The sequence below is a fragment of the Betta splendens genome, chromosome 16, assembly GCF_900634795.4.
Source record: "Betta splendens chromosome 16, fBetSpl5.4, whole genome shotgun sequence".
Taxonomy (NCBI): Eukaryota; Metazoa; Chordata; class Actinopteri; order Anabantiformes; family Osphronemidae; genus Betta; species Betta splendens.
The window spans coordinates 2,650,291-2,794,469 of record NC_040896.2 but is presented as its reverse complement, the minus strand read 5'-3'; the positions used below and the strand labels follow the sequence as shown (position 1 = coordinate 2,794,469).

General features: G+C 43.4%; 1 protein-coding gene and 1 long non-coding RNA gene across 8 annotated transcripts; both read left to right on the top strand.

Moving 5' to 3' along the window:
• Positions 1–27,043: 27,043 nt before the first annotated feature.
• On the top strand, positions 27,044–116,955 carry LOC114843239 (phosphatidylinositol-3-phosphatase SAC1-B). Of its 7 annotated transcripts, none has more exons than XR_008692756.1 (21): positions 27,044–27,183; positions 28,465–28,562; positions 30,262–30,336; positions 30,428–30,555; positions 30,696–30,845; positions 31,759–31,818; positions 47,948–47,981; positions 48,156–48,257; positions 63,184–63,269; positions 63,367–63,453; positions 63,542–63,610; positions 63,785–63,864; positions 64,015–64,113; positions 64,194–64,332; positions 65,306–65,375; positions 73,464–73,536; positions 73,628–73,721; positions 76,854–76,946; positions 77,041–77,098; positions 93,440–95,978; positions 113,002–116,955. XR_008692756.1 is itself a non-coding variant. In XM_029129597.3 (20 exons), the coding sequence occupies exons 1-20, from the start codon at positions 27,155–27,157 to the stop codon at positions 77,338–77,340; spliced, it is 1,761 nt and encodes a 586-aa protein (XP_028985430.1). In that variant the 5' UTR covers positions 27,096–27,154; the 3' UTR covers positions 77,341–80,893. The 7 variants fall into 7 exon arrangements, 2 of the variants coding, with proteins under 2 accessions (XP_055358993.1, XP_028985430.1); XR_008692757.1 differs by having other exon boundaries at positions 27,087–27,183; positions 112,999–116,955; XR_008692759.1 differs by having other exon boundaries at positions 27,164–27,183; positions 30,179–30,336.
• Positions 48,264–56,103, top strand: LOC129603121 (uncharacterized). The gene is made up of 3 exons (XR_008692761.1): positions 48,264–54,509; positions 55,465–55,566; positions 55,802–56,103. It is a non-coding gene; the product is annotated as an uncharacterized LOC129603121 (long non-coding RNA).
• Positions 116,956–144,179: the final 27,224 nt, after the last annotated feature.

Below are 144,179 nucleotides of genomic sequence, written 5' to 3'. Positions count from 1 at the left end.
CCAAGTCTTTCCAGGCTGAAAGGTTAAGGTCCTTTATGACACCTTGAAATGACACTTTCCATGCCCAGTAATTCTCTGGCCTGTCATCAAACTTCATAAGCCCTTCACTCAACATATCCCACCTAATTAAATAGTTTGTCACATCCTGCACACCTTGTGAATTAAATGAAGACTCCTTTACTGGATAGAACGTCTTTCCTGCGAAACCTGCTGAGAACTTTTCAAACTCCTTCTTTGATTGTTCAGGCTTTACGTTAGCGTTTTCTAATTTTGCCACATTTTTTCCATAAGAGCGAACGGCTACTTCACTTGCATCACGTACCGTTTCAAGTTTTGTGGTGCATTGATCCTGGATGGACTTTTCTCCGAGTATGATTTAGAATGTTGTCGGATGTATTCAGCTGTGCGCTCAGCTGCATTGCTGAGTAAGTCCAGTAACTCCTGGCGAAGTTCACTCTTAGCTAATCCTCAAGCTAATCCTTTGTCGTCCTCGTAGGCCGCAGCTTCAGCAGTTGCAGCTGCAACAGCTTTCTGGCTCTGTAGTACAAGGAGGTTTGCTTTAAGTTCAGCTTTTTGCTTAATAATGGCTCTTCTTTTTCCATGTATGCCACTTTTGCGTGTGCAGCTTCCGCTTTAGCGCAAGCTTCTCTGGCCTTGGAGCTGACTGAGGAGAGTTGACTTGACTGCCTTGACGAACGGGAATGCACCGGCGATGCGCTGTTGTCAGTCTTCTCGCGGGGCTCTCGCTCCGACACTGGCTTGTACTGCTTGCCTATCCTAAGACTCAGTTTGTTGTTTACTGTGCCCACTGTGCAGTTGTCTTTTTACTATGCTGTCCTGACAGAGCTAAGCGACGCTCAAGCTTAACAGCTAGCTCAACAGTGACCAGGAGATTCAATAAAGACAAGGCGTTGACTTTTCTTGTTCTTTACTTTCGTTCCTACTTCTTCTACTGTAAAACTGAACACAAATTCAGACAGGTATTACATTACAATTACGTACAGACATAGCTGAAGTGATAAGAAGCTACTTACAGACAAATAATGTGTCCAACTGGAGGATGATATTAGGAAGGCCCAGGTAGATGTAGATGTTGTAGCAGTGTTTTTGTAATGGAAAAATTGTGCCTTTGTGCTATTTATTTGTGTGCTGGTTAGGTGCAATACTGAACTGACCATTCTTACACAAACAACTAATCTCTTGTGCCCTGTCGTACATCAAGTCTAAACATCTGATGTTCCATTTGACTGACTAATAATTTATGATATATGTTTCTCTTTTACACCCGGACTCTGGCTCCATTCTATCTGACTCCCCACCAGACCCAAGGCTGTTAAAGCGAATGCATCTTGTCTTGGAAGCTTGGTGTTCCTTCCTTTGGATAACAAGACATGATGATGCAGAAGTGAGAATGTTTGCATTCTCACTCACAGCGAGATAAGGTGGCACAAAAATTCCATTGCTACAGAAAGACATTCCACCAGAGCCAGAGAAAGGGGTTAAAAGACAGAAGCAACTTGAGGATCACACCTTCTGCTTTTTATTTGCTTTCCCCATTATTTTTATTTTCTTTATTATTTCAATAAATCGCACAAAAGGACAACTCTCTCATCTGCTTCTTTATGGGAAATTTCCAAAACAGAAATTGGCGTCTACGAACAGGATCCGCTGCAGGTCGTCTGGACGGTGTGACCAGGGACGATAGTCCTGAGGACCAGGGTCACTCAGCCTCCAAACCTCTACAGACATTCAGAGCTGGGAGGACTGCTCACCCGTCTGGATCGCCTCTGACGAGATCCAACGTACACAAAATCCAACCTCTACTCAGCCCGGTGTGGTGGAAATTTTCCATAAAGAAGTAGATGAGAGAGAGTTGTCCTTTTGTGCGATTTATTGAAATAATAAAGAAAGAATAAAATAAAAATAGGGAAAGCAAATTAAAAAAAAAAAAAAAGAAAACCAGCTGGGGAGATCAGTGCACACACCACGGAGGTATAATGCAAAGAGCCCACGATCCTCAAGTTGCTTCTGCCTTTTAACCTTTTTCCTTGGACCTGGTGGAATCTCTTTATCACACTGTGGGTGAAGATGTTCATATTACACAGGGAATAAACAAGGCTACAGCCTTGGGTCTGGTGAGGCATCAGACAGAAAGGAGCCAGAGCCCAGGGTTAAAAGGCAGACTCAGGCCATGAACAATCGGTCACCTTGAGAGGGAGATAGATTGTCTGTCTGAGAATGTTCAGTTCTGGGTCTAATCAACAAGTACAGAATACATGGTCACTATACAGAGTCAGAAATGAACACAAAAGCATTAAAGTACAATTTTTCCATTACATTTCCCCCCTTTTGATTACCCATTAATCAAACATTAAAAGAAAAAAAATTGTCAATCGTGGCATTCATTCTATAGTAATAAAGCATTCTTTAAAAATGATTCAATAAATGTATTGCTTATAAAAATGTAAATGGCGTAGGGATAAAAGATTATGAGCTGTTTTTGTGGGTAGTTATACTAGAATAACCCTTGTGTATGAGCTTTGGAAAGACAGGGACATAAGCCTATAATCAATCAGATCACGTTCAGTCAAGCAAAAATGGGAAGAGGGTTATATGTTGATTTAAACTATTGTGGCGTCAGTCTCTGTGTCACTACCATCATCAGAGTCATCTTTGTGGTCCTCGTTATCAACGTCAACATCATCCTCTACAGAGTCAGCATCAGAATCAATGAGTGAATTGGTGTCCGGATTCCGGAATGTAGTGCATTGTGTCATTTGGTACGAAAGCGCCGCTGATATCGCGCGCATGATGAGACCCCTAATCAGAGGAATAACACAACAACCAAGCAACAGGATCACAGCCATGAAGATGATAAGCGAGACTATTGCCGACATAAAAACTGATTTCCATTTTCCAAAAGTTTGGTCTAGCCAGCGCCATCTACGCCGGAGTTTCTAGCCCATTCGTCTCTAAGACTCTCAAGGCCCTCGATAGCCTTTGTCACAGTGCCATTAGAATCAGTGTTGTGAAATTTTCTCGTTCAAAAATAGTGTGTACATGTAGTTACATGAAAACATCATATGATCAAGCCAATAATCCAAGTAACATTAAGTGAAGTCTAACACAACAAGGTTACAATTGATGTCTTGTAACAATCTTCTTCTTCTTCTTCCTGTTGAACAGTAGCGTTAGATTGTTTCCAACCTGTTTGTTGACACCTTGACAGTTCGTTGGGGTTCTTCAGGTTTTGATCAGCTGATCACAGGGACACCTGGGATTCGTTATCATCCCAGGTTTCCTCCCAATGTCGTCTGTCACTGTCACTCCCGTGATGTGAAGAGTCTACACGTCGTCCAGCGTCGGCAACTCAAGGCTGCTCGTGTGTGTTTTCTCAGGAACGTGTGTGTAGATGTATGGTCTGATAGTGTGATTCACCGGCGCAGCTTCACGCGGCGCTTGGCTCACACCTTTAGCTTTTTTTTTTTTTTTTTTTTTTTTTTTTTTTTGTTCTGTCCAGCAGTTAAGCAAGCAGCATATATTACGCTGAATGCCATATTGTGATGGACAGCTTTGCTTTAACAAGAAGAGTATATATAGAATATATATACTCTTCCTGGTTTATGGTTTATTTAATGGTTTATTTAGCTAATCCAAAATGTGTGTAATGTTGCTGTGTTGGTGGACAGGTTAGGTTTCTGCTTTAGGGTGTGTATGCGGGAGGGTGGGGGGGGAGGGGGGATAAGGGGTGCAACCAGCTGCTGAAACCAAGCAAATCTGTTAAGTAAACAATCGGAGCAAAAAAATAAATAAATAAGAAGCATGGATGTACCTTAGGCTAACACATTCATAACTAAACAATTTTTGTACTGTGGTTTACCTTGGAGATTAATACTAATACCAATAATAGTGCTAAGGTATGTGCACATACTAATACAAACATATACATACAATATACATACATATGTGCATTATTATACATATCCCATACTACTTAATAAAAGTCATGACATACAACACCACAAATTCCATATTCACACATTATTCATATCGGTAGTGATAAGTATCAATAATACTTACAGTTGGATTTGGAAAGTGTCCCACTACAAGGTTAGTAAGGCTGTAGCTTATCATTATTCACCCAAAGGGTGAGGCAGACGTTGGTGCATGAACAATGCCACTTGTGGAAGCCATGGTGATGTGAGGGGCTCCGCCACTACGCCCATCCAGCAAGCAGAGGAAGGAATCCTAGCAGCCAGGGAGCCCACACACCTTCAGTTCCAGGAGGGCAGGTGTTGTGACCCAAGCCGCCCACACAGAGCTCCCCAGGCAGAGCTGCAGCAGCCACAGAGACAGCACCCGAGGCCAGAGTGGGCCACCGGGGGTCAACGCTGTCCGCCCCATGAGAACCAGGGGCAAACACTCCCCCCGGCGGGAGGGTCGGCCTGAAAGAGTAGAGCCCGAGGACCCACGGTCCGTAGGGAGCCCGCCAGAAGATGCCCCCGCGCCCAGAGTGGGGCCCACCCCCAGCCCAACACCCCCACACGGGCGGAGCGGGGCCTACCCCATCGGCCCGACCTCATCCCCTGGCGCTACAGCGGCCTGCAGCACAAGGCCAGCAATTGGTGGGGTCAGCAGAAAAGAGACCACCCAGGCAGACGATCATCGTACCCCGGGCGAAAAACCGGACCCCCCACACTTCAACCGCACCACACGCATACCAACTCACACAAACACAGACGCTTACACCCATCCACATGTGCAACACACATCATCACATCAACACACACACACACACCATAGACTCTCTCACAACAAACTAGTCAATCATACGTGAACCAATGCACTCTCAGATACATTCTCCCACCCACACCATTCGCTTGATCACATTCGTGGGGAGGGTAGGTCTCCGGCCTGCCGTCCATGTTGCCCCAGGCAGGGACCGCAGCTCCTCCCGAGCCCCGACCAACCCCCCCAACCCGGGGGAGGCAGAGGGCAGTAGAAATAGGTACCCCAGAACCCTGCAACCCAGCTTGGACGTGAGTGTGTGGAACTAAAGTGCACTGAAGGTGGGTGACACCTCCAGGAGCACAACCGCTGGCTGACGGTGTGTCCCCCGGACAGTGCCCCCCCTCGCCCTAAATGTCTTTTTGCAGTTAAAACTGGGTGGTGATCTCTCCATCAGGGCCAGTGGCCGAGGCCACAACTGGCCTGAGCCCCAGGCCCCAGTGAAGGAGCCCACCCCCGGCCCTAAATGTATGTGTATGTAGCTAAGTATGAGGAACTTTGGGAGATACCCAATTCTCCGGGGGGTCCAGCATACAGAGCCATCAATGGGAAGTCTACTGGCCCCCCCGGAAGGAGCCCCCAGATTCCTGGACAAGTGTGTATGACTAATGCAATTAAAACTGCAGAGCATCCCACTTGGAGGGACCAGGGCTACTGGGAAGTGGTTCCGTCCCTTCCATCAGCAGGACGCCCCTTGCAGACCTAAGTGGATGAATGCGGAGAAATGTAGTTGGGAAGCAGAGCACCAGGGTCCGCAGAGCCAGGTTCCCGACTGGCTCTGCTACCTATCCCACCACCCCCCACAACCCCCAGCCAGGAAGGGACAGCCGAGACCCAGGGACCGCAGTACTACTGCCCAGGCGCCACACGCAGCACAGCCAGAGCCATCCTCACCCTTCTTTCACACTTACCCATTCTCTCGCTCAAGTATGCCCATGCTCGCCCCGTGTAGTGTGACACTCAAACCCACACACATACTCTGCGGTTGTGCATTGAGGGCCAGCCTCCGCCCAGGGCCCAATGAAGGTTCTAGCCTGAGTAGTCCGCCAACCCCCCCTGCAACAGGCCCGAGCAGTTACCAGAGGGCGTCGGACCGCTAGGGCAGGCAGCGCCCCACCCGACGCGACCCGGCAGGGGCAGCGCCCCAGGGGAGAGACACCCCTCCGGGCACAGGCAGGCACCCCCAGAGGGAGTCCCCCGGACGCAGGTTACCCAGGTCTCCACCCCCAGGTCCGCCCCCGCACACCGGCAGGGAGGCCCGTTTCCGGCTCCCCGGAGACAGGCACACGCCAACCCTCAAAATGGTCCCACCCCGGCACAGGGCCGCCGGTCCCGGCAGCCACCACACCCCCACCGCAGGGGACCCATGCGGCCAGCCCTGAGTCCACCAACCCGTCCCGGTTCCTTAGGCAGGCAGGCACCACCAACCACCAGTCACCCCCCCACCACTGTGCCAGACATGACGCAGCACCCGAGCCCCACGCATCCTTAACTGGAAATGGAATCAATCAGAGTATAGTTTTGGTCATTGATTTGATGAAGCACACAATGTGTCTAAGGTGGTATAATCTAACAAGCTGTTCAGGTATTGAGTAATGCTTAATTTTTTTTTAGTTTTCCAGTTCATGAGGATGATTTTCTTTGCAACACAGAGGGCAGAAAGAAGTGTGTGTGATGAGTTTGTCTCTAGATCAAGCCCACTTAGATCTCCTAGAAGACAAAGTGCAGGGGCTGCTGGGATTGGACAGCTTAACTTGGTTGACAGGTGTTCACATACTCTTTGCCAAAATTGCTGCACAGGTGAGCATGACCAGAATGCATGTAGGAATCTATCTGCTGTGTTATCTGTACAGTGAGGGCAAATATTTGAGTTTGTGAGACCCATTTGGAACATCCTTTGTCCTGTATAGTGAGTTCTATGAAGAATTTTGTATTGTATTAGTTGTAAATTTGTATTTTTTGTCATTCTGAATAAATTAGAACATATGTTATTCCAGAACGTGTAATTAGTGGTGATATTGAGATCAGCTTCCCATTTAGAGATCGGAAGGCTCACTGTCTGGTCTACATTGGAAATTAAGATATAGATTTTGGATACTGTCCTTTTCCCTGATATATCAATAAATCGCTCTATTACTGGTGGTGGTTGCATGTGGATGGCAGTATTCTTACTTTTTGCATTAAGTATTGACTTTAGTTGTTGGTATTCTAAGAAATTGGCACTAGTGATTTCATAGTGAGACACTAGTTCTTCAAAAGAGGTAAACTTGTCTCTTGTGAAAACATGTTTCAGATGTGTTATCCCTTTGATATGCCAAGTTGGAAAGTGTATTGCCTTTTTGTTTTGTATGATGTCTGGATTGTTCCAGAGAGGTGTGTTTTGGCAAAGAGTAAGCGAAGACCCATTAATTTTCAGAAACTCCCACCAGGCTTGCAGAGATGCTTTTATGCTAATGTTCTGGTAACAACTATGATGTTTGATTTTGGTGCTGATAAAGGGCAGATCTGCAACTTTAATATTTCCACAAAATGTTTGTTCAATGTCTATCCAGGAGGAGTCTGCTGGCATGGGTTTTATCCATTTGTGGACATGGTTCAGTCTATTGGCAAGAAAATAGTGGTGGAAGTTAGGTAGTTCTAGGCCGCCGCAGCGTCTGGATTTTTGAAGAGTTTTTAAACTAATTCGTGGTGGCTTGGTTTTCCACAAAAACTGTGAGATGTAGGAGTCTAATGTCTTAAACCACGCCTGGGCTGGCTGAGTTGGAATCATTGAAAATATGTAATTAATTTTTGGCAGGATCATCATTTTATGGTGGCAATTCTTCCCATAAGTGAAATGGGTAAGGACTGCCATCTTTCGAGGTTGGCTTCTATTTGTTTTAATAATGGATTGTAGTTTAGATCAATAAGCTCTGATAGCCTAGACGACAATTCAATGCCCAAGTATTTAATGTTTCCTGAATGGAGTGTGGTAGAGGAGATGTTAGTCACCTTAAGGTTAAGTGGTAGCACTATAGATTTGGTCCAGTTAATAGAGTACTCTGAAAGTCCTGCGAATTCATCTATGAGGCTGATAGTTGTAGGAAGAGACGTCTGTGGCTCAAGGAGAAACAGTAACACATCGTCAGCATATAAACTTATTTTATGATTTACTGATTTGGTCGATATTCCAGTAATTCCTTCATGCTGTCTTATTGCTGCGGCTAGAGGTTCAATACATATTGCAAATAGTGATGGGGACAGTGGGCAGCCCTGTCTTGTCCCTCTATGCAGATTAAACCTTGGTGAGATCTGGTTGTTTGTTCTGACTGCAGCGTTTGCTGAGTTGTATAATATTTGGATCCAGTCTATGAATGTTTCCCCAATGCCGAATTTGTGCAGAGTGGCTAAAAGAAACTTCCAGTTTACTCTATCGAAAGCTTTTTCTGCATCTAAGGAGACGATGGCTGTCTCTAGTTTATGGATGGTGACATAATCAATTAAATTAATTAGTCTGTTCATATTGTTTGTTGACTGTCTACCTTTAATGAAGCCTGTTTGATCAGAGTGAATTATATATGGAGTGATTTTTTCTAATCTTCTAGCAAGTGCTTTACACACTATTTTTAGATCTACATTTATTAGTGAAATTGGTCTATAACTCGATGGGAGTGTAGGGTCTTTTCCTGGTTTTTGGAGCAGGCTTATGAAGGCAGAATTCATATTTGTGGGTAATGAATGTTGTTGTTTAATTTCAACTACCATTTTGTAAAAGCTGGGTGCCAGCATGGACCAGAACTCTTTATAAAATTCAGTTGGGAATCCATCTGGTCCTGGAGCTTTTTTATTGGGCATCTCCTGCAGAGCTTCATGTAGTTCTGCCAAAGATAACAATGAGTCTAGAGTTGTGGATTGTTCTTCCTTTAGCTTTGGCAGTTCTAGTTTATTCAGAAACGCCTCCATGGCTGAGGTGGATGGATCTATTCGGAACGTATATAACTTTTGGTAAAAGTTTTTAAAGGTATCATTTATTTCATGGGGATCACGAGTAATATTGCCTTCCTTATTAGTTATTGAATGGATGATTTGTTTCTCTTTATTATTTTTTAATTGGTTAGCTAAAAATTTACCACATTTATTAGCATGGTCAAAGTTCTCCCAGCGTAATTGGTCTATCTGAAACTGAGTTTTGCAATCAATTATATTGTTTAATTTCAGCTTTAGATTCCTTAGGTCTTCTAGGATTCTATCATTGGTTGGAGAGGCAGCATATTTAATCTCTAGAGATTTTATTTTTTGCTCTAATTCTAATTCAAGTAACATGTCCTTTTTTTCTTGTGCGATGAATATGAAATAATTCTACCGCGCATAACTGCCTTCCCAGTCTCCCAAAGAACAACATTTCTGGTGTATCGTTGATTTCTATAAAAGGTTTTCCATTCTCTCCTGACATAACTGATGAAGTCTTGATCATTGAGTAATGATGTATTAAACCTCCAATTCCTGGTTGATGGTGTGGCTGTCTTAATCAACGAAATGGACATTGGTGCATGATCACTGATTGTGATAGAGTGAATATTGGTGTCAGAGACATCTTGTAAGACTGAGTTATTTACTAAAATATAATCTATACGGGAGTGAGAGTGGTGAACTGGTGAGAAAAAGGTATATTCCCTGGATGTAGGATGAAGAGAACGCCATGTGTCACAGAGACCAAAGTCATCCATGTACTGTTTTAAGGTCTGTACTGATTGCCAGTTCCTGTTGCTCACAGCTTTGCTTAGCCTGTCCAACTCTGGGTTAAATACTAAATTAAAGTCCCCTCCTACTATAAGTTTGGAACCAGAGTGAGCAGACAGTGATGTGAAGAAGCTGTGAAAGAAAGAGGGGTCGTCAGCATTAGGGCCATACACATTAGCTATGCAATATTCAATGTTTCCTATCAAGATATTAATGATTATATATCTCCCTTCTGGATCTACAATGGTATCGTTATGCGTAAAGTTAATCTTTTTATTTATCAGGATGGCGACCCCTCTTTGTTTAGAATTGTAACCGGCTAAGTAAGCATGTGGGAACTCTGCTGATGCCAGAGTGTAATTTATAATTTTGGGAATATGAGTTTCCTGTAGTAAAACAATGTCTGCTTGTAGGGTTTTCAAATGGTTAAATATTTTAAATCGTTTCTCCTTCTTATTGATTCCACGTACATTCCAAGTGACAATCTTCAGTGGTGTCATATCTTACCTGACTGCTGTGGATCACTAGTCTTGTGTGTATGTAGTGTGACAGACTTTAGGTGTGTGGCTAACCTTAAGTACCTGTGTATTCTGAGTTGTGTGTTACCTATGTATGTGCACGTGTTTCCCCTGTGCAGTAGATGTTTGTGTGTGGCTGCTGGAGGGCTACATAGCTGGCTGACTACGTGGAAGAAGAATAGAGAAAAGAAGGATGTACACAGTGTGGAGTGAAAGTAGGTGAAGGAAAAAGAGTAAAGGGAAGGAAAATTAAAGTGAAAGGAAAGTGAGTGATTACGTATGGTGAGCGCTTTGCAAAGTGAGTGAGTGAGTGACATTAGAATGACAGTAAACATTTACATGAAACATCTGCGAGAGAACGAGTTTGAATACTGGATGTAAAGTTATAACACATAGTTGCATTGCATCTATTGTTTTTTTTAACAAACCTTTTATATTAAACCATTGTTTTTACATACCACCTGCTAGTACAGCCACGGAGTTGCTTCCCGGTCCCGGTAGAGCTCTCCGTTGACGTACAGTTTGTCGACGCTGATGACAGCCCTGCAGCCTTCTGCCATGAACCTCTTACGGATGGGGAACAGTCGGCGGCGGCGGTCGAGGATCTCCTTGGGGAACTGGTCGTTGACGCTGTAGTCGGTTCCCTTCAGCTGTCTGCCCCGGCTCTTAACCAGTTCCTTCGCCTTAAAGTCATGAAACTTGGCAACGATGGGTCGGGGGCGCTGGCCATCCGGGCGTCTTCCTCCAAGTCTATGCGAACGGTGGAACGCCATCTTGTCGACAACTTCCGCTGGAATCTTCATCTGTTGTTTAAGGAAGTTTTTAATTGTGGTTTCCGTGTTTTCCTCCGCCTGTTCTGGAATCCCCGAGAACACCAGGTTGTCCCTCATGCTGCGGGCCTGCAGATCGATGATACCTTCTTTTATTTTTTTATTTTCGGCCGCTAGCTGAGCCACATCCTCCGTCAGGGACTGCACCGTTCCTTTCAGGGCCTCGTTCTCGGTGGCGAGAGAAATCACCTGCTGCTGGCTAAATTCCAGGGAGTCGCGGAGGGCCATAAACTCTTTGTGGAGGAGTTCCACTAGCGCCAGACGTGCGTCGAAACTTGATATTTTTTTCTCGATTGACTCCAGGATGTCCGTGATGTTTTTATCCGCCGAGCTAGCTCCAGGTGACTCAGGTGAGTCAGACGGACGGGAACGCTTGTTTGGAGCCGTCTCCTTTTTCCCCATTACCAGACGCTCGAAGCACTCGTCGATGTACTCGAAACTTTCTTCGGTGTTATCCAGAATGGTAGGGTGGTTGATTATTTTCCGTAAAATAAAGGTAGTTATTTATTTAAATTGGCGGATAGTTTGTCGCGCTGTTGTTTACTATCGTCGTCGCGCCGCCTTGTTGAATTTCTCGTGCTGTTCTCGCAGAGTCTCGCGTTCTCTCACAGCATCGCGTCTGCGCGCACTGTTGCTCCCTTCACACCTTTAGCTGAACGGTCAACGCAGCCTCGCCTCAGTGCGTGTGTGAGCACAGCGAGGGTCGTCCTTCTCAGTTCTTTTCGTCAGTGGTGGTTTTCTCGTGTGGTGTAGATGTAGATGGAGGGTCGTCTGTCGGATCCGGGACCTTCCTGCAGTGGCTGGAGTGGATCCAAGTCGCTCTTTCTGCGATCTTCACAGCCGTGTTGGTCGTCAGAAGGACCTGGAAGGGACCTTGCCACCGTTTTGAGTTCCAGTGCTTCCTGCGAAGCTCCTTAATGATCACCCAGTCTCCTGGTTGAATGATGTGCAGTGGTTCTGTCGCCTGTTTGGGCAGAGCCGCTTTCACCTGTTTGGAGATTTGGGACAGAACAGAGGATAAGTTCTTACAGTACTGTAGCATTGCGTCTTTGCACATTTCAGTAGGTGGTAAAATCCTAGTCTCAGTCTCAGGGTGGAGTCCCATTATAGGAGGTCTACCAAATAGGATCTCATACGGCCTGAGGTTTGTTCTCATCCTTCTCCTCATTCTCATGTATGAGAGCACAATGGGAAGAGCCTGAGTCCACTTGAGACCAGTCTCTGAGCAGCATTTAGCCAGTTTGTTTTTCAAAGTGCCATTCTCTCTCTCTACCGCCCCTTCGCTTTGGGGGTGGTAAGAGCAGTGCTTTCTGATGTCGATGTTCAGAAACTTTCCCATTTCCTCTAGGGCTTGGTTTGCAAAGTGTGAACCGTTGTCACTGCTGATTTTAGATGGAATCCCCCATCTGGGAATTATTTCTGTCAGCAAGGCTTTGGTAACTGCATGGCTGTTATGTTTAGCTGGGAAGGCCTCCACCCATTTTGACCACATATCAACAATCACTAAACAATACTTTTTACCTTCTGCCGGCGTTGGTTCGATGAAGTCCAGCATTAAATGGTCAAACGCCATTTCCGGTGGTGGGTGAGCTGCCAGTGGTCTGGCAGTTGTCTTACCTGGGTTGTGTTGGGCGCATGTCATACATGCTTCACAGTATTTTTGTGCATAGATTGAAAATCCCTTAGTGTACCAATGTTTTGTAAGAGCATCTAACATTCCCCCCTTTGATACATGGTCCAATCCATGTGTCAACTTCGCGAAATAAGGGAAAAAGTGTTTAGGTAGGCAAGGTTTGCCGTCGGGCCCATACCAAACGCCATGGCTACTGGTGGCGCCATTCGTCATCCAGAGCTTGCGTTCCTGTGGGGTAGAGAATGTCTGAAGATCAGGCAGAGCAGAGGGAGGAGAGGGAGGTTGGGTAGAGGTGGAGGATAAGAGGCAGGGAACAAAGGGAAGGGGGAGTAGGGCAGCTGCCAATGCAGCAGCATGCGCGCGCGCGTGTGTTTCCAGCAGGGATGGGATCAGTGCCCCCAGTGTGTGCAGGGCACTTACATACAGCAATTGCAGCTGGTAACAGAATTGCGTCGAGCAGATCAGCAACCTTATGATGCAAGATAGGTTTGCCATCAGATTTCAAAAACTTTGTGTTTCCACAGAGCACCAAAGTCATGTGTGACGCCAAAAGCATATCTGGAGTCTGTGTAGATAGTAACAGACTTCCCTTCAGCCAATTTACAGGCTTCGGTCAGTGCGATCAACTCCGCAGCCTGAGCAGAGTAATGTCCTGTCAAAGCGCCAGACTGTAAAACAGTATGAGAGGTGCAGACTGCATATCCAACCTGACAGTGGCCCGAAGCAGGGTCCCTAGAGGCGGAGCCATCAACAGAGAGAACGAGGTCACAGTTAGGAATTGGCACCTCCGACAGATCTGGGCGCGGAGTGCAAACCTGGTTCAAGACCGAAACACAGTTGTGAGGCTCGCCATCGTCAGGGCCTGGAAACAAAGTGGCTGGGTTAAGCACATTTTTTGACAGTGATGTTTGGCATTTCCAGTAGGATGGTGTTGTATCTAAGCCATCGGGCTGTAGAAAGATGTGATGTTTTTTGTTCGAAAAGGATCAAAGACACGGCATGAGGAACCAGCAGGGTGACATCAGAATAGCCAACAATGTCACGTGATGCCAGCACTGCTTTCTCTGCCGCAGCCACTGCTTGGAGGCATCGTGGGAGCCCCGCAGCGACTGGGTCAAGCTTAGCAGAGAAATAGGCTACAGGGCGTGGACGCCCTCCGTGATCCTGTAGAAGGACAGAGGTCATACAACCTGACTTCTCATCCACTGTTTGAGTGAAAGGTCGCGTAGAGTCAGGCAGACCCAAAGTAGGAGCCGACTGAAGGGCAAGTTTGAGGTCGGTGAACGCCTGTTCAGCCTCAGATGTCCACGTGAGGCGGGTGGTGGATGCAGAAGATGTCTGCATCAGAGCTCTAAGCGAAGCCTCCAAGACGGCGCAGTTAGGAATGAAATTCCTGCAATAAGAGCACATGCCTAAAAAAGGACATAAGCTGTTTGTATGTGCACGGTTTAGGCAGGTTCTGAATAGCTTCAGCTCTTTTAGGTGAAATGGATTTCCCTTCAGCGGTGATGATGTGACCTAGGAAGGTAACTTCAGTCTGAACAAACTGTAATTTAGAAAGACTTGCTTTGTGTCCTGCAGCATGCAGGTGTTTCAGCAGCTTGATCGTGTCTGCTGTGCAAGTTTCCTGATCCTCACTGCAGATCAAGTCGTCAACGTACTGCGGCACGGCGGTGCCTGGGGACAAGACAAGATCATCCAGGCTGTCTTTCAGTGCCATATTGTAGATTGTAGGGCTGTAGGCTTTCTGAATACCCCTGGCACAGTCTGGTAAAGGTGTATGACTTTCCGTTGAATTCAAAAGCAAACCAGAATTGACCGTCTTTGTGGACAGGCACGCTGAAAAAAGCATTGGCCAAATCAATTACTGAAAAAAAATTTAGCCTTGGGCGGAACCTGAGAAAGAATGGTGTAGGGGTTCGGTACCGTAGGCGCGCGTGGTTGGACCGCCGCATTTACTGCTTGCAGATCCTGGACAAACCTCCATTCTGTTGGCTGTCCTTTGTCTCTGATTTTCTTAACTGGGAAGAGTGGAGTCCTCACTGGAGAGTTGTCACATGGGACGATGACTCCTGCTTTCAAAAGAGAGTTAAACACCGGTGTTATTCCTTCAATTGCTTCTCTCTTTAAAGGGTATTGCTGTTTGCATGGTCTGTAGTCAGATTTTGGCGTGATGACCACTGGGTCACAGCCTTTGATCAAACCTACATCATATTTGTGTGTGGCCCACAGGGAAGCTGGAACTTCCTGTAAGGCTGGATACTGCGTCAGAGCGTCCTCCGACAAAAAACACGTGTTGTGGAGTGTGTGTGGAATGTTGAGGTACCAAGTGCACTGTACGCTGCGCATGAAAGTTAGACTGAAAAAGTTTTTTGTAAGCATGCAAAGTAGGTGAATACATCACATTCGGGTCGGAAGTCGTTTGCCAGTCTCCTTCCCGTTGACATCTGTCCACGAAAGGACCCAAGTCCTGCCATCTGTCTCCGTCATGTTTTGACAAAAGGACATGTGGATCTGTAGAATAAGCATCAACAAATCTCTCTTGTTCGTTAGTGAGAGAAATCGCAAGCGCAGACCTATGTTCATCCCAAAAAAGAGAGGTTGAGGTCAGTTTGTCCGCAGGTATGCGTAACCATGATTTTTCAAACTCCTCATCAGGACCAGTGGACACATGTGCTGTACAAGACAGGTCAGATGCGTCTCTAAAGGTTGTATTCTGTGAGGAAACAAGCTGTCGAGCAGCCTGTATGAGGGCCTCAGTTACAGCCTCTCCCTTCAGCAGCCACTGATAAGAGTAGAGCAGCGGCTCTGAGCTGAAATTAACACAAACAAAAGAAAAGTTATTTACATTGTCCGTGGTTGTGACCTGCACTCCCTCCGGAGTGGAAATCAGTGAAATACCTAAACTACACATGAGATCTCTTCCTAATAAATTAACTGGGCATAAGTTTGAAAGCAAAAATGAATGTTTGAGTGTCTTGCCGTCTGATGTTGTGCAAGACAGAGGAACAGTAAGTTTTTCTTTTATTGTCTGGTACGTACAGTAATTATTATTACTTCTCTCTAATAGTCGTCTTCCCTTTAATAGTCATTAATAGTCTGTTTCAGTCGGTCTCAGTCTTCCTATATTCTGTTTTGTTTTTCTAGTCTGGTTTTGTTTTGTTTTCCTACAGTCTGGTCTGACAAACTTAGTGTGCACAAATCTTTAGAAACATGAAGGATTTTATTACTGAATTTGTTGCACATTGAAATAGTTTAAACCCATCAGACTCTAAAGTCATGCAGTAGTTGTCATTTAGCCGTTTGTCATCATTTTAAAATCACTGTGGGATTTTTTGAGCAGAAAGCAAGTCTTCATTGCAAGCAGGCAAGCATGAATTTAAATCAGTTGAACATGTATCAAGTGTGAGCGAGTGTGTGTGTGTGTGTGTGTGTGTGTGTGTGTGTCTGTGCGGTACCGTCTACGTCATCATGTGAACGGAAACCTTCGCTGGGCTCCTCCTCTAGTCATTCTGACGAGAGTACCCGGGAGGGTGGAACCTGACGTAGCCGGGGGCAGTACTTCCTCCAGTGTCCCATCTCGCCGCAGATGTGGCAAGCGTTTCCTGGATCTCCAGATGCGCCCCCTGTGTCTCTGTTGTGCCAATTCCGTCTGAAGTCTCTTCCTCCTCGCCCGCGAAACCTGCCCGCTCCTCTGTTGTTATGCATTGCAGAGAACATCTCCAAGGATGGCAGATACAGTTCGCTCTGTTGTTTTTCCTTCTTCGCCATCTTCTTCTGCTGGAGAGTGTCATAAGCATGGCGTGCGTGTCTTGTGAGGTCAGACAGACGTGCTTCTTCTTTCCATCCGATGTATGACTGCTTCACGGCGTCAAAAACTTCAGGGAGTAAGCCTTTCATCACCAGTTCAGAGGTGACTCTTGTATGTTAAACAGATGAGTCCTCCCACTCCTTCAGGGGGAGGGTGAGCTCCTCCGTGTGTATTGTATGCGGTGGTGAGGCGGTGAACAAAGTCATCAACTGATTCCTCTGGTTGTTGTTTGCATGTGGTGACTTTAATCATACAGACTTTATCAGGGAACGCAGTTTCGAGGTGGGCAACAAGCGTCCTCACTGCGGTAACGAATCCATCATTTACGTTGTTTGTCCAGTCTTTGTGTTTGAGAGCAAGTGTCACATCAGGCAATTGTCTAGCCAGCTTTTGGTATTCACAAGGTGCAAGACGTTTGGCTAGGATGCGACGGATCTCAGCTCCAGTGGGTCTGTACTCCTGGCAGAAAGCCAGAAGGTTGGCACCGAATGTCTTTCCTGATACAGTGATGTCTGGGAGATTTTGAGCAAAGTCAGCTATGTCAGCGCTAGTCCACGGTCTGTGCACTAGCATGCTTCCTTCACGGCCGGCCACTTCCACCATGGGCAAGCTGATTTCTGGAGCTACTGGTGTGTTGCTCCTTAGGGTATGAATGCTGGTAGTTGCAGAGGCAGCACTCGTAGTGGCGGTATGTGCATGGGCACAGCTTGTGGCAGTGGATGATGTAGGAATGAAGCCGATAGGTGAATTGGCCCAATTGGTGTGAGATTTACACTGTCCTCCACATGCTCTGACTGCTCTGCAGCTGATGTTACAGCTCCTGATGACAGAGGTTGGCCAGGCTGTTGTCGTTGGTCAGGCTGTTGTCGTTGGTCAGGCTGTTGACCCTGCCCGGCCCTCCTGCTGACGTAGAAGGAGTCCAGGTCGGGATTCACCTTGACCGCGCTCAGCTCTGCAAAAGGATACAAAGCAGAAACAGTGGGAGCGCTCTGTTTCTCATCATGGTGTGTGTGTGTGTGTGTGTGTGTGTGTATGGTGGCAGTGTGCGGGCTTCCACAGAGTTGTTATCTTTTCTGCCAGCTACGTCACCACTCTCGTCCTTTCTCCCTCCTAACTCTTTTTGGCATTTCAGTCTTTCCCTGCGTTCTGATTCTTTAACCCAAATTTCAAGGCATCTGTTGTTTAATTCAATTTCTTCTAAAGTTTCAACTTTGATCGTTCTACTTTTACAGAGCTGTTTCTCCTTCTCTTCTAATTTTTCTTTTAAAGCGCGTATGTCCTTCACACTGCGTGAACCACCTTCTTGAAACCCATAATGTTTTGTCCAGTCGTGAAGACATGACACGCACTCATCACCAAATTTACATCTCCTTAATTTTGTAATGCTGCAGTCTGGTGGTGGAGACTTAGATTGCCCCGAACCCATCTTTCAGAGTCCCGGCGGTTTCCTGCCTTAGATTTTTATGTGTTCCGGCCGGAACCTTTTCCAAAATTTCTCTTCCACGGACGTCTCCGTAGAAAGGGAACCGCTCAGATCAAAGACAGGGTTCTCTGAAGTGGTCCCTCACCGTCAGGCCCCTTTAAGACCCGGGTTCCTCGTATCTCAAAACCACTTCCCCCTGCAAACGCGCTCCGTATTTCAGAAGCCGTCTTTTATTTCCTTGTCCACACCCTTTGGACTGCGCTCAGATCTGCACACTGGTCTGTATCCTCAGTACAGACAAAACAAGGTCGGTCCCACGAGCCAACCCTTAGCAACCACCGTCTCGGCCACCAGGGCAGACAATTAATTTTACCCGAATACTAAAAAAAAAAAAAAAAAAAAAAAAAAAAAATTGTTCGGTGCTAATTATATTTTACATGGTTTTCAGCCACATCGTTTTAGAAATATTATCTCTAGTCCTAATTATATTTTTCTTTTGTCGTTGTTTGTTTTAGTCTAGTCGCGGATGTTTTAGAATTGTTATTTATCTTACTTTCCCTAAACCAAATGATCAGAGCCAAGTAAACCCGAATACCTGAAACCAATTTCAAACTCGTTTCTCTTTTTTTTTCTTCAACAAGTCGCAACAAAACGGAATCTCTCTCACCGGGCCGAGTAGAGGTTGGATTTTGTGTTCGTTGGATCTCGTCAGAGGCGATCCAGACGGGTGAGCAGTCCTCCCAATCAGAACAGCTGTAGAGGTTTGGAGGCTGAGCGAACCTAGTCCTCAGGACCTCCGTCCCTGATCACACCGTCCAGACGACCTGCAGCGGGATCCTGTTCGTGACGCCAATTTCTGTGGTGGAAATTTTTCCATAAAGAAGCAGATGAGAGAGTTGTCCTTTTGTGCGATTTATTGAAATAATAAAGAAAGGATAAATTAAAAATAATGGGGAAAGCAAATAAAAAGCATGGATATTGATTGTGCACATCAACAAACCAAAGACCAGCTGGGGAGATCAGTGCACACACCACGGAGGTATAATGCAAAGAGCGCACGATCCTCAAGTTGCTTCTGCCTTTTAACCTTTTTCCCTGGACCTGGTGGAATCTCTTTATCACACTGTGGGTGAAGATGTTCATTTACACAGGGAATAAACAAGGCTACAGCCTTGGGTCTGGTGAGGCATCAGACAGAAAGGAGCCAGAGCCCAGGGTTAAAAGGCAGACTAAGGCCATGAACAATCGGTCACCTTGAGAGGGAGATAGATTGTCTGTCTGAGAGAGTTCAGTTCTGGGTCTAATCAACAAGTACAGAATGCATGGTCACTATACAGAGTCAGAAATGAACACAAGCATTAAAGTACAATTTTTCCATTACACCGGTAAGAGAGATTCCATTTTATAGTGACTTGTTGAAGAGAAAAAAAAAATTAATTAGGTCAACGTCTGCCCTGGTGGCTAAGACGTGGTTGCTAAGGGTTGGCTCGTGGAACCGAGCTTTTGTCTGTACTGAGGATACAGACCAGTGTGCAGATCTGAGCGCAGTCCACAACGGGAGTGGACAAGGAAATAAAAGACGGCTTCTGAAAGACGGAGCGCGTTTGCAGGGGGAAGTGTTTTCTAGATACAAGGGGCCCGTGTCTTGGAGGGGCCTGACGGTGAGGGATCACTTTCGCGAACTCTGTCGCTGATCTAAGCGGTTCCCTTTCTACGGAGACGTCTGTGGAAGAGAAATTTGAAAAGGTTCCGGCCGGAACACAAAAAAGTCTAAGGCAGGAAACCGCCGGGACTCTGAAAGATGGGTTCGGGGCGATCTAAGTCTCCACCACCAGACTGCAGCATTACAAAAGTAATAGTAAAGTAATTAAAACTAAAAAGTAAATATGGTTATTATTGCGTTTCATGTTTCTTTGAGTGGGAAACTGGTTATGGGTTCAAAAGGAGAATTGCTTAGTGTAAAAGACATATGCACCTTAAAAGAAAAGTTAGATACAAAACATGAGATTTGAAAAAGCAAAACTATCAAAACTAAACCCCTAAAAGAGAGAAATGAAAGTAACAGGGAAAAAAAAAAAAAAGGGAGATAACAACTCTGGGGAAGAATTGTTTGCACTCTGCCACACACACCACACACACACATATCATGCCAAGAGCAAATGCTCCCATTGTTTCTGCTCTCTATTCTAATGCAGAACTGAGCTCGATGAGGGTAAATCCGGATCTGGACTCCTTTCCCACCATCAGCAGAAGAACCGAAGGAGAAGAAGCGCCTGACCAACAACCAGAACAGGGTGGAAGCTCTGATACCACAGCAGCTGGAGGACACAGACCACAGCATGGATGCCTCAGCGACTCCCACAACGTCTGCAGCCATCACGTTCTGGGCTCATCAGACTCACCAGCTACTACAAGCCCTACACCAGCATTAAAAGGACTGTGTCTGAAGCTTCAGAGGCCGTGAAACTGTCCTACAAGCGTGTGTGTCTGACACCTGCTTATGACAATCAGCAAAGGAAAACAAGGACAGAGCAACAGCAGAGTGAGAAGACGTGCTCTGACACAGACACTGGTTGAAACAACAGGAGAGGCTTCAGACGTGATCGGCCCAATAGAGCTGCATCTGAGGATCCAGGAAAGGTCTGTCATTGAGGAACAACTGTCCCATCTACGTCAGGCTTCACCCACTGGCTGTCGTGATCCGCCACGCAAGATGGCGGATCATGGAAGTCGGTCTGGGCCAAGTCAGAGAGCCGTGAGGACCAGGAATACATTTTAAACCGTTTGTTTTATGTTCAACACCCAACACCAAAACAAAACCCTCCCATAGAAGGAACAAAATACAGCAGGAGGCTAGCCGAGCAGAATTTAGCGAGCTAGTAAGCATGCCACCTTAACAGAACTAGAAAACAAAATCACACCACTATGGGGAGAAACTAAAACATGGCAAATCGAACACACGGCACGGCAACAGAGCCAACTAAGACATTGCATGGCGACAAGGTTGACCAAGACATGGCATGGCGACAAGGCTAACTAAGACATGGCATGGCAACAAGGCTAACTAACGCTTGGCGTGAACAGAATTCAAACATGGCAAACTAATACGTGGCAAGATAACCAGACTGAACTAATACATGGCATGGACAAACGAACTAAGGCTTGGTGTGAACAGCAAACACACGTGGCAAAATTAACCTGACCTGGTGCACCGGTGATACAAGAAGAGGGTGTAGTACGACAATGACCCAGCACAGAGTGCTGTGCTGCAGGAGTCTTTGAAGGGATCCAGAGGGCAAGTGCAGGTGTGTCAAGTTGAACTGATTACTGTGTCTACAGAGGAAAGGAGAGGGAGTGGGGATGGTCCAGAGCTGAGGCGTGGCATAGTGAGGGAGAAGGCGTGGTCCAGGGCGAAAAAAAACACAAACAGAATGGCTGGCAGAGCCAGCCCAGGATCCTGACACTGGCGCTTACATCAGACTGATGGTTGTGGAAGGAGGAAGGTGCCGGTTCCTTTTCACGTGACGTAGAAGACGGTACCGCAAACACACACACATTTCCATGCACGCAACGATGAAACACGCTTACAGCTGATACACGCTCAATTTCATGTTCATGCTTATCTGCTTGCAATAAAGAATCGCTTTTTTGCTCAAAAAATCCCACAGAGTGATTTTAAAATGATGACAAACAGCTAAATGACAACTGCTGCATGACTTTGCAGTCTGATGGTTTTAAACAATTTTAACTTGCAACAAATTCAGTAATAAAACCCTCCATGTTTCTAAAAGGATTTGTGTACACTATAGGTTTGTCTGGCCAGACTATAGAAAAACAAAACAGACTATAGGAAAACAAAACAGACTAGACTATACATAAACAAAACCAGACTATAGAAAAAGAAAACAGACTATAGAAAGACTGAAACTGGCTGAAACAGACTATTAACGACTATTAAAGGGAAGACGACTATTAGAGAGAAGTAATAATAAATACTGTACGTAAAAAAAACTGTTTCACTGTCTTGTGCAACATCTGACAGCAAGACACCTTGAGATTTATTTTTGCTTTCAAACTTAGGCCCAGTTAAATTCTTAGGAAGAGATCTCATGTGTAGTTTAGGTATTTGATTGACACAGGTCTGCGCTTGCGATTTCTCTCACTAACGAACAAGAGAGATTTGTTGATGCTTATTCTACAGATCCACACGTCCCTCTGTCAAAACATGACGGAGACAGATGACAGGACGTGGGTCCTTTCGTGAACAGATGTCAACGGGGTGGAGACTGGCGAATGACTTCTGACCCCATGTGACGTATTTACCCACTTTACATGCTTTTAGAAAACTTTTTAATTTTTTTATTCTGCCTGTCATGCGCAGCAAACAGTGAACTTGATACCCCCACATTCTAATGACACACACTACATGCTTTTGTTTTTATTTTTATTTTTCAGCGGATGCTCTGACCCAACACTCAGCCTTACAGGAAGCCCCTGCTTCCCTGTGGCTCACACACAGACCTGATGTAGGTTTGATCAGAGGCTGTGAACCAGTGGTCATCACACCGAAATCTGACCACAGACCATGTAAACAACAACACCCTCTTAAAGGAAGCCATAGATGGCATTACTGCAGACACCACTAAGCTACTGAAACATTGGATGCTACAGGCCACAAAGAGAGCCTGTCTAAATTACAGTTTGTTCAGGCTAAGGTTATTTTCTGGGTCATTGTAATTACAGCTGATGGCAAATCCATCTCACCCAACAGAGTTAAAGCAATTTGAAACCTGCCTAAACCGTGCACGTAAAAACAGCTGATGTCTTTTCTAGGTCTTTGTTCTTATTGTAGGAACTTCATTCCTAACTTTACTGTCTTTGAGGCCCCACTCAGGGTTCTGATGCAGACGTCTTCATTGTCCACTTCTTGTCTCACGTGGACATCTGAGGCTGAACAACGTTTACTGACCTCATTCTTGCTCTTCAGTCGGCTCCAACTTTGGGTCTCCCTGATCTGACCCTACGCGACCTTTCACTCAAACAGTGGATGAGAAATCAGGTTGTACGACTTCTGTTCTTTTGTCCTCATACTGTCTTTGATTCTTTTGGAATAGATCACATCTTTCTACAGCCCGATGGCTTAGATGCAAAACCACCTTGCTCAACATGCTAAACATTACTATCAAGATGCCATCTTGAAGTCTGGCGCTTTGCTAAGACACTGCTCTGCTCAGGCTGCAGAGTTGATCGCTTGACTGAAGCTAGTAAACTAGCAGAAGGAGAGTCTGTTACCATCTACAGACTCCACAGATAGTTGTGACACTTTGATGCTCTGTGGAAGCATAGGAAGCTTTTGAAGACTGATTGCAAACCTATCTTACATCATGATAAGGTTCTGCTTTGCTGGACGTAGTTCTGCTACCTACAGCTAATGCTGTTTGCAACTGTCCGACTCACACCATCAGTGACAACTTAGTTTGTGCCGACATGCAGCTGCAGACGCTGCCCAACAACCCCTCCCTCTCCTGATCCTCGTTTCCTCTCCTGATCCTTGTTCCCTCTCCAACTCTCTCTATCCTCTACTTTCTCTCCCTGTGCTTTAAACATTTTCTACCTCACAGGAACGCAGACTCTGGCAGACGAATGGTTCCACCTGTAGCCATGGAGTCTGGTTTAGGCCTGATGGCAGCCGTGCCGCCCAAACACCTTTTCCCCATAATTCAGATTTCCCAACAGGTGAAAACAGGCAGCAGGACCATTACACACCATCCAACCAGGGCACTGGGCGATTGTTAAAGAGTTCAGGAGGAAGCACTGGGACTCCAAACGGTGGCAGGCCCCTTCCAGGTCCTTCTGACGACCCACATGGCTGTAAAGGTCGCAGAGAGAGCGCCTTGGATCCACTCTATCCACTGCAGGTAGGTCCAACAGACGTCCCTCCATCTACATCCCACGGAGAAAACCACCACTAACGAAAAGAACTGAGAAGGACGACCCTCGCTGTGCTCACACATGCACTGAGGCGAGGCTGCGTTGACCGTTTAGCTAAAGGTGTGAGCCAAGCGCCGCCTGAAGCTGCGCCAATGAATCACACTATCAGACCATACATTTACACACACGCTCCTGAGAAAACACACACATGAGCAGCCTCGAGTTGCCGACGCTGGACGACGTGTAGACTCTTCACATCACGGAGTGACAGTAACTCAGACGACATTAGGAGGAAACCTGGCTTTATAATAAATCCCAAGTGTCTCTGTGATCAGCTGATCACAACCTAAAGAACTCCAACGAACTGTCATGTGTCAATGTGTTGGAAACAATCTAGCGCTACTGTTCAACAAGGAGGAACCAGATTGTTACGAGACATCAATTATAACCCTGTTTTGTTAAACTTCATTTTATGTTACTTGGATTATTGCCTTGATCATATGATGTTTCCATGTAACTTTACACACTATTTTTGAATGAAAAAATTTCACAACAACACTGAGTTGATTTTGTATTTGATTTGCTCACAAAATATAATCTGATACAAATATGATTATAATTAATAATTTTCTTCACATGCTCATACAGAGGTTATTCTTGTATAACTACCCACCAAAACAGCTCCCAACCTTTTATCCCTAAGTTAATTGCATTTTATGTTAAGGTGTATTTTTGAATCTTGATGACTTAATACACTCACTGTTTCATTTGCTTATTATTTTACTCTTTGATTATGTGTAATCAAAAGGGGGGAATGTAATGGAAAAAATTGTGCCTTTGTGCTATTTCTTATCCAACACAGTCATCATGTGCTTCGTGGTGTGTGCACTGATCTCCCCAGCTGGTTTTTGGTTTGTTGATGTGCATGATCAACATCTATGCTTTTCATTTGCTTTCCCCATTATTTTTATTTTCTTTATTGTTTCAATAAATCGCACAAAAGGACAACTCTCTCATCTACTTCTTTATAGGAAATTTCCACCACAGTTTTTTGATGTTGATAAAGCATATGCCATGTTGTGAAAGGATGGATTATTTATCACGTTGCATAATATGGGAATCAGGGGGAAACTGTTTAATTGGGTCAAACTTTTTTTAGAAAGAGGAAAATTCAAGTGAAGGTGAAGGTGAAAGCTTTATCAAGACAGTGACAGCCCAGTCTTGTTTAATATCATGATCAACGGTGTGTTTAGTGAGTTGGATAAAGGCTTGGGAAGGAGTTGACAAAGTTCAGGAATGGGGCAATAAATGAGGATTTAATTTCTTGGTAGAAAAAACAAAGGCAATGATTTTTACAAAAGGCAAGGTGGGTGATGGTCTTAGTCTAAAGCTTTATGGGAGGGAAATCGAGTTGGTTAAATGTGTTAAATTCTTGGGTGTAATCTTTTGGATTATTGGAAGTGTGGTATATGGATCAGTGGCAAAATCAGTACTAAAAGAGCTGGATGGGGTACAAGAAAGGGTATAAGAATATGTGTGGAAGCAGTAAAAACGTCTCCTCTATGTGCACTGAGGGTTGAAGCAGGTATCATGCCACTTGCATGCCTCAGGAGAAAACATATTGCGGTGAACTATTGGTTAGGCCTGATGGAAAAGGAGACCTCCTGCGTGGTACCAGTGCCCAAGACACCGCACGCCAAAGACCCCAGCAGCTTTAGACCAGTGGCTCTAACATCACACCTGATGAAGACACTGGAGAGACTGGTCCTGGGACCCGCTGCAGTTCGCCTACAGAGTAGACGACGCCGTCACCTTCCTGCTACATCGAGCTCTTTTTGACCTGGAGAAGCCCGGCAGCACTGTGAGGATCATGTTCTTTGACTTCTCCAGTGCCTTCAACACCATCCAGCCAGTGCTTCTAAAACACACACTGGAGGAGGCTGGTGTGGACCTCCATCTGACGGAGTGGATTATGGACTATCTCACAAACAGTCCTCAGTTTGTGAGAGCCAGGGATTGTGACTGTACAGTCCCCACAGGGGACCCTCTTCACCCTCTATAAGTCAGTCATCAGACACAACACGAACAGCTGTGTTCTGCAGAAGGTCTCCGACTACTCTGCGATCGTCGGACTGATCACCGATGATGACGATGCAGAGTACAGAGGACTCAATCAGAACTTTGTGGACTGGTGCCAGCGGAACCACCTCCTGATCAATGCAGGGAAAACGAAGGAGATGGTGGTGGATTTCCGCTGTCATACCACCAATGCACATCCAGGGAATGGACATTGAGAAAGTGGACTCTTACAAGTACCTGGGTGTGAATCTGAACAATGAACTGGACTGGACTCATAACACGGATGCACTGTACAGGAAGGGTCAGAGCAGACTCTACCTGCTGAGGAGACTGCGGTCTTTTGGAGTGAGGGGGCCACTCTTGAAGACCTTCTATGACTCTGTGGTGGCATCAGCCATCCTGTACTGTACGTGTGGTCTGCTGAAGCAGCAGCATCACAGTGAGGGACAGGAAGAGACTGGACAGGATCATCAAGAAGTCCAGCTCTGTCCTGGGCTGCACTCTGGACACGGTGCAGGAGGTGGGTGAGAGAAGGGTCCTGTCTAAACTGACATCCATCATGGACCAGGTCTCTCACCCATTGGAGGACTCGCTGTCTGCTCTGGAGAGCAGCTTCAGTAGCAGACTGATCCACCCTCGCTGTGTGAAGGAGAGATATCGTAGATCCTTCCTACCTGCTGCTGCCAGACTGTATAATCAGAACTGTTAACCACGTCCCACTACAGTCACTCACCCACTGCATCAGTGGTTTATATAGCAACTTGCTCTGCACAATATTTGTGCAAAATCTGTGAATGATCAATTATATATTTTTTTACTGGTACAAATCTTATACTCATTACTGTGCAATAACCATGCAATGACCTCATATTCACACCAACTGTACTGTACTGCTTTGTACTGTGCCAACACAAACTGTTCTGCAGCTGTATTCTCGCTTATCTGTACTGCTGTTGTGAGAAGTAATTTCCCCACTGCGGGACTTCCTAAGTTTTTTCCTATAGATAGGAAAGATAGGAAAGGTTTTTCCTATCTTATCTTCTTATCTCATCCTATTGGAATTGCGACTTGTCAAAATGTAGTTTTAGTCCTTAATTACATTTTGAACTTGTCATAAATACATTGCAGATATCTGTAATGTGAAACTTGTCTATCTTATAGATCATCTATCATCTTATAGATCATCTCCGGACCGCTTGCCACATAAAGCTCTGACATATTGAAACAACCAGTCCGTTCAAACTGCAGATAAGCTGCTCGGCAGTCACGTGACGTATCGACACCTCTCGCTCTCCTTGGTCACGTGATTCGGAACGCGCTCGAGATTCTGCTTGAGGACACTTCCGCTTCGAAAGATCGACGCTGAGTCGAGTGGGAGGTCTCGAGTTGGACATCTGTAGTGTGAGGTAACTGGGAAGAAAGATGGCGAGCACCCATGAGCGTTTCAACCTGTGAGTAACATGGAACCGCGTCGTACAGTCGGGGGAGTGTATATTTTGTTTGTAGAGAGAAGCGCGAGGAAGCACAAAGCAGTTCAACGGTATCCGTGCGTCCGCGCATTTCTGGCGTCCTTTAAGGCAACCGCCGTTATACCTGGGTCCAAGGCGTCAATCCGTTTAGTAAAGAGTTGGTTTGCCTCAGTTAGGGTCATTCCCAAGGTTGCAATTGATTCTGTTATTATTGCACAATGACTGTGGTCAGTCTCCGTTTCCAAGATCAAGTCACAGCCAGCCGCTGCGCGTTTCTTCTAGGCATTTTGAGCAGACTTTGGAATATTAAGGGTTAAACATTTAGAAATGTAACAGTTTGTCTGCACAATGTACCGAAAACGTCTATACTCTCGGTGTATCATATTGGGACATATCTCATATATGTAACATTTTGACAACATTATCGTGCATGGTTCGTTATGTGCAGGAAAAGCGGAGTGAGTAACTTACAACTCCCTCTCTGTGCTTGTGTCAAAAATGCCCACTTGCTATCTCAATATTGTATTAGGTGTATATATTCCACCTTTTATCAGCTAGATAATTTTAAAATCAGGCATGGTAATAATACATTTATTCACTTTAACACTTTTAACGCATACAATTTTAACTAGCACCAGTTCCTGCCTAAACATGTATAATGTCTGAGGTTCCCTGTACTGTCAATACTTTGCATTTTATTTCTTAAAAACACATTTCTATTCTTTTGCCCCAAAATTGGACAAATAAACTAAAATACAATCTCAAGTGCTTAGTTTAAAATAAACCCTATTTTATCTACATATATGAATTGTAATTTTTAATTCTGTGAATAACAAGGGATTAAAAAATGTAGTTTACATGGCCAACTGCACCCGCCCTCTTTGTATAGAAGCAAAGAGGGCGGGTGCAATTCTGCTCCTCCATCAAGAAGAGGCAGTTGAAGTGGCTTGAATATCTGTTTAGACTGGTCCTACCAGGAAGAGCCATGACATGCTGGAATCTCTTGGCTGACCCCGAAATGTCTCCAGGTCCCCCCCAAGAGGAAGAGGGAAGATTGGGCTTCTTTGCTTAACATGACTCACTTAAACTTTGTTTCCAGTTGGTTAGCCATTCCATACCATTGTATTACCTAGGTGATGCATTTACTATCAACAGTCAGATGCAGTGCGTGCTTGGTGTTCTGTCTTTTGCAGGATCTTTTTAGTGGTCTAGCTAATCTGAAGCTGCAGGAATGTTCAGCGTGTTGTGTCTTTGTTACTCCAGTCATACCACACCAGAGAAGTTTTACTTGGAGCCATGTGGAGATGGCTCTGACGAAGTCTTGGCTATTGACAGGGTGTCAACTGAGATGACTCTCGCAGGTGAGCACAACATAAAGTCACTAGTGGGGTGTTGCAAAAGAAAGTAAAATCAACATATCCAGTATTAGTAAAACACCCTGACTTAACATATCAAGACTGTTGCATGTTCACCAAATAGGTCCAGGTGTAAAAAGGTCGTTCTTAGAATTGCAGATTAAAATGAAGAAAATCTTTAACATACCTGCCACCCATAAAGCAGCAGCTTATACAAATGTATGTAGAGACACATAGTGACATAGTGACACATAGGTTTTTCTTAGAATGTAAAATATGGCTGCAATAATTAATGTAAAAAAAAAAAGCCTGGTAGACAGTCATGTCTTGATGACAGTGCTGCTCGACTTGATGTTGTATCTGACTTATCTATCTAGAAGATTTCGAGATGTCAGGCAGCTGCTTGTAAAGCAAATACATCATATGGTATATGATGATGATGATATACTTGTGTAATTTGGCCATTTATAATAATATAGACTAACATTAATAGCCTTGTCTTACTATTAAGTCTCATGAATCCTAAAGATAAAAGCAACACTTTAAAGGAATACTTCGCCACTGCAAAGTAAGTTGTGTTATAAAATTGGTCATTTTGCTAGCCAAAATGTGCAAAAATGCACTCTGACAAATCTCCCAACCTGCAGCGATTAGTCCTACCTGATCCTGTGGGTCGTGTTGCTCCTCTTGTTTACGGACAAACATTCTGACATTGCTTTACGTTTTCAACAAAAGGTTTGCGCTAACCCTATTGTTTCCAAGTTTAGCATCCTTTTATTTTGGATCAAAGCAGACAGTTGTTAGAAAGCCACAGATTCTTCATTTAACCAAAACCCTCTTCTTTTCTTCATCTGCTGTGAGTGGCTGGAAAAACACAACGGTTGTCCCTTCCAAGAGTCTGCGTGGTCGGTGAGCCCATGAAAAGTTGCCAGGATAGTTCAGAATGACATGTTTTACATAATCATCAGCTGCCCTGGTGACTTTATAGAGGGAAGTAAATGATATTGGAATATTTTTTTCCGAATAAAAATTATGGAAAGAGTGTCCCTTTATTCTTCAATACTACTCAACATGCTTTTGCTCAAGCCCCGTTGAAAATTGGTATTCTGTATTAGTATTCTGTTAACTAATTCTTGTTGGTGACCTGGTAGTTCATTTGGTAGGGCATGGCTTGGGAAGCAGAAGGTCCGTGGTTCAAGCCCCACCTCTGTCACCAGATGTGTCTTTGAGTAAGACACTTTGCAGTAGTTCCCTAGGCACCATGTGTGGCAGCCCACTGCTTCATTGTGACATTTTGTGACATTGCATCTAAAGGATTATTATGCTTAGATCATTCTGAAGAGTAATTAAGTTATTCTTGTGCTTCTAAAATTTTAATATCCTTTCAAAATAAATTACTATAAAAAGTATAAAATATTGTTTGAGCTGAATACTGATAGTTGAGTAGAGCTGTTTACTTGGACATCCTCCAGATTCTTTCAAATTAAAGCATAGACACAATTCATTAGCTAAAATATTGTGATTTCTGCTTCTGATTAGGTTGCTAGACAAAAAGACCTGATTATTTTCTTAACTTTATAATGAAAGGCCTCTTTCAGAAGATTCCGTGTTTTTTTTTTTAGCTACAGCTACACCTTCTGTTTTTCTGAATCCTGTCCTGGATGTGGCTTCCCTTTTATTGTTATTGTGTCATTGGGGCCTCTAGTGAGGGGGGACGTCCCTGCATCAGCTGACACCAGGACCATATGTGGACTCATTGGGACTATACGTTTAGTGGCAGGTATGCTTAAAACACAAGGTAGAAGTGTGAAGTGTCACCTTTGTGGAAAGTAGACACCACCAGATGTGATTGCATGTTCTGCTTGTGGTAGGTATGTATCTGTGTGTCATCACCAACAAGAAGAAGGTGGGAGATCTGTTGGGCCATGCTGTGTGGAAGGCTGTTGACTTTGATATAATTTCCTATAAGAAGACAATACTACACCTAACTGACAACCAGGTAGGTTTATTTGTCTTTTTTGCCGTTTGATTGTGTCTGTGATGTCTCCATGATTAAGTATCCTAAATAATGAGCAAGGTGGTGTACCTGACTTCTTAACATGAGCCTAAATATGACTTGTTGGCTATTTTTAATTTTAGATGCAAGACAACAAGACTTTCATGTCAATGATCAACAACGTGCTTCATACAGACGGCTTTTACTTTGCAACGGACTGTGACCTGACCCACACGCTTCAGCGTCTGGCCAACACCAGCCCTGAGTTTCAGGAGATGAGCCTTATGGAGAGGGTGAAGCGTACATTGTGTACTACACATAGTATAGTATGTTGCTCCCAGATATCAAGTCCAGAGCCAGGGCCTTGTTCTTTGTATGTTTCTTTATGATTCCAGGAAAATGAGTTTTTGATTCTAATTTGATTGATTCATAGGCTTATATAAAGTTAACCAGAGGTGGCCAGACTACATCATTAACCACTGTTGTGGAAATCTTCTTTATAAAGAAATCAACTCGATATCATCAGTGTGATAAACTATCTCAAATTTTACTATCGTGTCGACACAGAGTGCATCTCAATTACAGTACATCTAAGACGTAAGGCACATCTTATTATGTACAAAGTAGCCACTGATGGACTAAGGACACAAAGCCTGTATCTTTGCCCTGTTACAAACCCCCACATGAGCTGTTGACTGGTCTTTGATATACATGAGTTCAGGAAACCCCTCTTTACTTCTTTAACAATGTTCCTGTGGTCACCACAGTGAAACCCCAACCATTTGATATCCAAATGACCCCCCCAGGAACAACCTTCAGCCAGTATGTCATGACAAACACAAAGTTTCCCGCACCACAACCTAAGCAATATAAAAAACAAAATGATTTTTTAAATTTTATTTACAGACAAAGTTCTGACATGCTTTACAATTTAAAAAGGTTACATTTTAACAGTGTGCTGCCCGGCTGTTTGGTGCAGGTGCGGATCAGCTTGTAACTTCACTCTAACTTCACAGCACAAACTAAAACAGTAAAAGGTCGATTATCCTATCACAAATCTACTTTCATAAGATCCATCAATACATCAGTGATCATTTCTTGCTAACCAGATAATTAACATACTGTATAAAGAACACAGGCCAAGTGTGTGTCTGCATGAAGTCACTTTATGTTTGTGTTAATGCATCGTACCTTTCCTCATTCCAGGGGGATCAGCGTTTTGTCTGGAATGGTCACCTCCTGAGAGAATTCGTTGCCCGGCCAGAGGTATGACTACATTTCTTTCTGTCAGTGTTTCTTTTATTTATGCGGACTCATTAATTTTGGACATGGTGACCTGTATTGTATCAGTAGCACTTTTCCACAATTAAGACTTAGGCTCTAAAACGTTTTTACCTTACGCTACCTTGATCATAGAAGTGATACATTAACTTTGACATTTGTACAGTGCATGGTGTTTGAATGTAGAAAGTTGTAGAATTTATGTAGCATATCACATATGTTTGTTAGTGAAAATGAGATAAATAAGAAATGTTGAAGGTCCAGCCTTCTGCCGAACCAAGCTCCTGCTCCGGTTGTACAGAGACTGGACAGTCCTTAGCAAAGAGCCTCGGACTCCATACTTCCGGAGCACCTGCCACAGAATGCCTTGGGGAATGTGGTCGAATGCCATCTCAAAGTCCACAAAACACGTGGACTGGTTGGGCAAACTCCCACAACCCCTTGAGCACCCTAGTGAGCATGTAGAGCTGGTCCAGCATTGTGCACGACCAGCTGCCTACCTCCACTGAAAACAATGCTGGTGAAGAACCCACAAGTCATTCCGTCCTGACAGGACTCCTCCTTCAGCTTAATGGCATCTGTTACCTCAGGCGTCAATTTCTCCAACCTCCTTCGGGATCTGGTTGAAACTCTGAAACTCTCCTGGAGGTGTGAGTTAAAGATTCCTCTGACAAAGGGTTCAGCCATACATTCCCAACATACCCTCACGATATGTTTGGGCCTGCCAAGTCTTTCCAGCTTCATTGTCTGCCAGTGGATTATACTCACCAACAGGTAGGGGACGGTTGACAGCTCAGCCCCTCTCTTCATCTGAATGTCTGATGCACACCCTTATTTTGGAACATGGTGTTAATTATGACCAGACTCTACCTAGCACAGAAGTCCACTAAGAAAACACCATTCGGGTTCAGATCAGGGAGGCCGTTCGTCCCAATCAGGCCTCTCTAGGTGTCACTGTCATCGCCCACATGGGCATTGACGTCCCCCATCAAAATTCAATTCAATTTAATTTTATTTATATAGCCCAAAATCCATCCATCCATCTATCCATCCATCCATCCATTTTCATCCGCCTATCCAGGGCCGGGTTGCGGGGGCAGCAGTCTGAGCAGAGAGTTCCAGACTTCCTTCTCCCTGGACACTTCTCCAGCTCTTCCGGTGGGACCCCAAGATGTTCCCAGGCCAGCGGAGAGACATAGTCTCTCCAGCGTGTCCTGGGTCTTCCTCGGGGCCTCATACCGGTGGGACATGCCCGGAATACCTCCCCAGAGAGGCGTCCAGGAAGCATCCGAACCAGATGCCCGAGTCACCTCAACTGGCTCCTCTCGATGTGGAGGAGCAGCGACTCTACTCCGAGCTCCTCCCGGGTGACAGAGCTTCTCACCTTATCTCTAAGGGAGTGCCCAGCCACCCTGCGGAGGAAGCTCATTTCAGCCGCTTGTATCAGTGACCTTGCCCTTTCGGTCATGACCCAAAGCTCATGACCATAGGTGAGGGTAGGAACGTAGATTGACCAGTAAATTGAGAGCTTTGCCTTTTGGCTCAGCTCCCTCTTCACCACGGCGGACCCATACACCGACCGCATTACTGCAGCCGCCGCACCGTTCCGTCTGTCAAACTCACGCTCCTTCCTTTCCTCACTCGTAAACAAGACCCCAAGATACTTAAACTCCTTCACTTGGGGCAGGAACTTTCCTCAAACCTGGAGAGAGCAAACCACCTTTTTCCGGTCGAGAACCATGGCCTCAGATTTGGAGGAACTGATTCTCATCCCAGCCACTTCACACTCAGCTGCAAACCGCACCAGCGCACGCTGGCGGTCCTGGCCCGATGAAGCCAACAGGACAACATCATCTGCAAAAAGCAGAGATGCTATCCTGTGGTCCCCAAACCAGACCCCCTCCGACTTCTGGCTGCGCCTAGAAATTCTGTCCATAGAAATAATGAACAGAACCGGTGACAAAGGGCAGCCCTGCCGAAGTCCAACATGCACCGGGAACAGGTCTGACTTATTGCTGGCAATGTGAACCAAGCTTCTAGCGCCAAATCACAACAAGGTTATCCCAAGGCACTTTACAAGGTAAGGTTTAAGACTTACACAGCTAAACCCAAAAGATCCCACATACAGCAAGCCTTTAATCACAATTTGACAGCAACAACAACAGAGCACATGCAGGATGGTTGGACCAGAGACTGGACACAGGCAGGATGGTTGGACCAGAGACTGGACACAGGCAGGATGGATGGACCACGGACTGGACACAGGCAGGATGGTTGGATCCGCAGCAGCCCATCACAGACACATAGCTCTTAGTCAGATGATACCTGTAGGTGAGGACAAAGCATCACTGCATCACATCAGTGCATCACTCTGAGAGAGGATGCTTCTGATTTTAGCTATATTTCTAAGGTGAAAGTAGGCGGTTCTGGAGATTTGTTCAATATATTATGTAAAAGAGAGATCCTGGTCAAAGATGACCCCAAGGTTCCTTTGAGTAGAATCAGAAGCTAATTTTATGCCATCCAGGGCGGCTATCTGACTCCCTCTGTATAGTGTCTCCCTCTGATTTTTAGCCCCAATGATAAAAACAGTTTTATCTGAGTTTAGTTGAAGGAAGTATTGGGACATCCAGGATTTGATGACTTTTAAACAACTTTGAATTTTGAGTAGTTGATCTGTCTAATTTGGTTCCAAAGACACATCATTTGTGTCGTTTATCATTTGCATAGCAATGAAAAGTAATAGAATGCTTCCTAATTCCTGTGGTACATAGCCTATATGTAAATATTGGTTGATTTGATTGAATATGGACGAGCTGATTAAAAGGTGGAACTTCTTTGAGTAATCTTGTTGGGATTGGATCTATAAGACAAGTGGACCACCTGGAAAAAGTTAATTTTTGATGTTAACTGCATATAAGTTATGGGGGGAAAAGCTCTCTAAGTAAGACAGAGGGCTTTTTTAAAGTTTCTGGACCTAGACATTGATTTCTGTCATTTGGATGAAGTCGCTGAAGAATGTCTTCTCTAATAGTGATAATGTTATTAGAAAAGTAGTTCATAAAGTCATTACTGCTGAGATTTAAGGGGATAGTAAGCTAATATTAAATATCAGATCTCTCTCATCTAAATCATTGTTAATAAATGGCTTGTGCCCATCATACAGATCTGTTTTGTCTCACTGAAACCTGGCTGCAGCAGGATGAATATGTTAGTTTAAATGAGTCAACTTCAATGAGACACATTAACTATCATGTTCCTAAAAGGAGAGGTGGAGGAGTATCAGAAATTTATAACTGAGAGTATTAATTACTCCTAAACCTAAACATAGTTATAACTCATTGGAGAGCCTCTCTCTGAGCCTTTTTCACCCAGACTCTAAAACCCAGAAGCCAGTTGTTTTGTATTGTTTATTGTCCTCCTGCTCCATATTCAGAGTTCTTAACTGAATTCTTATCTGACAATGATAAGGCCATTGTAGAGGGAGACTCGTGAAGATGTTGACAGCAATTGTCTCAGCACTGCTTTTAACTCCTTAAAGGTACCTGATCATACAGCTTTTCACTCTAAAGAATATTGGACTTCAGTGTCTCAGTAAGGTCTCTGTAAATTTTCATTCCATAAAACCCTAAAACCCTTTAGATTGTCCACACTGCCCCTGTCAATGTGTGGTTTTCACTTCCCATCAGTAAAAGCTCTGTTTTCTGGGTGTACCGTAAGCAAAGCTGCTCGCCACACCTCTGTGTGGAAACGCATACCTGTTGTTGTTGTTGTTGTTGTTGTTGTTGTTGTTGTTGTTGTTGTTGTTGTTGTTGTTGTTGTTGTTGTTGTTGTTGTTGTTGTTGTTGTTGTTGTTGTTGTTGTTGTTGTTGTTGTTGTTGTTGTTGTTGTTGTTGTTGTTGTTGGTGGTGGTGGTGGTGGTGGTGGTGGTGGTGGTGGTGGTGGTGGTGGTGGTGGTGGTGGTGGTGGTGGTGGTGGTGGTGGTGGTGGGTTTTTTTTCTTTTAATTGGCTTTTTGGATACAAGCCACTGCAGGGTTAGGATAAAATAGGTGGCAGTAGTACGACAATGAGAATGCAATCCAACGCAATCCTCCACAGAAGAAGACGACCCACTACAGGACTGCACGACAATGGCCAGCTGGTCCGGTAGTGTAGCACAACCATACATCTACAATCCCAAATCTGACCCTGAAGCTGAAGAGGAGGCTGTTGAAGTCACCACATTTCGTTTGATGCAAGATGTGTCTCATTGGTAATGTCGCATTTACTTCAATTTATTTATTTAATTTGCAAAGCGACTAGCGGTTGCTAATGCGTATGCTAAATAGCCTATGCAGCTTGAATTTTCAGAACACGACTTACCTGGAAAACTGTCGTTAATAGGAAACACCACTTTAGGTTACATTATACAAATAAATAAAGGTTTGAGAGCATAGCTGAAATAATATAAATACAATTTACACTGTTTTGTCTTGCTTGTGCTGCTGCTCTGACATTTAAAAAATGTGCATTAATATTCAGAGCAATCACTGCATAACCTACCTGGGAACAAAAAGCATTGGTTCAAGTTGTATATTGACCTAACGTATATTTACTGCTTTTAGTTATGTTTTTTAGTAATGTTTTTTGATAATTCTTGATAAACTCTCTGTACCCTCTGTATCTGAAGTTGTTACAGGTATTTAGTCTACACAGGCTAGTGAGCTGGGGATTCCTGGGGTGAAGGATCTTAGTTGCCATCATCATCTTGCGTGGGTTGTAGATCAAGGCAGAGTTTCCTGATGGATAAAACCCTCACTGTATGTTGGATTTAGACCACCTGTGGAATAACCCCTTTGTGTGAAATGTGTTTTTTGTGTGTTCAATAGTCATTAAGAGTCTTTTTAAAAAATTGAATTTAAATGTATATTTACGCATGCTTTTTTCTTATGGCCGGTTCATCTTTATAGCTTACCATATTAGAAGAGAAAAACATGTAATTTCAATACTGATTTCCTGAATAAAAGTGTTTTCCCCTCATAAAAACAGAGTTCTGTAAAATATGTAATAGTCAAAGCCAACTTTATTGTCAACCAAAAAATGCACCACTACTCCAAAGCTGGAACAAACTGTTATCTTCACACGTGCAATGTATAGGTTACAGTAAATCAAGAAGTCTGTGGGTTTGAGGACAGAAGCTTTTGCATGATTAAGATGCAGATGAAATGCTTGATGGAAGTAGGGTAAACTCACCATGTCCTAGGTAGGGGGTAAACTTGGTTATGTTGCAGATTTGTTTCTGCAGCAGGGCAGGTATAGTCGTAGACAAATGACCAGGGAGATGTGGTGATCCTTATTCTCATCACTATTTGGAAGACTGAGCAGATGCAGTCCTCTACCAGATGGAAACTGTGGCTGTCCTCACCATCACCTCATCAAAACAAAGGCACTGCAATCAGAATTGTAGATTAGTAAAATGTTCAGTATTCTGTAGGTCAAAACCTTCTCTAATGTAACAATACACAGTACCAGACAAAACTAAAACTAAACAAGAGGACAGGCCTGCCTGTGCTAAAACAGATAAACATAGTTGCTACAATTCAAATATAAAATCTTAACAGTCTATACCAATTAAAATGTGTTTCCTATCTTACTGTCGATACATACCTACATACAAATGTACATACCTTCACTCCTGAGCTGGGCAGCAGATGTCTGTGTACAAACAGTCTGCAGTGATTTCTCTGTTTGACAACCTCCTTGCATGTGAATAACTTGGATGTGTCCCCCTACAGTATAGAAAAAGACAATGTTACAGTTACTGTAAATTGTATTGGTCCTACAAATATAATTGCTATGGTACACAAGCTATAGGTAACTGACCAGATAAGCAGCAGTTGTAGAAATGTGACAAATTAGCAACTAAGCTTGCAACACAAAACAGTTACCATTCCAACTAACCATGTTAGAATTTGATAGAACAATGACATAACCCAAAATCACAAGTTGATTTAGGTTGTGGCACAGGACGGGGTAATAACAGACATAATCGCGTTCATCTGCAATATCATAGTGCAGGGATCACCCAGCTGTAGCTCTATAGTGCAAAGAGCTAATGGCTAACACAACACACAAATAGGAGCGCCAGCACATGTCAACAGGACAAAAGCTCGATCCACCGCTCCCTGCCTGTAGCAGTTTAAAGGCCCATAGCTATTAGCTGTTCCCGACGCAGGTGTGTGATTGCAGCAACTCAGAGTAGCACATTTAAAAGGGACAAAGGCTCAGTTGACTCGCTGTAGCCGTTATCAAAGCTAGCATGTGGCTTACTACATTTTAAACAGACCAACTAACATATTGCAATAATTAACAAGTATCAAGCATGTACTTACTACAGCAAGCTAGATCCACCGCTCCCTGCCTGTAGCCGCTCGAAGGCCGATAGCTATTATCTGTTCTCCCCAGGTGTATGTGATTGAATAAAAAAGACAAAAGCTAGAACCACCTCTCCCTGCTTATAGCTGCTCAAAGGCCGTCAGCTATTAGCTTCCCCCAAGGTGTATGTGATTGCAGTAAAAGAACAAAAGCTAGACCCACCGCTCCCTGCCTGTAGCCGCTCGATGCCGATAGTCATCAGCTTCTCTCCAGAGAAGTGAGTATAAATGGTGAGGCAGTGTTGGCAGTGACAGGTCCGTTTAAAATAAAGTATCCTACAAATTCCTTACTTGTTGATCCCTTGGTAGAGTGAACAGGCTTTGGTGTTGCTTAAAACACCCAAGTACTGAACTATTTCTATGGGAGTATTCGCTCGAGCTGCCATGCTTGTCTGTTCACGGTGACTGAGAAGGGGAAAATAGCGAAAATCCAGTGTTCGGTATCATCGTGGGGGTGGTGGTTCAGGATTTGCAGGGTGAACTCCCTTATATGTGACGACAGGGGAGGAACGCTTTCAGAGTAGGAGGAGGTCGGTCTCCATTGAATGAAGTTTCAAAATGTGAAAAAAGGAGGAAATACACTTCTACCATGCTCAGTGTGTGTAAATGTTTGTTTTGTTTTAACCATACCCTCGATCTTGTCCTGACATATGGAGTTAAAATTGATAATTTAACAGTTCTTCCCCAAAAATCTCTATTATCTGACCATTTTTTAACTTTTGAATTTACCATAATTGACCTTTCAGCAGCTGGAAAGAAATGTTACTATAGCAGATGTTTATCTGACAACGCTGTTGCCAGATTCAACTAGATGATTCCATAATCTTTTGCCTAATTGTCCTGTAGCTACACAGAGGAGAACAGTCACCTTAATCCTCATGAACAGGTTGACTGTCTTTTAGATTATGCTGCAGCTTCTCTACGTACAATGTTAGACACAGTGGCTCCTCTGAAGAAGGCAGTGAATCAGAAGAGGTTAGCTCCATAGTATAGATCTGATCCGCAGCCTAAAGCACAGGACCAGACAACTAGAAAGTCAGTGGCATTCCAAAGGAGAGGACAGTCTAATAATATATAAAAAGCACTTTGTCCTGCCAGAAAGACATATTATTCCTCCCTAATTGAGGAAAACAAAAACAACCCCAGGTTTCTTTTCAGCACTGTAGCCAGGCTGACTAAGAGTCATAGCTGTGTTGAGTCTACTATCCCCTTAAGTCTCAGCAGCAATGAATTTATGAACTACTTTACTAATACAATTATTACCATTAGAGAAGACATTCAGCAGCGACTTCCTCCAAATGACAGAAATCACTGTCTAGATCCATCCACCTTAAATTTACCAAATCCTCTGTCTTACCTAGACAGCTTCTTCCCCATAACTCATGTGGATTTATCTTCAATAATTAACTTTTCCAAGTCATCCACCTGTCTTTTAGATCCAATCCCAACCAGATTACTCAAAGTTCCACCTTTAGCCCTTATGCCATCCTCCAAAAAGACTCCCTTTCGCCGCCTTCTTGTCCTTTTTTGCCACGCTCATCATACATCAATATTTTCTCCTTTTTTTTGTAAATCACTTAAACAACTTCAGACCTGCCCAAAACTACCAAGCTTTTTATTTTCTTCAGAATTTTAACCCTTCAAATGCCAGTTTTTCTATGTGAAGTACTGCTTTTATTGATCAAAAACACAAAAACAAGTTGAGCAAGGCAGCGACTGACCTGAAAGATAAGATAATGGCGAGATTGAACAGGCAACCCCGAAGACAACTACAACAACTAAGTGAAGTACAATCAGAAAGTCTGATGTGAATGCAGCATTGAGAGCGATCCCTACCACAACAATCACAGAAACCAATGAGCTGATATAAGCTTCAGCATCAGTGATCCTAGAGGTGCTTGGCTATATACCTATACTATATACCTTCAGGTATACCTGGAAAGGTATATGGGAGAGGGAGGCGTCACACAACAGTGATGCACCGACCAATCTGTCTACTATCGACCTGTCTCTCCACAACATGGAAGCTCATGTCAGGCCTCATCGCAGCTAAGATAAGTGGGCACATGGGTCAATACATCCGCAAAGCACAGAAGGACATTGGTAAGGATACCAGAGGAGCCAAACACCAACACCTGGTAGACAGAACAGTCGCCCAAGACTGCAGAATGCAACACACCAACCTGTGCACAGCCTGGATCGACTACAAGAAAGCCTATGACTCAATGCCACACACATGGATCACTGAATGCTTGGAGCTGTACAACATCAATAGAACTCTAAGGGCCTTCAACTCGATGAGGTTGTGGAGAACCACCCTTGAAGCCAATGGGAAGCCACTTGCCCAAGTATCCATCAAATGAGGCATATACCAAGGAGTACACCACAGGTGCACTGTCCCCACTGCTGTTCTGCATAGGTCTGAACCCTCTCAGCCAAATAATAAACAAGACTGACTATGGATACCGACTCCGGAACGGGGCCACCATAAGTCACCTCTTCTACATGGATGACATCAAGCTGTACGCCAAGAATGAGCGAGACATCGACTCACTGATCCACACCACCAGGATCTAAAGCTCGGACATTGGGATGTCATTCGGACTTGAGAAATGTGGAGGATAGTGACAAAAGAGAGGCTAGGTAATCCACACAGAAGGGCTCTCACACCCAGAAGGAACAATAGCAGACATAGTTACAAGTACCTTGGAATACCACAGGCGAACGTCAACCTTGAACAGGCAACAAGGAATGCGGCAACAGCCAAATACCTCCAACGAGTAAGGCAAGTCCTAAGAAGCCAGCTCAATGGCAAGAACAAATCCCAGGCAATAAACAGCTACGCCCTGCCAGTGATCAGATACCCTGCGGGAATAATAAGATGGCCAAAGGAAGAGATACAGACCACAGATGTAAAGACACGAAAGTTCCTCACGATGCATGGAGGGTTCCACCCCAAATCCAGCACCCTGAGACTGTACGCTAGCCGCAAGGAAGGAGGCCGAGGATCCATAAGTACATCAAGGATAAGGCTCCGACAGATGAAGTGCTGAGTGAATGTCTCAGGCAGTGGAGAACAGAGGATGAGATGCTGGAAGAGGGACAATCATGGGAGAACAAGCCCTTGCACGGGATGTACCACCGGAACATAACTGAAGTGGCTGATCTTAACAAATCCTACCAATGGCTTGAAATGGCTGGGCTGAACGACAGCACAGAGGCACTCATCCTGGCTGCACAGGAGCAGGCCCTGAGCACCAGAGCCATAGAAGCCCAGATCTACCACACCAGACAAGACCCAAGGTGTAGACTGTGCAAAGAGGCCCCTGAGACAATCCAGCACATAACTGCAGGGTGTAAGATGCTGGCAGGGAAAGCATACATGGAACGCCATAACCAAGTGGCTGGCATAGTATACAGGAACATCTGCGGAGAGTATGGACTGGAAACCCCAAGGTCAAAGTGGAAAACACCTCCCAAGGTGGTAGAGAACGAGCGAGCCAATATCGCGTAGGACTTCCAGATACAGACAGACAGAATGTAATGGCAAACCAACCAGACATTGTGGTGGTGGACAAAGAACAGAGGAAAGCTGTAGTGGTGGATGTGGCAATACCAAGCGATGGTGACATCAGGAAAAAAGAAAATGAGAAACTAGAGAAATACCAAGGGCTCAGAGAAGAACTGGAGAAGGCATGGAAGGTGAAGGACACAGTGGTGCCTGTGGTGATTGGAAATTGGATGGACCACCCGCGGAGGGTGAGAATAGAGTATATATATATCACTACCTTTCTTTAAGATGAAATGCTGACATCCCAGAATGCATGGTTTCATAGTTTGATGGCAGTGGTTTACATTGAAGTCTATGGGGCATATATGGCCACGAAGGTCACAAGTGTATACAAAATGTGTAACTTCTATATAAATGACAATATAAGTGAAAAGACAATGGATTTTGAAAATTCAAAGAGAAAGTAACATTTCTGACAAAAATCATACAAAATGATCAGCATTTAAAAAAAAAACTCAAAAATGTACAAAAATGTCTGGAGACGGCATAAGGGCTAATCAGCTCGTCAATATTAAATTAAATCAAGAAAATCTTTACATTTAGGCTATGTTCCACAGGGCTTTATGTTGGTTGTAGTCAAACGTTTATTGAAGTAAAACCTTTATTTATTGAAACCTAGGCCCTGGAGAACTAGCCAACTATAGGCCCATTTCAAGTTTACCCTTTATTTCCAAGATTCTTGAAAAAAAATGTGGCTAAACAATTATCTGACCACCTGAGCGGGAATAACCTATACAAAGATTTTCAGTCAGGATTTAGAAAACATCTTGGCACAGACACAGCTCTGGTTAGAGTCACTAATGATCTTCTCTTAGTTTCAGACAGTGATCTAGTTTCTGTCCTTATCCTGTTAGATCTTAGTGCTGCATTTAATACAATTGATCATAACATTCTATTACAGACACTAGGACGTAGAATCGGAATTAAATGAATAGCACCGGGATGGTTTAAATCCTATTTGTTGAACAGATTTCAGTTTGTTCATGTTAACGACAAATTCTCCACATGCACAAGGACTAGCTATGTAGGTGGGACTATTAGAAAGCATTCAATAAATTTTATTGTTATGCAGATGATACTCAGCTATATATGTTGTTGGAAACAAATTAAACAGATCAACTAGTCAAAATTCAAAGTTGTTTAAAAAAAACATCAAATCCTGGATGTCCAGTAACCTTCTTCAACTAAATTCAGATAAAACTGAAATTCCTATTGTTGGGCCAAAAAATCAGAGGGAGACACTATTGAGTCAGATAGCCACCCTGGATGGCATAACACTAGCTTCAGATTCTACTGTGAGGAACCTTGGTGTCATCTTTAACCAGGATCTCTCTTTTACATCATGCATTAAACAAATCTCCAGAACCGCCTACTTTCACCTTTAGGAATATAGCTAAAATCAGAAGCATCCTCTCTCAGAGCGATGCAGAGAAACTGATTCATGCATTTGTTACCTCTAGGCTGGACTACTGTAACTCCCTACTCATAGGATGTCCTAACAGCTCCTTAAAAAGCCTTCAGCTTATTCAAAATGCTGCAGACAGATTTCTGACAGGACTTAAAAAAGAGAAATCACATTTCTCCTTCATTCCTTCATTAGTTTCTCTGCACTGCACTAAATGTAGAATGGGAGGCAGAGCTTTTAGCTACCAAGCTTCTCTCCTGTGGAACCAGCTCTTTCTCTCCAGTAGTTGTGCTTCTCCCCCGCTCTCTCTCTCTCTCTCTCCTCCACTCTGTCCTCACCTACGGGTATCATTGGACTCAGAGCTTTGTGTCTGTGATGGACAGCTGCAGGTCCAACCATCCGGCCTGTATCCTGTCTCTCTGTCTGTCCCCTCACCCCAAACGGTCAAGGCAGATGGCCGCCCACATCCAGCCTTATTCTGCTGGAGGTTTCTTCCTTGTTTCTCGAGAGTGAGTTTTTCCTCTCCACTGTTGCTGTCAAATTAAAGGCTTGCTGTATGTGGGATTTGTTGGGTTTAGTTGTGTGAGGTTTTAAACCTTACTTTTTAAAGTGCGTTGGTATAACTTTGTTGTGATTTGGCACTATATAAATAAAATTGAATTGAATAGTAGGTTCAATATAGCTATGACTCTTAGTCAGTCTGGCTACAGTCCTGAAAAGAAACCTGGAGTTGTTTTTCTTTTCCTCAGTTAAGGAGGAATAATATGTTTTCCTAGCAGCAAGAATTTACATTTTATATATTATTAGAATGTCCTTCCATACAATGCAGTTTACATTTATTTTGTTGCCACTGCCTTTCTAGTTGTCGGGATCTGTGCTTAAGGCTGTGGATCTTTGAGTTATACCACGGAGCTAACCTCCTCTAAATCACTGCTTTCTTCTTCAAAGGAGCCACTGTGTCTAACATTGTACATAGAGAAGCTGCAGCATCATCTACAAGACAGTCAACCTGTTCATAAAGATTAAGGTGACTGTTCTCCTCTGCGTAGCTACAAGACAATGAGGCAAAACATGATGAAATCATCTGCTTGAATCTGGCAACAGCGTCAACAGATAAACATCTGCCATAGTACGATTTCTTTCCAGCTGTTGCAAGGTCAATTATGGTGAATTCAGAAGTTAATAAGAAGTGGCCAGATAACAGAGGGTTTGGGGAAGAACTAATAAATTATCAATTTCAACCCAATATGTCAGGATAAGATCGAGGGTATGGTTAAAATAATGAGTGGGTTTATTTACATGCTAAGTACCGATATTGTATAATAATGAGTTAAAAGCGGTGCTAAACAGTTGCTGTCAACATGTACAGTACATGAATGTTAAAGTCTCCCACTACAATAACTTTATCTGTGCTAAGAAAAAAGTAATAAAAATTCAGTCAAGAGGACGATAAACAATACAAAACACAACTGTCTTCCTAGTTTTAGTCTGCGTGAAGGCTCAGAGTGAGGCTCTCAAATGAGTTATAACTATGTTTTGGTTCAGGAGTAATTAATACATCCGAGTTATAAATTGATGTTACTCCTCCACCTCGACTTGAACTTCTAGGTTATTTCAAGGTGCTTTATAAAGTACTGTTTCAGACTTTACACAACTAAACCCCACAAATCAAACATACAGCAAGTCTTTAGTTACAAATTGACAGCAACAAAAGAGAGGAAAAACTCCCTCTATAACGAGGAATAAACCTCCAGCAGAACAACTACTTGAGAGAGTTGTGCATCTTAAAAGAAATCTTCACAGATTTTCAATGGGGGTTGACCCAAACTACCTTGGGTAATAAAAAAAATAATAATTTCACTGAGCTGCTAAGGGCGCCGCGCCAGAAAACTATGACGAGAAAAAAGCGAGACACTTCAGACCTGCTCTCCCTTCTGGGAAACATGAGATCTCTCCCCAACAAGATGGTGCTTACATGGCATCAGCTGGAGTACAGGACGAGCAGCGTCCTCCTGTTCACGGAGACCTGGCTGGCTTCACTCATCTTGGACTTGACTGTCGCACTGGACAATTTTCATCTACTGCGTGCAGACAGGAAGGAGGACAGTAAAAGGAAGGGAGGGGACCTGGCTGTTTTTGTGAACAAGAGATGGTGTAAGCCAGCACGTTATACTATGAAAATGAAGCTGTGTAACAGACAGCCCATTCTACCTGCCACAAGAGTTCACACATAACATAACAATTGCTGTGTACGTCCCACCCTCCGCTAACGCCGACATAGCTTTTGAAGTCCTGCTTTTAGTCACCAGCAGACTGCAAACACAGCATCCACAGGCCTATTTCCTGATTTCTGGGGACTTGCACACACTATCTTCCGCAGCTCGAAAAATACTGGACTTATTCTATGCTAACACCAAAGAGGCCCACAGTGCATTCTCCCTTCCACCCCTGGACAGAGCTGACCATAACATCCAAGCAAGGAGGCTCTCAGGGACTGTTTTAACACCACTGTGTGGATGGAACTCTGCCATTCACATGGAGAGAACATGAAGGCCATCACAGTCTGTATAAGGGACTATATTAACTTTTGCTGTGAAAACACTGTTCACAAGAAAACACCAGGCTGGTATGGTGTTTTGCCAACAACAAGCCGTGTGTCACCCCTGATATTGAAGCTCTCCTAAAGGAGAAAAAGAAAGCATTTACATCAGGGAACAGGGAGGAGCTGAGGAGGGTGCAGAAGGGGTTGAGGAGAAAAATCTGTGAGTGGAAGGCCAGCTACAGGAGGAAAATAGTGTAGCAGCTGCAGCAGAACGTTAGTGAGGTGTGGAGAAGCCTGAAAACCATCTCTGGCTTCAAAGCACTACATCTGCAGTCTGAGGGGGGACCTTAGCTGGGTCAACGACCTGAACTCCACTTCAATCGGTTCGACCAAGCACCCCCACCCCTCACTCAGCAGCTGCTTCTAAACTGTCTGGCACTTGGATCAACCCCCACACCACCAGCGCCTCAGAACAGTGGACCACCCCTCACAGTCCTTCACACATCTACACAAAGCCCGGCTCCATCAGCCCTGCAGCCCCAGTAACACCCCCTCACTTCACACCACCCTGATACTGTGACAATACTCAACCCCTGTCCTTCTCCAGCACCCAGGTGAGAAATGAGCTTTAAGAAGATCAAGGCCAGGAAAGCAGCCGGACCACTTGGCATCAGCTCCAGACTCCTAAAGTCCTACGCAGGTGAACTGTGTGGAGTTCTGGAGCATGTGGATGGTACCACGGCTCTGGAAGACATCCTGCGTGGTACCAGTGCATAAGACACCGTGTGCCAATGACCTCAGCAGCTCCAGACACAACACGGACAGCTGTGTTCTGAAGAAGTTCTCGGATGACTCTGCGATTGTCGGCCTGATCACTGACGACGACGATGCAGAGAACAGAGGACTTACTCAGGAGATTGTGGACTAGTGCCAACGGAACTACCTCCTGATCAATGCAGGAAAAACAAAGGAGATAGTGGTGGATTTCTACTGACGGCACTTTGCTGTCATCCCACCGATTCACACTGTGAATGGACATTGAGAGAGTGGACTCTTACAAGTACCTGGGTGTGCATCTGAACAATAAACTGGACTGAACTCATAATACGGATGCACTGTACAGAAAGATTCAGAGCAGACACTACCTCCTGATGAGACTGAGGTCTTTTGGAGTGAGGGGGCCACTCCTGAAGACCTTCTATGACTCTGTGGTGGCAACAGCCATCCTGTACAGTGTGGCCTGCTGGAGCAGCAGCATCACAGTGAGGGACAGGAATAGGCTGGGCAGGGTCATCAAAAAGTCTAGCTCTGCCCGGGGCTGCACTCTGGACATGGTTCAGCAGGTGGGTATGAGAAGGGTCCTGGCTAAACTGACATCCATCATGGACCAGGACTCTCACCCACTGGAGGACACACTGTCTGCTCTGGAGAGCATCTTCAATAATAGACTACTCCACCCTCGCTATGAGGAGGAGAGATATCGCAGATCTTTCCTATCTTCTGCTATCAGACTCATCAATCAGAACTGTTAACTTTATTTGCTCCGATCAAGGATGTATGGTCTGTTATGGATGTGTGTTTGTATGGTATGTATAGTTTTTCTCTCTGTTTTTCTGTCCTGTTGCCATTGTGAGGTGCACTTTTCCCTCTGTGGCTTTCTAACATATGGAGGAATCTGTATGTCCCTTCAGTCTTTAACATTACTTGACATGTTTATGGTCAACCTGTATTGGAAATTGGTGTAGTGTTCCTCCTGTACGTAACCGTTTCAACTGCATTTCATTCATTGCTATACTCCACTGGTTTTACTTGGCATGTAAATGAATCATCGTCAATCTTGCCCTGACGTATGGGCTCAAAATTGCCTTCTCCACAACCCTTTGTTACCTCTCTCATTAACATTGGTATTTAAGCATAACAGATAGCATGTGTTTATTTGACAGTCCTGTTGCTAGATTTAAGGAGATAATTTCATCATCTTTATATTCATTGCCAACATCAGGATGACAAGTGTATAGCCGTAAAAACATCCCACTTGTCTCAAAACTGCTCACTGGCCCCACTCTCTCCGTAGCCCCATCGGCAATTTATTCAATTATTCTTAAAGCAATTACAAGTTCAACATCTTATTTCAGAAGAATTGTACATGGATTGACTACAACCTCCTGTTCTGACCTTGCAGTTACACAAATATGTGTTTCCTGTTGTCCATGGCTGTATCCTTTTGTTTTCTTTAAATGACTAAAGTTTCTTTCTCCCTCTGTTATTATGGTGTTATTGCACTGTTATTGCATATAAAGCAAAATGAAAAGTTCTGTATTTGTTATCTTCTAACTTGTTGCTTATTCCATGGCAGCACTGTTGGTTTTCCTAACTCATCTGTTAACTAGTCATCACCATGAAATCAAGCTGCATCAATGGAAAGGTGTTCGAATGGAGTGTCATCTCCAGGAGGAGCTGCTTCAGAGCCGGGGTCCGATACTACGTCAGAGGTAACACTGTTATCCTCATTTCTCATGTTGTTGGACCGAGATCACTCAACTAGGAAAAATCAAATGGATATAGCCACAAATAAGACACCGCATATGAAGTGCAGGTTACAACATGATATATATTTAACTGAGATAAAAAGAAAGGCGGCGACAGACTGCAAAATGTTAACAGTAAATAATCGAGTAGCACTGATGTAGAGCAACAGTTCTTTCTTCAGATCCTCACAGTTCCTTTTCCTTAAGGTGACATGTTGAATTTTCAGTGACCTGTATGAGAGTGAGAGCAATAACACCAAATAATATGTCACATCACATCAGGACACTTCCACTCATGTTGGACTCACCTTTGTGACAAGAGGTTCACACATTAGAGGTAAAGAGGTAAATCAGCAAATGTTCACTGTTCTACAAACTGTACAGTCACTACTTTACATTGGAGCATAGTGTAATTTCATCAGTGTCACATAATAAGATAATAGAATGTTTACACAAATGTTAAGGTGGACTCACTTTTGGGAGATACCGTAGTCAAAAATTAAAAAGAAAAAAACAAATAGGCCTCAGCAAAAAAGCAAAAATAGATCACTTCTTTGATGTTGTGAGTTATGTCACAGCTGTCTATAATAAATGATTAGTAGTTTATTTATCACTGCTAGTGCTGCATTTATGTATGTAAATCTGCTGCCAGTGGATGAGCTGAGTTTACCACCAAAGGTCACACATTGTAATCACTGTGATGTGCAGGAAGAGTAAAAACAACAAGCAAAAAGCCAACAACAACCATTACTTACTTACACTTATACTTATACTCTTAAGGCCATTCACAACCAACCCTTCTTTTCCATTGCTCCAAGCCAGACTTCAAACTCACCTGTTTAATTGCATTTAAGTGATACTTCAGACTCAAAGTACTACAGGGATTCAGATTCTGTTTTGACTTGTTTTCACGAGCCATTTGGAATAGATGTGATGTCCGTGTAAGACGCCTTTATTCTATTCAGTTCCAGTTCAGTGAGCACTGCGGCTGTCTTAGGCCCCGCCACCCAAATGCTTTAATTGGTTAGGAAGCATGTCTCAGGCCAGTACTGATTGTCACGGAACGGCAGGGAGAGGACTCAAATGCACAGCGCCAGGACACGATGAGCAGGAAAACAGTCCGGGTCATACACAGGGAAATATCAAAAGGCTCAGATCTCAGGGTTAGATTCGGCAGGCTTAGACAGATCCACAAACAGGCAGGGTTCGGTAACAGAGTCAAGACTTACAGCACCGGTCAGGATCAGGCGAGAACGATGGTCAAAGATACGGAACAGAGTCAACAACAGAATAAGCCGAGCTAGAGAAGTGCTGGAACGTGAGGTCAAAGAATCAACGATCTGGCGAGGTACTGGTGTGAGAAGGGGTGCTTAAATGCAAGGTGAGTGATTACTGATGAACTGCAGGTGTGTACAATAACCGGGTGAAGCAGGAACAGCTGTGACGTGACGTAAACCGGAAGTGAAGCTAGAAGAAAAACAGAAACCGGGAGACTACCAAAATAAAACAGGAAATGGAAACCCAAAACATGAATATAAGGCTGATGAACAGAGTCCTACAAAATAAAACCGAGAACAGAACCAGAACCTGACACTGATCAACAACCCACTTCTCCTGTGACCCTTCATTTGTATGAGTATTCAGAGCCTGTGTTAACGCACATTGTCTGTTGCTGATGATGATGATGCTAATGATTACCATGTTAATGTGCCCAGCACCAATATATATATATATGTACGTGTGTGTGTGTGTGTGTGTGTGTGTGTGTGTGTGTGTGTGTGTGTGTGTACAGTATACAGATATACAGTATGTACAGTCGGGTTAAGTTACTTTTATTCAACCAGCAAGGTAAATGACACATGCTTTTTTAAAAATATATGAAGACAATTATAAAGAGGCTTTATTGTGGTAAAAAGCAATTATCTTTTATTTGAGGAGACCCTCCAACCTGAAAGGAGCTCATTGCTAAAGATGAATGGACAAAAATACCAGTGAAGACATGCAAAAAGCTGGTTAGTGTTTGATTGCTGTAATAGCCAATAAAAGCTTCTTTTTTTTTTTTTGTTCTGTCCAGCAGTTTAACAAGCAGCATATCTTACGCTGAATGCCATATTGTGATGGGCAGCTTTGCTTTAACAAGAGGGGTATATATAAAATATATAAACTCTTCTTGATTTATGGTTTATTTAATGGTTTATTTAGCTAATCCCAAATATGTGTGATGTTGCTGTGTTGGTGGACAGGTTAAGTTTTTGCTCTAGGGTGTGGGTGTGGGTGGAGGGGTAGGGGTGCAACCAGCTCCTGAAACCAAGCAAATCTGTTAAATAAACAATCGGTGCAAAATAAATAAGCAAGAATGTACCTTAGGCTAACACATTCATAACTAAACAACTGTTGTACTGTGGTTTACCTTGGAGATTAATACTAATACCGATAATAGCGTTAAGGTATGTGCACATACTCATACAAACATATATATATCATATACATACACATATGCATTGTTATACATATCCCATACTACTTAATAAAAGTCATGACATACAACACCACAATTTCCATATTTATAAATTATTGATATTGGTAGTGATAAGTATTAGTAATACTTACAGTTGGATTTGGAAAGCCTGTTCGGGTTTTCAGTGTCCTACAACAAGGTTAGTAAGGCTGTAGCTTAACATTATTCACCTAAAGGGTGAGACAGACTTTGGTGCATGAACAAGGCCACTTGTGGAAGCCAGGGTGATGTAAGGAGCTCGGCCGCTACGCCCATCCAACAAGCAGAGGAAAGAATCCTAGCAGCTAGGGAGCCCACACACCTTCAGTTCTAAGAGGGCAGGTGTTGCGACCCAAGCCGCCCACACAGAGCCCCCCAGGCAGAGCTGCAGCAGCCACAGAGACAGCACCCGAGGTCAGAGTGGGCCACCGACGGTCAACGCTGTCCGCCCCATGTGAACCAAGGGCAAACACTCCCCCCGGCAAGAGGGTCAGCCTAAAAGAGTGGAGCCGGAGGACCCACGGTCCGTAGAGAGCCCGCCAGGAGATGCCCCCGTGCGCAGAGCGAACACGAGCGAAGCGGGGCCTACCCCATCGGCCCAACTCATCCCCTGGCACCACACCGGCCTGCAGCACAAGGCCAGCAATTGGTGGGGGTCAGCAGAAAAGAGACCACCCAGGCAGACGATCAACGTACCCCGGGCGGAAAACCGGACCCCCCACACTCTAACCGCACCACACCCATACAAACTCACACAAACACAGACGCATACACCCACCCACACGTACAACACACATCATCACATCAACACACATACACCATAAACTCTCTCACAACAAACTAGTCAATCATACGTGAACCAATGCACTCCCAGATACGTTCTCGCACCCACACCATTCGCTTGATCACACTCGTGGGGAGGGTAGGTCTCCGTCCTGCCCTCCATGTGGCCCCAGGCAGGGACTGCAGCTCCTCCCGAGCCCCGCCCAACCCCCCAAGCCGGGGGAGGCAGAGGGCAGCAAAAAAGGTACCCCAGAACCCTGCAACCCAGCTTGGACGTGAGTGTGTTGAACAAAGGGGAACTGAAGGTGGGTGACACCTCCAGGAGCACGACCGCTGGCTGACGGAGTGTCCCATGGACAGTGCGCCCCCTCATCCTAAATGTCTTTTTGCAGTTAAAACTGGGTGGTGATCCCTCCACCAGGGCCAGTGGGCGAGGCCACAACTGGCCTCAGCCCCAGGCCCCAGTAAAAGAGCCCACCCCCGGCCCTAAATGTATGTGTATGTGGCTAAGTATGAGGAACTTTGGGAGATCGCCAATTCTCCGAGGGGTCCAGCAGACCGAGCCATCAATGTGAAGGCTACGTCCAGTGGCCCCCCCAGAAGGGCCCCCCAGATTCCTGGACGAGTGTGTATGACTAATGCAATTAAAACTGCAGAGCATCCCACTTGGGAGGGATGGAACCACTTCCTGATAGCTCTGGTCCCTCCATCAGCAGGACGCCCCTTGCAGACCTAAGTGGATGAATGTGGAGAAATGTAGTTGGGAAGCAGAGCACCAGGGTCCGCAGAGCCAGGTTTCCGACTGGCTCTGCTTACCAACCCACCGCCCCCCACAACCCCCAGCCAGGAAGAGATAGCTGAGACCCAGGGACCACAGTACTACTGCCCAGGCACCACACGCAGCACAGCCAGAGCCATCCTCACCCTTCTTTCACACTTACCCATTCTCTCGCTCACGTATGCCCATGCCCGCCCCGTGTAGTGCTACACTCAAACCTACACACATACTCTGCAGTTGTGCATTGAAGGCCAACCTCCGCCCAGGGCCCAATGAAGGTCGTAGCCCGAGTAGTCCGCCAACCACCCCTGCAACAGGCCCGAGCAGTTACCAGAGGGCGTCGGACCGCTAGGGCAGGCAGCACCCCACCCGAGCAGGGGCAGCGCCCCAGGGAAGAGACACCCCTCCGGGCACAGGCAGGCACCCCCAGAGGGACTCCCCCAGACACAGGTCACCCAGGTCTCCACCCCCAGGTCCGCCCCTCGTACACCGGCAGGGAGGCCCGCCTCCACTCCCTGGAGACAGGCACACACCAACCCTCAAAGTGGCCCTACTCCAGCACAGGACCGCCGGTCTCAGCAGCCACCACACGCCCGCCGCAGGGGACCCATACAGCCAGCCCAGAATCCACCAGTCCCGTTGTCCCGGTTCCTTAGGTAGGCAGGCACCCCCAACCACCAGTCACCCCCCACCACTGTGCCAGACATGGTACCCAAGCACCCGAGCTCCACACATCCTTGAACCCTGATGAAGCAGACAATGTGTGTAAGGTGGTATAATCTAACAAGCTGTTCAGGTATTGAGTAATGCTTAATTTTTTTTTTAGTTTTCCAGTTCATAAGGATGATTTTCTTTGCGACACAGAGGGCAGAAAGAAGTGCGTGTGATGAGTTTGTCTCTAGAGCAAGCCCACTTAGATCTCCTAGAAGACAAAGTGCAGGGGCCGCAGGGATTGAACAGCTTAACTGGGTTGACTGGTGTTCACATACTCTTTGCCAAAATTGCACAGGTGGACAGAATGCATGTAGGAATCTATCTGCTGTGTTATCTGTACAGTGAGGGCAAATATTTGAGTTTGTGAGACCCATTTTGAACATCCTTTGTCCTGTATAGTGAGTTCTATGAAGAATTTTATATTGTATTAGTTGTAAATTTGTATTTTTTGTCATTCTGAATAAATTAGAATTAGTGATGTTGAGATCAGCTTCCCATTTAGAGATCGGAAGGCTCACTGACTGATCTACATTGGAAATTAAGATATAGATTTTGGATACTGTCCTTTTCCCTGATATATCAATAAATCACTCTATTACTGGTGGTGGTTGCATGTGGATGGGAGTATTCTTACTTTTTGCATTAAGTATTGACCTTAGTTGTTGGTATTCTAAGAAATTGGCCCTAGTGATTTTATAGTGGGACACTAATTCTTTAAAAGAGGTAAACTTGTCTCTTGTGAAAACATGTTTCAGATGTGTCATCCCTTTGATATGCCAAGTTGGAAAGTGTATTGCCTTTTTGTTTTGTATGATGTCTGGATTGTTCCAGAGAGTTGTGTTTTGGCAAAGAGTAAGCGAAGACCGATTAATTTTAAAGGGCTCATATCATGCAAAATCCACTTTTTAGACATTTTGGAGCGTCCCTATGACTCTATGGGTCACATATACACACACTGAGCACGGTAGAAATGCATTTCCTGCTTTTTTCACATTTTGAAAACGTAATTTTTCTCATCCAATGGAGAGAGATATCTACTGTTCTGAGGCCGTTCCCCAAGTTTCGTCACAGTGGTTGAAAGTTCTCCTTGCAAATCCTGAACCACCACCCCCACAATGATCCCGAACCAAAACTGGAGTTCCGCCATTTCCCCCTCTCACTCACCATGAACAGACCAGCACGGCAGCGCCCAAGTCCTCCCATAGAAATAGTTCAGTTCTTAGGTGTTCTAACCAACACCAAAGTCTATTCACTTTACCAATGGATCAACAGGTGAGGACTTTGTGGGTCACTTTTATTTTTAACGGACCGGTGTCAGAAACACTGCCTCAGCATTTATACGTATGTGCATTTCAAACGAGGGTGCGTACAATGCTGGATTTGTTTCACGGCTCCTGTTGGAAAAAAAGGACCTATTCCTACAGTCCGTCATCCACTCACTGCAGTAAGTACATGCTTGATATTTATAATGTTTTAAAATGTTAGTTTGTCCGTTTAAAATGTAGTAACCTATGTGTGAGGCAAGTTACTAGCTAGCTATGCTAACGGCTACAGCAAGTTGAGCCTTTGTCCCCTTCAAATGTGCTCATGTGGGCTCCTGCAGCCACACACCTGTGTGGAGAAAAGCTAATGACTAACGGCATCGAGCGGCTACAGGCAGGGAGCGGTGGGTCTAGTGTCTGTCCTTTTTCTGTAATCACATACACCTGCGGGGAACAGCTGATCGTTATCGCCCTTCCAGCGGCGACAGGCAGGAAGCGGTGGATCTAGCTCGCTGTAGTAAGTTTGTGCTTGATACTTGTGATATCTAAATATGTTAGTTGGGTCTGTTTAAAATGCAGTAACCCACATGTGAGACAAGCTAATCGCTAACGTTGCTAATGGCTACAGTGAGTCAACCGAGCCTTTGTCCCTTTCAAATGTGCTACTCTGAGTTGGTGCAATCACACACCTGTGTGGGGAACAGCTAATAGCGATGGGCCTTCGATCGGCGACAGGCAGGAAACGGTGGATCGAGCTTTTGTCCTGTTGACGTGCTGCCGTTCCTGTTTGTGTTGCGTTAGCCGTTAGCATGCCTTTAGGCCTTTGAACTTTAGAGCTACAGCTGGTCGATCGCTACAAAAAGAACCTGCAGATGAACGCGGTTATGTTTATTACCCCGTCCTGTGTCACAGCCTAAATCAACATGTGATTTGGGGTTATGTCATTGTTCTATCAAATTCTAACATGATTAGTTGGAATGATTACTGTGTTGTGTTGCAAGCTTAGTTGCTAATTAGTCACATCTCTACAATACCTGCTGCTTATCTGGTCAGTTACCTATAGCTTGTACCATAGCCATTATATTTGTAGGACCAATACAATTTACAGTAAATGTAACAGTCTTTTCTATACTGTAGGGAGGCACATCCCAGTTACCTACATGCAAGGAGGCTGTCAAACAGAGAAATCACTGCAGACTGTTGGTACACAGGCATCTGCTGCCCAGCTCAGGAGTAAAGGTATGTAAGTTTGTATGTACCAACAGTAAGATAGGTAATAGAAGATTTTAATTGGTATATACTGTTTAGATTTTGTATTTGAATTGTAACAACTGTTTATCTGTTGTTTTAGCACAGACAGGCCTGTCTTCTTGTTTGGTTTCATTTTTTGTCTGGTATTGTGTGTTCTTACATTAGAGAAGGTTTTGACCTACATAATAATGAACATTTCACTAATCTACAATTCTGATTGCAGTACCTTTTGTTTTGATGAGGTGATGGTGAGGACAGCCACAGCTTCCATCTGGTAGAGGACTGCTTCCGCTCAGTCTTCCAAATAGTGATGAGAACAAGGATCACCACATCTCCCTGTTTACCCTACTTTCATGCATTTCGTCTGCAAGGCCCTGCAAAAGCTTCTGTCCTCAAACCCCCAGACTTCTTAATTAACTCAGTAACCTATACATTGCACATTGGAGTGTGAAGGTAACAGTTTGTTCTAGCTTTGGAGTAGTGGTGTATTTTTTTGGTTTACAATAAAGTTGGCTTTAACTATTATGTATTTCACTAAACTCTGTTTCTGAAGGTAAAACACTTTTTTTAGGAAATCATAGTATTGAAATTACACGTTTTTCTCTTTCTAATATGGTAAACTATAAAGTTGAAGCGGCCATAAATAAAACGCATATAAATTATATATAAAGTTAAAAAAATTCTTAATGAGTGTTGCACTCACAAAAAACACATTTTTACTCAAACGGTAAAGGAGTTATTCTACAGGTGGTCTACATCAATCATACTATGAGTGTTTTAGTGTTTTATCCATCAGGAAACTGCCTTCATCTACAACCCAAGCATGAAGAGATGGCAACTCAGATTCTTCACCCCAGGAATCCTCAGCACCAGCTCACTAGCCTCTGTAGACTAGATACCTGTAACAACTTTAGATACAGTGACATATTACTGTCAGATTTATCATGAATGACAAAAAACATAATTAAAAGCAGTAAAAATACGTTAGGTCAATATATAATTTGAACCAATGCTTTTTGTTCCCAGGTAGGTCATGCAGTGATTGCTCTAAATATTAATGCACATTTTTTAAATAAAATTGTCAGAGCAGCAGCACAAGTAAGACAAAAACAGTGAAATGTGTAAATGTAAAATGTATTTATATTATTTCAGCTATGCTCTCAAACTTATTTATTTGTATAATGTGAGCTAAAGTAGTGTTATCTATTAACGAGAGTTTTCCAGGTAAGTCGTGTTGTGAATATTGAAGCTGCACACGCCATTTAGCATACGCATTAGCAACCGCTAGTCACTTTGCAAATTACATAAATGAATTAAATTAAAGTAAATGCGACATTACCAATGAGACACATCTTGCATCAGCCGAAATGTGTTGACTTCAACAGCCTCCTCTTCAGCTTCAGGGTTAGATTCGGGATCGTAGACGTATGGTTCTACTACGCTACGAATCAGCTGACTAATGTCGTGCAGTCCTGTAGTGGGTCTTCTTCTGTGGAGGATTGCGGTGGATTGCATTCTCAATGTCGCACTACTGCCACCTATTGTATCCTAACCGTGCGCTGGCTCGTATCCATGAAGCCAATTTAAAAAAAAAACAACAACAAAAAAGGTATGCGCTTCCGCACAGAGGTGTGGTGAGCAGCTTCGCTTGCGACACGCCCAGAAAACACAGCATTTGCTGATGGGGAGTGAGATCCACATATTCACAGGGGCAGTGTGGACGATCTAAAGGGATTTATGGGATGAAAATTTACAGAGACCTTACTGAGACATTAAAGAATAATATTTTTTAGAATGAAAAGTATGATATGACTCCTTTAAGAAAATCCCACCAGGTTGTCAGAGATGCTTTCATGCTAATGCTCTGGTAACAACTATGATGTTTGATTTTGGTGCTGATAAAGGGCTGATCTGCAACTTTAATATTTCCACAAAATGTTTGTTCAATGTCTATCCAGGAGGAGTCTGCTGGCATGGGTTTTATCCATTTGTGGACATGGTTCAGTCTATTGGCAAGAAAATAGTGGTGGAAGTTAGGTAGTTCTAGGCTGCTGCAGCGTCTGGATTTTTGAAGAGTTTTTAAACTAATTCGTGGTGGCTTGGTTTTCCACAAGAACTGTGAGATGTAGGAGTCTAATGTCTTAAACCACGCCTGGGCTGGCTGAGTTGAAATCATTGAGAATATGTAATTAATTATTTAATAATTTTTATGGTGGCAATTCTTCCCATAAGTGAAATTGATAAGGACTTCCATCTGTTGAGGTTTGCTTCTATTTGTTTTAATAATAGATTGTAGTTTAGATCAATAAGCTCTGATAGCCTAGACGATAATTCAATGCCCAAGTATTTAATGTTCCCTGAATGGAGTGTGGTAGAAGAGATGTTATTCACCTTAAGGTTAAGTGGTAGCACTATGGATTTGGTCCAGTTAATAGAGTATTCTGAAAGTCCTGAGAATTCATCTATGAGGCTGATAGTTGTAGGAAGAGATGCCTGTGCCTCCAGGAGAAACAGTAACACATCGTCAGCATATAAACGTATTTTATGACTTTCTGATTTGGTCGATATTCCAGTAATTCCTTCATGCTGTCTTATTGCTGCGGCTAAAGGTTCAATAAATATTGCAAATAGTGATGGGGAAAGTGGGCAGCCCTGTCTTGTCCCTCTATGCAGATTAAACCTTGGTGAGATCTGGTTGTTTGTTTTGACTGCGGCATTTGCTGAGCTGTATAATATTTGGATCCAGTCTATGAATGATTTCCCAATGCGGAATTTGTGCAGAGTGGCTAAAAGAAACTTCCAGTTTACTCTATCGAAAGCTTTTTCTGCATCTAAGGAGACGATGGCTGACTCTAGTTTATGGGTGGTGACATAATTAAGTTGATTAATCTGTTCATATTGTTTGTTGACTGTCTACCTTTAATGAAGCCTGTTTGAGAGTGAATTATATAAGGAGTGATTTTTTCTAATCTTCTAGCAAGTGCTTTACACACTATTTTTAGATCTACATTTATTAGTGAAATTGGTCTATAACTTGATGGGAGTGTAGGGTCTTTTCCTGGTTTTTGGAGCAGGCTTATGAAGTCAGTATTCATATTTGTGGGTAATGAATGCTGTTGTTTAATTTCAGCTACCATTTTGTAAAAGCTGGGTGCCAGCATGGACCAGAGCTCTTTATAAAATTCAGTTGGGAATCCATCTGGTCCTGGAGCTTTTTTATTGGGCATCTCCTGCAGAGCTTTGTGTAGTTCTGCCAAAGATAACAATGAGTCTAGAGTTGTGGATTGTTCTTCCTTTAGCTTTGGCAGTTCTAGTTTATTCAGAATCTCTTCTATGGTTGAGGTGGATGGATCTATTTGGGACGTATATAACTCTTGGTAAAAGTTTTTAAAGGTATCATTTATTTCATGGGGATCATGAGTAATATTCCCTTTCTTATTAGTTATTGAATGGATGATTTGTTTCTCTTTATTATTTTTTAATTGTTTAGCTAAAGATTTACCACATTTGTTAGCATGGTCAAAGTTCTCCCAGCGTAATTGATCTGTCTGGAAATTTGCAATCAATTATATTATTTAATTTCAGCTTTAGAATCCTTAGGTCTTCTAGGATTCTATCATTGGTTGGAGAGGCAGCATATTTAATCTGTAGAGATTTTATTTTTTGCTCTAATTCTAATTCAAGTAGCATGTCCTTTTTTTCTTGTGCGATGAATATGAAATAATTCTACCACGCATAACTGCCTTCGCAGTCTCCCAAAGAACACAGGGTGAGATTTCCGGTGTATCGTTGATTTCTATAAAGGTTGCCCATTCTCTCCTGACATAACTGATGAAGTCTTGATCATTGAGTAATGATGTATTAAACCTCCAATGCCTGGTTGATGGTTCGACTGTCTTAATCAACGAAATGGACATTGGTGCATGATCACTGATTGTGATAGAGTGAATATTGGTGTCAGAGACATCTTGTAAGACTGAGTTATTTACTAAAATATAATCTATACGGGAGTGAGAGTGGTGAACTGGTGAGAAAAAGGTATATTCCCTGGATGTAGGATGAAGAGAACGCCATGTGTCACAGAGACTGGGTCATCCATGTACTGTTTTAAGGTCTGTACTGATTGCAAGTTCCTGTTGCTCACAGCTTTGCTTAGCCTGTCCAACTCTGGGTTAAATACCAAATTGAAGTCCCCTCCTACTATAAGTTTGGAACCAGAGTGAGCAGACAGTGATGTGAAGAAGCTGTGAAATAAAGAGGGGTCGTCAACATTAGGACCATACACATTAGCTATGCAATATTCAATGTTTCCTATCAAGATTTTAATAAATATATATATATATCTCCCTTCTGGATCGACAATGGTATCGTTATGAGTAAAGTTAATCTTTTTATTTATCAGGATGGCGACTTGTATTGTAACCGGCTAAGTAAGCATGTGGGAACTCTGTTGATGCCAGAGTGTAATCTATAGTTTTGGGAATTTGAGTTTCCTGTAGTAAAGAAATGTCTGCTTCTACGGTTTTCAAATGACTAAATATTTTAAATCGTTTCTCCTTCTTATTGATTCCACGTACATTTCAAGTGACAATCTTCAGTGGTGTCATATCTTACCTGACTGCTGTGGATCACTAGTCTTGTGTGTATGTAGTGTGACAGACTTTAGGTGTGTGGCTAACCTTAAGTACCTGTGTATTCTGAGTTGTGTGTTGTCTATGTATGTGCACGTGTTTCCCCTGTGCAGTAGATGTTTGTGTGTGGCTGCTGGAGGGCTACATAGCTGGCTGACTATGTGGGAGAAGAATAGAGAAAAGAAGGATGTACACAGTGTGGAGTGAAAGTAGGTGAAGGAAAAAGAGTAAAGGAAAAGAAAATTAAAGTGAAAGGAAAGTGAGTGATTAAGCATGATGAGCACTTTGCAAAGTGAGTGAGTGAGTGACATTAGAATGACAATAAACATTTACATAAAACATCTGCGAGGGAACGAGTTTGAATACTGGATGTAAAGTTATAACACTTAGTTGCATTTCATCTATTATTTTTTAACACACCTTTTATATTAAACCATTTTTTTACATACCACCTGCTAGTAGAGCCACTTGCTTCCCTAGTAGAGCCACTAATCGGCTAGTAGAGTTGCTTCCCGGTCCCGGTAGAGCTCTCCGTTGACGTACAGTTTGTCGACGCTGATGATAGCCCTGCAGCCTTCTGCCATGAACCTCTTACGGATGGGGAACAGTCGGCGGCGGCGGTCGAGGATCTCCTTGGGGAACTGGTCGTTGACGCTGTAGTCGGTTCCCTTCAGCTGTCTGCCTCGGCTCTTAACCAGTTCCTTCTGCTTAAAGTCATGAAACTTGGCAACGATGGGTCGAGGGCGCTGGCCATCCGGTCGTCTTCCCCCGAGTCGGTGGGAACGGTGAAACGCCATCTTGTCGACAACTTCCACTGGAATCTTCATCTGTTGTTTAAGGAAGTTTTTAATGGTGGTTTCCACGTTTTCTTCCACCTGTTCTGGAATCCCCAAGAACACCAGGTTGTCCCTCACGCTGCGGGCCTGCAGATCAATGATGCCTTCTTTTATTTTTTTATTTTCGGCTGCTAGCTGAGCCACATCCTCCATCAGGGACTGCACCGTTCCCTTCAGGGCCTCGTTCTCGGTGGCGAGAGAAACCACCTGCTGCTGGCTAAATTCCAGGGAGTCGCGGAGGGCCATAAACTCTTTGTGGAGGAGTTCCACTAGTGCCAGACGCACGTCGAAGCTTGATATTTTTTTCTCTATGGACTCTAGGATGTCCGTGATGTTTTTGTCCGCCGAGCTAGCTTCAGGTGACTCAGGTGAGTCAGACGGACGGAATCTCTTGTGTGGTCAAGACCCTTCAAGCTACCGCCTACAACATATTGATGGACAAACAAACAATGAACCACATGAAATACCGGCTCAGACATCGCCCGATCTAACAAGGTCTGCGTCAGGTGTTGGGGAACCAGAGCCCCTTGACGAGAAGTGGGCTACTGGAACAAGAAAGAAATGGCTAAGATGTGAGAACAAGGCTCTGTTGGAATGCTACTACTTAAGTAACCCTACTCAGAGGGGTTACATGCAAAGAATGTGCGGTTGGGTATGAAGCCCCAATGAGCACAGATACGCTGAGCGAGGCAACGACTGACCTGAAAGATAGGATCATTGAATGGGCAACCCCGAAGCCAACTACAATGGCTAAGTGAAGTACCATCAGAAAGTCTCATGGAAGATGTGAATGCAGCATTGAGAGTGATCCCTACCACAACAATCACAGAAACCAATGAGCTGATATACGCTTCAGCATCAGTGATCCTAGAGGTGCTTGGCTATAAGAGCAACCATGGGAGCCATGACAAACAATATCCACCATGGAAACGAAGGTTGGAGGCAGAAATCAAGGCAGCTCGGAGGGAAGTGAGCCAAATGACAGAGGCCCAGAAGGGTGCAATGAAAAGAGGTACAGCCAGATGCCTATACCTGAAGCACTCAAAACTGCCAAGCAGCTGCCAACCAGCCGCCTAAAAGAGATACACCAGAGACAACGAAGCCAGACGAATAAACGTGGACAAAGAACAGAGGAAAGCCGTAGTGGTGGATGTGGCAATACCAAGCGATGGCAACATCAGGAAAAAGGAACATGAGAAACTAGAGAAATACCAAGGGCTCAGAGAAGAACTGGAGAAGGCTTGGAAGGTGAAGGGCACAGTGGTGCCTGTGGTGATCGGAGCACTGGGAGCAGTAACCCCCAAACTGGAGGAGTGGCTACAACAGATCCTTGGAAAAACATCCGACATCTCAGTCCAGAAAAGTGCAGTCCTAGGAACAACAAGGACACGGCGGCAGAACCCTCAAGCTCCCTGGCCTCTGGTAGAGGACCCGAGCTTGGAAAGTGGATGAGACCACCTGCGGAGGGTGAGAATAGAGTGGTATATATACATATAGACGTTCTTCTTCAATTGAACGTAACTTTGAATTAGAAGTTTCCAAGGGTATGAATACTCAACTTTATGTAGGAATCATGAATTCATAGCTCACGCATTCAAATACACCTAGAGTATCATAGCAAATAGCAAGTTCCTCCGCCATTTGTCGCTTGTAGCAGCGGGAATCCTGGACGTCTCAGCGGGAGAGTCAGGTATGGTTCCCCAGCCTGGAGCCTGGTTTAGGCACTCAAATCTGAAATCTCTTTGTTTCAACTCACTACAATCAGGATGAAGGTGTTACATGCAGGCCGCAGTCCTTTGTTTGAGCATGTTGGACGTAAATAATGATTCTATTAATAACAGTTTATGCACATGAGGTCCCCCAACATGACTAATAAGTTCATGACTGTTTTTTAATCTGACATGTTTTCCCGCTGTTTCTGTAGCTGATTTGATTTCATCGCTGCAAGGAAAGATGCCTTTAGTCCTTTAAAGAGCCAGGCAAGCTCCCTTTAGACCCAGTTAGCTCGTGTTTGAGTGATTAACCAACATTTAGTGCATCTTTGTAGTTTAGTCTGATTTTTAAAGCCTGTGTTCAACAAACATATGCAGGACAAAAAAATCTGGAATTAAACTGTTGAAACATGTTTTGGTCTGCAGGTATAGATTCTGAGGGCCATGCTGCCAACTATGTGGAAACAGAGCAGATAGTGCAGTACAATGGTGCCAAGGCATCATTTGTTCAGGTGAGCTTCAGTGGTGATGATACAGAAGGAAGAATTGAATGATGAGCATCAAAGAGCAGAATTTTATTGTTTACTGTTTATGCATTTACTTTCATAGACGAGAGGTTCTATCCCCTTCTACTGGTCCCAAAGACCTAACCTTAAGTATAAGCCTAAACCTCAAATCAGCAAAACAGTTAACCACGTAAGTATTCTTTACATCTCACACACCACAGATGTGTGCTTCAAACTTCTTAGTGTAATTTTGCTTGCCTCTTTGTTTTTCTCTTTAGTTGGATGGGTTCCAGAAACACTTTGACTCACAGATTATTCTCTATGGAAGACAAGTGATTTTAAATTTGGTAAAAATACAAAGGTCTAATCTGTTTATCTTATAAGTGGTATTGGAGTACCCTCATTTAATGAAACTAAAGTGCTAGCAGAACATTTACTAAAGCTTTATTCCATGATTACAACAAGCAGTCATATCAAATAAAGAAAGCAACATTAAAACCTGCTGTTGTTTTGTCAAGCAGATCAATCAGAAGGGCTCAGAGATGCCACTAGAGCTGATATTTGACAAGATGGTGACCAGCGCGAGAAATAGCATGATAAAGTAAGACTGCCACCATTTTCACTTGGTCAGAAAATAGGCTTGGGGTACAGAAGGTTAATACTCCACCCTATGTGACTGGGTTTATTTAGTTTCTCATATTTAGTCTGTTTGACTGAGGTCACTGTATTTTTAATAATTTATATTGTGCAGGTACATAGCTTTTGACTTCCATAAGGAGTGCAGCCACATGAGGTGGCACCGCCTCCAGATGCTATTGGACATGGTAGCTGAAATGCAGAGTGAATTTGGGTTAGTGTGTGCCAGTATACTGTACAGTACGGCCAGCTAGATATGTACACTTACTAGGAAGTATGTGTATGTGGACTCAGATATTTCCTCGTGGATGCTGATGGGAAGGTGGTGCTGAACCAAGAGGGGATATTTCGAAGCAACTGCATGGATTGTCTGGACCGTACAAATGTCATCCAGAGTCTGTTGGCCAGCCGCTCACTGCAGTCACAGCTACAGGTAGACCCATGTAAACACGGGAGTTGGAAACTTTTAAACAACTGCTGAGTGGCAGAGAACAGCAGTGCCTAACAGCATTCAGTTCCAGATCCTAAAACTTTTATATAGCCCTAACACATTGCAGAAATTCATGGAATTCAAAAATGCAGTGCAATGTATTACATACAGTAACAACTGGCTTAGACTAAGGCAAAACCTTATTAAGAAAAAGGGATTGAATGAAAGGCTACCGCTGGGTGCAGTTCATATGCTTGTATAGCAGATCAACTAACAAAATTGCTTTAAGCTTAACGAACAAACTACAGTGAGTCCCTTACTGGCAATATTTAAAAAACACTGGGCCTGCTTAGTTTAGAGACGAAGGGAAGGCCTACATACACAAACTAAACAGACATATTGATTAACCTAGACCAGGGGTTGGCAACGCAAAACCCCCAAAGAGCCCTTTGAATCCCTTGCCCACAAAAAACAACGGGGGGTACGTTACACGGAACCACTGTATGTAACACCAACGTGATTGTAGTGACAGGTTAATTTAGCTGTCTCTTCAGAAAAAAAATCAGATTACGCAAAGACTGTAAAGACAGTTCAGATCACATAAAGATGAAAAAATATTGTCAAGGCATTGACAAGGACAAGTAACTCACTTTTCTCTGCTTCAAACAGCTGCCGTAAGAGCAACCAGTGCACATTCGTAAGTTGGTCATCAGTCAATCTGGAAAGGCGTTCATGTTTAACACCGGCAGGAGCATGACGGCAGCAGCTACTTTTGAGAGACAACATTTTTTTATTTTAAACTTGCAATTTATTTTTCAAAGTCACATGGAGCTGCAGTGAAAGGATGAAAGAGACGCATGCGGCTCCGGAGCCATGGGTTGCCGACCCCTGACCTAGACACAGAAGATGAACATGTTTTCATCTTGGCACAAATCTGATGTAATCTCACCACTAAAACCTGCGTTTACGCCTGCAGAGAATGCGAGTTCTGCACATGGGCCAGCATATCCAAGAGCAAGCTGACTTCGAAAAGATGTTCAAGAATGGTAGGCTCCTTAACACACAACACTGTATGTCCTTGCCATAAACACCAGTCACGCTTTTTCATACTGCTTGTGTGCCTGTACGACTACACTCGCTGTTTCAGGAGTAATAATAATAATTGAACTTTATTGATCCCACATTGGGGAAATTACTCTCTGCATGTTAACCCATCCACTGAGGGGAGCAGTGGGCAACCACAGTGCAGCACCCGGGGGGGTGAACTTGGGACCTTCTGCTCCCCAGGCCAACGCTCTAGCAACTTATCTACAAAGCCGCCAAAAGGAGAGAAAGCTGCATATGGATGAATTTCAAGCATATTGAAGACTGCAAACCTGAGTGCAAACTCTGTAAAATGAAAATATGTGCCAACCTCTACTGAAGGCTATTATAAAAACTGTTTATTTAGCCAAACCCAAATATGTGTGATGTTGCTGTGTTGGTGGACAGTTTGAGTTTTTACTTTGGGGTATTTGTGCGGGAGGGGAGGGGGGTGGTGTTGGGGGGGGGGGGGGGGGGTGGGGGGGGGGGGTTGGTGGTGCAACCAGCTGCTGAAACCAAGCAAATCAGTTAAGCAAACAATCGGTGCAAAATAAATAAGCAGGCAAGTACCTTGGGCTGACACATTCATAACTAAACAACTGCTGTACTGTAGTTTACCTTTGAGATTAATACTAATACCAATAATGGTGTTAAGGTATGTGTACACACTCATACAAACATATACATATATCATATACATACACCTATGCATTAATATACAGAATCTCATAATACTTAATAATAGACATGACATACATCATCACAACTTCCATATTCACACATTGATTTTGGTAGTGATAAGTATCAGTAATACTTAAAGTTGGGTTTAGAAAGCCTGTTTATCAGCTCAGGTGTTGAGTGTCCCACTACAACGTTAGTAAAGCTGTAGCTCAACATTGTTCACCCAAAGGGTGAGGCAGACATGACATGAGTGTGAGACATGCATGAACAATGCCACTTGTGAAAGCCAGGGTGATGGGAGGAGCTCGGCCACTACACCTAGCCAACAAGCAGAGGAAAGAATCCTAGCAGCCAGGTAGCCCACACACCTTCAGTTCCAGGAGGGCAGGTGTTGCGACCCAAGCCGCCCACACAGAGCCCCCCAGGCAGAGCTGCAGCAGCCACAGAGACAGCACCCGAGGTCAGAGTGGACCACCGTGGGTCAAAGCTTTCCGCCCCATGAGAACCAGGGGCAAACACTCCCCCCACTGGGATGGTCGGCCTGAGAGAGCCTGGATGACCCACAGCCCTAGGGAGACCGCCAGGAGATGTGCCCAGAGTGGCGCTCACCCCCAGTCCTCCAAAGTGAAGGCTCTGTCCACTGCCCCCCCCCTTTCCTCGGAGGCAGCCCCCAAAGTCCTGGATGAGTGTGTATGACTAATTAAAACTGCAGAGCATCCCACTTTCTGGACCCACTTTCTGGTAGCCCCGGTCTCTCCATCAGTAGGAAACCCCTCGCAGACCTAAGTGGATAAATGTGGAGAGATGTAGTTGGGAAGCAAAACACCGGGGTCCGCAGAGCCAGATTCCAGACTCCACTGCCCCCCACAACCCCCAGCCAGGAAGAGATAGACAAGACACGCTGCTGCCCCAGGCACCACAGGCAGCGCAGCCAGGACCACCCTCACTCCTCTGTCACACTTACACATTCTCTCGCTCAAGTATGCTCATGCTCGCCCTATGTAGTGCTCCACTCAAACCCAGGCAGCGCCCCGCCCGAGCACAGGTGAACATGACCAGAAAGCATGTAGGAATCTATCTGCTGTGTTATCTGTACAATGAGGGCAAATATTTGAGTTTGTGAGACCCATTTGGAACATCCTGTATAATGTGTTCTATGAAGAATTTTATATTGTATTAGTTGTAAATTTGTATTTTTTGTCATTCTGAATAAATTAGGACATATATTATTCCAGAACGTGTAATTAGTGGTGATGCCCAAATCAGCTTCCCATTTTGAGATCGAAAAGCTCACTGTCTGATCAACATTGGAAATTAAAATATAGATCTTTGATACAGTCCTTTTACCTGATATATCAATAAATCGTTCTATTGCTGGCGGTGGTTGCATCTGGATAGAGTATATATAAAAAAACCTCCCTTCTCACCCCACGCGGGTGGTCTCATCCACTTTCCAAGCTCGGGTCCTCTACCAGAGGCCAGGAAGCTTGAGGGTTCTGCGCAGTAGAAGTAGCAAGTATCCTTGCTGTTCCTAGGACTGCACTTTTCTGGACTGAGATGTCGGATGTTATTCCAGGGATCTGTTGTAGCCATTCCTCCAATTTGGGGGTCACTGCCCCCAGTGCTCCAATCACCACAGGCACCACTGTGGCCATCACATTCCAAGCCTTCTCCAGTTCTTCTCTGAGCCCTTGGTATTTCTCTAGTTTCTCATGTTCCTTTTTCCTGATGTTGCCATCGCTTGGTATTGCCACATCCACCACTACGGCTTTCCTCTGCTCTTTGTCCACCACCACAATGTCTGGTTGGTTCTCCATTACCATTCTGTCTGTCTATATCTGGAAGTCCCACAGGATCTTGGCTCGCTCGTTCTCTACCACCTTGGGAGGTGTTTCCCACTTTGACCTTGGGGTTTCCAGTCCATACTCTGCGCAGATGTTCCTGTATACTATGCCAGCCACTTGGTTATGGCGTTCCATGTATGCTTTCCCTGCCACATCTTACACCCTGCAGTTATGTGCTGGACCGTCTCAGGGGCCTCTTTGCACAGTCTACACCTTGGCTCTTGTCTGATGTGGTAGATCTGGGCCTCTATGTCTCTGGTGCTCAGGGCCTGCTCCTGTGCAGCCAGGATGAGTGCCTCTGTGCTGTCCTTCAGCCCAGCCCTTTCAAGCCATTGGTAGGATTTGTTGAGATGAGCCACTTCAGTTATGTTCCGGTGGTACATCCCATGTAAGGGCTTGTCCTCCCATGATGGTCCCTCTTCCAGCATCTCATCCTCTGTTCTCCACTGCCTGAGACATTCACTCAGCACGTCATTTGTCGGGGCCTTATCCTTGATGTACTTATGGATCTTGGAGGCAAAAATCAAGGCAGCTCGGAGGGAAGTGAGTCAAATGGCAGAGGCCCAGAGAGGTGCAATGAAAAGACCAATGCCCAAGAGGTACAGCCAGATGCCCATACCTGAAGCACTCGAAACTGCCAAGCAAAGGCTACAAGCCTTGGCCAGCCGCCTAAAGAGATACACCAGAGACAACGAAGCCAGACGAATAAACCGGCTGTTTGCAACACAACCTGCGAAAGTGTACTCTCAATGGCAGGGTAATAACAGCAGAGCAGACCCACCAAGGCTGGAAACTGAACAGTACATGGCATGGGACCCACCCTGAATGGCTAACCGAAGGGCGAACGATCCTGATAATGAAGGATCCCTCAAAGGGTACAGTCCCATCCAACTACCGGCCAATAACCTGTCTCTCCACAACATGGAAGCTCATGTCAGGCATCATCGCAGCTAAGATAAGTGGGCACATGAGTCAATACATGAGCGAAGCACAGAAGGGCATTGGTAAGGATACCAGAGGAAACACCAACTCCTGATTGACAGAACAGTAGCCCAAGACTGCAGAGTGCGACACACCAACCTGTGCACAGCCTGGATCGACTACAAGAAAGCCTATGACTCAATGCCACACACATGGATCACTGAATGCTTGGAGCTGTACAACATCAACAGAACTCTAAGGGCCTTCATTGCAAACTCGATGAGGTTGTGGAGAACCACCCTTGAAGCCAATGGGAAGCCACTTGCCCAAGTATCCATCAAATGTGGCATATACCAAGGAGATGCACTGTCCCCACTGCTGTTCTGCATAGGTCTGAACCCTCTCAGCCAAATAAAAAACAAGACTGGCTATGGATACCGACTCCGGAACGGGGCCACCATAAGTCACCTCCTCTACATGGATGACATCAAGCTGTACGCCAAGAGTGAGCGAGACATCGACTCGCTGATCCACACCACCAGGATCTACAGCTCGGACATCGGGATGTCATTCTGGCTCGAGAAATGTGGGAGGATGGTGACAAAGAGAGGCAAGGTAATCCACACAGAAGGGGTCTCACTCCCAGAAGGAACGATAGCAGACATTGAGGACAATTACAAGTACCTTGGAATACCACAGGTAAACGGCAACCTTGAACAGGCAACAAGGAATGCGGCAACAGCCAAATACCTCCAACGAGTAAGGCAAGTCCTAAGAAGCCAGCTCAATGGCAAGAACAAATCCCAGGCAATAAACAGCTACGTCCTGCCAGTGATCAGATACCCTGCGGGAATAATAAGGTGGCCAAAAGAAGAGATACAGACCACAGATGTTAAGACACGAAAGCTCCTCACCATGCATGGAGGGTTCCACCCCAAATCCAGCACCCTGAGACTGTACGCTGGCCGCAAGGAAGGAGGCCGAGGACTAGTGAGCGTGAGAGCCACTATCCAGGATGAAACATCCAAGATCCATAAGTACATCAAGGATAAGGCCCCGACAGATGACGTGCTGAGTGAATGTCTCAGGCAGTGGAGAACAGAGGATGAGATGCTGGAAGAGGGACCATCATGGGAGGACAAGCCCTTACGAGGGATGTACCATCGGAACATAACTGAAGTGGCTGATCTCAACAAATCCTACCAATGGCTTGAAAGGGCTGGGCTGAAGGACAGCACAGAGGCACTCATCCTGGCTGCACAGGAGCAGGCCCTGAGCACCAGAGACATAGAGGCCCAGATCTACCACATCAGACAAGACCCAAGGTGTAGACTGTGCAAAGAGGCCCCTGAGACGATCCAGCACATAACTGCAGGGTGTAAGATGCTGGCAGGAAAAGCATACATGGAACGCCACAACCAAGTGGCTGGCATAGTATACAGGAACATCTGCGTGGAGTATGGACTGGAAACCCCAAGGTCAAAGTGGGAAACACCTCCCAAGGTGGTAGAGAACGAGCGAGTCAAGATCCTGTGGGACTTCCAGATCCAGACTGACAGAATGGTAATGGCGAACCAACCAGACATTGTGGTGGTGGACAAAGGACAGAAGAAAGCCGTAGTGGTGGATGTGGCAATACCAAGCGATGGCAACATCAGGAAAAAGGAACATGAGAAACTAGAAAAATACCAAAGGCTCAGAGAAGAACTGGAGAAGGCTTGGAAGGTGAAGGCCACAGTGGTGCCTGTGGTGATCGGAGCACTGGGGGCTGTGACCCCCAAACTGGAGGAGTGGCTACAACAGATCCCTGGAAAAACATCCGAAATCTCAGTCCAGAAAAGTGCAGTCCTAGGAACAGCAAGGATACTGCGCAGAACCCTCAAGCTCCCTGGCCCAGTGGATGAGACCACCCGGGTAAGAATAGTGTGTGTATATATATGTATATATATATGTGTGTGTGTGTGTGTGTGTGTGTGTGTGTGTGTGTGTGTGTGTGTGTGTGTGTGTGATATATAAGCAATAATAATATATTAGCACTAAATTTGCTGACCATTTTTATCCAGGAAACCAGTCCAGTAAACTTCTTCAGTCTGAGGACAGTTACACACACTTCACACTTGTAAAGAACTGGCTCGTTAGGTGGACAAAAGAATTCACTGTTGAGTTCACTTTTGCTGTGTAGGCAAAAGAGCCCTACAAGGGGCGAGCATGGGCATACTTGAGCGAGAGAATTGGTAAGTGTGACAGAAGGGTGAGGATAGTTCTGGCTACTGCGGTCCCTGGGTCTCATCCCTCCTGGATGGGGGTCATGAAGGCGGTGGGATGGGAAGTAGAGCTAGTCAGGATCCTGGCTCTTCAGACCCCGGTGGCCAGTGGAAGGAACCTTTACTTTGATGGCTCTCTCTGCTGGACCCCTTGGGGAACTGGTGATATCCCAAAGTTCCTGATACCTAGCCACATACACATACATTTAGAGCCGGGTGTGGGCTCTTTCACTGGGGCCTGGGGTGAGGCCAGTTGTGGTGGGCTCCCTACGGATCATGGGTCCTCGGGCTCCATTCTCTCAAGCCGGCCCTCTGACTGGGGGGAGTGTTTGCCCCTGGTTCTCATGGGGTGGACATTGTTGACCCACTGTGACCTTGGGTGCTGTCTCTGTGGCTGCTGCAGCTCTGCCTGGGGGGTTCTGTGTCGGTGGCTTGGGTCGCAACACCTGCCCTCCTGGAACTGAAGGTGTGTGGGCTCCCTGGCTGCTAGAGTACTCTCCTCCGCTGGGCGTAGTGGCCGAGCTCCTCACATCACCCTGGCTTTCACAAGTGGCAATGTTTATGCACCAAAGTCTGCCTTACCTTTTGGGTGAACAGTGTTAAGCTACAGCTTTACTAACCTTGTAGTGGGACACTCATCACCTGTGCTGATAAACAGGCTTTCTAAAGCCAACTGTAAGTATTACTGATACTTATCACTACTAATATCAATCATGTGTAAATGGAAATTGTGGTGTTGTATGTCATGTCTATTATTAAGTAGTATGAGATATGTATAACAATGCATATTTGCATGTATCTGATAAATGTATATGTTTGTATGAGTATGTGTACATACCTTAACACTATTATTGGTATTAGTATTAATCTCAAAGGTAAACCACAGAACAGCAATTGTTTAGCTATGAATGTGTTAGCCTAAGGTACATGGCTGCTCTCATGCCTAAAATACATGTTATTTTCATGATTAATATTTAGAAGGTCAGTTGCTCACTGATATACAGATGGAGCGGCAAATTTTCGCTGCCTCGCTCCTGCTGGATTTCACGCTGATCTTGTCATGACATTAGCATGACTTAGGTACCATTCCACAAAGCCCCCCTACACCAGTCATGACCCCCCACTGTGAGGTACTTAATGCGTCGCTGCCTTGTTAACGCCCCCTAAACCTTTTTTAAGAAATGTCCTGCAATTTCACAGTCATGCACTAGGTGGAGCAGTGATGTGTAATCCATGCCCACAGGTAGACTGTAAGTATATATATAAATATATATAAATAATAAGTACACAAACCTAATGAGTGTCTTAAATGTAAAGTTGTTAACTTAAATTTATTTATGTCTAAGTAAGTAGAAAATGACAGCAGTTTTGAATAAATTGCCCTTTAGTCAAACATTCAGTCAAGATCCACATATTTTATTTGTTCTAATTATACTATGTGTTACTGTATTGTAATGATTAGTAATAAAATTACTGGCAATTTGACACACACTACATCAAAGTGAATATGGCCAAACATATAGAATGAAAATTTAAGAATTTCATTAGGTACATTAGTAAAGTCCAATTCAACCTAATACAGCCAGTAACTGATAAACCTCCAAAAGGTAGTTTGGCAGCTGTGGCAGCGTGAGCTGCAGAAGCTTATCTATGATTAAAAAAAGTAAGTACAATATTCAATTCTGACATGAAGTCAACTTTTCAAGTTTTCTCAACTTTTTAGTTGACTGTTTAGACAGACTATTGTCTGTCTGTCTAGCAAACAGTGTAGAACTGACATTATCAGATTTATGTCCTGTTCTCAGAACTGTGCCTATACTTGGTATTTGACCTGTAGGTATACAGGTCAGATACTAAAGCTCCACTTATTGGTTTTACCCCAGAATTGCGTCTTTGGTGCTAAAATGGGGGTGGCCTCATTAACATTTTTAACACCTTCCCCAGACAGACCAAGGAGGGGGGCTGCTGACAGTCGGCTCATGAGGGTGTAATAAGTGTGTGATCAGCGTCAGAAAGGGCACTGACAGTCGACTGAAATCTTCGAAAAAGAACCACTCAAGCACTCTGTATATGCATGCGTATGTGTGTGTGTGTGTGTGTGTGTGTGTGTGTGTGTGTGTGTGTGTGTGTGTGTGTGTGTGTGTGTGTGTGTGTGTCTGGATCAGATGTCACTGAAGCATTAACTAAGTCACAGTGAATCACGAGCCTTGCATGGAGATTCACACTGAAGTCCTGCTGAAACCCTACAGAAACCAGTCAGCAAACATGAGCTGCTTCATCTGTAATTGAAATGTTGCTTTGTCAAAGTGCTCTTTGCTCTGTTTGGTCTCTTTTAATGCAGCCTGGGCAGACAATGCTGATGCCTGTGCCAAGCAGTATGCTGGCACTGGAGCCCTGAAGACTGACTTCACCAGGCCAGTTTCCACACAGAAACAAACATCCAGGTTAACACACAGTGACTTAGTGCTTTTCTTTCTAATGTTGAGCAAAATGTTGGTCTTTTAGAACAGGGAAGAGGACTCAATTGGGGCTACTGATGGACGGCTGGAACTCCATGGTCCGATATTACAAGAACAACTTCTGTGATGGTTTTAGACAGGTATGTTCCAACTTTTATAGGTGCAGGACTAAGTGGGGGTCTATAGATGTAATTTATGTGTTGTCTACTATACCACTGTCTTTCCTTATCCTTGCCTCATCCTGGTGCTCAATTACACTAGACCTATGATCTTGTATTGAATTATGTTATGTTTTGCTGATGCGCTGTGTTTGTGTGCGCATGTAAAATTCTCAACTCAGCCCTTCCTTGGAGCGGTCTTATTCATATAAGCTTGGGTCCTATACTAGGGGCCTAGGAGGTTGAGGGTCCTGCGCAGTATCTTAGCTGTTCCTGGGAGGCACTCTTCTGTACAGACTGTGTCTGTCTAGAAGAGTGCCTGTCCCTGGGTCACTCCTGAGCTGAAAGATTTTCTAAATGAGAAGAAGAGGGCCTTTCTCTCAGGGGACAGGGAGGAACTGTGTGAGTGCAGAGGGAACTAAAATATAAAATCAGGAGGTGCAAGAACAAATGCAGGAAGAAGCTGGAGCATCGCCTGGAGCAAAACAACGTCCATGATGTGTGGAGAAGACTGAAAAACTCAGGCCACGGTTAGGCTGGAAATGGTCGCCAGGCCACGGGTGACCAACCCTTGGCAAATGAGTTAAATCAGTTCTTCAACAGATTTGATTGTGCCCAGCCCCCAGTCTCCATCCACACGGCTTTCTTTTCACACCTCTACAGTCCATCACTGCTGAGGAGGAAGCTTGAGGTGGCAAGTGTGGACCAACATCTGACTGGTTGGACCATCAACTACCTCACAGACAGGCCACAGCCTGTGAGGCTGAAGGACTGTGTGTCTGACGTAGTAGTCTGCAGCAGTGGGGCACCTCAGGGGACGGAGCTCTCGTAACCCTGCACACATTACATAGAACTTCCACTACAACTCCCACCACTGTCACTTCCAGAGGTCTTCTGATGACACTGCTATTGTTGGATGTGTATCGGGGGGGACTGGTGTAAAAATAACCACCTAACCCTTAACACCAGCAAACAAAAAAGCTCATTCTGGACTTCATAAGGTCGACTTCACCACACACACCGGTGAACATCCAGGGCTCAGACATTGAGACTGTGGACTCATTTAAATACCTGGGTGTTCACCTCAATAATAAACTGGACTGGTTAAACAACACAGATGCTCTCTATAAGAAGGGCCAGAGTCACCTTCACCTGCTGAGGAGACTGAGATCCTTTGGTGTGTGCAGGCAGCTGCTAAGGACTTTTTATGACACTGTGGTGGCCTCAGTAGTCCTGTATGAAGTTGTGTGCTGGAGGGAGGGCAGTACAGGCAGAGACAGAAAGAGACTGAAAAAACTGGTTAAAAAAGCTGACTCTGTCCTGGCTGCACACTAGAGTCCATCAATGAGGTGGCAGACAGGAGGATGTTGGCTAAACTAACATCCATCATGGATAACCCTCCCACCCCCTGCACCACACTGTAGAGGCTCTGACCAGCTCCCTCAGCACCAGACTGTTACACACACAGTGCAAGAAGGAGCGCAGGTCATTTATTCCCACAGCCATAAGAATATAAAATACAGTACTGTTTTTTTCCTTGCACTATTATTACCATTATTTAGTTTGCACAACCTTTCTACTGCTGGTGTTTACTTTTTCTTTTTTGTTTGTTATGCTGCTGCTGTAAACACACAAATTTCCCCATTGTGGGATTAATAAAGTCGTATTCTATCCTATCGTAGCGACTATCCCTAATGATTGCATCACAATATTAGTATAGGGTACCGTGGTACAGATGTAACAAGGAAGTCCAATAAACTAGGCCATATTACTACAAAGTAGCCGACACCACCTAGACGGCCATTGAAGTGTAAAGGACTACTACTATTGTCATTAAATCACTGCTTCAGTTCATCGCATGGTATAATCAGTAATAAAGTGGTTTGTCCTTAAGCACAGTGTTTTTATTATGTGAAAGTCCAACACAAAATGGCATACAATTGTGGAGTAGAAAGAAAATTTTACGGGTTAAAATTTCTTTACAAATATAAAACTGAAGTGTTCATCCCCCTTTGTCTGAGTGCATCCAATTGCCTGCATGAGTTGCCTTGATGATTGCTGACTGATCAAACGTTGACCTAATGACTGAACAGAGTCCACCGGTGTGTAATTTAATCTCAGTACAAATACAGCTGTTCTGTGACAGCTTCTGGTTTGTTAATGGAATATTGTGGAGCAAAATCATGAAGTCCAAAAGAACACACCAAACAGGTATGGGTAAAGTTGTGAAAAAAAGCAGGCTTAGGCTATGAAGGGATTTCCCAAGCTTTGCACATCTTACTGACCACTGTTCAGTCCATCATCCACAAATGGAAAGAGTACGGCACAACTGCAAACCTACCAAGATATGGTCGTCCACCTAAACTAACAGGCCAAATGAGGAGAGCACTGATCAGAGATGCAGCCACGAGGCTCATGGTGACTCAGGATGAACTGCAGAAATATACAGGTCAGGTGAAGAAATCTGTCCATAGGACAGATTTCTTCAGTTGTGCACTGCACAAATCTGGGCTTTCTGGTGGCAAGTGGCAAAAAGAAAGCCATTGTTAAAAGAAAACCACAAGAAATCCCATCTGCAGTTTTTCGGAAGCCATGTGAGTGACCCAACAAACGTGTGGAAGAAAGCGTCTGGCCTAAATGCAAAGCGCTATACAGGGTAATCTTGAAGGAAAACCTACTGGGGTCTGCAAAACACTTGGGACTAGTGGTGGAGATTTACCTTCCAATAGGACAACGACCCTGACCATGAAGCCAAGGCTACGATGGAATGGTTAAAAATGAAACATGTTGAAATGGCCCAGTCAAACTCCAGAATCTGCAGCAAGATCTGAAAACTAACTTTCACAAACACTCTTCATCTAATCTGACTCAGCTTGAATTGTTTTGCAAGGAATAATTGGCAAAGATTTCAGTCTATAGATCTGCAAAGCTGGTAGAGACAACTCCTCCAAAAATTCCCAAGAGCAAACTTTTAAAGAGAGAATTTTCATGTCCTGCTCTTCTGTGAGGTAAAACTGACTGGAACTACTAAAGATATATTAGTTATAGCACCTTTAAATAACTTTAAATATCAACTTCAGAAATTCTGACAGTGTTTGTGTTTGGTAATTGCAGGACTCCATTGATTTTTTCCTGGGGAACTATGCTGTAGATGAGGCTGACTGGAGCTCACCACTGCAGGAGCCTAAAGACTGGAAGTTCCTAACGGTAAGAAAGGCTTGGAAAGATAAACTTATGGGTTGTTTTTTGTTTGGATCATATGATGAATCTAATGTTACTCTGGTCCTTTTGTCCTCTCTAGTTTCCCATCATCATGGTGGTAGCATTCTCTATGTGTATCATCTGTTTGCTAATGGCTGGTAAGTCATGTATAATTTTTGGATTTTATTTCGCACTTAATGGAATTACTCTCAAATTAGTTTAATTACACCACTAATTTAGTTTAACCTGCTTTATCCTGTAAGGTGAGACATGGACCGAAACTCTGGCCTATGTTCTGTTCTGGGGAGCAGCCAGTGTAGTGACCGGTGGCCTCATCCTCTTTAATGGACGAGACTTTGTAGATGCTCCCAAGTTGGTCCAAAGGGAGAAGCTGGACTGAATGTTTGTGGAAAGCAGCTAGGCCCTGGTGAAGTCGTTGCATTATGCTCCAGCTCTTCATTACTCTACCAACATTATCATCAGCAGGCATGGAGCCTCTACAAAAAAAGTTGAGGGAGGTTGTTGGTTTCAATACACTTCGATGATGAAAAGACAGGCTGAAAGTGCATGGCTTTGCTGCAAACCACACTGCTGTGATTGTCACACAGACTGCTCTGTTCAGCAGTTTTATTAGAACCTTTAAAGTATATTCTTTTTATTTAAGCGTAGTGCTGTCGGACCCATATTGCAATTCTCAGTATAATAAGTGTTGGGATCAAATGAATTACCTTATGTAAAATTAAAAAAAAGTAATAAAATTTCTCTGAAAATGGAAAACAATGGTACCCATAGAGAAAGCTGAATAAAGTTTGACTTTAGAAACCTGTTAAACTAAGTATTTGCATCAGGGGTAATTAGTTCATCTGCCTATAAAAGAAATGTATGAGGTGAAATCAGGGACACAGTTCAAAACACCTCAAAAGTTAAAAACATTTTTGAAACTTAAGAACGTTGTAATTGCCTTAGATGAGATGGTCACGAGGGAGTGGAGTGACGTTAGGCTATACTGTTCAGCTTTAAATAGTCATAATTAACCATTCAAAGGCAAAAACGGTGCAGTTAAAGCTATTAAATTGCATTGGTGCTTTTACTTTGAAAGGACTTAGGGGAAGAATGCGTGGGTAATTACTAAACTGTTCAATCTTTAAATAGTCATAATTAACCAGCCAATTATTTGGTTTGGTGCTTTCGTTTTAAAAGGAGGTTAAAGTGTGCTTAATTACTACACAATACAATAGTGTAGTTGACTAATCAGTAATAAGCATGGAATTGCTGTATAAGCTGAGCATGAGGAGTTTGACATGTCAGTTAAATCTGCAGCCAACGGAGACAAAACGTGGGAAAATAAGACTCACTCTGCTCTGTGAAAGCAGAGTTTCAACGCTGATAATTAGGCTTATTCCAGCAAAACCATAATAGTTATGACAGAAATAACTTCACTTTATGAATCCCAAGGCTTCAGTGAGCAACTGGTTTGAATTTTATGTTTGAGGACTAAAGATTGCGGTCACACTCACAATTTCAAAATGTGTCTCCCTCTGCGTTTTTCCTCAGACGTCTAGCGGAAATTATCATTAGAGTCTATAGGGGAAATTCAGGATCTTTCTGCGCTCTCTCTGAGGTCAATAGCCACTAAATTATAGATCTCACAGCTTAGCCAGACACATCATTTAAAGGAAGACAAGTATGACGTTGTTGAAAATTACATTGATAGAGTGAAAGCTGAACATTGGCATAAGCATATAAGCATATTAGTCATTAAGCATATAAGTCAATTTATCTAGGAAATACATATATTTATATTATTTGATATAAATTGCATAAACATGACTCAGATATTTTATCTTAACTTAAGCCATTGAGCTACAGGACATAATAGCTGAAAGACGACGTAGCTGAAGAGCTTCCTCCAGATGGAAACAAATGCTTATTAATTTTAACATATTTATTTTATTCAACAAAGACCTGAACATTGCATCAGTCTCAAATGTGTAAACCTAAGACAAATATGAATATTTTAATACAGAACCATGCATCAGTCATTGCAATGGTTACTCCTTCTCACTGGAACTCTGCGTTTTTGATGCAGATACAGGCTAAAGAATAGTTTATTATTAATACTCACTATTAATATTACAATACAAGTATAGCTAAATATACCTATAGAGGAAATATCAGGTATTTTAAAAAAGCTCAATGTGTACACCTGCTCTGATCAGTGTAGACACTGTGGACACTGAGCTGTAGAGAGTTTGAGCAGCAGAGTTTGACCTGTCAATCGAAGTGTTACTGAGCTCAATCTCTGATCGATTGCAGCCGTTGTCATGGAGACAGCTCTCCAAAGACAGAAAACTCCACAGATCAGCTCAATGAGCTGTAGTGAAGCTGATTTCCACCCCTGCTTAACAGGCTTGTTGCAGCAAAACCATATTGGAGTGGAGTGACGTTAAGGTTATACTGTTGTTATCACAAAAATAACTTCATTTTATAAATCCCAAGGCTTCAATGAGCAACTGGTATGAGTTTTATGTTTGAGGAGTGAAAATTGTGGCCACAGTCACGATTTAAAAATTCCAATCCTCCTTTATTTTCCACCGACGTTTTATGGGTAAATGCATTAGAGTCAATGGGAGGATTCTTGAACTCTCTGTGCTTTGAGGCACATACAGACTAAAGTATAGGTCTGAAGGCTTAACCAGACACATCATTAAAAAGAAGATAAGTATGACTACGAACAAGTGAAGAAATTATGTTCAGAGAGTGAAAACTGTGCCTGTAGTGACGAGTTAAAGAGAACATTTCTGTTTTAAAAAACATGCTCTCACACTTTAGCTGTGACATGACGCACTCATGCAATATACACCAATGGAAAAGCAAAGAGTTCCTCAAAAACCACCCTATGCTTAAACTGCTTTAACTCAGAAAGTATTAAAGATATTAAAAAGCTGAACATGTTGTGAGTCTCCTCCCAACCTCAGAGGGCGGCACTGAGTAACTGTTTCCTTCCGGAACATCATTAACTTGGGGACTATTTAAGTGGAGGAAGGAGACTCCTCCAGTTGTCAGTGTGTTATGGTGGACTCTCAGTTTGCATCTGGCTTCCTGTATGACGGTTGGTTTTGTGTTTAGTTTGGATCGTGAACAGCCCTGTTATTCCTATTTTGTCTACTCAGTGCAGCGACCTATTGTGTCCTAGTTTTGTTTGGTAGTGGCTTCTGTTTTGTATTATTCCTCTGCCTAGTTTGTTTGGTCCTGCTTCGCAGCACGCCTCAGTTTAGTTTATGCACCTTTTGCCTACTCTGTAGTGACCCTTGGTTTTGTGTAGTATAATAAATATATCGTTTTGTATTCTGCCATCCTCGCCTGTTACTGCTTTTGGGTTCTGCCCTGTCTGGTCTTGGTGTTTGTAACAGTACACACTGACCAAACATGGACCCAGCAGCAGGAGAGGAGGCCTGGCAGGTTCCGAGCCTTAGCAGTGCTCGTTTGTTACTTGACAGCCCACGCACTACAGCCCGTGCTGAGGCCTTGCGTACTCTGCGGGAGATCGGCAGTGAACCAGCGTCTTTAGAGATGATCCCGTCTTCCCAGGTTAGATTAGCCCCTCCCAACAGGTTTTACGGGGATGCCTCTCGTTGCCAGAGTTTCATTACCGCGTTACGGCTAAAATTTAGAGTAGAAGCGGGGCTGTTCCGATCTGAAGGGGAGAAGGTGGCGTACTGCATCTCGCTGCTAGGAGGAAAAGCGCTAGAGTGGGGTGCGGCGGAATACGGGAACAACTCAGCCTGTGTCGCCACTTTCGAGGGATTCGCAGAGGAACTCACTTCCCTGTTTAACCCTGTCGCGCATCGCCGAGTGGCGGCGGCCAAACTGTTCCACCTTTTTGAAGGACGTTCCTCATTAATGGATTACGTGGTACAGTTCCGCACGCTGGCGGAGAATCTTCTCACTGACTAAACCGGAGCGGGAGGCTATGGACCAGTACATCGCGGAGGCGCTTCGCACGGGGCTCATCCGTCCGTCATCATCACCCGCGGGAGCGGGGTTCTTTTTTGTAGGGAAGAAGGATGGCGGTCTCCGTCCCTGCATAGACTATAGGGGCCTTAATAAGATTACTGTACGTAATCGCTATCCACTTCCCCTCATTGCATCCGCTTTTGAACTTTTAGAGGGTGCTACTATTTTTACTAAGTTGGACTTACGTAACGCCTATCATCTTGTCCGTATAAGGGAGGGAGATGAGTGGAAGACGGCATTTAATACTCCCACGGGGCATTACGAGTATTTGGTCATGCCTTTTGGTTTGACAAACGCACCTGCGGTTTTTCAGGCCCTTGTAAATGATGTCCTGCGGGACATGGTCAACAGGTTTGTCTTTGTCTATTTAGATGATATTCTCATTTTTTCCAAAGACCCGCGACAACATGAGGTGCACGTGAGAGCAGTTTTGATGAGACTCTTGGAAAACCAGCTATTTGTGAAGGCTGAGAAATGTGAATTTCACACAGCTAAGACTTCGTTCCCAGGGTTTTGTTTGGAACCAGGGAAGCTGGCGATGGATCCAGGAAAAGTGGCGGCTGTGACAGATTGGCCGAAGCCGAGGGACCGGAAGCAGCTGCAGCGGTTTCTGGGGTTTGCCAATTTTTACAGGCGTTTTATAAGGAACTTCAGCAAGGTGGCAGCTCCTCTTCATGCCCTCATCTCATCTAAGGCTCCGTTCGTTTGGTCGGCAACCGCGAAGGGAGCCTTTGAGCTACTGAAGTCCCGATTTACGTCTGCACCCATCCTCTGTCTCCCTGATCCTCAGAGGCAATTCATAGTGGAGACGGACGCCTCCAGCACCGGAGTGGGGGCCGTGCTGTCACAACGCAGCGAACAGGATGGTAAGGTGCATCCATGTGCATTCTTCTCCCGCAAACTGAACTGCGCAGAGAGGAACTATGACGTAGGCAACCGGGAGCTGCTAGCAGTTAAGCTGGCGTTGGAGGAGTGGAGACATTGGTTGGAGGGGGCAGAACAACCTTTTATGGTTTGGACGGACCACAGGAACCTGGAATATATCAAGACGGCCAGGCGGCTTAACGCGAGACAGTCCAGGTGGGCTTTGTTTTTTGCTCGGTTCAATTTCACCCTATCGTATAGGCCCGGCTCCCAAAACGGGAAGCCGGATGCTTTGTCTCTGAAGTTTGAGGAGGTCACAGAGGAGGAGCCGAGAGCAGAGGAGGACCGTATCCTGCGCCCGCTGACAGTGGCCGCGGTTACCTGGGACCTTGAGACGAGGGTGAGATCCTACAAACACTCGGTGCCCATTCCTGCTGGCTGTCCTCCTCGTTGCTTGTTTGTTCCGCCTCCTCTGCGCACCCAGGTTCTACGCTGGGGCCATGATTCGCGGCTGGCATGTCATCCGGGGGGGTCCCGGACGCTGGCGCTGGTCTTGCAGCGTTACTGGTGGCCTTCAATGAGACTGGACGTTCGACGTTATGTGGCAGCGTGCGGCGTGTGCGCGAGGAACAAGACGCCACATCGCGCACCCGCAGGGTTGTTGCGTCCACTGCCAGTGCCGTACCGGCCGTGGTCACACATCTCAATTGTCTTTGTGTCAGGTTTGCCACCGTCTGAGGGTAAGACCGCCATACTTACCATTGTGGATTGCTTCTCCAAGCTCATCCACCTCGTTCCTCTGAACAAGTTGCCCACGGCCAAGGAGACGGCGGAGCTACTAATTGTCCATGTGTTCCGTGTACATGGCATTCCAGAGGACATTCTGTCTGATCGCGGTCCGCAGTTTGTCGCAGCTGTTTGGCGGGATTTTTGTGCAGCGCTGGGTGTCTCCGCCAGCTTGTCATCTGGTTTCCATCCTCAAACCAACGGACAGACAGAGCGCAAGAATCAGGACGTGGAGACTATGCTGCAGTGTATGTCGTCCACCAGGCCGGCGTCTTGGGTCCGGCAGCTTCCTTGGGTCGAATACGCTCACAATACTCTTCCTTCCCAGGTGCTGGGATGTTCCCCTTTTGAGGCTGGCTATGGCTATCAGCCCCCGTTGTTTCCTTCTCAGCAGGTCCAGGGGCTGGACGGGTCGGTGGGAGCCTTCATCCGGCGGTGCAAGGTGTTATGGTGGACTCTCAGTTTGCATCTGGCTTCCTGTATGACGGTTGGTTTTGTGTTTAGTTTGGATCGTGAACAGCCCTGTTATTCCTATTTTGTCTACTCAGTGCAGCGACCTATTGTGTCCTAGTTTTGTTTGGTAGTGGCTTCTGTTTTGTATTATTCCTCTGCCTAGTTTGTTTGGTCCTGCTTCGCAGCGCGCCTCAGTTTAGTTTATGCACCTTTTGCCTACTCTGTAGTGACCCTTGGTTTTGTGTAGTATAATAAATATATCGTTTTGTATTGTATATCTGCTTTTGGGTTCTGCCCTGTCTGGTCTTGGTGTTTGTAACAGAACAAGAGATTAGTATTTTGTAATTCAAAGGGTTTCTGCAGCTTAAAGTTTGTGGAAATAGTTAAAGCTGAAAGAAGACAAAGCTGAAGAGGATTTGAAAAGTTATTTCCATTCATTTCAATGAGAAAAATGACTGAAGAAAGCTCAATAACTTGAAAAATATGAAACATATGAATGTCCATGATGGATGTCAGTTTAGCCAGGACCTTTCTCTCACCCACCTCCTGCACCGTGTCCAGAGTGCAGCCCAGGACAGAGCTGGACTTCTTGATGATCCTGTCCAGTCTCTTCCTGTCCCTCACTATGATGCTGCTGTTCCAGCAGACCACACCATACAGGATGGCCGATGCCACCACAGAGTCATAGAAGGTCTTCAGGAGTGCCCCCCTCACTCCAAAAGACCGCAGTCTCCTCAGCAGGTAGAGTCTGCTCTGACCCTTCCTGTACAGTGCATCCGTGTTATGAGTCCAGTCCAGTTTATTGTTCAGATGCACACCCAGGTACTTGTAAGAGTCCACTCTCTCAATGTCCCTTCCCTGGATGTGCATCGTTGGGATGACAGCAGACTGTTGAGTCTGAGTGAGTCCTCTGTACTCTGCATCGTCATCATCGGTGATCAGTCCGACGATTGCAGAGTCATCAGAGAACTTCTGCAGAACACAGCTGTCCGTGTTGTGTCTGAAGTCTGACGTGTAGAGGGTGAAGAGGAAGGGGGCCAGTACAGTCCCCTGTGAGGAGGAGTGTCAGACACACAGTCCCTGGCTCTCACAAACTGAGGCCTGTTTGTGAGATAGTCCATAATCCACTCCATCAGATAAAGGTCCACACCAGCCTCCCCCAGTTTGTGTTTTAGAAGCACCGGCTGGATGGTGTTGAAGGCACTGGAGAAGTCAAAGAACATGATCCTCACAGTGCTGCCGGGTTTCTCTGGGTGAGAAAGAGCTTGATGTAGGAGGAAGATGACGCCGTCGTCTACTCCTATGCCGTGTCGGTAGGCAAACTGCAGCGGGTCCAGGTAGGTTCCCATCGTATAGCGGAGGTGACCCAGGACCAGTCTCTCCTGTGTCTTCATCAGGTGTGATGTCAGAGCCACTGGTCTGAAGCTGCTGGGGTCTTTGGCGTGCGGTGTCTTGGGCACTGGTACCACGCAGGAGGTCTTCCAGAGCTGTGGTACCACCCTCAGCTTGAGGCTCAGGTTAAAGACATGCTCCATAACTCCACACAGTTCGCCTGCACAGGACTTTAGGAGTCTGGAGCTGATGCCGTCTGGTCCAGCTGCTTTCCTGGCCTTGATCTTCCTGAGCTCACTTCTTACCTGGGTGCTGGAGAAGGATAGGGGTTAGGGAGTATCTCAGTGTGGTGTGAAGTGAGGGGGTGTTGTTGGGATGAGTCACCAGTCGTCAGGGCTGAGGGTAGAGGGCTTTGTGTAAAGGTGTGAAGGGCTGTGGGGGCTGGTGCTTGGTCAAACCTATTAAAGTATGAGTTCAGCTCGTTGATCCAGCTCAGTTCCCCCTCAGCCTGTGGGTGTGGAGTTTTGAAGCCAGAGATGGTTTTCAGGATTCTCCACAAGTCACTGACTGCTTCAGCTGCTCCTCCATCTCCCTCCTGTAGTTGTCCTTCCCCTCACGGATCTTCCTCCTTCTGCACCCTCCTCAGCTCCTCCCTGTCCCCTGATTTAAATGATTTAATAAATCCCCTGATTTAAAAGCAGATGTATTTTTATATTTCTTTAGTATAATAAAACATTCATAATATAGCTGAAAGTTGCTGATGCATTAAAAATATAACTCAATTTATCTTGAGTTATATATGAGGGAGGAAGGTATGGTATTTATCATACTGTAAAAAAAATCTAATTAACTATTTGTAATTAACCAGTTGAAACATTACTGAAACTAGCTGATGAGTTGAATCTATAGCTGATTGGATCTACAAAGCAAAAGGTGCAGAGCTGAATGTGCCAATAAAAAGCAAAAGCAGTTTGATTTCTTTTTAAAAAAAGAACACATGTTGCCCTTTAAATCACTCCTTCAACTTTGCTTCAAAGTCTTGTTCTAAACAGGTATCAAACCAGGATTGCCAGGATCGGAGCAAGGCTTCTTAACCACTCCGCCACACTAGTTGTAAGATGACAAAGCTAAAGAGCCATCTAAGCTTTAATAATATCAAGATGCTCAAAAAATTTTTATTGAACAAAACTGCTTTTTAAAACAGATTTTAAGGTGCAAACATGAAGAGTCTAATGCAAAAGTCATGTACCAATCATTGTAAGGGTCACTCCTTCTTACCAGTTTCTTTTAGGGTTCTGTTAATGTGCATTACCCTACATGCTGAAGGCTTTAGTATTGCGTTTCCTTCTCAAGAGAAGCTTAAGCATTTTAAAGAATAGTTAAAAGTGGTGATTACAAATAAAGTATAGCTAAATTGCTTTATCTAAAAAGAGAACAAAAATCAACAGGCATCAGAAAATGTAACACCACCATATTCTCACAAAACAATGGAAAAATTCAAAATGGAATTGTCACAAGTTGCAGCTCACTAAAGTGGACTTGCAAAAACATCAAAACTTCAACATGAATCATTGGAATTGTCACTTGTTTTCACACAAGTTTCTGTTAGGGTGCCACAGTTGTTCACAATTTACTAACAATAATGCATTGCGATACAATTTGCATTTGTATAAATTTGCCTTAATACAGTGAATGCTTCCAGCATTATTATTTTTCTCATTCATATGTTTCAGATTTTTTAGGGTTATTAAGCTTTTTCCAACTATTTTTTTCCATTGAAATGAATGGAAACAACTTTTCAAATCCCTTTCAGCTTTGTCTTCATTCAGGCCTTAATTACGTCCACATACTTTAAGCTATAGACACCATTTGAACTACAAAATAATCATCAATAATCACTACTACAACTTTTAATCTCTTTTTTTAGCTTTTTAATTTATTTAATACTTTGAGTAATAGCAGTTTAAGCATAGGGTGGTTTTTGAGGAATTCTCAGCTTTCCATTAGTGTGAGCTAGAGTGCGTGACGTCACAGCTAGGTAGCTAGCTATGTGAGGAAACGTTTTTTTTAAGACAGAGCTTTTCTCTTTAACTAGTCACTACAACCACAGTTTTCACTCTATGAACATATTTATTTCACTTAGTCGTAGTCATACTTGTCTTCTTTCTAATAATGTGCCTGGTTAAGCCCTCAGATCTACACTTTAGAATTAGAATCTTTAAATCGTGACTGTGGCCAGAATTTTCATTCTTCAATACCAGAATGAAAAATGAAAATACCAGTTACTCATTGAAGTATGAATTTATAAAGTGAAGTTATTTTTGTGATAACCCTTATGGTTTTGTTGTAACAAGCCTGTTAAGCAGGGGTTGAAATCAGCTTCACTACAGTTTATTGAGCTGATATGTGCAGTTTCCTGCCTTTGGAGAACTGTCTCCCAAGGCTGCAGTAGAAGAATGATTGAGCTGCAGGTGTACATATTCAGCTTTTTTTATACTACCTGTTCTTTTATATAATTATATTTAGCTATACTTGCTAGAGCTAAATGCTAAAGCTATACTAGCTTTTTTAAGTAATGAATTTAGCAATATATGCAACTTTCTTAGCACAATGCCTTGTGCACACTAACAGAAACTGGTGTAAATAGGACAGGATAGTGACCCTTGAAATGATTGGTGAATGACTTTTGCATTGGACTTTTTAAATCTTTAATATTTAAATCAGAATTGCATCTTAAAATCAAATTAAAGATATAATAATTGACGTGATTTTGTATTAAAAAATTCACATTTGCTTTGGGTTTACATCTTTGAGACTATTGCTAAAAAATATATATATATTAACTACTAAACATTTGTCCCCATCCAGAGAAATAATAACTTATTATCAATAACTTAAAGAATTGTAATAATATGCAAATGTAATTATTCTTTTAATTTAAATCAAACTGCTTTTGCTTTTTTATGCACATTTAGCTCAGTAATGATTTAACTGATATATTATAAAATATAAATATGTTACAGTATAATAAATACCCACACTCCCTCCCTCAAAATCTTTACACAATAAAAGCAGTCCAATTCGATTAGATTTATTATTGGATAGTTACTGACACTATTTCAACTTCAGCAATTGAGCACAAACATCCTCCAAATCCTTTCAATATTAAACACATATAGACCGTTTAAATAACAAAACGTCCAGCTTTTTGAGGAGATGTGTGCTATAATTTTTCTTATTTATATCCTTTATACTTTTGAAAATATGAAGCTTTTTTAGTTCCCTATTGAAATGATTATATAGATTCTGGGCTGCCTATATTTAGCAGTACTTTCAATGTTTGAACCACATTCGCTAGGTTTCAGTAATTCTCGAGAAAGTTTAAGTTTTTCTTTTAGTATGTATTATGCAGCTAAGAATGCTGAGGAAAGCTGCTACTGTGGCTGAGTGGTTATGGATGCTTGACTCTAAATTTATACGCCATAGTTCAATTCCTGCATGGGTTGTGTCTTTTATCAAGTATCAAATAAAAGGTTTACAGAATGATGAGCATGTATGAAAAACTACCAAATCTTTATTTTAATATTCAACTGTTTCTGCTTTGTTGGTCAAGGAAACATTCACTGTGCATTTTCTTCTGGAAATGCTTTTTCTAGTGTTAGCATTGATACTTCCTTTCAACACCCTTTCTGTGATTTATGGTACCCAACTCCTCTCACATGCTTTTAGCTACAGACACAGTTCAAATTTTAACATGTCCAGTTTTCGAAGGAGAGGTGTGCTATTATTTTTCTTAGTCATGTTTTTTATACCTTTTGAAATGTGAAGCTTTTTAATTTCCCACTTAAAATTAATGGGATCTTCACCATTACCACTAGGATATGTAACGCAGACATGTCAGCTCATTCCAGCAAATACTTTGGCTAAGTGATTAAACTCATTGACTCTGAAACCTAGAGTCTCAAGTTCAAATCCCAGTTAGGGCAACAGCAAAATATCAAGCCAACGTGAGTTATATTTTTAATGCATTAGCAACTTTCAGCTATATTATAAGTGTTTTATTATACTAAAGAACTATAGCAATATCATTTCAGCTATTTTCAGCCATTCTTCAGCAATACATTCAGCAGGGAAGCAGTCACTGTGCATTTTCCTATGAAAATGCTTTTTATAGTTTATATAAATGTTTAAAAGTATTAACATAAATAAGATAGTGGCAACTAAACAAAAAGCAGAATGTTGCAACACTTTGAATGAATGCTCTGACGTAAATGTTGTAAAAAAGCTTGTAACGCTAACTCATATATCAATACTTGCAAGAATAACTCATTCACACACTGTTGGTGCATTAACTATAAGACATTGCACATTCCTCCATTCATTTCAATGGAGCAAAACGGTTGGAAAAAGCTTAATAACTTGAACAATATAAAACATATGAATGAGAAAAATAAAAGCCTGCACGTCTTTAAAAGCTGCACGTTTTGATATTTGAACAGTTTCTATAGCTGAAAGTATGCGGGACTAGTTAGATGCAGACGGAAGAACTATAAGAACAAAGATTAGGAAAACAATACAGTGAATGCTGGAAGCAGGGCGGCACGGTGGTGCAGCGGGTAGCACTGTCACCTCACAGCGAAAGGGGCCTGAGTTCCTGGGGTGGCCCGGGTGCCTTTCTGTGTAAAGATCTGTTTTGCATATATTCATAATACTTTACTGTTGCCTTAATTGGGACTTGAACCCGAGTATTCTGGGTTGGAGTTAGACCCTGAACTGCTGCTGTTTTTGTGTTGGTCTGTTATTCCTTTCTGTTTTTTGTGTCGGTCATCTTGTAGATAGTGCACTTGGTAAACACAGGTCTCCAAATGCTCGTTCTGCTTTTGCTCCAACAATATTTCACCAACTTGCTCTCTCAATTCCAACCTACTCTCCCCCCAGCTGGTGTTTGGCCGGCATTCTTAAAGTCCAGGCCTCTCTCTTCTACCGGGCAGAGCAGACATAGAAACACTACACTATTCCCCAACATTCCAAAATAATCCCCCACGTATAATGCACACAAAATCCACAACATCAATAACAATCAGGGCCAAACAATAATAAGCAACAGTGGTTTCATCAGACCCGCACGCCATACCGACTCGTCGCCGTCATAAGCAACCACTATTAATTAGCTCTGTTTTGTCAGCACGACGCGGAAGTCCAACTACCCCTGAGACATACAAGTACTAACAAACATAACGCGGACCAATTCTAAGGAACCCCTATATATGTGGTGTGTGAGGCTGTGTATGAGAGCCTGGGAAGGTATGGCGTGAGGTAAGCTAGAAGGTGGGTGACTGTCCAGTGCCAGCGTGACGACGTGTGCACCCACTATCGGCGGATAACAGCTGATTGGGACGTGGGTGCGTACAGTCGTAGCACTTCAAAGCGACCACCTTTTTCAATGCAGTACGGTCGTGTCGCCACCACGCAACGGATATGCCAACTAAGGATTTTTAATCCTGCAGCAAGCTGAAAAAAATCAGGGTGTTAGTCTCGTTTTAACCACCAGGTGGCGCAAAGATGTGAGGTCCGACTGTTCATTTCTATCTGTGTCTGAACATTAAGCACAAAAAATGATGTCATGTTATTGTATCATTAAATGTAGAGTAGTTCATTTTTATTATAGATTATTATGCGTTTTTGCTCGCTAGTGTGGACTAGTGTTTGTTGTCAATTTCCGAAGCTGCTGATGTCTTTACACAGTTCCCAGGCCAGCCGAGAGACATAGTCCCTCCTCCAGCCAATCCAATAGGACAATATAGGTATAATAACATAAAATAGGAATCTATATTTATTCCTCAATCTGTGTTATAAATGTATTTTATATTTATCTTTGTACTTGTCTTCTGGTTTGTTGGTCATGAAGAAAAAATACAAAACAAACTGGATTTTCGTTTCTCTTGATATGACCAACAAACGGAATTCAAGTGTTGTTGTTTTTTTCCAAAACAAGGCACGGACTTGGATTTAAAGCTGATTTTTCGTTTTGAGAAAAAAGCAAAAACGAAAAAATATGTCGTTCGCTTGTTATAGCAGCTTTTAGGTTGGTGGAGAAACCAAACTCTTAAAATTTACTCAGACCGCAATGACCTATAGTTTGCTCTGACTCTGAATAAAACGTAAGAGCCCAAATGACAGATCATGTGTCCAGGTAGAGCTTAACCAGAAATGTATGCATGCAGGCAACGAGAAAATCAGGGAAGTGGCGTCACCGTCTGAAGCAGAGAGTGATGTGACGTTCTGTCTTTATAAAGTATGTCCTCGTTTTCCATTTTTTTCCTCAAAACGAGAAAACGGGAAACGGCTTTAAATCCATTTATTTGTCTGGTTTTGAAAAAACTGTTTTCAGCTTGTTTATTCGTTTTTAACACAATGTTTTGAATAAATGCCGTTTACGTGTAAGAGTACGTGTACGAGTAGTGTACGTTCTAACAGTTTGATTCCCCCCTCGAGAATAAAAGCTGGGAAAACAAGAAAATGAGTCGTTTTGGAACGTTTTAGAACCGGAGGACCTTTTAATGTGTCTGTACACGCAAGAAAGTGAGACTCTTATTTTGAAACACAGTACAACGACGACAGGAAGCCGGTGCTGATGGGCAACTTAAGTAATGGATTTATATTTTGCTTTCCAGACAACATTAGCTGAAATCAAGCCGTTTTCTGGTTAAGTTGTCCAGAAAATAAAATACAAAGAACATCCGTTTCCTCGTTCCAAAACAAAAAAAACTGACGGGTCAAGACTGTTAAACAATAACTAACCATTACACTACCAAGGCATTGTCACATTACTCTACGTGGGCCCATATAACATGGTCTTAGCACGGCGTCACAGGGGCCAGTGTGGGGGCTGATCGCCACCTATAGGTCAAAAAGATGTAACACACGCTCCAACGCGGTAAAAACAAGGTGATACCGTGCTGAAAATGAAAACTGATTGCCGTAAAGGCTGACACTTTTAAGTGCTACCACTGTATGTGCTCCGACAGGCCCGCTGCTCTTTCAGCAGGAGGGACAATCTGGTGGTTTATCATACATAACAATAGGCCTTTCAGACAGAACGACTAAGTGACAGTTCTTTGTTTAACTGAAGAGCCAGTTCTTTACAGGTGTGAAGTATAACCTTTTGTATAAGGAGTATAATGTGAACCCTGTGTGACTGAAGCTTCCTGCACTTCTGGTACTCTAAGAACAGAATTCCAGACACCATTACCCAACTTTTAGAGTCTGTGGAATGTTTGTTTTTGCTTTTGATTTGTATGCAAGTAGTTTAATAAGCACAAATAAGAGATCCAAGAGGTTTACTGATGTTGGACTAGAGGGTGTTTTATTCATTTTTCAGTATTATCAGCACACACACAAAGTGTGCTCTTTGTTTCACTTATGGTGGCGTTAACATCACAGCTATAGGTTGATTTACTGTGTAAAATTTAAATTATATGTGTTTCTTGTTTGTGAACTGGTTACCCTAAAAATTATTGAGCCATCACCTCAGATTGTGGTCATGTCTGTTTGTAAAAGGTGATTGAAATGAAAAGCTGAACTAAAGGAATATGAGCTGAGATAACTCTCCTAACACACATATACGTATTCAGATGTCTGTTTATTACTGGATGAGGTGGATAGCACATATTCTGATTTCCTGCTGTAACTAGGCCCAGTGTCTGTCCAGACCGACACACATTGCCTTGTGTCTGACTCTTCTTGCTTTGCCAAGAGAGCCCATGTAGGTACTACTGTTGGACTCCAAAGATAAAACCAAGAGCTCTGGCTTTTTATACAACATAAATGAGGACCTCTGTATTTTGTAGTACCTAAAGCGATCCAGTAAACAAAAGGCACCAGAGGCAGAGATCACACCAGGGGTCTCTAGTTGGCTGCTTCTGTGCCTTAACCGCTATTGGCCCTGTGAGGGTGACAGACCCTAAATTCACCTGTACAGCATAATGTTTACAAATCCTTTATTTGATCGCAATGGTGAGCTTGTGTTAAATTTGAGCCATGTCAACTGATTCAGTCTGGAGCAGAAACAAGCTTCTACTGTTTGTGTCCTTCTTAGGGGATCGTTCTTTACACCTACTCACTTTTATGTCTTTTGTCCACGTAACAAGCCGGTTTCTTTGCAAGTGTGAAGTGAAGCCAAACTGGAGGATAATGTGCCTTCAGACTGAATAAGCTTTTGGACTTCGTTGGTTGTCAGTTATTCCTGGCTGGTTGGGGGCATTAACAAGGCGGCTACGCATTAAGTACATCACAGTGGGGGGTTGTGACTGGTGCACGGGGGCTTAGTGGAATGGTGTCTAGGTCATACAAATGTCATGCAGAGATCAGCCAGAATTCATGCAGAGCGAGGCCTGCAAAATTTGACGCTCCATCTGTAACTGCTAACAGCACCTCTCTAAACAGCACCATCCATACTATTTTAAGAACTAAAAAATCCTAAATGTTGTTGAAAGATCTATATTATAGATGTATAATGGTGATATATTAAACATATAACTCAATTTCTGTGAAGGAGACCTATATATTTAGATATCAGACAGGAATTGAACTCAGGTCTCTCACGCAGGAGTGAAGGATTTATGCCAGACCGAAGCTGAGAGAGGACAAACCTTTAGACGGGGTATAGGGTAGACAGGGAAACAGTGTTGTAAAGTCTTAAAGGTATTTACATTATACTACTGTGCAAAGGTTCTTATATGTTTACATGCTTTTAAAAAAATTTAACTTATCATACATATCTTGCTATTGCCATAATTGGGATTTGAACCAGAGACTCCAGGCTTCAAAGTAAAGGATTTCAACCACTCAGCGACCCCACCTTCGCCACTCACAAGTCTCCTACTCAGAAACCGGATGGTTTTCTTCGTCCTCTTCCTGTACCAAATCGACCCTGGTCCCACATGTTGCCGGACTTCCTCCTTTCAGGGGTAACACAGTGGTAATGACCGTCAGTCACAGGTTCTCTCGCCTAACCCACTTTATTCCATTTTCCAAACTTCCCACAGCCAAACAAATCGCCCAGGCCATGCTGGAGCATGTGTTCTGTCTGCACAGGTTTCCCCAGAACATCATCTCCAACCAAGGTCTCCAGTTTTTGGATTTTTGGATTTGGGAGTTTTTGTCCTCCGGATATCACCCTGAGTCCAATGGGCAGACGAAGCGAATAAATCAAAAGCTGAGAGACCGGACTGGGTCTCTTGGATCCTCTCCCAGAATCCGTCCACATGGTCCCAGAAACTGTTATGGGTGGAGTTCGCCCATAATACCCTGTGTGCGTCCACCAGCCTCACGCCTTTTCAATGTGCTTACCGCTTCCAGCCACCACTATTTGCCTCCCTAGAAAGGGAGATTTCAGTGCCATCCGCCCACGCCCTCCGAAAGTGCCGGCGTACTTAGCAACAGGCTCGATGGGTTATGCTTCAGACCCAAGCCGGATACAATACAGCGGCAGACGGATCAGGATCTCCTGATCCCAAACCAGGTTTGGCTCTCCACTAAGGATCTGCATTTAAAGGTCATGTCACGTAAGTTCACCCAGAAATATATAGGGCCATTCTCTGTTTCCAAAATCATTAATTCTGTTTCTGTCAGGCTCTTTCTACCCAAGTCACTCCATTCATTCCACCTTCTATAGCCGCCGCCTTAAGCCTTTTCACACCAGTTCTTTGGTTCCTCCGACTCCTCTTCCACCTCCTCCACGTGGTATAGATGGGGGTCCGGCGTTCACGGTCAAGGCACTCCTCGACTGCAGGCGTCGTGGACGGGGGCGACAATATCTGGTGGATTGGGAGTGTTACAGCCCTGAAAAGCGGTCGTGGGTTCCTAAGGACATCCTGGACACGACCCTAATCACCGCCTTCCACCACTCTCATCCAGACAGGGGTCTACTGTCATGTCCGGGGTTCTGGGGTAGTATTTCCTGTTTTATTTTGTAATCATGTCCGGTTTTCGTTTCTCCAGGTTTATCTCATGCTTCACTTTCACTTACCTGATTACTTACGCTGTGGTGCATTAGACATTATTCATTTGTGTATTTAGCCTCCAGGATTCGCCTTAGTCCCTCCCCAGTTCATAGCGTCTTGTACCTCGTTCCAGCGTTGTTCTGTAAGCCTTGGTAACTGTTTCGACGTCTCTTGGATCACCCTCATCTGTACCGTAGCCTTCTGTTTGCCTGTTACCGACCTGCCTGTTTTTGACGCCGTCTTTAGCCTGTTCCTTATCACTCGCTGTATGCCTTGTGTATCGACCACCTGCCTGTACCATAGTACAGAGAACTTCTGGGGATGATTGGTACTGCATGTTGCACCTATATTCCAGACGAAGTTAACACCAATGTTACAGCAGCCATGGAAGTGATGAAGAATCTGAGGAAGGCCATGTCACAGGATGCACATCCAGAATCTCGTGATCCCGACTGGTTGACTTGGCTCCTCTCAGGAGAATGGTGGCATAAATTGTTGATGGTTTTTGCATTGATAATTGGCATATTCTCCCTTTTCCTCCTTTTTCTGATCTGCGGCATTCCATGCCTGAGAACAATGGTCTCTTCAGTTGTCTCAGACAGAATGTATGCAAATTCTACTGCTATGACTGAACTCGACTTTGAATTTGATTCTAGACTTTAAAGGTTTTTACAAAAGCTCTTACAAGGTTGATACAATGTTTTGACGTTCACATTGAAAACTGTTTCAGAGAGATGTGATACTGATGTTTAATTGTCCTTGTAATGATAAACAGGGGGGAATGTTGGAGAAAATATATTTTCATCTAGTATTAATCTCATTTATCTTTGTTGTTTGTTCTATATCATTTAACCCATATAACCATTTATCCATTTCATTTATATTAATTTCATTTATATTCATTTATCTTTTTATGTATCATTGAACCTTTTTTACATTTTCCATTTATGGTTTGCATTTGCTGTGCCTTATAACCCCATTGACAGGTGCACAGACTTCTAACCACAGGTTTTCAAGTATTGTCATATACGAAGAACAATTTTGTCACATTTGCCATTTGCTCTGTGCTCCTACTTAGGCGTAGGTGTTCAAAAGCACAAGAGGGGTTGGGGGAGTATTGCTATGCCTAATGTGTTTGTTTCCGCATGTTAACAAGTTCACCAATGATGTGATGTTGAAGGTGTGTAAAGTGTCAATAAAATGTTGTGCTTTGGGGAAGTTCGTTGGAGTTGGTTGGTCTCTGAGTGAAGCGCTTACAACACTAAGATCTCAGGCAAGCTCCCCTTGGCCAAGTAAAATCTCTGGTTGGCTCTCAGTGTGCTATATTGTTCTCGTCTCTGTGTGTATCAGTGCTGTTGTGGAATTTTCAGACCCAACATAATTTGGTCCTTCGAGACGGATCTCAACAGTCCACGTCGTGGGAGGAGGGTGTTGGAACACCGAAGCCTGCCGGCAGCCGGACATCTACTTGTCCGACACAGAATCCTGGGGTGTGAATTCGTCGCTGGGTCGGTGACATAGATCCTTCCCTCCAACAGCGTTGATGACGAGTTCCAAGAGACGAGCAATACAGCAACAATAAGTGAGTGTCCGTAATGCCATGATTGGGGTTGACTTGGCCCGGAATGCCAGGATAAATAAGTAGGGGTTGACTTGGCCCATAATTCCAGGATAAATAACTGAAGGTTGACTAGTGTCGTAATTCCAGAGTCGTGTTGGATCGACTATTCCAGAGTCGTGTTGGATCGACTGGGTTGACTGGAGCCTTAATTCCAGCGTACTTGTTAAGAGGTTAACAAAACGTGTGAATGATTGTATGAATGGGTCTATGTGGAGTGGAAACCTAACAGTGCTAACGCAAACTCTACGCTTTCACTAAGGAGTTAAATGCGCCTAAGCGCATTTAACTCCTTAGTGGGAGTCGCAGGGATTGTCCTGTTTGTCTTGTTTGTTCGACATGGGTTTGGATCAAAGTTGAGAGGTTGGTTTGTTGGGACAGCTACATCCGCAGAAAACTAGTTTCTGTAGAAGCCTGTTGTAGTCGATGATCCTTGCAGACATTGTGACCGATCGTTGATCCTGACCAAAAAGAGTTTACACTTGAATGCCAAAAAGATTATTCAGAATGGGAAAGCAAACCTGCCACCATGGAGGGTGACTCCAAGTACATGGAGAAATTTTCACCTGGCATTACTAGATTTTTGAAACTGTGGGAAAAGAAGTATGGGTTTGAGGGCAAACTGATGTACGGTCTGCGTGAGAAACTAGTTGAGAGATTAAAGGTTGAAGCTCTTAACACTCGCAGAGCTCCAAACAAAGAAAAACATATGCAATTGTTGGAGGCTGTGAAGTGGCGAGAGCAAGCACTTAAGCGGAGACAGGATTTTCAGAAAAAATTAAATATGAAGCGTGAATGGCTTGCCCTGCAGGCAGCTGTTGTGGTGAAGCCAGACGAAGAAACCGACTGTGCTAGTGAAGGTGCGAGAATTAGTGAAGAGAGAAGACAGAGATCAGATCGAAAATCTGAAATCGAAGAAAAATTGCTCGAATGCCAGAGAGCAGTAGAAAAATTGGACATTAATGAACCTGCAGCTGCTAGAGCTGACCCCATAGCCAAACACACCAGAACAATTCACAAAGGTGAACTCCACTCCTTAATGTTAGGAGAACCAATTTTTTATCCTGATCTGAAACCCCTCAAACAACAATATAATATAATTGACAGTAATTATGATTGTCCAGCTCCCAATCCACCCATCCCAGAGGGAGCAAATGGACAATTCTACCCCCTCGTAGAAGTTGCAAACCCGCATTATGGGGCAACAACAGCCACAGGTGCTTATGATGACAATTTATGTCTTCCGACCCTGGACCGAAGCAGACTGCACAGAAGCGTGCAAAAGCTTAGGTGATCCAAAATTAGATGTGGATGCCTGGGTTGATAAACATCGCCAGTTGATTGATTCGTTTGGACTCAATGGCTGGGAAGTTGATCAAACTTTCAGAAAGTCTCTGACCTTCAACTGGGGCAGAGTGAAAGTTGACTTTACTGGCAAAAATGCACGCGACACAAATTTACCAGCTAAAAGCAGTGCATTGAAACACCAAGTAGAGATGGTGCATGAAAACATGAAAAAGCTGTGGAAAAAAAACCACAAACAGAAGACAAAAAGAAGGTGAAGATGTGTTTGAGTACAGAGGAAGTGTTCCGAAACCACAGCGGTTTAACCGAGGACACAGCTGATGACTCACCCTACAGAGGCAGCCGGTAAAAGTGTCTACCCCCACCGTGTTTGGGATTCAAATCTGCCGATTAAGTGCCCGTTTTGCACTGCAGGAAGAGTGTGTTATGTCCTTCTGGCCTGTAGGTGGCGATTGACTCCCACTTTTGGTCCTAAAACATCGTAGTTGCTTACATCGTATAGCCTCTTGTAGAACAACCAATGATCAGGTCTTGGGTGGCCTAGTGGTTAACATGCACGGCTACAAATTTTTTTTTGTCCGGGGTTTAAGTCTGAGTGGAAGCAGTTTTTTAATTTTAATTATTGGAAAAACAGCGTCTCATCATCATCATGTGATCCCGAGATGACAACGTTGTATTACTTAGTGCATGGATCGCCAAGACCATGAACCGCTGGTCGCGTTATAGTATTTAGTATAGTTATGAACGTAAGTAAGTTATGGCAAATTATGGCAGTTTAAAACCGAAAATAAAAAGCTGAACGGTGCGCCCTCCCGCGTGCAGCATTCGATTTGTGGCAGACAAGCTACTGTAACCCTGATTTCTCGCTGTTGGTACGGGCAATTTTCTTTACGTGGAATGCTTCTTTAATGCACCACACGGCAAAACAGTACGGCACATGTACACCTTTTTCTTTACGCCGCTCTCACCCAACGCGCGTCACCTTTTTCCTGTCCCCGTCAACAAGGACAGGTAGGAACTAATGTTGATGACAAATAAAATCACAGTAGCTGAAATGTCACGTTTCCCAAACATAAAATAAAAAAAATAAAAAGGAATACTAACTAAGGTTACACTACTACAATTTAAAAAAGTGAATAAGAATGATCTAGACCAGAGGTCTGCCACCGGCAACACCCACGTTTTCAATGAAAAAAACAAACACTGGGAGCCGCGGAGGGCGGCAATATTATATTATTTGAGAACATTCAACATTTGTTTTTTAATCCAAAGAAGACATAAAAGTCAAGGCTCAGAGATTTAACAGATGATAAAACATTGTCAAGGCATCGACAAGGACAGCTAACTCGCTTTTCCCTGCTTCAAACAGCTGCTGTGACTGAGAGCAACCCGTGCGGCATCACCGGTCAATCTGGAAACGTATTCATTGGTTCGGACGTTGTTCTGCCCGCTTTCATGTAAACACAAAACTCGTCAAAGCAAAAGAGCTCAGTGCAGCATTTACAAATCACATGTGAACGTTTTATTTTTTTTTTATAAATAAAAATAATGTTTGCCCTGTTCAAACCTGAGAAATAAAAACGATTCTGATTCTGAAAGCGGCTGATCAACTTTGTATGAACACATTTCATATGGTACAGGTGAAAGGAACACTAACAACCCAACGCAGCCGAGGCTGTAGCAGCAGAGAAACGCAGATCTTTGTCCTGCGTGTTGATGCGTGTTTCCCCTTCCCCCAGTATCCCTGCTCTGGGACGTGGATGGCCACGCCCACTTTCATTCACCAGACGGACATGGAAGAAGGAATGACGAAATAAACAGCTGGTTAACTTCGTAGGAACACCTTGTAGTAGGAACTGGTATATTTAGAAAACGCAGTAGTCCTAGTGTTAAGGTGTGTGAACTGGGGAGGAGACGGCAGCAGCGACTGAAGAGCGACTGAATAGAGTTGCTGTCTTCCCCGCTGACAGGCGCATTCATTTGACAATGCACGACCTTGGCTGACAGTTCAGTTGAAAAACACACTGAATCTTTATCAAACCGTCCCTGAATAACATCTATGAACTGCAGTTTCTTCCTTGATTATCCATGATTATTATGGAAGAAGCGCAAATCTTCGCCAGTCCAAATTGTGCAATTAATACTGTGTTTACAATAAAGGTAATAAATAATAATAATAGTATTTTCATTTTAAAATGCACTGCATATTTTAAACGAATGTCAAAGTGCTACAAATACCTTAGATCAGAAAGCTACGATAAATACATAGGTTTACTCTTGCAGAGTAAACATGTAGAACAAACTACTTGCTGCATTAATGAGTCTTAGACCTGCAGTTGATCACGCCGCCTTATGCTGCCCAGTCTCCCACGGAGCTTTGTCTCGGAGCTGAAGTATTTCTCACATGTTGATCGAGTGGTAGCAACACATTAGCATTTCTATGCGCCTCTATGGCGGAGGGGAGGGATGTGAAGTTTGCCTTTGCGACTGTGAGCAAACATGAGACAAACAAAAGCTTGGTCGAACTTAGATCCAAGTCATCTGAGTACGAAACACATCACATATCATTCGATCTCGTGTTTCATTTGAGCAGCAGTCTGAAGCTCTCTGCTAAGACTGCTGCCCCGCAACCCATCAATGGATGAGCTTCGAATAAAAATTAAAAGCAGAGGTTTTTTGCTTTTCGTTTTTCTCTAAACGAAAAAAACAGCTTTAAATCCAATCCCATGTGTTTTTGTTAAAAAATATTTTTGTTCGGTTTATTGGTTTGTAAGGCGGTGCTTTTATTCAAATCTGTTTGCCGCCCATAGCAAGAGAAAGGAGAAGCCGGTGAAGGCAGATAGATGGACGGATGGGAAATCAAAGTTTTGAAACATACAGTACACAGGCCGAATAAGTCACATCAGCCACTCATTCAGTTACAATGACACGCACAGTCAAAACACATTCTCCCTACATCTAGTGCGCCACTCCCCCGTTCCTCTCGTAGCCTACATTTGCGCATCCATACATTTGTGTATTGGTCACTCTCTGTCTGGACACATGACTCCGAAACACATCACGTGTTTGTGTAAGAGTTTGATGTCTCCATCAAATTATAAGCAGAGGTAACGAGAGACTGACTTTTTGTGTTTTCCATTTGTCTCTAAACAATAAAAACATATTACCCCCAATTCCATGTCTTTTTGTAAAAAACAAATATTTTTGCCTGTTTTATTGGTTTAAAAGGCGGTGTTTTGATTAAAATCCGTTTGCCGCTCATCGGAAGAGAAACGAAGACGCCGGTGAAAGTGGCTGGATGGACGGATGGGAAATCAAAATGTTGAAACGTACACGGGTCGAATAAGTCACATCAGCCACTCATTCAGTTAAAATGACACGCACAGTCAAAACTAGTCAAACAGCAGTTCTGCAGACACAGAGTAAACACGTAGGAACAAACATGTTGCTGTAATGCGTGCTGTAGATCTGCTGATTTCTGGGGTCCTGTCAAAATTACGTTCGACAACTGCTGTAAAACAAATTCCTATGATTATTACGGTTACTTACGTAAAATCTACGACAATTGGAAAACATTCATTAACAAGTTGTGGAAGTTTAAAACCTAAATAAGCGGCTGTAGTCGCAGATGGACTGCGCTCTACGTCTTTACTTGCGCATTCAAATTATATTAATTAAACCGCGACGCATAATCACAGAATTATGTGAAGCCAAAATGTTGTATCAGATGTTAGAGCGGTGGGTGTAGCAATCCACGTCTGGACTGAGGTAACCTGACCTACATGTGAACTTAACTCCCTCCTTTGAAGAGCCCCTATGTCCCTTTCAGTCCCCAGAGATAAGGGACCCTGAATCTTTCTCCACAACAGGAGACTGGCTTCTATCACCACAGGCACCAATTGACGCCAACATCTCAAATGTCCATATCAAAGAACCATGAGTCCACTTTGTTGATCTACCTGTAAATCCCTCAGGATTCTACCTCTGCTTATCATGCCAAAAGGAGAGGCTGTCACATTTATCACCAAGAAGCTGTCTCTCCCAGAACTGGGACCACCAGCCATAAAATGTGGAATGTGCTCATCAAAGAGAACGAGAGACTTCATTTGGATACAGGTTCTGGTTCAGATGCACCAGAACTTTCAACTTCCATTAAACTGATGTCATTGTATTCTGTGGACAAAATGTTTTCATTTGATATTAGATTGGTTCCTGTGTGATGTTTAATGCCTGATCTACAGATTTGCCAGGAAATTCTTAAAGTACAAAGGGACTTCAACTCATCACCATGCTCTCCTTTGTGTGTAGGCACAAAGTTGAAATAGAGAGACTCACCTTCTTTACTTCTTTTAATCTGTGCAACATACACATGGACTATTTCCACCAGCTACAATTCGGTATCCTCATTATTGTATCACATTTTTAAGTGTTACAATTGGTTAATTAGTAATGTCCAGATTAGGTCATTTAGAATTAGATTTTGCTTGCATTTATTATTCGTGTATGTTTTAGTGTTTGAGTGTCAAAGTGATCATTACATGTTTATTGTGTTATGGTGTGATGGAACTCTGAGCTTGATGAAAAGAGAAGAGCTTAGTTATCCCAGATTTAGGAGCGATCCAAATCAAATAGTTTGATTCCTGATCTGAAGAGGCGGAACTCTTCACCACTGGTTGAAGTCATTTCTCCGCCCTGCAGTGACCACTGCCCCAGAGGTATTTAAACCAGTGACACCCAAGGCAAAACGGATTTCCCTCTAACTTCAAACTTCTTTCACTTTTTCCTTTTTGCGCCGCATTACTTTTCTTTAATTTTCCTTTGTCCTTAAATTTTGTAAACCTAAGTTAAACTTAGAAACACGAACGAACAACGATTTTTGTAACGTTAGAAAGTCATCAAGAAACTCCGCGAAAATGAAACTATTACAATCAGTCCTTAATTGACTCGCTATTTTTGATCGAACCAATTAAATTAGATTCCAGCCTGTTTGCTTTTTGGGCTAGTTTAGTAGCGCTGACGCTTTGCAACACCTTGGAAGTCCAGCCTGGCTAACTGTTACTTTGCTGAACCCGAGCCGTCCTCATCAATCGCGGGCGACGATTCCTGGCCCAGAGGCCGTGGCACCTGGACCAGAGAGGGCACGCCTGCTCAACCGAACCGGTAACGGGAAACGCTGCACAGCGGCTACAGCTCCAAACTAAGGCAAGACGAACATCTCTAATCCTCTGAGAATTCTGGTGTTTCTCAAAGCGCTAAAATTGAACATTCCAAATTGATTAGTTATCCTTAGATTTGAATTAGTTAGAGACAAATACTCTTTTCTCTTGATCAAAGCCATCACACACTCAGGTCTTGACCATTCTTTGTGTCTTCACTCATTGATTCATTCACTGTTCATCATCTCATTCTGATCGTTCTCTCATTTTCTATTCTGTTTATTTGAGTATTTCCATATTATGTTTTTCATATATCCAGTAGTGTTAGATTAATAAAACGTTAAAAGGAATCTGGTTTTGTGTGCATTGTTCTTCAGATTTAAACAGAGGTCACTGAACCGCGACAAGAATTCACGGCATAAGAGACTGATTTGGTTTTATCACAAGAAAGTGGTTATTGTTGTTCATGAGTGGTAACTCATTGAATTGATATCTGGCTTTTACTAGATTAATACAAGCGTGGTTTCAGCTTTAAAACAAACCTGGTGCCCCAACTTCGAGGTATATTAATGTTTTGCATTAATATCAAACTATTAATAATTTGAATCCGCTACATATTATTGGTGCCTCGTGTGAGGCGCTATTTCATACCTTTGCTTGTCTGAGAACGTTGCGAACCATAGTTCGGTTGAATAGAATCAGTTGTTGGTGCATTTCTTGTTTGACTTTCGAAAAAGCTTGATCTGAAGCTTAGTTGGTTTACAATAAAACGAGTGGACACGGCCGTGCGCTGTGGAGTGTTGTTGTTTAAGTCCGCGCCGCGCAAGTCCTCCAGCCGAGAGGGGCGCGCAGATAATTAAGCGTTGCTGACAAAGTCAGAAATACGTAGAAGAAGAATATTGTTTTGATTGAAGCGTGTTTGCAAACATTGTTATAACTGAGCGTCGCCGTATGCATGTGTGAAATTAAAGGCCTTGTTGGCGAGTTCCTTGGTTGCTGCGTGTTCCAGAACTACGGGCTGCGCCCTGGATTAAGCCGATTCTCTGCGTGTTCCAGTTAATTCACCTCTGATCCAGACCTTCCCTTTAGAGCAGCTGGACTAGCTACCCAGCTCCCTATAAACTGTTCAAATAAACCGTTAGACAGGGGAAGAGTGACGTTTATTGCGCATTATCTTGGTGAGTCATACGGACTCTATTGTTATTGAAGAAAACCGGTTAAATAGTGAAAACGTTGAAGTTGCCCACTGTGCAATGCAAAGTGGGAAATAAATGATCCGAAGTTGTTAAGACTTGATACTGTTGAGTTCAAACGTTGAACTGTTTCTAGGCCTTGGAGCCCAAAGCGTGTAGCCGCCCTGCTAATTTAAGTGTATGAATTAAATGCTCTGATCCGCAGCCAGAGCGCAACTGACCTAAAACTTTACCTGCAGCGAGCGCCTTTCAAGGGGCGTGCCCAAAGTTGTCGGTGCTGACGTCACCGTCTTACAGCGCCTCCCAGAGCGCCCTGTCGTCCATAAACGGAACTAAAATCCGAGTGATACTCTCTGCCTCCACCCAATGGCCGATTTGGTTAACTGAGTCAGAAAGCAGGAATTCCAGCAGAGCAGGCCCAGTGCATCTCATAGTTGGATCTAAATAGCCTTAATTGTTAACAAACGTTGTTTTGCTTATGACTAGTCACAATTAATCCTATTTACTCACTTTGGATTGAATCATACATTATATGACTTTAATGAGTTTTTTTTTTAAGTTAAAATTAATGCATAAGTAACTGCTGATCTTTGAATATAGACTGCAAATACCTTGATATTGCAAACTATTATTGAATTTCTTTTGAGTGGACTAAATTACCTCTGCAATTTTTTTTTTAGCTTATTCTATTTGATTGATTTTTACCTGTTATCTTTGATTGCCATATTGGGTATAGAACTTTTCTTTTAGAAAAAACTTCCATAAAGAATTTAATTTATTTGATCTACTCTAGTTAAAGAAGCGTTTGAATTAAATAATTGATTAGGTGCCTCCTCACCTGTATAAAGATACAATAAGGAAGAAGTAAACTTTTTGTGATTAATTGAGAACCACTCAATTCTAGAGAACTGCTGACCAACCTCAGTAACCAAAACACTGGTAAGATGGAGCCAACCAGTGAGTTGAAAAACCCGAATACCAGCATGGCCACTGACCCTAGCATAGATATCCAGGTCACCACTGAAGAAGCATTAAATGAGCTGACCCAAGCTTTTATTCCTGGATACATGACAGAAATCCAGGGATCCACGGTGAAGGAACTTGACAATCTGTTAATAGACTTCACTGCTGACGCCCTAACCCAGTCCTTGAAAGAAAAGGATAAGATGAAAATGCTGGGACGAATGGCGATGATAATGTCCATCCAATTAAAACAAACACACCAACTACTAGAGAGAGCCAATAAAAAATTAGATACCCGCAAACAACAAAACACCCAACTACAAGAAAAAAATAACCTTCTTGAACACCTCCTGGAGATGTCAAAACGGGATCAAGCAGAATCAGTAGCCAAATCCAGTGAATTAGCCGCTGATTTTCAAACAGAAAAGGAGGATTTAGAAAATGAAAATCATGAATTAAAACAATCCCTCCTGCAATGTGAGCAAGAGCTCACTACTGCTCAACAATGGCTTGAAGAAGCACGAGTAGATCAAAACAAAACACAAACTTTGCTCTCCCAAACTACGGATGAGAATGATGACCTAAAATCTAAAAACAAAATTCTTGAGAGACATCTAGAGAAGGAACAACAAGTGAACCAACACTTACGTCATCAATTGGTTGTTGCTGAAAACAAAACATGCAACATTAAACGCCTCCAAGAAAAACATGAGAAAGAATTAGCCAAGGTTAAAAGAGATCTTGATTATTCTTTTGAAATAGGGAAGACACACACCTCCCATGATGCCTTTTACCAGCAAACAAAAAGGGACGCAATCCTTCCCAAGGAGCAGGAGCCGCCACCCGCTGTGCTCCATTCCTACCTCCCACCTGAACCACTGAGAGCACAATATTCGCACAGAAGCTCCTCACAAGTGGTTGCAAACGCATTGCCTTCTTCCCCTCTAGGTCAAAACGCATCACAAAGACCTTCTATGAGAGATTTGGATAAAATAGCACGTAACATCACGCGCTTTGATCCTAGTCCTGGTGGTTCTCATGATAACACCAGCTACTTAAAGGACATCAGCTTTTACCTGCAAAGGTATCCACAGTCAACAACCCATGATAAGTTATATCTTATCAAATTAACCTCGAGTCGTGATGTTAGCAATTTCATTGAACGACAACCCAGCATAATCAGAGATGATTATGACCTGCTATGCGATGCTCTAGAGCGGGAATACAGTGATACTGTCTCCCAATGTGGACTTAATGCAGCTATTGCTATTAAGCAAGCCCGACATGAAGATCCTCAGGTGTATTACCGACGCCTTCTTCGAGCCTACTTCGGCTCTAGAAATGAACCAGGAATGGAGGAAGACTTGAACTTCAAAACACTTTTTATCAAAAACCTCCATCCTGCTACTAGCAGTCATCTTGGCATTTTGGCCAACCCGCGCAACTCCACCAGCCAACACCTACGTGAACTGGCATCGTTGGGGTTTGCAAAACATAAAGAGATTAATCCAAAGAATCCTGAGCCGAGTACTGTATTCAACATTGACACCAAACATTTGCCTCTGAGATTAGAAGGAGCCTATGATGGTGGCTCAAAGGACACCGAAAGAACTCCCTGGAGATCCCATCGACCTCAAGATAGTCATGAACCATACAGGTTTCAGAAAACTAACCCATGGCGTAGCCACCCCAAGCCATCTTGGTCTGACAAAAGGCCAAATTCTATGAGGTATGAAAGGGAACATCCTTCCTCTGCTTCCTTTAAAGATCAACCTAACCCTCAGCACAGAAGTGACTTCCGAATGCAAAGGGGGGACATAGGTGAACGACCACACGCACAGAACGGTTACCGTCGAGATTACACATCTCATGGTCCTTCTTGGCGCAAATCCTTTAAGAAGGAGAATAGAAATGGTTATGTGGAGAACAGAAATATCTCACATGAGCCCCACTTTGATGCCTCGGGCCTCAACGAAAAGGACTTGGAGACACTTGAACAAGTTGCCCAAGACCTCAGAGAGAAAAAGAATAGAACAGCCGATGTTTTGGCCAAGCCCAGCCCAAACCCCACATGTGTGGCTGAGACACCAGAGTCTCCCAGTGCAGTCTTGGTAGTTCAGCTGGACTCTAATGAGTCACCCAAGGATGATTATCCGCTCATTCCAGGTGACCCGCCCTCCTTACAATTACTTGGGAACCTCACTAAAAAGGGGGTTGCACGAAAACCTCACTTAGCAGTCACTCTGGAAAACACCTTCAAACAGGAGGCTCTTCTTGACACAGCTTCCGACATCACTTTAATATCTACTGCACTGCTTAACAAACTGACTTCAGTGATGCAGCAGACAAGCAAACAGCTTACACTGCATCCATGCTCCCTGAAGATTCAACCTTACGCCCCTACAGGGACCATTCTTACAGCCATGGCTTTGATCCATGTGTCTATTGGTCCAATGAAGTTTGTTCATCCAGTATACGTGTCATCCCTGGAAACGGTTCCTCTATTGATAGGCCAAGACCTACTCAACCGGTTGGAACCAGTAATAGACCTCAAGCATTCCAGAATCTGGGCACAAGTCCGTGACCCTGTGCCCTTCCCGCACAACCAGCCCACAGAGGTATATGAACAATGTTGAAATTTCTGACTTCCTCAGTAAACATGTGGTACAGTGATAAAGGTAACCTTATCTGAATTTAGCATGAAGATTGTTCAAACTATTAATGTAAAGATAATTGAGAATATTAAGGAGTCGTTTGACAAGCCCAGGCTCCAATTCGGTTTAGTTCGTAGGCGTGATTTAATGCAGGCGCCACTGTAGTAACTTTAAAAGTCTAGGTTACATGCTGAAATTCTGAATATCTTATCTCTGCTTTCTAAAAGCTCAAATTGAAGATCAACAAAAGATATTACCAGCTTGAAAACGGTTTGGGGACGATGCCACAAAACCAGAACTTTGGAGATCATAACAGTTAGATTTTTAGAAACCTGGAAAGAATTTTTCTTCCTCTTTCCCTTCTTTTTCCTCCTTAAGATGTTCTTCACACATATACACAGTACATACACACATACATATAGGTAACAAAGGCACCAGCTTAGTCAGTAGGAACCTGACTAATTGATTATAGCATGTAATGGCAGATTTGTTTGTTTTACTAGACCTAATGTTAATTTTTCTTTACTAGGCTATTTGTTGGCCCTCTTTCGCCAGATATTTTTCCTTTTGATGTAGAAGTTTCTTTACTACTAGTACACTGAAATGTTGCTAGGTAACCACCATTCGTTAGAAGGTTATTAGTACTGAGTTCCACTCTTTCACAACAGTTCCTTTGACGTCCCATAGTCATAGGACAGGTTTTCCCCTTCGATTTTATAAGGGGATACAAAAAAAAAAGTAGAGAAGCACCAGTCTACTCATGGGATTAGAATGTTCCACATGTTCCTGTCTGCCATCCGTGGATGCCTGGAAGTACCTCACGATGATCTCCATCTTCATTCGATCAACGTGAGCTAAGTGGGGGAATATGTAGCAATCCACGTCTGGACTGAGGTAACCTGACCTACATGTGAACTTAACTCCCTCCTTTGAAGAGCCCCTATGTCCCTTTCAGTCCCCAGAGATAAGGGACCCTGAATCTTTCTCCACAACAGGAGACTGGTTCTATCACCACAGACACCAATTTACGCCAACATCTCAAAGGTCCATATCAAAGAACCATGAGTCCACTTTGTTGATCTACCTGTAAATCCCTCAGGATTCTACCTCTGCTTATCATGCCAAAAGGAGAGGCTGTCACATTTATCACCAAGAAGCTGTCTCTCCCAGAACTGGGACCACCAGCCATAAAATGTGGAATGTGCTCATCAAAGAGAATGAGAGACTTCATTTGGACACAGGTTCTGGTTCAGATGCACCAGAACTTTCAACTTCCATGAAACTGATGTCATTGTATTCTGTGGACAAAATGTTTTCATTTGATATTAGATTGGTTCCTGTGTGATGTTCAATGGCTGATCTACAGATTTGCCAGGAAATTCTTAAAGTACAAAGGGACTTCAACTCATCACCATGCTCTCCTTTGTGTGTAGGCACAAAGTTGAAATAGAGAGACTCACCTTCTTTACTTCTTTTAATCTGTGCAACATACACATGGACTATTTCCACCAGCTACAATTCGGTATCCTCATTATTGTATCACATTTTTAAGTGTTACAATTGGTTAATTAGTAATGTCCAGATTAGGTCATTTAGAATTAGAGTTTGCTTGCATTTATTATTCGTGTATGTTTTAGTGTTTACTGGGTGTTGCATAAGACAAGACCAGGCATCATGAATAACATTTAATTTGTTACAGCGTTGTAAGGGACCACATATAAGACCTTAAGATTCTATGCATTTAATATTGCTGTTTAACCATTCTGACTTCTCTGCTCATTTGAGTGTCAAAGTGATCATTACATGTTTATTGTGTTATGGTTTGATGGAACTTTGAGCTTGATGAAAAGAGGAAAGCTTAGTTATCCCAGATTTAGGAGCGATCCAAATCAAATAGTTTGATTCCTGATCTGAAGAGGCGGAACTCTTCACCACTGGTTGAAGTCATTTCTCCGCCCTGCAGTGACCACTGCCCCAGAGGTATTTAAACCAGTGACACCCAAGGCAAAACGGATTTCCCTCTATCTTCAAACTTTTTTCACTTTTTCCTTTTTGCGTCGCATTACTTTTCTTTAATTTTCCTTTGTCCTTAAATTTTGTAAACCTAAGTTAAACTTAGAGACACGAACGAACAACGATTTTTGTAACGTTAGAAAGTCATCAAGAAACTCTGCGAAACTGAAACTATTACAACCAGTCCTTAATTCACTCGCTATTTTTGATCGAACCAATTAAATTAGATTCCAGCCCGTTTGCTTTTTGGGCTAGTTTAGTAGCGCTGACGCTTTGCAACACCTTGGAAGTCCAGCCTGGCTGACTGTTACTCTGCTGAACCCGAGCCGTCCTCATCAATCGCGGGCGACGATTCCTGGCCCAGAGGCCGTGGCACCTGGACCAGAGAGGGCACGCCTGCTCAACCAACCGGTAACGTGAAACGCTGCACAGCGGCTACAGCTCCAAACTAAGGCAAGACGAACATCTCTAATCCTCTGAGAATTCTGGTGTTTCTCAAAGCGCTAAAATTGAACATTCCAAATTGATTAGTTATCCTTAGATTTGGAGACAAATACTCTTTTCTCTTGATCAAAGCCATCACACACTCAGGTCTTGACCATTCTTTGTGTCTTCACTCATTGATTCATTCACTGTTCATCATCTCATTCTGATCGTTCTCTCATTTTCTATTCTGTTTATTTGAGTATTTCCATATTATGTTATTAATATATCCAGTAGTGTTAGATTAATAAAACGTTAAAAGGAATCTGGTTTTGTGTGCATTGTTCTTCAGATTTAAACAGAGGTCACTGAACCGCGACAAGAATTCACGGCACGGAGACTGATTTGGTTTTATCACAAGAAAGTGGTTATTGTTGTTCATGAGTGGTAACTCATTGAATTGATATCTGGCTTTGACTAGATTAATACAAGTGTGGTTTCAGCTTTAAAACAAACCTGGTGCCCCAACTTCGAGGTATATTAATGTTTTGCATTAATATCAAACTATTAATAATTTGAATCCGCTACAGTGGGTTTGTACATATTTTTAAGAGACGCCTTCTATTTAAGGACACGAATAAGCTGAGGAGAATGAAAACAAGAACGTGTTGCTGCTGTGGCGCTGCCTGTTTTAAACCACACAGGACAATTATAACTTTGCAGTGAACAGAAAATAACTAAGCCAACAACAAGTTGTTGCCCTTCATACTCCATGTTTTAGCACACAACAGATACTTAATAGTAAAATAGGTCTGGTGTAATATATGTGTGTTACAGGTAGAAATGAACAGTCGGACCTCAGTTACGCTGTAGTGCTTTGGAGGCTTCTAATCAACGCTGCGCCACCTGGTGGTTAAAATGAGACTAGCGGCCTGATTTTTTTCAGCCGGCTGCAGGATTAAAAATCTTTAGTCAGCGACGCACTCGCTGCACCGTGGCGACGCGTCGGTACTGCAGTAAAAACCCTAGTCACTTTGAACCGCTACTACTGTATCAGCAGCAGCTCAAACAAGCGCTGATGGCGGGTTTTCCCCACACCATAGCTGATTTCATCAGAAAGCATGGCGTAAACCACCGCACATGTCCCCAATAACATGAACTATGCCCACCATGCATCTGAAATCATCAAAAGAAAGAAACAGAAAGCCAAAGCAGCCTTGTTTGGGTTGTTTGGGAGGTCAGATGAAGGTGAAAGTTCAACACCTTCTTTCAGAACTCAGTATGTTGAAAGCAGTTCCGCAAGAGAAAGATGGGTGAACATGAGAGAAGGGTAGGATGTCCCCCGAACAATAGGCAGATACTTCATCTGCGACCAGCCAGGGCACTACGCTAGACAGTGCCCCCGTAGACCTAGCCACCCTGACAAAGTCTTTAGAACTCCCAAAGAGTTTAACAGACCCCCACGAAATCCACACATGAGCTGACTAGATTTAAATAATTCACTGGTAAAACCAGCAGGTGATGATGCAGAGACACTGGACCTCACACTCCTTTCTATTTACATCAGCTGACCAGCTCCCCACTAGAGATTTCCTTCTTAACGGTACGCGACTTACTTTTTTGTGCGATTCAGGAGCTGACAAAACTGTGCTGAGAGATCAGATTCCCGGACTCCAGAGTTCTTCCCGATTCAGCTAATGGACTGGTGACCAAACATTCTTTTTCAAAGCCAGTTATGTTCACTGACCCTAAGACTGGGGAGTCTGGGTGTGCCGATGTGGTGCTGTGTCCAAAGTGTCCTGTAAACCTGCTAGGTCGTGATTTGTTGACACGATTTAGAATTTCTATTGTCCCCACTCCCAAAGGTATGGTTGCTATAGGCAAGGGCAAAGAAGTACTGACCCTACCGTTACATAGCATTGAAGAACCACAGTCACTTGTTAGTTTACGTGTATTACCTTTTAATTGCTTCTGATACTAAGCAAAAGAACGATATCGCTGCACTTGCATTGTTCTCGTCTATTTTAAATGCTCCTAAACCGCAGATAAAACAGCAGATGATGCAGTTTCTAGGTTTGTGCAACTACTGCAGACTATGGTTGCCGAGCTATGCACAAATAACACAACTGTTGTTAGATGTGATCTACTCCCAACCTATGTCCATGAAACAGAATATAGACTGTACTCCAGAAGCTGAAGAAGTTTTCACTTCGAAACTAGCTCTTACTGGTGCTACAGTATTGAGTTTACCAGACTATTCAAAACCGTTTGTTCAAACAGTTGATTGGAAAGGCCTTTTCATGACTCCCATGTTGGCCCAACAAACAGGAGGCCGCTACAAGCCTGTAGCGTATTATTCCAAGCGTTTAGACCCTGTTGCATGCTCTTTACCATCCTGTGTACGAGCAGTGTGTGCAGCTGCCCTTGCAGTGCACTCCTTAGCGGAAGTGGTGTTGTTGTGGTGTTGTTTCACACCTTCGAGCTGCTAGTACCACACGCTGTAGACATGCTGTTGACACAGACCAAGATGTCCTTCCTATCACCTGCACGACACCTTTTGATTTTGTCAACACTTATGTCACAGTCGCATATCACCATTAAGCGGTGTAACACACTAAACCCTTCTACACTAATTCCAACACAAGAGGAAGGGGAACAACACATGTGGATTTATTGAAAGACTTGCTAAAAGGTGTGGTATTATCTAAGTCTATTGCTGTGTGCAAATGTGCTGCACACACCAAACGGAAAGACCCTGTTTCACAGGGCAATGCTTTTGCTGACAAAATAGCTAAAGAGGCTGCAGAAGGCAAACATGGTGATTTTAACCTTAACAGCTATTTTACAAAGTCCTAAAGAACCTTTATACATCGAGGTGATTAAGGATATGCAATGCCAATCACCGTCTTCTGAACAGAAACAATGGATTAAGCTGGGCACAGCTTTAATTTATGGAATTTACAAAGTAAATTCCAAACCGGTTTTACCACGAAACATGTTCCACACCGTTGCTGTGCTGAGCCATGGCCCTTGCCACGTCTCCACAGGGGGGATGATGAGAACGTTGGAACAGCACTTTTTCACACATGGGTTTAATTCCTATGCCATACAGTTGTGCAGAGCGTGTTTAACATGTTGTACAATATTTTGTGTTACCTATAATGACTGATGTCAAAGAGAAGAAGGAGAGCCAGACACTAGCAGAGTGGATGACAAACCTATTGAGGAAAAAGAGATTGTGAATGCAAATAAGCTGCCAGACGCTGCTTTGTCTCAGCAGGAGGAGAAGATCGAGCCAGGTGACCAGATCCTCATCCAGGCCATCAAACGAAAGACGTGGTCAAGTCTGCGGTGGGAGGGGCCATACACTGTGGTACTCACTACACCGACAGCTGTAAAGATCAAGGAGAGAGCTACGTGGATCCATCAAAACCACTGCAAGAGAGTGATTCCCCTGGTTGGCACTGAGTAGGGGTGGAAGTCGACCACCTTTCAAAACCAAATCAAAACCTTTGGTCGCCGAAGAAACCAACAGATCCCCTCTCCCAGCTATGGCGCCAGTGGGTAAGCTCCGAGTAGTGGTCTGTGTCACAATCTTTATGATTGGTTTGTTTGTTCTCTCGTACTGTGGGATGGTCAGATGCTGAATCTGTTTAGAGTGAAGAAATGGACTGGTACACCAGTGGATGACTGGAACTGGAAGGACCTGGACCCCAACCACAAGCACCCGTTCGAGACCAACATGTGGTATCATTATGTCAAGGTGTTAGCTAAAGCATACAATAAGTCGAATTGTTTTGTGTGTTCTCACATGCCACATTCATCTTCTCACCTGACACTCTATGCTACACCCATGCCTTACCATGAAAGGTTTTACAAAAGATCTTACAAGGTTTATACAATGTTTTGACGTTCACATTGAAAACTGATTCAGAGAGATGTGATACTGATGTTAAATTGTCCTTGTAATGACAAAACAGGGGGGAATGTTGGAGAAAATATATTTTCATCTATTATTCATCTCATTTATTATATTCATCTAATCATTTATATGTATCATTTACCTTTTTACATTTTCCATTTATGGTTTGCATTTGCTGTGCCTTATAACCCCATTGACAGGTGCACAGACTTCTAACCACATGTTTTCAAGTATTGTCATATACGAAGAACAATTTTGTCACATTTGCCATTTGCTCTGTGCTCCTATCTAAATCTCTGGTTGGCCCTCAGTGTGCTATATTGTTCTCGTCTCTGTGTGTATCAGTGCTGTTGTGGTATTTTCAGACCCAACACCTACATTCAACTATATTTCATCAAGTTCCGCAATCCTTTACACACTTTCTTCATTTTAGCGTTTCTTGAATTTCAACAGATGTCTTTGAACTATCCTTAATTTGAAATTCAACTGCTTCAGCTTCTTCTGAAAATATTCAGCTCTGTTCAAACAACACCCAGTTTTTTTCAGATAAATTCATCTATACTTTATGTGCTTATGCTACTTACAGATATGTTTTAAATGTTTCAGCTATTTTCTAGCAATTCTTCAGGAATACATTCAGCTTGGAAGCATTCACTGTGCATTTTCTTATGGAAATGCACAGAAATGCCTCCAGCATTCACTGTTATGTTGTTTTAATCTTTATTATCACAGTGAATGCCTCCAGCATTCACTGTTATGTTGTTGTAATCTTTATTATTATTATTATTATTATATTCGTTCTTTCGTACGTTTTACCACATTTAACTACTCCTGCATCTTTTAAACTACAGAAGCCATTCCAATATCAAAATGTTCAGCTTTTTAAGGAGAAGTGTGCTATTATTTTTCACATTCGTATGTTTCATATTTTTCAAGTTATTAAGCTTTTTTCAACTTTTTTTCCCCATTGAAATGAATGGAAGAAGGATTTCAAATCCTCTTCAACTTTGTCTGCTTTCAGCTTTAACTACTTCAACACACTTTAAGCTACAGACACCATTTAAACTACAAAACAATCTTCAACTATTCAACTATTAATGTCTTGTTTAGCTTCTTGATATCTTTAGCAGATTCTAAGTTATAGCAGTTTAAGCATAGGGTGGTTTTTTAGGAATTCTCAGCTTTTCCATTAGTGTGTATTGTGTCTAATTGAGTGGGAGATTTCACAGCTAGAGTGTAGAGAGACGCTTTCTTACGCCAGAACTTTTCTCTTTAACTCGTCACTACAGCCACAGTTTTCACTCTATCAACGTATTTTCTTCACTCGTTTGTAGTCATACTTGTCTTCTTACTAATGATGTGCCTGGCTAAGCCATTAAAACTATACTTTAGTCTGTATCTGCCTCAAAGCACAGAGAGTTCCAGTACTCCTCCCATTCACTCCAATGGAAAAAACTCTCTGACGTTTGGGAAAAATCACAGAGGGACAGGCATTTTTAAATCACAACTGTGGCCACAATTTTCAATCCTCAAGCATAAAACACACACCAAGTGCTCATTGAAGTCTTGGGATTCATAAAGTGAAGTTATTTTAGTGATAATCTTTATGGTTTTGGTGTAACAAGCCTGCTAAGCTGGGGTGGAAATCAGCCTCACTCCAGCTCTTTGTGCTGATCAGTGGAGGTTCCTGCCTGTTCCATGGCAACGGCGCAGCTGCAAGGAATTGATCTCAGTAGCACTTTGACTTACAAGTCAAACTCCTAATGCTCACAGCAGCTCTATGCATATTATTGATGAGTTCATAGCATTGTTGATTCCCCATAACAGCAGGTGTAGACATTAAGTTTTTTTAAACTACCTGGTCTGTCTAATAGTTAAGGGGGTGTTTTTAAGGAATTAAGTCAACATTACAGCATTCAACAATATATGCAAATTTCTAAGTCATGACATTTTAGTTGATAGCAACATAGATTAAAATTTTTTGAGAGTGCTGCTTGCAAACAAGTCCAAGCAACTGAATGCCAAATTAACACCTGTACTTATTTACTGGAAATATCATTAATATCGCTGCAGCTCAGATTAGACTGTGCAGGTTATGAGATAGAAATAAACAGAACCTGTTGTATTGCTTTCAGCAGCATTTATTTATCACACATCCCACAAAGCACTGCTCATTGATGGTCACTCCCACACACAATCCCCTGACTTGCGGTGTACCACACAAAAAAGAAGAAAAACAAAAAGAACACATTACAACCATAAATGAACAAAATGCTAATTTAATTTGACCAAAGTTATAAAAAATTCTGAATCCTAACTTTAACTATAAGACTTTAAACACAAAAAACGGTTGTTTTACCCATAAGCCTTAGCGGCTCAGGGCGGGACTAACTGCTGTGAGCCAGTACAATATGTTAAAATTGAAATTGCAATGATTGATGCATGATTTTGTATAAAAATATTCTCATTTGCTTTGGGTTTAGCGTTTTGGCACTGTTGCAAATTTCAGGTTTTTGTTTAATAAAATAAACATGATAAAATGAATAAGGATTTGTTTTCATTTGAAAACTCTCCAGCCAAGTCGTCCTGATGACATTATGTCTGGTAGCACAGTGGTATAAGTCTCCGTCTCTGGAATGGGACATCTCAGTTCGAACCCTGTCTGAGGCATGTATATGCAAACACTTTATTGTATAAATATCTCTATTTCCCTGATAAAGTGAGTTATATCCTTAATGTAATAATCTATATCATAAATGAAGAATTTTTAGAAAGTTCACTTTTACAGCCACTCTGAGCAGCGGTTTGAGCAACTAGTTTGGCCCAGTGGCAAGACAGTAGGCCCCTAACGCGGAAATTCTTGGTTCGAAACCCCACTAGAGCAAGTCGTTAAGCTACTTCAGAAAAAAGATTTACAGCACTGTTGTCATGTGTAAAACACTTTTTAGTGAAATCAAACTGATTTTATTTTATTTGTTTACATTCAGCTCTGCAACTTCTTAGCAAATCTGAGCTATACATTCAACTCATCGGCTAGTTTCAGTAATGTTTCAACCCATAAATTCCAGGCACAGACACAGTTTTTACTCAGTTCTATGCATATTATTGATTACTTCATTACACTGTTTGATTTTTTAGTAATTAATCAGACACTTCCTCTGAATCTTTCAAAATAAAAGCACCAATCCAACTTTTAGCTTTAATAGGACTATTTATGCTTTTGAATGGACAATTATGACTAGTTAATGAGCGTATTTTATATTTTAGATATTAAGCACACACAGCTTCTCCACATCCTTTCAAATTAAAAGCCCCAATCCTGCTCTTTCGGTAAAGATAGCAATAATTCTACTTTCAACAGGTTTATTATGACTAGTTATTTAGACTAATATACTGTTTAACAAATACCTGCAAAGGCCTTTTCCATATCCTTTCAAAATAAAAGCACCAATCTAATTCTTTAGCCTAAATATCGCTTTTGTACATTTGACTAGTTAATTATAACTAGCTAATGAAACTATTTTTTTTTGCAATAATCTGCACACACGTCCTTCAAAGCTTCAGCTTTTATCAATTTAAATTCAAATACTTGTTCTGGAGCAAATTTAAGCCGTATTGAATATTTCCAAAACGTTTAGCTACTCATTCAGCTCTTGAAATCTAAACTATTTAATTACAATACTTAGCCATTTTGATACATTTGGCTATATTTCAACAAATTAAGCAAACCTTTACACACCTTCTTGATTTTCAGAAATTTGTTAATTTCACAAAATCTTTGTCAAGTTTCCTCCATATGAAATTCAACTACTTCAGCTTCTTCTGCAAATATTCAGCACTGTTTAATCAATTCCTATTTCTCCTTAGATACATTCAACTATGCTTTACATGCTTGAGCTATTTTCATCTTTTTTAAATGTTTCAGCTACTTTCAGCAACTCTTCAGGAATATTTTCAGCTTGGAAGCATTCACTGTGCATTTTCTTATGGAAATGCTTTATCTAGTTATATTTGTTCTTCTGTACGTTTTTTCGCACTTAACTCCTCCCACATTCTTTGAGCTACAAAAACCATCCCAGTATCAAATTGTTCAGCTTTTTAATGAGAAGTGAGCTATTATTTTTCTCATTCATATGTTTCATATTTTTCAAGTTATTAAGCTTTTTTCAACTTTTTTCCCCCATTGAAATGAATGGAAGAAGGATTTCAAATGCTCTTCAGCTTTGTCTACTTTCAGTTTTAACTACTTCAACACACTTTAAGCTACAGACACCATTTAAACTACAAAACAATCTACTATTAATGTCTTGTTTAGCATTTTTTTTGTCCAGCAGTTTCGCAAGCAGCATATATTACGCTGAATGCCAAATTGTGATGGACAGCTTTGCTTTAACAAGAAGAGTATATATAGAATATATATACTCTTCCTGATTTATGGTTTATTTAATGGTTTATTTAGCTAATCCAAAATGTGTGTGATGTTTCTGTTTTGGTGGACAGGTTAGATTTCTGCTTTAGGGTGTGTATGGGGGGGGGGGGGGGGTTAAGGGGTGCAACCAGCTGCTGAAACCAAGCAAATCTGTTAAGTAAACAATCGGAGCAAAAAAAAAATAAGAAGCAGGGATGTACCTTAGGCTAACACATTCATAACTAAACAATTTTTGTACTGTGGTTTACCTTGGAGATTAATACTAATACCAATAATAGTGCTAAGGTATGTGCACATACTAATACAAACATATACATACAATATACATACATATGTGTATTATTATACATATCCCATACTACTTAATAAAAGTCATGACATACAACACCACAAATTCCATATTCACATATTATTCATATTGGTAGTGATAAGTGTCAATAATACTTACAGTTGGAGTTGGAAAGTGTCCCACTACAAGGTTAGTAAGGCTGTAGCTTAACATTATTCACCCAAAGGGTGAGGCAGACGTTGGTGCATGAACAATGCCACTTGTGGAAGCCAGGGTGATGTGAGGGGCCACTACGCCCATCCAGCAAGCAGAGGAAGGAATCCCAGCAGCCAGGGAGCCCACACACCCTCAGTTCCAGGAGGGCAAGTGTTGCGACCCAAGCCGCCCACACAGAGCCCCCCAGGCAGAGCTGCAGCAGCCACAGAGACAGCACCCAAGGTCACAGTGGGTCAACACTGTCCACCCCATGAGAACCAGGGGCAAACACTCCCCCCAGTCAGAGGGCCGGCTTGAGAGAATGGAGCCCGAGGACCCATGATCCGTAGGGAGCCCGCCAGAAGATGCCCCCGTGCGCAGAGTGGGGCCCGCCCCCAGTCCACCACCCCCACACGAGCGGAGCGGGGCCAACCCCATCGGCCCAACCTCATCTCATGACCTCACCTCAATTGGTGGGGTCAGCAGAAAAGAGACCACCCAGGCAGACGATCATCGTACCCCGGGCGAAAAACCGGACCCCCCACACTTCAACCGCACCACACGCATACCAACTCACACAAACACAGACGCATACACCCACCACATGTCTTGTCACATCTTCACATCAACACGTACAAACAACATAGACTCTCTCACAACAAACTAGTCAATCATACGTGAACCAATGCACTCTCAGATACATTCTCGCACCCACACCATTCGCTTGGTCACATACGTGGGGAGGGTAGGTCTCCGGCCTGCCGTCCATGTGGCCCCAGGCAGGGACCGCAGCTCCTCCCGAGCCCCGACCAACCCCCCCAACCCGGGGGAGGCAGAGGGCAGCAGAAAAAGGTACCCCAGAACCCTGCAACCCAGCTTGGACGTGAGTGTGTGGAACTAAAGTGCACTGAAGGTTGGTGACACCTCCAGGAGCACAACCGCTGGCTGACGGTGTGTCCCCCGGACAGTGCCCCCCCCCTCGCCCTAAATGTCTTTTTGCAGTTAAAGCAGGGTGGTGATCTCTCCACCAGGGCCAGTGGCCGAGGCCACAACTGGCCTAAGCCCCAGGCCCCAGTGAAGGAGCCCACCCCCGGCCCTAAATGTATGTGTATGTGACTAAGTATGAGGAACTTTGGGAGATACCCAATTCTCCGAGGGGTCCAGCAGACAGAGCCATCAATGGGAAGGCTCCGTCTACTGGCCCCCCCGGAAGGAGCCCCCAGATTCCTGGACAAGTGTGTATGACTAATGCAATTAAAACTGCAGAGCATCCCACTTGGAAGGGACGGAACCACTTCCCAGTAGCCCCGGTCCCTCCATCAGCAGGACGCCCCTTGCAGACCTAAGTGAATGAATGCGGAAAAATGTAGTTGGGAAGCAGAGCACCAGGGTCCGCAGAGCCAGGTTCCCGACTGGCTCTGCTACCTATCCCACTACCCCCCACAACCCCCAGCCAGGAAGGGACAGCCGAGACCCAGGGACCGCAGTACTACTGCCCAGGCGCCACACGCAGCACAGCCAGAGCCATCCTCACCCTTCTTTCACACTTACCCATTCTCTCGCTCAAGTATGCCCATGCTCGCCCCGTGTAGTGTGACACTCAAACCCACACACATACTCTGCGGTTGTGCATTGAGGGCCAGCCTCCGCCCAGGGCCCAATGAAGGTTCTAGCCTGAGTAGTCCGCCAACCCCCCCCTGCAACAGGCCTGAGCAGTTACCAGAGGGCGTCGGACCGCTAGGGCAGGCAGCGCCCCACCCGAGCAGGGGCAGCGCCCCAGGGAAGAGACACCCTTCTGGGCACAGGCAGGCACCCCCAGAGGGAGTCCCCCGGACGCAGGTCACCCAGGTCTCCACCCCCAGATCCGCCCCCGCACACCGGCAGGGAGGCCCGCCTCCGGCTCCCCGGAGACAGGCACACGCCAACCCTCAAAATGGTCCCACCCCGGCACAGGGCCGCCGGTCTCAGCAGCCACCACACCCCCGCCGCAGGGGACCCATGCGGCCAGCCCAGAGTCCACCAACCCGTTGTCCTGGTTCCTTAGGCAGGCAGGCACCCCCAACCACTAGTCACCCCACCACCACTGTGCCAGACATGACGCAGTACGCGAGCCCCACGCATCCTTACCTGGAAATGGAATCAATCAAAGTATAGTTTTGGTCATTGATTTGATGAAGCAGACAATGTGTATAAGGTGGTATAATCTAACAAGCTGTTTAGGTACTGAGCAATGCTTAATTTTTTAGAAGACAAAGTGCAGGGGCTGCTGGGATTGGACAGCTTAACTGGGTTGACAGGTGTTCACATACTCTTTGCCAAAATTGCTGCACAGGTGAACATGACCAGAATGCATGTAGGAATCTATCTGCTGTGTTATCTGTACAATGAGGGCAAATATTTGAGTTTGTGAGACCCATTTGGAACATCCTTTGTCCTGTATAGTGAGTTCTATGAAGAATTTTGTATTGTATTAGTTGTAAATTTGTATTTTTTGTCATTCTGAATAAATTAGAACATATGTTATTCCAGAACGTGTAACTAGTGGTGATATTGAGATCAGCTTCCCATTTAGAGATCGGAAGGCTCACTGTCTGGTCTACATTGGAAATTAAGATATAGATTTTGGATACTGTCCTTTTCCCTGATATATCAATAAATCGCTCTATTACTGGTGGTGGTTGCATGTGGATGGCAGTATTCTTACTTTTTGCATTAAGTATTGACTTTAGTTGTTGGTATTCTAAGAAATTGGCACTAGTGATTTCATAGTGAGACACTAGTTCTTTAGCATTTTTATATCTTTAACAGATTCTTATAGCAGTTTAAGCTTAGGGTGGTTTTTTAGGAATTCTTCTTTTAGGAAAAAATTTTTGGTGTAACAAGCCTTTTAAGCTGGGGTGGAAATCAGCCTCACTCCAGCTCTTTGTGCTGATCAGTGGAGGTTCCTGCCTGTTCCATGACAACACCGCAGCTGCAGCAGATATGGGATTGATCTCAGTAGCACTTTAACTCAAAAGTCACGCTTTCTTTCGCCAGAACTTTTCTCTTTAACTCGTCACTACAGCCACAGTTTTCACTCTATCAACGCATTTTCTTCACTCGTTTCTAGTCATACTTGTCTTCTACCAATGATGTGCCTGGCTAAGCCATCAAAACTACATTTTAGTCTGTATCTGCCACAAAGCACAGAGAGTTCCAGAAATCCTCCCATTCACTCCAATGGAAAAAACTCTCTGACATCTGGGTAAAATCACAGAGGGACAGGCATTTTTAAATCGCGACTGTGGCCACAATTTTCAATCCTCAAGCAAAAAACGCACACCAGGTGATCATTAAAGCCTTGGGATTCATAAAGTGAAGTTAGGTGTAGACATTAAGCTTTTTTAAACTGCCTGGTCTGTCAAATAGTTAAGGGGGTGTTTTTAAGGAATTAAGTCAACATAACAGCGTTCAACAATATATGCAAATTTATAGCACAATGCATTGTGGGTAATGCACCATAACAGAACATGGTGTTATTTGGGGTGACCCTTAATGATGAACAATTTTTGGATTAGGCTCTTCCTGTTAACATAAGAGACTAATCTTTGTTTAATTACAAATTTTGTTATTTCAAATATTTTTTCATCACATTGCTCTTCAGATTTGTCCTTTTGCTCAAAATAAAAATGCATCAACACTCTTATTAAAAAACTATGCACATTTGGCGCAGAGGAAAACGTTCCAGACTTAGCAACATACAATGATGATGATAAAATGATTTCAGTGTTTGTCTTGCAAACAAGGCCAATTAACTGAATGTTCAGTTAAACACTGCACGTATCTATAGGTGAAATCTTTCATGTCACAGTTGCTCAGACTTAACTGTGCAGACAAACAACAGAGAATAATTACACCTCTTAGTGAGCTCTCTTCGTAGAGAGCAAGGCACTTTTGTTTTTCACACATCCAACATATCACTGCTCGTTGATGGTCACTCTCACACACATTCGTCTCGAATTATAAATGAACAAGATGCTAAATAATTTCACCAAAATGATACAATTTTTTGAATCCTAACTTTAACTATAAGACTACAAAAACAAGAACGGTTGTATTACCCATAAGCCTTAGCGACTAGGGGCGGGACTAACTGCTGTGAGCCACTACAATGTGTTAAAATTGAAATTGCAATGATTGATGCTGATTTTGTATTAAAATTCAGGTACTTCCTCTGCAGCTACTGTCAGCTGTTTTAAATGTTTCCACAACATTCAACTATTCTTTCAGCTCTTAGACTCTATTTACCCCTTTTGATACATTCAACTATGTTTCATCAAGTTCAGCAATCCTTTACATACTTTCTTCATTTTGGCATTTCTTGAATTTCAACAGATCTCTTTGAACTATCCTTAATGCTCATTGAAGCCTTGGGATTCATAATGTGAAGTTATTTTTGTGATAATCTTTATGGTTTTGGTGTAACAAGCCTGCTAAGCTGGGGTGGAAATCAGCCTCACTCCAGCTCTTTGTGCTGATCAGTGGAGGTTCCTGCCTGTTCTATGGCAACGGCGCAGCTGCAGCAGATAAGGGATTGAGCTCAGTAGCACTTTGTCTTACAAGTCAAACTCCTAATGCTCACAGCAGCTCTATGCATATTATGTGATGAGTTCATAGCATTGTTGATTCCCCATAAGAGCAGGTGTAGACATTAAGCTTTTTTAAACTACCTGGTCTGTCTAATAGTTGAGGGGGTGTTTTTTTAAGGAATTAAGTCAACATTACAGAATTCAACAATATATGCAAATTTATAGCACAATGCATTGTGGGTAATGCCCCATAACAGCATGTGGTGTTAATAGGAGTGACCCTTAATAACAACTTTTTTAATTAGGTTCTTCACGTTAACGTAAGAAACTAATCTTTGTGTTTAATTACAATAGTTTTTAATTTGAATTGTTTTTAAATGACAGAATGCACTTTAGCTTTGTCCTTTTGCTTATACAATAAAAACTCAATGCTGTTTCGTTCTTTAATGAACTATGCGCATTTGGCTCAGGGGAAGACTTTCTAGACTACAGCAACACACCACATATTATTTTAAGAGGCTAATTAAGTAAATGCCCAATTAACTGCCGTACTCATCTACAGGTGATATCATTTGTGTTTTAGCTGCTCAGATTAGAGCAGACTGTGCAGGTAATGAGACACAAAAAAACTGCATCTCTTGGTGTACTTCCTTTGTAGAAAGCAAGCATCACTTACATTTCACACACCCAACAGAGCACTGCTCATTGATGGTCACTCCCACACACAATCCCCTCACTCACGGTGTACCACACAAAAAAGAACAAAAACAAAAAGAACACATTAGATACGATAAGATAATAATAAGAAAACCTTTAATAGTCCCGCAGTGGGGAAATTACTTCTCACAACAGCAGTACAGATAAGCAAGAATACAGGTACAGAACAGTTTGTGTTGGCACAGTACAAAGCAGTACAGTACAGTTAGAGTGAGTATGAGGTCATTGTAGGGTTATTGCACAGTAATGGGTATAAAATTTGTACCGGTAACAATATACATGATTGTTCACAGATTTACACAAATATTGTGCAGAGCAGGTTGCTATATAAACCACTGATGCAGTGGGTGAGTGACTGTGGTGGTATGTGGTCAACAGTTCTGATTATACAGTCTGACAGCAGCAGGTAGGAAGGATCTACGATATCTCTCCTTCACACAGCGAGGGTGGATCAGTCTGCTACTGAAGCTGCTCTCCAGAGCAGACAGTGAGTCCTCCAGTGGGTGAGAGACCTGGTCCATGATGGATGTCAGTTTAGCCAGAACCCTTCTCTCACTCACCTCCTGCACCGTGTCCAGAGTGCAGCCCAGGACTGAGCTGGACTTCTTGATGACCCTGTCCAGTCTCTTCCTGTCCCTCACTGTGATGCTGCTGCTCCAGCAGACCACACCGTACAGGATGGCTGATGCCACCACAGAGTCTTCAGGAGTGGCTACCTCACTCCAAAAGACCGCAGTCTCCTCAGCAGGTAGAGTCTGCTCTGACCCTTCCTGTACAGTGCATTTGTGTTATGAGTCCAGTCCAGTTTATTGTTCAGATGCACACCCATGTACTTGTAAGAGTCCACTCTCTCAATGTCCCTTCCCTGGATGTGCATCGGTGGGATGACAGCAGACTGTTGTCTGCAGAAATCCACCACCATCTCCTTCGTTTTCCCTGCATTGATCAGGAGGTGGTTCCGCTGGCACCAGTCCACAAAGTTCTGAGTGAGTCCTCTGTACTCTGCATCGTCATCATCAGTGATCAGTCCGACGATTGCAAAGTCATCAAAGAACTTCTGCAAAACACAGCTGTCCGTGTTGTGTCTGAAGTCTGATGTGTGGAGGGTGAAGAGGAAGGAGGCCAGTACAGTCCCCCGTGGGGCCCCCACACTGCAAGTCAGAGTGTCAGACACACGGTCCCTGGCTCTCACAAACTGAGGCCTGTTTGTGAGATAGTCCATAATCCACTCCGTCAGATAAAGGTCCACACCAGCCTCCCCCAGTTTGTGTTTTAGAAGCACCGGCTGGATGGTGTTGAAGGCACTGGAGAAGTCAAAGAACATGATCCTTACAGTGCTGCCGGGCTTCTCTAGGTGGAAAGAGCTCGATGTAGGAGGAAGATGACGGCGTCGTCTACTCCGATGCCGAGTAGGTTCCCACCGCAGAGTGGAGGTGACCCAGGACCAGTCTCTCTAGTTTCTTCATCAGGTGTGATGTCAGAGCCACTGGTCTGAAGCTGCTGGGGTCTTTGGCGTGCGGTGTCTTGGGCACTGGTACCACGCAGGAGGTCTTCCAGAGCTGTGGTACCAGCCTCAGCTTGAGGCTCAGGTTGAAGACATGCTCCATAACTCCACACAGTTCGCCTGCACAGGACTTTAGGAGTCTGGAGCTGATGCCGTCTGGTCCAGCTGCTTTCCTGGCCTTGATCTTCCTGAGCTCACTTCTCACCTGGGTGCTGGAGAAGGATAGGGGTTGAGGGAGTGTCTCAGTGTGGTGTAAAGTGAGGGGTTGAAGGAGTGTCTCAGTGTGGTGTGAAGTGAGGGGGTGTTGTTGGGATGAGTCACCAGTCGTCAGGGCTGAGGGTAGAGGGCTTTGTGTAAAGGTGTGAAGGGCTGTGGGGGCTGGTAATCCAGTGGTATGAGGTGCCAAAAGGTTTAGAGGCAGCTGCTGGGAGGTGTGAGTGGGTGCTTGGTCAAACCTATTAAAGTATGAGTTCAGCTCAGGTCCCCTTCAGCCTGTGGGTGTGGAGCTTTGAAGCCAGAGATGGTTTTCAGGCTTCTCCACACCTCACTGACATTGTTCTGCTGCAGTTGCTCCTCCATCTTCCTCCTGTAGCTGGACTTCCCCTCACGGATTTTCCTCCTCAGCTCCTTCTGCACCCTCCTCAGCTCCTCCCTGTCCCCTGATTTAAATGCTCTCTTCTTCTCCTTTAGCAGAGCTTTAATATCAGGGGTGATCCACAGCTTGTTGTTGGTGAAACACCGAACCCGCCTGGAGGGAACAGTGTTTTCACAGCAGAAGTTGATGTAATCCGTTACACAGTCTGTTATTGCGTTAATGTCCTCCCCATGTGAGTCACAGAGCTCCGTCCACACAGTGGTGTTAAAACAGTCCCACACAGCTTCTCCAAATCCTTTCAAAATAAAAGCCCCTGTAGCAATCCACGTCTGGACTGAGGTAACCTGACCTACATGTGAACTTAACTCCCTCCTTTGAAGAGCCCCTACGTCCCTTTCAGTCCCCAGAGATAAGGGACCCTGAATCTTTCTCCACAACAGGAGACTGGCTTCTATCACCACAGGCACCAATTGACGCCAACATCTCAAATGTCCATATCAAAGAACCATGAGTCCACTTTGTTGATCTACCTGTAAATCCCTCAGGATTCTACCTCTGTTTATCATGCCAAAAAGAGAGGCTGTCACATTTATCACCAAGAAGCTGTCTCTCCCAGAACTGGGACCACCAGCCATAAAATGTGGAATGTGCTCATCAAAGAGAACAAGAGACTTCATTTGGACACAAGTTCTGGTTCAGACGCACCAGAACCTTCAACTTCCATGAAACAGATGTCATTGTATTCTGTGGACAAAATGTTTTCATTTGGTATTAGATTGGTTTCTGTGAGATGTTTAATGCCTGATCTACAGATTTGCCAGGAAATTCCTAAAGTTACAAAGGGACTTCAACTCATCACCATGCTTTCCTTTGTGTGTAGACACAAAGTTGAAATAGAGAGACTCACCTTCTTTACTTCTTTTAATCTGTGCAACATACACATGGACTATTTCCACCAGCTACAATTCGGTATCCTCATTATTGTATCACATTTTTAAGTGTTACAATTGTTTAATTAGTAATGTCCAGATTAGGTCACTTATAATTTGATTTTGCTTGCATTTATTATTCGTGTATGTTTTAGTGTTTACTGGGTGTTGCATAAGACAAGACCAGGCATCATGAATAACATTTAATTTGTTACAGCGTTGTAAGGGACCACATATAAGACCTTAAGATTCTATGCATTTAATGTTGCTGGTTAATCATTCTGACTTCTCTGCTCATTTGAGTGTCAAAGTGATCATTATATGTTTATTGCGTTATGGTGTGATGGAACTTTGAGCTTGATGAAAAGAGGAAAGTGTCGTGTATTCTCTTTGTTCTTCAATCACGACAGAGATTTCACAAGAACTCAACTTTGAAGTTTAAATCAATAGCATACAAATTTATTATACATGACAAATTGAAACAATCATATAATGATTACAAAAGAGTAATAACAAGAGAGGCAGAGACCGAATTCACCTGCTTGTTCCTCTGCAGAGAGAACCGAGAGGTCGGAAAAGGTCCGCTGTGTGCTACCAGCGGACCCTCTGCGAAGCGCTCTGAAAACCCCAGCCTGTGAAGGCCTGCTTTTAACCACCACCTAAAATCTTTCCACATGTCCAAATAAGGACGTGTAGATGTTTTTCTCGGCTGCTCGGAAAGTCCTGGCGCTGGGCCGTGTTATCTGTCCAGCTCCAGCTGCATCTGGCCCACCATCAACCTCCTAGCTCCTTTCCCAGGTCGGCGTGACATTTTGAATATTTCCTTAGGAACAGCTCGGATAAACAGTTTACGCAACAGATTCTGAGAACACAGATTCTGCGAACCCAGTTCAAGCAAACTCTTTCACCCCACCTCACACGAACCCATCTACTCTCTGTACTTCTCTCATAAGCAATGATCAATTTTCAGATGCTCCCCATTTCCAGATGCTCCCCAGACAACGACCCTGCCAAACTGCAAGGGTTGAGGAACAGTCACTGCATCTTAACCTGACCCGAACAGATTGTTCACTACCTATATAATAATATATGATATGATACATAAATACACTACAAATCCCCTCCTCATGGGCATTTTAATGCCCATCAATCTTAAAAGCGAGCGGCCAAGAAAGCTCCTCTTTGACTCATCATGCTGCATTATATTAAATAGACATGAACTTCAACATTAAGATGACACAGCAAAGTTAAAGATTCACAAAATCTGTGGTGAATAGAACACCTAAGCTCTTCTTTCAGCTCCAACAGGTGATCCTCCCACGCTGCCTGTAAACAAGTACATTCAGTAACAAACCTCACAGTTTTCATTCTACATTAGTGTCCTCTTTATCACAACAGACTCTTCACAGACTCCACACCAACCACAGTCAATCATGAAGGTCTGTGATCCCACGTCATCCAGCATCTGCAATTCAGCTCATGCACGGGCAAATTCAAACATCAGTGTATATCAACGATGCAGCTAAGGGCGGCGCTCCGCCCACACCCTATAGCCGTGTTGGTCAGCGCAGCCCCACAATATTAGGTGGGTGAGGATTGTTTGAGGAGTGTAGCTGGAAGTGGAATAATTGGACTCTCCATCAGCTCCTTCGGCTCCATCGACTCCTCCTTCGTCCGTCACGGTTGTACTGGAAGCTATGGCACTGCACCCTCTGCGTTGTCCTTGGAACCTCATCTGATGCCCTGCCTTTCTGCTAGCGACCCAGTTGGCCCAGCTTGCCTTCACGTTGAACACAGAGTCCCTCATTTCTGGACCGTTCAGGGCTCCAGCACACTTCTGCTGCACCATCCTCTGTCCCCCTCAGACTGGTGCTCCAGCTGTGACCTGAGAGCTGATAGCTGAGAGGCAGAAAGATCTGCACTATAGTGCAGCATAAACCATCCTACAGAGCTAGGGTTAGGGTTAGGCTGAATAGAACATATACAGAGGCAGCCGGTAAAAGTGTCTACCCCCACCGTGTTTGGGTTTCAAATCTGCCGCGTCAGTGGCGGGTTTGTACTGCAGGAGGAGTGTGTTACGTCCTTCTGGCCTGTAGGTGGCGATTGACTCCCACTTTTGGTCCTGAAACATCGTAGTTGCTTACGTCATATAGGCTCTTGTAGAACAACCAATGATCAGGTCTTTGGTGGCCTAGTGGTTAACGTGCATGGCCACAACGTTTTTTTTTTGTCCGGGGTTCGAGTCTGAGTGGAAGCAGTTTTTTTTATTTTAATTATTGGAAAAACAGCGTCTCATCATCATCATGTGATCACGAGATGACAACGTTGTATTACTTAGTGCATGAATCGCCAAGACCATGAACCGCTTGTCGCGTTATAGTATGAAGTTATGAACGTAAGTAAATTATGGCAAATTATGGCAGTTTAAAACCGAAAATAGGAAGCTGAACGGTGCGCCCTCCCGCGTGCAGCGTTCGATTTATGGCAGACAAGCTACTGTAACCCTGATTTCTTGCTGTTGGTACGGGCAATTTTCTTTACGTGGAATTCTTCTGTAATGCACCACACGGCAAGACAGTACGGCACATGTACACTTTTTTCTTTACGCCGCTCTCACCCAACGCGCGTCACATTTTCTTGTCCCCCGTCAACAAGGACAGGTAGGAACTAATGTTGATGACAAATAAAATCACAGTAGCTGAAATGTCACGTTTCCCAAACATAAAATAAAAAAAAATAAAAAGGAATACTAACTAAGGTTACACTACTACAATTTAAAAAAGTGAATAAGGATGATCTAGACCAGAGGTCTGCCACCGGTAACACCCACGTATTAAATGAAAAAAACAAACACTGGGAGCCGCGGAGGGCGGCAATATTATATTATTTGAGAACATTCAACATTTGTTTTTTAATCCAAAGAAGACATAAAAGTCGGGGCTCAGAGATCTAACCGATGCTAAAACATTGTCAAGGCATCGACAAGGACAGCTAACTCGCTTTTCCCTGCTTCAAACAGCTGCTGTAACTGAGAGCAACCTGTGCGGCATCACCGGTCAATCTGTAAACGTATTAATTTTTTTTTGTAAATAAAAATAATGTTTGCCCTGTTCAAACCTGCATGGGGAATTCTGAAAGCGGCTGAGCAACTTCGTAGGAACACATTTCATATGGTACAGGTGAAAGGGAGACTAACAACACAACGCAGCCGAGGCTGTGGCAGCAGAGAAACGCAGATCTTTGTCCTGCGTGTTGATGAGCGTTTCCCATCCCCGAGTGTCACCGCTCTGGGACGTGGATGGCCACGCCCACTTTCATTCAACAGACGGACATGAAAGAGGGAATAACGAAATAAACAGCTGGTTAACTTCGTGGGAACATGGCTGTAGCTCTGCAATGACTTTATGTGGTACAGGTGAAAGGAGTAATAACGAAATAAACAGCTGGTTAACTTCGTAGGAACACCTTGTAGTAGGAACTGGTATATTTAGAAAACCCAGTGGTACTAGTGTTAAGGTGTGTGAACTGGGGAGGAGACGGCAGCAGCGACTGAAGAGCGACTGAATAGAGTTGATGTCTTCCCCGCTGACAGGCGCATTCATTTGATAATGCACGTACCTTGGCTGACAGTTCAGTCAAAAACCATACTGAATCTTTATTAAACCGTCCCTGAATAACAAATATGAACTGCAGTTTCTTCCTTGATTATCCATGATTATTATGAAAGAAGCGCAAATCTTCGCCAGTCCAAATTGTGCAATTAATACTGTGTTTACAATAAAGGTAATAAATAATAATATTAGTATTTTCATTTTAAAAAGCACTGCATATTTTAAACGAATGTCGAAGTGCTACAAATAACTTAGACTACGCTACGATAAATACATACGTTTATTTTTGCAGAGTAAACGTATGTAGAACAAACTACTTGCTGCATTAATGAGTCTTAGACCTGCAGCTGATCACGCCGCCCGATGCTGCCCTGTCTCCCACGGAGCTTTGTCCTGAAGCTGAGGTATTTCTCACCTGCTGATCGAGTAGTAGCAACACATTAGCATGTCTATGCGCCTCTACGGGGAGGGGGAGGGGTGTGTAGATTTCCTTTGCGACTGTGAGCAAACATGAGACAAGCAAAAGCTTGGTCGAACTCAGATCCAAGTCATCTGAGTACGAAACACATCACATTTCATTCGATCTCGTGTTTCATTCGAGCGGCAGTCGGGAGCTCTCTGCTACGACTCATCCACGGATGAGCTTCGATTAAAAATTAAAAGCAGAGGTTTTTTGTTTTTCGTTTTTCTCTAAACGAAAAAAACAGCCTAAAATTCAAGTCCGTGTGTTTTTGTTAAAAAATATTTTTGTTCAGTTTATTGGTTTGTAATGCGGTGCTTTTATTCAGGATAGATAGACGGGTGGGAAATCAAAGTTTTGAAACGTACACGGGCGAATAAGTCACATCAGCCACTCATTCAGTTACAATGACACGCACAGTCAAAACAAATTCTCGCTACATCTCGTGCACCACTGCCCCGTTCCTCTCGTAGCTTGCATTTGCACATCCATACATTTGTGTATTGGTCACTCTCTGTCTGGACACATGACTCCGAAACACGTCACGTGTTTGTGTAAGAGATTGATGTCTCCACCAAATTATATGCAGAGGTAACGAGAGAACGACTTTTTGTTTTCCGTTTGTCTCTAAACAATAAAAACATAACACTCCAATTCCGTGTCTTCTTGTAAAAAACAAATATTTTTGCCTGTTTTATTGGTTTTTAAGGCGGTGCTTTGATTAAAATCCGTTTGCCGCTCATCGAAAGAGAAACGAAAACGCCGGTGAAAGTGGCTGGATGGACGGATGGGAAATGAAAATGTTGAAACGTACACGGGTCGAATAAGTCTCTCAGCCACTCAGTTACAATGACACGCACAGTCAAAACAAGTCAAACTGCAGTTCTGCAGACACAGAGTAAACGCGTAGGAACAAACATGTTGCTGTAATGCGTCGCTGTAGATCTGCTGATTTCTGGCGTCCTGTCAAAATTACGACCGACAACTGCTGTAAAACAAATTCCTATGATTATTACGGTTATTTACGTAAAATCTACGACTATTGGAAAACATTCATTAACAAGTTGTGGAAGTTTAAAACCTAAATAAGCGGCTGTAGTCGCAGATGGACTGCGCTCTACGTCTTTACTTGCGCATTCAATTATATTAATTAAACCGCGACGCATAATCATGGTATTATGTGAAGCCAATATGTTGTATCAGATGTTAGAGCGGTGGGTGTGTACATATTTTTAAGAGACGCCTTCTATTTAAAGACACGAAAAAGCTGAGGAGAATGAAAACAAGAATGTGTTGCTGCTGTGGCGCTGCCTGTTTTAAACCACACAGAACAATTATAACTTCGCAGTGAACAGAAAATAACTAAGCCATCAACAAGTTGTTGCCCTTCATACTCCCCATGTTTTAGCACACAACAGATACTTAATAGTAAAGACTTAATAGTAAAATAGGTCTGGTGTAATATATGTGTGTTACAGGTAGAAATGAACAGTCGGACCTCAGTTACGCTGTAGTGCTTTGGAGGCTTCTAATCAACGCTGCGCCACCTGGTGGTGAAAATGAGACTAGCGTCCTGATTTTTTCCAGCCGGCTGCAGGATTAAAAATCTTTAGTCAGCGACGCACTCGCTGCACCGTGGCGACGCGGCGGTACTGCAGTAAAAACCCTAGTCACTTTGAACCGCTGCCACTGTAGTTTGCTTTTTATTCCAGGTCGTTGCTGTAGATATCAAAAGATCAGAGAATATAAAAACCCACAGTTGTAGCAGATCATAAGACACACCCTCCTCTGATACTGAAGTAATCTGTGGATGGAGGTTAAGAGTAGGAGAGAAGTTGGTTAGGGAAAAAAATTAGTTTAGAAAATTAGTTGACACAGTTTCTCCACTGCTGCTCTGTGTAGAGAGAAGGGCTGAAGTTGTTAATGTGAGCTTCCTGTGTACAACAACACACTGAGATGCAGAATGAAAATTGTTAAACCCTCATTATATAAATCAACAACAAGAAACATCATCGACATGTGTCATAGTCAGTCCGCAGAGCATATACAGTATCAGTCAGTCATGTCATGAGCTTAGGGTTTTTGTTGTGCACGTGAGCTAAGAGAGAAACCTCTTGCTCTATGAGAACTATAATTTAGAAAGGCTAGCCTGTGACCTTGTTCTGCTAAATGAGTTAGCAGTGTCACTCAGGGCCCATCAGTGATCCGGAGTTTGATCTTCTTTGTCCTCTTCTTTCCTGCAATGGAACAACACAGCTTTCCTGCGTATATTAATCATCTGTTTCACATAGAAACTTGGTTGATGCATTAAACACTGTTTTGTCAAGCAAAGCTTCATGCAATGTTAGTCTATGCGTTCGGCATATTTTTACAAGCTACACACTAAAATGCAATGTTCACAGTACTTTTTCATCCCTCTATTGTCATTCTCACATTTACACTTCCCTTTTCATTCACTCTTCGACTTCCCTTAACTCCTTTCCTTCCTGACATACCCTGCTCCTGTCACTTTTCCTATCACTCCACAATGAGTCCCGCTGTGAGATCATATTCCTCTGTAGCGTAAGCTATTTACAGTATATACCAAATCAAATTTTGTGCCAACTCGACCACAACCTTTCTCCCATGGATTAAGTTCACCAACTTGGGATAAAACACAACAGAAACAGAATAGTCCATTCTCACAGCAGATGCCACACACAAGTTCCCCAGTTACTAGGGACCGTCATAAAGCAATAATCAAAACAATTTTTTACAATACATTTTTCCCCCCTCAATAGACAGATAACTGTCCATTGAATTTGAAGCCGATTAAATCATTAAATTAAGATGGATGGATAAAAGAACACTAGCAAAACCCTAAAAGTAATTTCCTACACTTATTTATCCTACGTATTTATCCTTACCGGGGACTATATCATCAAACCCTGAATAAAACTGAGTGAAATTAAGGATGATGTCAATAGAAGGAACAAGAATGTTTAGACCTTAATAACTACAACATTAACACAAACTAATCTCATTATGAACACAGAATCATTGCGTTGTAGGAAACCTTTTTAAATTCAAGACGCATTGCGGATGCATGCATTAAGTGACTTTATGACAAAATTAACGTAAAGACTAAATAAGCTGAATCCTCACAAACTATCAGAAATGACACATGGACATAACACAACCTAGTTAACTGTTGGAAACGCAAAGCTATACCCTAGAAATTCAAACAACCCCACAATTATTGTTACATCTAATTATAATTCCCCTGTTACTGTCAGAATTTGTAGTGATAACAAAATAGCTGTGGACGATAACTGAAGTATTGTAACCTATTAAAGAAAGTCCATATAAACCCACATACAGTCACCCCTCTTGGAGGATAAAGCACCGTCACTGTTGCTGCTCAGTCTCTTCCCCAGACCTCCTCCTTCTATGCCGTAAAGAACACCACAGCCCTGTAACACTTGTTTAAGGCCTGCAGACTGATGACATCTATGTCAACTGTTTAGCAAAAGAATGGAAAGAAAAAATGAACTGAGACCTGGTTTACACATTTGCTAAATGTGTCTTCTGCTCTGTTGGAATATATTAATGATAGTGATGATAAGAACTAAGTGGAACCTCATCAAAACATGTCAAGGCGATCATTAAAACTGCAGCCCCACTTAAACAGTAAACGTACTGTGCAAATCCTAAATGTAGTGTAGTGAACTGTAGCTGCTTGCAGCGCCACAATCCATAGCATCACAATACAGTACTATAGAAGGCTAAGCATTGTTGCAACAGTTACACCTTGCAGGTTCTGAATGGTTTGGTTTTTCTATCTATTGGAGAACTGGCACAGTAGCAATGGAAGGCACACCTGGTTTTAGTCACCTTGAAGTTTAATGTTTTCTGTAACACATGAGAGCATGATGCGTTATACTAGCTTACATACTGTAGGGATCAAACTGCTGTTTACTGTATGAGGGAAACATGTACACTCTCCTCATTCCCTTTTTAGCTGATTGACCTCCTCAGATACTTCACTCACTTTATGGTATGTGGGAGGCACTTCCTACAGTATTAAGGCTTGTCTAGTGAAACTTCCTTACCTCAATAATGAGAATGAGTCTTTACCAATATAATGAGACAACTGTCTACAGTTAGTGTTAGTTGGAGAGATGAAATGAGGCATGTCTCAAAGTCTGGTGCACACAGTCCCTTCATCCACATACTTCAATTTACATTGTTTTTAACACCGTCACCCACTGAGCATCAGGTGGAGCATTTGTCAGCAGAGTGATTGAATTGGGAACTTTATCTTGAAATATTCTCTATACCTTTGTCTTTCCCTTGCCTAGTAAAATTGGCATATTTTTAATTTTTGTCTCTGTTGGCAGGTTTAAGGACTAAGTCATTCTCACCAGCCGACTTGTTTATTTTGTTTCCAAATTTTAGATATTTGTCTGAGTCTCAAAGTACTAAAGTGTGCATCAAGGTGAGGTCACAGATTCAGAGGCCTCTGGCTTTTGGGCTGTTGATGGAGCCCATCAACAAAGTTCATGAATCCTGCAGGTGTCTGGTCCTCTCTAGTACCCAGCTGAGGGGCCTCCACATTGATCAGCGGACCCCTTTGGTCTCGGCACTCCTCGTGAGCCTCGTAGCCAATCAAAGCAATGGCTTCTTACGTGACCAGTTTTCCCACAGCAGTAGCATCTCACGCCTCCTTTGTGGCTGCCCCGTTCCTCTGCCTTTGTCTGCAGGGAACCCTCCTCTCCTCATAGGAGGTCGTCTTGTCCACCCTCCTGGTAGAATGTACATCACCTCAGGTGTGGCCATGCCTGGTGGTGTAGGTGGGGTCTGAGGCACGCTGGCTGGTTGAGCAGAGACCATCCTCCTCTCTCTTTTCTCCCCCTCTTTTCGCTGCTGCTGGCGTGTTGCTTCTTTCACTGCCTCCTTTGCCTGCTTCTGACGCAGCTCAACAGCATGAATCACATGCTTAGTTATTTGTTCTAGTGACAAGTTGCAAAGTTCCACAGTGTCATTCAGATCATTCTGATCTGGTCTTGAAGGCCAGGGCAGATTTTGACACTTTGCCCCTTTGACCAGCAGAGGAAGTCCATCAGAAACCTCATTTACCCATTCGTCACCCACACACACTGATTCCTCATCTGACTCAGCCCACAGTGATCTAACTGCTCTGTCACGCAGATCACTTTCACTGCAGGAATTTCCAATTGAGATTTTCTCTGTGTTTAAATAAATGTCGGGCAGTTCTAACAACTCATCCCTTTTCACTGCCCTGTCTGTCCCTTCTAGATCAGCTACAGGGTGAACTGGCTTCTTTGTCCGTAATGGTTTTGTTTCTTCTGCATCCATCTGGGACGCATCTGAAAGAGACTTAGTTATAGAGATCTGATTAAATTGGTTATCACCACATTGAGTCGTCTTTTTGCTCATAATTTTTGCACAGTTGATAAACAATTGCAACACTGCATTTTCTCTTTCCCGTTTAAGGCCTCGCTTTACAGATTTGTCTTTTATCTTATAGGTTTTTATAAAACCCTGCATCTCTGCACACTGCCTCAGATCAAATGTCCCCTCTAAAGGCCAGGGCGACGTAGATTTATGTGTCCGCTTGCTCCATTTGTGTGAGCATTTCTGAATTTCCTTCATCAACACCTCGACTGGAGACATGTTCCCATCCACAGATCTCATTATTGAATATGTACCTTTACTGAAGATATGATTTCAACCCCTAATTACACCTAATTATACTGGTAACTGAACTAATCTCAATCAGTGTTCATAACTGAAGTAAGTTCCCTGTCTTTACAACCCATAGTTAGTGAAAAGCAACATAAATATTAACCAGTTAAATTGTAATTAGATACTCTTCCTTTCTGGGTATCTTGGTTTTATCTCTGTTTTAAACAACTGGCCCGATAATCATTCCTAGTGACTGTTGAGCTGATGAGTTTTGATTTGTTCTGAATAAACGAGTAAGCCTGATGCAAAGATAAACCAAACCACTGCAGAAACGCCCACTTCAGAGCAACTGCTGAAGAAAAATTATAAGCGTCTTATCGGAGCTGATCATGTGCTTTGTTTATATTACTAGGTTTACACAAAATCAGCATAATTGAAACACTTGATTTAACGTGATAGTGATGTCACATGCTGTGCCTAACCCACATTAGGTCACAAATGGTGGTCTTGCTCATGAGAATGCAGCTGCTACAGACGCGTCGAGCAGAAAGACCTTTGATATAAATGGAGGAATATTTATTAACTTTGCCCAAATAACCTAGTTAACCTAGAACCAGACAAAAATGGAAACTGAAAATGAAAAGATAGAAGCTAAATCCCACCAATACACACTGACAGAAAGTATAACCAACACGCTGCAGACCACTACTAGTCCACTAGCATGTATATCGCATACCCCTGTGGTTCTATTCTCACCTAGTGTATTACTAACATTTATTCTCACCTAATACTAACCCGGCACTAATAGTCTATACATACATACATCAGATCTGAAAAGTTGGTGAAAACTCAGGGGAGGGCTGAGGCGGAGCCTCAGACAGATGGAGGCTCGTAAGTACTCTGTTTGTCTTTGTACTTCCAGTCTGATTCTGCTCTTAGAGAAGCACACGGCTGACGGCTCTGAGCCAATTTAGAAGCGTTAGCGTTACAGTAAAATTCCTTCCTCTTCAACCGACGTAGTATACGTTTTGAAGTTTAGCTGCTGTCCATTACACTAATAGTAATAATAGGAACAAAACTAAGGCTTTAGTGCAGTCTGCCAACTATGTGTCTATGTCTTTCCAATGCACACTCACACACACACACACCCGAGCCTAATGCTCTGACCAGTACGACACACACACTGAGCCTAGTGCTCTGAGCAGGAAAACACACACTCTCTCTCGGGAGCGTAGACAACAGAAGAGGCACACAGCTGACGCCTCCACACCTAATTTAGAGACCGCGCCTCAACTCCCCCCTTTTTTATTATTTTAATAAACAAAGCAGCCGCGGTCTTTACACACCGTGACCAGCTTGACCACTCCCAACCACAGTGCGGACACGTCGTCACCAAAAAATGCACTAAAACACTCAGATTACGTCAAAATGATTATAAAGGTACAAAGAAAAGTGAACACAATATAGGACAATCAAAAATGTTACAGTATTAAACTACTACAAAAATTAAAACTTCGTCGCCACCTGGCACCAAGCCAACGTCTCCCCCCCAACTATCCGAAAACACACGTATGAGGAGCGGGGATCTCTGTCTAGTCCACACACACACACACTCACTCCCCCGCCCTCCTGCTCTCTTTTCCTCTCTCCCTCACACACACACACACTCCTTCTGCACCCGAGGAGTAGAGGAGCCGCTGTCAACCCAGCCTACTCAAATTTAAATCAGCAACAAGCAACTATTACGCCGTTTAACTTCACATACGTATATACACAAATACACACTTGATTAAACTTCATACACTATTGCCAGCACACTTCATCTTCATATGCGTATCACAGAAAGCGCTTTTACCGGTTTCCCTATGTCTCTCAGGCCTCACAACTCATGAGAAAATCTACACTTGGATTGATCAGTCCCAAGCTTAATGTAGGTCTCCTCATACGCACATAAACCTACAGTGCCTAAAACCAAAATTTGATTGAATGTGTAGCACAAGAACACACTCTATTTCCTAATGCACTGAGGCCGCACCGTAACCTGATGCTTGTTACGCACCCCCCCCTGTAAATTTGGTGTACGCTTTTGAAATGGCACAATATAGCTCCTACCCTATGAAAGAGTAAATAGAGAGTGTCCAGTCCAGTGAAAAAATGTGCATATATTTTGCCACTTCAGCGTTGTTGGGCCGAAGCCATCGGCATCAGTTATGGTACTTACACAGCCTTTATATATACTTTAACCAAATACAGACTTCAAAGCCCTTAATATTAGAGTGTCCAATCCGCGTCTGCCTTAAGTCAACATTTAAGTCAACGTCTAGAGGTCAATAGGCCATGTCATTTTCTATTTCCCCACAATAAAAGCAAAGCACAGCACACAAATAAAGCAGTTGGTTAGTTATATTTATATACAGCAAATTATACAAGCAAATTCTCTACTGCCTCTCTCTGCTTATTCCCACACAGATTGTTTTCTAGAAATAGCCGAATCAGAATTTAGAATCTTCTAATGTAACCAACATTTGCCCATACTGCCCCCAACACAGAGAATCGTCATGTAAGAGCTTTAAGCGCATCTCACCTGTGGCCACCAGTGACGAGTCGTCTCGGGCTGGGTGCAGTCGGGCACCTGTCGACTTCAGACCCGGCTATGGCCTGCCTGCTTGGAGTGACGCCAATTTCTGTCGTGTATTCTCTTTGTTCTTCAATCACGACAGAGATTTCACAAGAACTCAACTTTGAAGTTTAAATCAATAGCATACAAATTTATTATACATGACAAATTGAAACAATCATATAATGATTACAAAAGAGTAATAACAAGAGAGGCAGAGACCGAATTCACCTGCTTGTTCCTCTGCAGAGAGAACCGAGAGGTCGGAAAAGGTCCGCTGAGTGCTACCAGCGGACCCTCTGCGAAGCGCTCTGAAAACCCCAGCCTGTGAAGGCCTGCTTTTAACCACCACCTAAAATCTTTCCACATGTCCAAATAAGGACGTGTAGATGTTTTTCTCGGCTGCTCGGAAAGTCCTGGCGCTGGGCCGGGTTATTTGTCCAGCTCCTGGATGCATCTGGCCCACCATCAACCTCCTAGCTCCTTTCCCAGGTCGGCGTGACATTTTGAATATTTCCTTAGGAACAGCTCGGATAAACAGTTTACGCAACAGATTCTGAGAACACAGATTCTGCGAACCCAGTTCAAGCAAACTCTTTCACCCCACCTCACACGAACCCATCTACTCTCTGTACTTCTCTCATAAGCAATGATCAATTTTCAGATGCTCCCCATTTCCAGATGCTCCCCAGACAACAACCCTGCCAAACTGCAAGGGTTGAGGAACAGTCACTGCATCTTAACCTGACCCGAACAGATTGTTCACTACCTATATAGTAATATATGATATGATACATAAATACACTACAAAAGCTTAGTTATCCCAGATTTAGGAGCGATCCAAATCAAATAGTTTGATTCCTGATCTAAAGAGGTGGAACTCTTCACCACTGGATGAACTCATTTCTCCGCACTGCAGTGACCACTGCCCCAGGGGTATTTAAACCAGTGACACCCTAGTGAAAACGGATTTCCCTCTATCTTCAAACTTCTTTCACCTTCTCTTTTTGCGTCGCATTACTTTTCTTTAATTTTCCTTTGTTCTTAAATTTTGTAAACCTAAGTTAAACTTAGAAACACGAACGAACAACGATTTTTGTTACGTTAGAAAGTCATCAAGAAACTCCACGAAACTGAAACTATCACAACCAGTCCTTAATTGACTCGCTATTTTTGATTGAACTAATTAAATTAGATTCCAGCCCGTTTTATTTTTGGGCTAGTTTAAGTAACGCTGACGCTTTAAAACACCTTGGAAAATCCAGCCTGGCTGACTGTTACGTCGCTGAACCCGAGCCATCCTCATCAATCGCGGGCGACGATTCCTGGCCCAGAGGCCGTGGCACCTGGACCAGAGAGGGCACGCCTGCTCAACCCACCGGTAACGGGAGACGCTTTACAGCGGCTACAGCTCCAAACTAAGGCAAGACGAACACTAATCCTCTGAGAAGTCTGGTGTTTCTCAAAGCTCTAAAATTGAACATTCCAAATTGATTAGTTATCCGTAGATTCGAACTAGTTAGAGACAAATACTCTTTTCGCTTGATCAAAGCCATCACACACTCAGGTCTTGACCATTCTTTGTGTTTTCACTCATTGATTCATTCACTGTTCATCATCTCATTCTGATTCTCATTTTCTCATTTTCTGTTCTGTTTATTTGAGTATTTCTATATTATGTTATTCATATATCCAGTAGTGTTAGATTAATAAAACGTTAAAAGAATCAGATTTAAGCAGAGGTCACTGAACCACGACAAGAATTCACGGCATAAGAGACTGATTTGGTTTTATCACAAGAAAGTGGTTATTGTTGTTCATAACTGGTAACTCATTGAATTGATATCTGGTGTTGACTAGATTGATACAAGCATGGTTTCAGCTTTATAACAAACCTGGTGCCCCAACTTCGAGGTATATTAATGTTTTTTCATTAATATCAAACTATTAATAATTTGAATCCGCTACAGTTACCAAGTCCCTGAAATGGAGGCTTAAGGCTTCTGGGCAATTTGAGCAGTGTTGGGGATATGCGAGGAGCACAAATTATAATAATTGGATTCATAGCTCCTGAGTGGAGATACCAATTATGTTTATAATTTAGATTCAAAAATCTTGGTTATTAGCTTAAATATATATAACTATATGACAAATGTCTATAGTTTGGTAAGTGAAACACTTACTAATATTAATTTAATAATTATTAATTGAATTAACAATTACTTAATTTACGGGGCACCACCCTGTTACCAGGGACCAATAACCAATTTGGAATAGCCAATACAGTCTCATTTGTATTTAAGTTGGTTGAAGGATGAACTCCGTACCATAGCCGACTCAATTCACCAGTGCTGTAAAACCATATACAAGTAATCACAGACAACGACCAATTGAATTATGAACGCTTTATTAAACAATTAATTCTAACTCTAGTGTCAACACTATCTTGAATAACTCAGCAAATCACAACTTAATCTTATGGTGTGTTTGTCTGGACGTACTGTATGTGTATGTGCGTTACCTGAGATAAGAGGGGTGTGTGTGTGTGTGTGAGAGAGAGTGAGAGAGTGAAAGAGAAAGAAGGAGGAGGGCGCCCCCCTTTAGGGGCGTGGTGAGGTGGCACGCGGCTGAGCGTGTGCCGGTGAGCCCTTTGAATGGAGCGCGCGTGTCTGGCGCTCACAGGGAAAGAAGCGTGTAAAGGAGTGTGAAGTGGGACTAGCGTGGATAAGGCTTGTGGTCACACAAACACGTGGGGCTATATTCTGCGATATACAGTCGTAGCACTTCAATGTGTCAGCCTTTACCGCAATCTGTTTGCATTTTCAGCGCGGTATCACCGGGTTTTTAGCGCGTTGGAGCTGTGTTACGTCTATTTGGCCTATAGGTGGCGACCAGCCCCCACACTGGCCTTTATGACGCTGTCCTATACTCGTGTTATATAGGCCCTTGTAGGGTTACACATCAACGCCTCTATGGTGTAATGGTTTGTTTATTGTTAAGAGCCTTGATATGTTAATTTTTTACCCCGGGTTCGAATCCCGGTGGAAGCAGAAGTTGTAATTACTGAACATTTTTATATTTTCGCATACAAGAAAATAACAAATGATTAATAGGGCTGGCTGCCTGTATTATTTAGCAGAGCTATAGCCATGTTCCCAAGAGGTTCACCAGCCGCTTTCGGCAGTGAGTCATACACGGACGTTGTTCTGCCCGCTTTCATGTAGACACGGAACTCTGCAGTTTTTTCAAACGTAGATTTTGTTAATTTCGTTATTCATTTACAACAACATGCACATGCTAAAATTTTTCTGAAAAGATGAATGTACCCCCATCAAGTTTGGGTGAACAGAAAACGCTTGAAAGCGTTTCCGTTTTATATTCCGTTTATTTCGTTATTACTCCTTTCACCTGTACCACATAAAGTCGTTGCAGAGCTACAGCCGTGTTCCTACAAAGTTAACCAGCTGTTTATTTCGTTACAGTGGCAGCGGTTCAAAGTGACTAGGGTTTTTACTGCAGTACTGCCGCGTCGCCACGGCGCAGCGAGTGCGTCGCTGACTAAAGATTTTTAATCCTGCAGTCGGCTGGAAAAAATCAGGACGCTAGTCTCGTTTTAACCACCAGGTGGCGCAGCGTTGATTAGAAGCCTCCAAAGCGCTACAGCGTAACTGAGGTCCGACTGTTCATTTCTACCTGTAACACACATATATTACACCAGACCTATTTTACTATTAAGTATCTGTTGTGTGCTAAAACATGGGGAGTGTGAAGGGCAACAACTTGTTGATGGCTTAGCTGTTTTCTGTTCACCGCGAAGTTATAATTGTTCTGTGTGGTTTAAAACAGGCAGCGCCACAGCAGCAACACAATCTTGTTTTCATTCTCCTCAGCTTTTTCGTGTCTTTAAATAGAAGGCGTCTCTTAAAAATATGTACACACCCACCGCTCTAACATCTGATACAACATATTGGCTTCACATAATACCATGATTATGCGTCGCGGTTTAATTAATATAATTTGAATGCGCAAGTAAAGACGTAGAGCGCAGTCCATCTGCGACTACAGCCGCTTATTTAGGTTTTAAACTTCCACAACTTGTTAATGAATGTTTTCCAATAGTCGTAGATTTTACGTAAATAACCGTAATAATCATAGGAATTTGTTTTACAGCAGTTGTCGGTCGTAATTTTGACAGGACGCCAGAAATCAGCAGATCTACAGCGACGCATTACAGCAACATGTTTGTTCCTACGCGTTTACTCTGTGTCTGCAGAACTGCAGTTTGACTTGTTTTGACTGTGCGTGTCATTGTAACTGAGGCTGAGAGCACTTATTCGACCCGTGTACGTTTCAACATTTTCATTTCCCATCCGTCCATCCAGCCACTTTCACCGGCGTTTTCGTTTCTCTTTCGATGAGCGGCAAACGGATTTTAATCAAAGCACCGCCTTACAAACCAATAAAACAGGCAAAAATATTTGTTTTTTACAAAAAGACACGGAATTGGAGTTAATATGTTTTATTGTTTAGAGACAAACGGAAAACAAAAAGTCGTTCTCTCGTTACCTCTGCATATAATTTGGTGGAGACATCAATCTCTTACACAAACATGTGACGTGTTTCTGAGTCATGTGTCCAGACAGAGAGTGACCAATACACAAATGTATGGATGTGCAAATGCAAGCTACGAGAGAAACGGAGGAGTGGCGCACTAGATGTAGCGAGAATTTGTTTTGACTGTGCGTGTCATTGTAACTGAATGAGTGGCTGATGTGACTTATTCGGCCCGTGTACGTTTCAAAACTTTGATTTCCCATCCGTCTATCTATCCCGAATAAAAGCACCGCATTACAAACCAATAAACCGAACAAAAATATTTTTTAACAAAAACACACGGACTTGAATTTTAAGCTGTTTTTTTCGTTTAGAGAAAA

Excerpts from the sequence above, each read along its gene's own strand:
- LOC114843239 (XM_029129597.3), top strand. The coding sequence starts at position 27,155 with ATGGCGAGCACCCATGAGCGTTTCAACCT. Across the intron at positions 73,537-73,627 it reads CTGAAGACTGACTTCACCAG|AACAGGGAAGAGGACTCAAT; the intron begins GCCAGTTTCCAC and ends TTGGTCTTTTAG. Across the intron at positions 77,099-77,203 it reads CATCTGTTTGCTAATGGCTG|GTGAGACATGGACCGAAACT; the intron begins GTAAGTCATGTA and ends TTATCCTGTAAG.